Source organism: Lygodium microphyllum, chromosome 20, assembly GCF_053477565.2.
Source record: "Lygodium microphyllum isolate KBCC chromosome 20, Lygodium_microphyllum_v1.1.10, whole genome shotgun sequence".
Lineage (NCBI taxonomy): Eukaryota > Viridiplantae > Streptophyta > Polypodiopsida > Schizaeales > Lygodiaceae > Lygodium > Lygodium microphyllum.
Window position 1 is genome coordinate 98,252,283 of NC_141154.1, and position 144,179 is coordinate 98,396,461.

Below are 144,179 nucleotides of genomic sequence, written 5' to 3' on the forward strand. Positions count from 1 at the left end.
ATCTATGATGGTAAGTCTCTCATCATGCAAAGTCCACACAACATCATAGCCATAATGAGTTGAAATCACATTCTCCCCTCACATTGTGCTATCCCCTTGGTTAAAGACACACAATGCGGGGGGGGGGGGGGACTTCCAATCTTGCAACCCCCCATCCTCATGTTGTGTGGTCATCTCACACCCTGCCGAGAGCCGCACAATGTGAAGGGGAGGCCTCCTATGTTGTGACGCCGCCCTCACATTGTTCGATTCCCCTCAGTTGGTTGGGAGCGGCATAATGTGAGGGTGGGGGCCTCCTAATGTAGTAGCTCCCTGCCCTCACATTGTGCAATTTTCTCCAGCCCCACTTGCACAATGTGAGGGGGCAGGCTCCTAATTTTGGGACCCCCTCTCATTGTATAGTCTCCTAATTTTGGGAACCCCCCTGCCTTGCACAATGTGAGGGGGGAGATCCTAATTTTGGGATCCCCCTCCCTTGCATTGTGCGGGTTTGGACTCTTTTATCCCATTTCTTTATTTTTTCGCCCTTTCCTCATTGGGAGTTCTAATACTATGTTTGTACTCTTTCGTAGACATGGCTAGAAAAAAGTAGACCGTGAGGGTAGTATCATCCAGAGACCCACACATTGCATAGTAGGGAGCATCCTTTGGGAAGAATGTGCAAGATGATGCATCGGCCCCTGGCCCTTGGCCCAAGCTCATAGCAGCAGGGATCTGAATTAGGGAAGAGGGTAACCCCCTTGTAGACCATAGATAATTGTATGTCGTACCAGTAGCACAATTCAATTCTTAAAGAGCTAAGGAGAATCATGAACTACCATGAGACTACAATTGTGAAGTTGTTGTTTACTAGGATTGTTAAAGATATATGTGAAATAAACAATGTGGACTTCCACTAGTATGCCTTACCAATGGATTTCCTGGATATGAAGTTGCCAAGGACTTTATGGTAGAAAATTTTCAAGACTTTTGCATTTTGGTAGCTCATGCCCATAGGGTGATAGTGATGCCTAAGGACTTCATATCCCTTAGGTTACTCATGCTCAGATATGATAAGTTACTAGTCCCACAAGGCATTATGGGAAATGAAGATGAAGGAAAATTTAGAGATCCCTCCCCTAAAAAAGAGCAAGGAGGTGAATGTGATTGATGTCATGCCCTCACATTTCCACAACATGAGGTTGAATGCATAGAAGGTTGCCTAAGAAGAAATGAAGGCTCATGAGATGGAGGCCAAGGAGATAGAGGTTGAGAGAGATTGCAAAGAAAAGAGAGAGGCATGTTAGCATGCACGAGGACAATCGTGAGGTGCTTGAGATGCCGGGTCCATTTTTTGATGTTGTGTTGCTTCTAAGAAGGCCACACTAGCAGCAACTTAGTGCCATTCACTTTAGCAAGGAGGATATTTGAGTCCTCTTAGACCTTCAAAAGGAGGTCAATGATCATGTAATGACCATAGTCTTAAGGTATTGTGAAACTCTAAAAATTTTGCATATTTTCCTAATATGGATATTGAATAAATCTTACTATTTATTTATTTGTGCATATTAATTATTGTAAAGCTTCCCTTTGATGGTCAAGAAAAGGTTTTCGTCATAGATTCTCTCCTATCGATAGATTTGACCCAAGAGAGAACATCATATCTAGACATGTGCCCATGGTACCAAGATTGCAATTTGGATCTCATACAACATTTGGTTATGGCATATCATGAAAAGTAAATCCTTTTTGGTATGTTTCTTTTAAGTTATCCCAAATCCTTTTTTTAATTGCCAAGCTTTATTGTCCTTTTTGCCTTATAGATCTCATTGGAGGCTAATTGTTTATGGTGTTCCCACACAAATATGCTTTCTAGCCAACTCAACTGAAGGATTAAAACAATATGAAGTAGTAAGTTCCATGAGAGCGAGAGGGGGAGAACGAAAATTACTAACCATGTTTTCCTTTGCCAAAATAGTTCTTTGGAAAAGCTAGTAAAGGGTTTCAAGGCAGTGGTTCAAGTCCACAAAATGTTGGACAATAGAAGAATTATTCTTTGCAGAGTGCCAGAGCAGGGTGATGGCCATAACAGTGGATGGAGAGTTTGATATAGTGCAAAAATTCTCTTGGAACATCTACTTGGGCAACAAACGGGCAATGTAAGTTTACTTTTTGTTAATTTAACCCCAAATAGTCTTAACAATTTTATACCTAGTCTCATTTCTATGATTTTATGTAGGGTGAGCACTTAACAACTTATATAGATAATGATCTTCTTTTTTTTAGAGTAAATATTGCTGAAAATATAATCAATTGCACTTCTCATCGAAATCTCTCAAATGCCACCTACGTATGAACCTCCTACTCCCCACACCCAAAACCGTGAGTTGGAATGTCATACCCCATCCTAATGCCATTGACTTAGATGATTTGCAGTCGGCTGATGACATCGACTATTTGGTCACTTTTGGTATAGAGAGGATACAAAGATTGTAAATATGCCAAAATTATAATGTTAAAATAAAAAATTGGCCTCTTTTACATAATCTAGAGCTTTTGTAATTAAATTGCCATAATTGGAAATGGAATTCAAAATAGTTATTGTATCACTCTTCATCCTGCTTACAATTTTGCATATGTATTTCCATTTGTATTATTGGATAGGTTGAGGCAAGAGGAAAACTCGTGTAGTGTGAATGTCCTTACATAAAGTATTTCTCTTTTTTCTTTGGGGCACCTGCACATAAGGTTCACCGTGATTCACATTATTTGCAAATAGGAAAAATGTATCTTAGACAATGTACCACACTTTTGGATTACATATTCTATTTACCTGGTAAACATTGCAATTGAACAAATAAGCAGCAGGTATATTTAGGTCCTCGTTCATTAGGTCCATTCACACTTTGTCAAGAATCGCGTGGTGGGGGGATTTGCTTGAGCTGTTGCGCCAAACACACACTGTATACACAAGAGGAAGCTCACTCAAGAACACAAGAAGAGAGATGGAGGCCAAAACATTTTCTTGTTGGTTTCTTCTTCTTATTCCACACACTATACAATGTACACAAAGTATAGATAAGATACAACATAAAGGAAAGTGGCCTACTAAGTCAAATAGTGCATAACCGACTACACTAATCGACTGGCGCTATGTCTTTGCCAACTGTAGGTAGGTGTAACAAACTAAATATAATAAGTGATAAGTCAGTGGCCATGTGACAATGACCACCAATGTGCTAAGTGTGGACGTGCGGACTCATCTAGCCAGGCGGTCCATCATCAATGTCTGCACGTGTTGAGCTTGCCATCTCAACACTCTCCCTCAAGCTCAACTCTATCTTTGCAACTCCAAGTAAGCTTTGGAACTTTCGAAGCTTCTCTGCACCCAATGCCTTTGTGAAAATGTCAGCTATTTGATCCTATGTGCTGACATATACCAAGTCAATCTCTCCTGCAAGTATCTTCTCTCTCACAAAGTGGTAGTGCACCTCAATGTGTTTTGTCCTAGCATGGAACACTGGATTCCTAGCTAGTTGTATGTTGCTCATGTTGTCACAATGAATGACAACTGGACCATCTCCCTGCACATCCAAATCACCTAATAACTTTTGCAACCATACCACCTCACATGCTGCCATAGCAGCACCTCTGTACTCAGCCTCTGTATTGGATAAAGCAACTGTAGGTTGCTTTTTGCTGCTCCTTGTAACTGCTACACTACCAAGGAAAAACATGAATCCACTTGTAGATCTTCTGTCTGACATGCTACCAACCCAATCTGCATTTGTGTATCCAAAGACTTGAAAAACCTTACCTGCCTCATAAAAAAGTCCATAATGTAAAGTGGACTTCACGTACCTCAATATACGTCTGATTGCATCCAAATGAGGCTTTCTAGGCATCTGCATAAACTGACTAACAAGGCCAATAGCATAGCTCAAGTCCGGCCTTGTGATAGTCATGTAAATCAAACTCCCTACTATCCTCTTGAACATAGTAGGGTCTTCTATCTCATCCCCAATATCAACACTCAGCTTCAAATTTTACTCCAATGGTACTGAAAGAGGCTTACATGTTGTCATACCATACTTGGATAACATATCCAAGCCATACTACCTTTGGGATAGCCATATACCATCATCACATCTGATCACCTCAATACCAAGAAAGTATCTCAGCTCACCCAAATCGTTCATCTCAAACTTCTTCTTCAAGAAGTCCTTAACTTCAGCAATCCCAGTGTCACTGTCACCTGTAATAATCAAGTCATCCACATAGATGACTATGATGACCAAACCTGCATCTCCCTTTCTCACATAAAGTGAGTGATTAGCATTAGAAATACAAAATCCAATATTGACAAGATACTCTCCAATCTTGTCAGACCATGCTCTAGGTGCTTGCTTCAGCACATAGAGCGTCTTTTTTAACCTGCACACATATGTGGGATGCTCTAAATCCTCATAACTTGCTGGCTGCTCCATATACACTTCTTCTTGCAATTCACCATGCAAGAAGGCATTCTTAACATCCATTTGTTACAAACTCCAACCTTTGGCTGCTGCCAAGGCAATCACACACCTAACAATTTCCATCCTAGCAACTGGACTGAATGTTTGTCATAATCTATGCCATATGTTTGAGCATAGCCTTTTGCAACCAGCCTAGCCTTATACCTGCTAATTGAACTGTCTGCATTATGCTTGACTTTGTAAAACCACTTACAGCCAATAGCTTTCTTGCCCTTAGGCAAGGCTACCAAATCCCAAGTCTTATTGGCTTCTAATGCAGCCATCTCCTCATTCATTGCTACACCCCAATGAGCATGACCAACAACATTCTCAAAACAAGTGGGCTAAACATCCTCAACTAGTTTCACCATATAAGCATAATGGTGAGCTGCATAACCTTCAAAACCAAATCTTTTAATAGGGTATATGACCTTGCTAGATTTGCGTACCACCGGATCAGTCAATGGAGCCTTTACATTACTATGAGCTCTGTGTACACCTGGTGTCCTGACTGAAGGAATACCAAGCTCATCATCCAAGCTCTCAGAACCACTAGAATCTCCATTCAATCCCAAATGATTGGTAGATGCATCATTACCATCTAGCACTTTCTTCTTTCCTTTGTCCTTCCCTGCAACACTAATAGATCCACCTGAAGATGTGGGGATACTCCTTAGTCTCCTAGACCAAGGGCTCACTGTAGGTGTAGTACCAGATGATGTTTCTGGTCCACTAAGACTCCACGATTCTTGTTTATCTTTCTGTACATAGCTGTCCTGATCATTATCATCATCCAAAACATCACCAGCAGGTGTATACCAACTTCCCATCTCATCAAAGATAACATCCCTACTCACTCTGAACTCACTTGTGACAGGGTTATAACAACAATACCCTTTCTGCTCTAAAGAGTATCCAGTAAAAACACATATTTCTGCCTTTGGATCAAGCTTCTTCCGTAGCTATCTAGCACATGAACGTATGCAACACAGCCAAATACCTTAAAGTGCGATACATCAGGCTTCTTGCCAGTAAAGCATTCTTCATGAGTCATCCCATGAATTGTGTGGGAGTTCTGTTCATAATGTAAACAACAGTATGGACAGACTCAGACAAAAAATGTTTGGGCATATTCTTTTCAGCCATTAATGCCTGTGCAACTTTTGCAATATGCTTGTTTTTTCTTTCTACAACACCATTTGTGGAGTATACCTGCAAGCAAATTGTTTCTTTATGCCATTAGTCCTCAAGAAACTACTGATCTCATTAGAGAGGTACACTCCCTCTCCATCTGATCTCAAGCACTTTACTTTTAAGCTCGTTTCTGTTTCAACAGCTGCCTTAAAAGATTTGAAGTGCTCAAACACATCACTTTTTTCCTTCATGAAGTATACCCACAACTTCCTTGAATAGTCATCAATAAATGTGACAAAGTATTTGCTGCCACCAAGAGATACATTCTGTGTGGGCCCCCAAACATCTGTATGTACTACATCAAGTATATTTCTGCTCACTTCTCTATCATGCGAGAAGGGTTGTCTTGCTTGCACCAAACTGGCATGCTTCACAGACTTTATTCTGCAACTCTGAAAGAAGGCAACCCTGTAACCAATCCTCTGGACTGCATTAATTTCAGCCTTTGCACATTTGCATGTCCAATACGTTTATGCCATATTTCAATATTTGCAACTACTCATTTTCCTTTAGCATACATAGCAAGATCCATTGTAGGAATTCTAGCATCTAAAGTGAACATTCAGACAACTCTACTTCCTTTTGCCACCAGCCTGCACTTATCATTAAAGTCTTCTATAAAACAACCTTTTGCATTGAATCGGACTTGCAATCCCTACTCTACCATTTGGCCAACAGATACTAGATTCTTTGTAATTGATGGCACATGTAATACATCTATCAGAATCTTTATCTGGCCATCATACAAGGACAAGGGAACCTTTCCAATGTGTGAAATTGAGTGGCATGAATCATCACCTGTCCGCACATAACCTGGGTTTTGTAAGTCCTGCATCTCTCCAAACCATTCAACATGACTAGTCATATGATTAGATGCACCTGAATCAACATACCATAAATCATCATGTGTTCCCTTTCCTGTAACTGCATTCATCATATGCTGCATAACAAACAGACACTCATTTTTGTCTTCATTCTGTCGTGAAGATGATGCATAGTTTCCTTGCTGCAATTTACCACTGCGAATATCATCCTTCTTTGCATAGCAATGGGCTGCAATATGTCTTGTTTTGCCACAATAATGGCAAACAATAGTAGAATTTCCAGAGCCTCTGTTCTGCCATCCACCTCTTCCTCTAGAGCTCCCCCTGCCTCTAAAGTTTCCTTTGCCTCTAGAAACTTACATTTCACCAAATTGTTGATTGAACCTGTTTTGTTGATTATCGCTAGCACGTCCCATACCACGGCCTCTAGAAGAGGATCTTCCATGTCCCCTTCTTGAACTCGAGTAAAATGTTTGGACCTGTTCACCATTTCTTTCAGACGAATCACCCTGCATATTGATCTCTTCAGTAATGATGAGAGAGATCAGCTCATCAAAATCTGGAAATGGTTTCCGTACATATATTGAAGTAACAAATGATTTCCATTCCTTCTCATTGTTAAGGCCACTCAGAGTGGATGAAACCAAATCATCATCATCCGACATTGCATCAATCGCTGCTAAGGCATCTGCAATGCTCCTCACCTTCAACACGTACTCATTGACGGACATTTTCCCTTTCTTCAAGGCATTCAACTCTTGTTTAAGTTCAATCTTTCGTGCCTTTGTATCTACTGAAAAAATGCTCTCAAAAATTGTCCAAGCTGCATGTGAAGTTTTTGCATTCCTGATATGTCCCAGCATAGTATTATCAATGACTGTAGATAGCCAGTACATCACCTTTTTGTCTTTTGCATTCCACTCTTTACATGCTTTTAACTCATCTGCACCTGAGACAAACTCATAAAGGCCCTTTCCAATAAGGAAGTTCGTCACACGGAACTTCCATGAAGGGTTGTTGTTCTTGTCGAGCTTCTCAATAATGGGATTTCCACTGTTCTCTGCCATTATCACAAACAAGGATACAACACAGCAAGCTAGTTTTCTGCAATCTTTCACAACACGTGCACAACAGTACACCAAGTAACCTTTTTCACTGATTGCTCAATAGTACACGTAATCTGCAACCTGTTTGCAGATAAACCTTATGTTTGCTTCCTTCAAACACCTAAAAAATTACAGATTCGCAATTTGTAACCTGTGCACCCACTTTCAGTCAATACAACCGAAATCACAATGTACCTTGAAACTACTGTCCGCAACCTTGTGGCTCTAAAACAGGGCCTAAAACGGTCTCAGACGCCCAAAATAACTATGGGAAAGCCCTGAACCACCAATGTGCTAAGTGTAGACGTGTAGACTCATCTAGCCAGGCGGTCCATCATCAATGTCCGCACGTGTTGAGCTTGCCATCTCAACACACTTGATGTAAAGAGATGTTTGTCCTTATGGTGAGCATGAATAAGAGCTCATCCTCCAACCAAAGCTCCAATATCATCACATGATTATCAACATCATCTTGTAAGTCTTGATCAATTGCCATAATATTTCCATTCACATAATGCCATCTCATGTAATATAAAGTTAGAATAAAATTTTGTGATGCAATCATATATTTGCAAATAATAGATTTTTGTTCCACTTTGGACATAATCCCACATACTTCTTTTATATCCTAGCTCTAACTTAGGAAGCCCATGCATTTCTTCGATTTGTATATGAACATTGACGTTGTTTTCCAAACTCCCTCATCATAAAAAAATCCACAAAAATATGTAATGGCATGAAAATTGTGATCTTCACCTGTCTGTTAGCTATATTAGATTGTAGATATCTTTGAATATATGTATATATATTTAATTTATAAGATTCACATGTTTTCACTTCGATATTGGACACTCTACAATATCCAAAACTGGGAGTAAAAGAGGGCAGAAAGATCCAAATCTTGTTATGCGTAATGGTGCATGATAAAATTTGTCGTAAAAAAAACCCCATCATTGGCCAATGCCGTGTTAGAGGTCACTTTGTATAATTACTCACCAATAGAGCCACAAATGGCATCAATGATTCCAATTATGATTTCAATCGGTTGTTAGTCTTCAAGGTTTGATGGATATATATCTACAACCCTAAACAGACTTTAGTAAATTCCTGAAACATAAAAGCTTGGTTTCAAGCCTATTGAAAATTTTTGAACTTACAGTTTGGTCTATTGTGTGGCATGTCAATAGGCCAGTTCTACAAACACAATTTTGAGTGCATATACACATGTTGTATAAGCACCTTTTTTATTTTTTCCTTGATCCTTTGACCTTGAAATCCTTGACTTTCCCCTTGTAGGTGTCAGTGAATTCATTTTCACATCATCTTCTCTACCTTGTTTACAACATAATCCAAATACCAATAGAGATAGTAGTAGGAATCGACCTATTCTATAGAAAAAAACTTAATGATGCATCTAGTATCATGCTAATGTTTGCATTAGAAGATCCACATCCAAATTTATGTGTATTTACCAAAAAATAAGCATGGCTTGTAACACATATAAATGTGCTATACTTAGAATTTTTATAAAATTTTAAATGTTATTTTAAGTATAGTTTGTCTATAATTTTTATGCATATTTTCTAAAAAGAAAACATATCTAGTGGAGAAAAAACAAACTAGGAATCTACTAGTTGTATAACCTGCAATTAGTAGAAAAAGAAACCAAGGAACTTTTTGATAGTCTCCAATTTCTACACCGAAAAGGCTAAAAGGATGTGGCTCAACATCGAAAAATCTTTTATGCTATCCAAAATTATATACTATACGCATGTTCATTGTATTCTATTGTCACACACATTTATGCATTGTAAATGCTTGGCTTGAAGCTATAAAAGCCATTACATATGTTGTTTTATTTAAAACACCTTAGGGAACTTGTTGAAAATTCATGCAACACATAAGGGTTTCATACCTTAGTTCATGCATGGTGAAATATTTGATTTAATAAAGGTGCAAAAGGGTGCAATTGGGGTTCTTGGAAAAAGTGGTTGAGGAGGTTGGAGCATAGCAGATTGGGGTGTCTCTTTAACTTCTCTCTTCCCTCTTTTCCCAACTCTCTTTGTCCATTCTCTATTCTATCTCATACTTTGTGTAGCAACTATGGGTTCTTGGTGTGTGAGCTTGAAAGATGAGCCACCTGATCTTGTCTCTTGGTCAATGTGGGATTGTCTTGAGTCTTTTGTGTGTGTGCATTTTTAGTGCAAGAGAGGTATGTCTGTAGGTTTCTTGGTGAGAAGCAAAGCTTCAAGCATATACTTTGCTGTCTGGTTACCCTAGTTTTGTGCTTCTTGGTGTGTTGGGTGAGAGCTAGTCAAATTTATAGCTAATTGGCTTTCATTTTTTCACTTTCTTATATACTCATTAGGAAACTTATATAAAAACTAAAGAAACATTTCATTTAAAAAATACATAACAATAGAGTTTGACACAATTAAATGTTGAATGATAGCATGAAATGAGAATGAGAATGGCCAAGTCTAGGTTATATTGGTATACCATATAAAGTTGTATAAGAACACATATACATCAATTTGAAGCAACCTTTCATGACTATTAATTTAGAGTAATCTATGTACTGTACTATGTACATGGACCATCTTTCATGGGGGGATGTGTCCTTCTCATCTCCCCTTTGCTCATCACCCTCTTCACCATCCTCCTCACTATAATTTGCACCACTTTATACTTGGCTAGTGCATAAGGTACATGAGTTATAGCCACTATAGACATCTAGTATAAAAGTAATGGCCATGTAAATATGTAGTAGTTAAATAATATGTAGTCATATAAAATTGTGTCAAGTTTTCTTGACTTCAAAGTGGCTAATATGCAAAGAGTCTATAAAGCATGTCAATTTGGAAAACACATAAGGTGCATACATTTCCTCATGATAAACATATGAGAATGCATTTACTTGATGTTGTACATTTGTATGTGTAGGGTCCTACAAAGATTACATCAATGGCTAAATGTAAGTATTATGTAATCTTTATTAATGATCATATAAGGAAGGTATGGGCATATTTCACGAGGGAGAAAAGTTAGATGTTCCCTTATTTTCAAGATTTTAAAAGACTAGTTAGGAAAAAAATAGTTGTGTAGACTAAGTGCCTCAGGTAATATTTTAGTATCTCTCTAATGAATTCAAAAATTTTCTAAAACAACATAGAATTTAGAGGTAGTTTACATGCAAGTATACTCTACAACAAAATGGTGTTGTTGAAAGAAAGAATAGGCACATTACAAAAATTGCACGAGCCTTAATGGTGACTGAAAAGAACACGCCTCATTATTGTTAGACTAAAATTGTCTCTATATCTATGTATATTATAAGTATGCTCCCATTGTTGTAGTGCATGATATGACCCCATAGGAGAAGTCTATTCATAAGAAACTAGATCTACCATATGTTAAAGTATTTTGGTGCATTACATATGTACATGTGCCTAATGCACTAAGAAAGAAGTTGGAACCTAAAGTTGAAAAGTATGCATTTGTTGGTTATTCCCTTGATCAAAAGGGTTATAATCCAATTACATGTAAGATATGGGTGAGTAGAGATATAGTATTTGATGAGATGATTGATTTACATAATATTGAGAAATAGATTATTGTAGAAAGAAAAGGTGATTGTAGAAAATGTAGGTCCATAATCACAAGCATTGAGTTGGCCAAAAGTTCCCTCTTCTAGTAGGTCAATTTAGAGACCATGGAGATGAAAGTTAGGTATACATAGCACTCCTACAAGTGCAACAAATAATTTTCACAAAAGGGAAAAGAAAACACAATAGAGGGGTGTTGCTATGGTAGTTTGTGAGAGAGCTTGGATGCAAAATCTACTTGATGATTTGGAGATAGATATAGATATGAAAGTTGTCATTTATAGTGACAACATGAGCAACATACAGTTGGAGAGAAACCCAATGTTTCATACACACAAAAAACACATTGAGCTTCATCACTGTTTCATAAGAGAGAAGGTATTCGTGCGTAACATAGGTCTCGCATATCTAAGCATAAATGAGCAAGTTGCAAATATTTTTATCAAGGTCTTAGAAACTTAAAAGCTTCAATGCCTTCAAAGCTTACTTGGAGTAAAAGATCATTGAGTTGAGATTGAGGGGGAGTGTTGAGATATCACACTCAATATAAGCTAGTACTCATGTATGTAGATGATTGTTTTTGCATTCATATCATTGGTATGGCTAGTACTTGCATTGGCATATACTTTCACTAATGCTTTATAGCTAGATATTAGTTACTCCACTGGGATATCTATCTAGTCATCTCTCTAGTTAGCATATTCACACTATGGATAACTAATTAGTGTATCCACAGTATGGATCACTTGTATATTATGTATATTATACTCTCTTTTTATGCTTGATAGACTATCATAGTGGAGAAGGAGAAGAAGAAGAAGAAGAAGAAAGATTAGGATTTTTAGCTTCCTATCTTCTGTGCATTCTTTATATGTCATATGTCTTGCAAGAGCTCAAGCTCTCTCTCTCTCTCTCTCTCTCTCTCTCTCTCTCTCTCTCTCTCTCTCTCTCTCTCTCTCTCTCTCTCTCTCTCTCTCTCTCTCTCTCTCTCTCTCTCTCTCTCTCTCTCTCTCTCTCAAATCATGACCAAGTGGAAAGAGGAATGGGAACACTGCAATCTCCAAGGTGATATGTGGGAGAGGTGAGATTGTTGTAGGTAAGCCATCTGTCATGAATGTTATTCTTTCTAGAAGCTAGTTACTATTCCATAGAATGATGGATGCAAAATCATGTTCATCAGCTCTTTAGAATACCTATGATTAGCTAGCTCAAGTATGTTGCTAAGTAGACTACAAGCTAATTTATTTTCTACTTGTAGCATTATGTTGAATTAGGAGATTTCATTATACACTTCTAAAATTCATTTAATTGATTATTTGTGGAGAACAAATGCCTATCTTTGGATGTTAATGTTCTATTGTGTTGCATTTTTCCATTATTGGATTATATAGCATAATAAAAGCGAATACATTAGCAATGCTTAATGTTGTCAAGTTAACTTTCATGTGCATTGTTGAGAAAATGGTGCATCATCCCAAGACACCAAAGGATTGTCAAGAATCAATCATTAGTCTAATGTTTCATTCATGATTGCTATTTTTATCTTGAATACCAATATCAACACATTGTTGATGCTAAGAAGCTATGGCTATAGTAGATCAACCAAGACATCAAAGGATTTTCAAGAATCAATAATCAATTTGATGTTTCATTCATGATTGCTATTATTGTCTTTGATACCAATATCAACACATTGATGATGCTCAGAAGCTATGGCTATAATAGATCAACGTGGAGAATCCTTTTTGTATAGTCTCTAACAACAGGATGACTATATATTCCAATCTTTTCTCACACGATACAATCTAGATTTTGTAATGATGATGTCAACCTTGTGCTATTGGTATGCAAGGATGAGAATTGCACTTTGAAGAGCAGTCAAAATTTGCATTTGTGCTATACATTTGTCACTCCTTTGTGAGATGATATTCTTGTGCTAAATCATGATTACTTCATAAGTTGTATATATTGTTAGTGTGCTAATGATGCTTGTACATTTTATTCCCCAAGTTTATTCCTATATATAATACCAACTTGTGGAACATGGTTTTAATTATGTTTTTCTTGAAGCTAAAGTTTTTCTTTTCCTAGAAGACCTTATTGAGACCTTGTAATTTGGCATCTATTTTGTGTTCTATTAGCATAAGAATCTATGCTTGTTCATGAAAATAGTATAATTATGGTTTTACATCTCACTCTCTATGTTTGAAAAAACTACATGTTTTTTAAGAATGTGTTGATCGAGTTTAGCTACTCATAAGTTTTTGAAACTAATCTAATTTGGCTAGAATGTTATTGTATAGCCTAAGAAGTTGTGTTGTTAAGGAAGAGTACCTTGCAAAACATAAAACCAAAAAACTTTACTTGGCCAAACTCTAAGATGTGATGGTTTTCACGCTCAATTTTTTTTAAAAACTATCCCTAATATTGTTGAGCGTGACCTAAACTATCCCTAAGAAAATGGACTAAACTATCCTTAGTCCATTTTCTATTTAAATTAATTACTAAGTTTTAAAAATAATTAAATTGATTAATTAACTAATTACTTAAATTATTTTAATTCACAATAATTAAATACCAATGCTAACTAACCATTAGTAATGAATGAATTATCTAAGTTTGAAAACTAACTAATTAACCTAGTAACCTAATTAGTAAAACTAACTAATAATTCAATTGACTGAATCACTAACTAACTATCAAACACCAAAATAACTAATTAGTATGACTAGTTTAATTAACTAACTAATGGTTTAAACATCAAAATAACTAATTGATTTAATTAACTAATAGTTTAAATAGCTAACTAATAATAATTATCAATGCCAAACAGCACCACTAACTAACTCCAAATAACACCACTAACTAATGAAAAATAGTTTAATTAATTAAATAAGAATAACTACTATCCACTAACTAATAACTATAATGCCACACTAACTATTGTCTATGAGCTTATTGGGCACATGGATGCAAGTATCATAGGCAAAGCAAAGGGTTACCTCATCAACCCAACAAATGAGAGTGACCATAGACTTCTCATATCACATTACACCTTCATCATATATAACAATTATAACTAGATGAAGCCTAGTACATAAACTCCATTACTAGTTGCACGGACACTCATCACCACTAAAACACCAAATCAATGCCTCAATGCCACTAGAATGTAAAAGAGTGGTTAGGGGCATATAAAAGGGGCAAATGACATATGTATAGGGGATCATTTTTTACACAATAATACAACTTTATCCTTTCTCTCCCTAGCTCCTCTTGTTCTTTCAGGTTTGCTAACCATCTCTCTCCTTCTTTCCTATCCTTCTCTCTCCATTTCTAATATTTCTCTCTCCTCGTCTAGACTTTCTCTCTCCTTTGCTCTCTCCTTCTCTCTATCTTACAGTCTTCTCTCTCCTCTCAAGTCCCTTCATGACAAGTGTTATTAGAGCATTGGTCTATTCACTCCTAATTTTCATCATAAGAACTTATTTTAGACAAGTACTATAGTCACATGACATGTATTGTGACAAGTAGTGACTTGTAGGACACCTACAATTGGAAGAAGACAAATCTAGAGATCTTTGAAGCTGGAATGGATAGATGTGGTGGTGGATGGACAGATTACCAGGTCATCACTCTTTCAAAGGCATTTTTAAAGAGGCATTTTGGTATTATGGATCTCCAGTGAAGTTGGAGAAGGGAAAAGGTTACATTTACTTTTGAAACATACTCTTCTTTCCTCTTTTCTTTCAAGTTTTGGCAAGATTCCATGGAAGGAAATCTTTCTAGGAAGAAAATCTTCATCTATTTTCTTGATCTTCACTCCTCACTATCAAACTTGCAACATAGACCTTCTCGACCTTAGGAGCAACAAGTGGAGCACCATTATTGATGGCTTTGAAGAGGCTTTAAGGAGCAAACTTTTCTTTCTTCTTCTTCTTCTTCTTCAGGGATTCTTTCCAACATCCATGGTATTATTAGTAGCCCTTCCTCATAAATTTCAACAAGAAATTTTCAATGTTTCTTCTTCCATTGTGTTAAACATCAACTAAGTCATTTGCTACTTCAAAGAGAGCTCATATTTTGTTCTTCTTGAAACCCTAAAGATAGGCAAGAACAACCCTAAAGATAGGCAAAAACAACCTTAATGATATTTTGTTCTTCTTGAAACCCCAAAGATAGGCAAGAACAACCTTAATGAGGTGCATGCCATTTATGCAACCAATCTGAGATTCATCTTCAACTAGCCATTTATGTAACATAGAATACAAACTTGTTTTCCATTACAAGGCATTCCAACAGGCTTGCAAAGGGAAGAGATTCATCTTCAACATGCCATTCATGTAACAAAAAAATGCATCTCATAGGTATTTTTCACTCAAATATGTTATAGATACTCTTGCAAGAAGGCTACATCTATACACTCCAAAAAGAAAGCTTTTGAACTTTTTTCTTAACTTAGTGGGAAATAGCATGCTCACCCTTCTTCATCATCAACAACTATGCAAGCTAGATCCATTAATAACCCTACTACTTGATGGCTCATAGGAAGCACTGTGGATGTATTGCTCTACATCGACATGTTGGAGAATCTTGCTCGAGATATTGATAAGGTCACATGATTGATACAACATAAGGGAATTGAATGATGGCTATGACCTCAAATTTAAATTGAGAAAAAATTATGCAGACTCAATTGTTCTGATGGGGGTCTCCACCAATCTGCATTCTAGATATAAGTTCAAGCTTAGAAGAAGATGTATCAGAGTCATTATTACCCCACTTTTGACTTGTAGAGTTGAATACCAAAGGCCTTTTTGAGACTAATGTGTTTGATGGCATGAAAAATTTTGCAAAGTCCACCTCAGATTGTACAAGAGAATTTGCATGAATCTCATTGGTGTTTCTTGGTCCCCTAGCAAGGTGTTTCTCTAGTCATGCTTTGAATTATTCAAATGCGAACATCTAGTAGAAGGTGTTTCCTATCTTGGTAGTGCTTTGTTTTCAGTAGTAGGTTGATCTTGAATCTCAGAAGTGGACTTGTTTGTTGTTGAGGAGTCCTTCTCTTGCTTGATAAAAGAGCACCTATCTGAAATTTTTACTTCCTCTTTGCTATCTGGATTTGGTACATTCTCATTACCACAACTATCACGTGAACCAAGAAGACCTATTGAACTCCATTGTCTCAAAACAACCTTTCCAGCTCTGCAGAAGAATTGCCATTTTCTGTTAAAATTTTCTAGATTTCTTATTTGGCCAGCTTTTTTTGTGTTGGCCTTAGTTGGATTTTCCTTCTTGCTCTCAAAGAAGCTAATGCTATGTATTTGTCATAGTGAAAATAGCTTGCTCCTCTTGGTGTTTCAGTCTTAGGAGCTATCTTGTCAATGTACAGAGAAACTTGCTGAAAGGAATTCAGATGATTGGTAGATTGAAGTTGCAGTCCCATGCAAGGGCCCACAATCAAGTTCTAGGTACTAGACATTGATTCCAAAGGGGTTGATACGAAAATAAAAAATTCAAATGGAGAATAAGGTGATGCAAGTGTTGAAAAATTTAGTCCTGATGTTCATTTAGCATTTAGTAGTAAGGGAAACAATTTCCATTTGCAAGGAGTGGTGGATGTCACACTATTGCTTGAGACTATTGCTTGAAATGTAGATGATGTTAGAACTAGACATTCGCTTCTAGATGGAGCACCTTAGGTCCTTGGAAACCTCCTCCAAATCAACTGCTGTGGAGCTATTATGTAGACATACATACAAAACATGCTTTAGAGAATCATTAGAAAACTGATTTGTTGAGTTGAGTGCACATTCAATGGAGTAGTATTCACTATGGATCTTTGGGAACCTCTAGAGTTGAAATTCCACAATAGAATTGGGGGTTACCTCAAGTTTGTGACTTCATTTGTCAAAAGAGAATCAAATCTGGTTGATTGAAGGGAGATTTGATGATGAGATGAAATCAATGCTTGAGAGTTTGAATTTCATACCTATTGTATCTCATGTTTGAAATTCTTGATTCTTGTTACATAAGAATCTAGCAAACTTTCAGCTTGAGGTTCACTAGAATAACCAATATCTTCTCAAGTCTTGCCATTGTGTAGTATATCAAGTTTAAGCTACAATTTCATGATGCTTTTACCAAAGTTTTAGAGAAGCAAAAGGAATTGGTTGTTCTCTCTCATGCAACTATAAAATTGAGCTCATACTCACACAATTATCCAAAGCAAATATGCTAATAAATTTTAGAAGGGCATCAAGCTTTATAATGACAAGGGGTTGAGTAGTAGGGCTGATCAATGTCATCACAAGCAATTGCAATAACAACAACAACAACTTGATTAGCATCAGTTGTATTTCTTTTCTTTTGAATTTTCAGACTGAACAGAAATGAACCCTATAGCTCCATCAAGAGCTACTCTCTAACTAGGTCAATGGGTGACATGTCATATAACTTTGAATTGCTTGTCGTTGAATCATTTATCTAGCGTGGTAGATTTAAGTCAACAAAGTGATGTATACTCAATACTTGATGTAGTGCCTATTGCTGTAGGGCTTGCTACTGAGCACTTCTAGTGATATGCCTCTTGAAGAATTGGTGGGAGATCTCAGGACCAAAACATGGGCTTGACACTAGCTCTAAGGCTCTAGCAGAGCCTCCTAAACTCACCAAAGAAACCCCATGGCCTTGCAGCTAGGAGCATATAACTACTATGAGCTGATTTAACCAAATAATGCATTTGTAGATTAAATTTCTAAATCGTAGTCCAACATATAGCCCTTTCTAACTCCAAACAATTAGAGTGCCCAAACAGATCAGTGTCTTACTAGCACTTCGTATTACATACATAGAGAGCACCCCCCAACTGATTGATGTGGCCCCATTATGGTTCTCCTATATCCCAGGGATTAGCCCCATGATGTGCCGCCCAAACATATAGCACATGCAAAACATAGTTCTCTCTTTATATTTTTTCCAGAAGATAATTTAATCCTTACCAAATCATGCCCCACAGGGAAGGAACATACTATCCTATAGTATGGGACTCCTTACACTCTCAACACACGTCAATAATGATTGTAACAATCAAGTGCAATGCATCTAAGATCTCTTTTTCTAATACTATATGTATATGCAATGCAATGCAAAGGTGAATGACCTTGAGTGAACAAATATGTAAACTTATAGATCAAACAACATGAATTATGCATAAACAATTCTTTTCATGACTCCACTCTAGCATAGTGTATCATTCCTAAGGCATCACTCAAAGGGATTCATACTACTTCTCTTCTTCAAAGACTTAAAATGAATGAATCCTATATACCAAGATATGCAATAAGTCAGATTTTAATGGATTCTTAACTCCTTACAACCCTTTTCCCTATCTCTTATGGTTTTGCATTCGTTGGTAGGTGTAAAAAGTATTTTTAATATATTTTTCGTATATAAAAAGTAGTAAATATGCACTTTAAGATAAAAATGGGAATATATGAGGCTAAACCTCATGCTCTAGCACCACTGTACATCCACAAACACATTCATAATTTTTTGTAATTTTCTAGCACATAAAATTTATTTTTCCCATATAAAATCTATTTTTCTTAAATTTTTGATTTACTTTATATTTTTTAATTTCCTTATTTTTTGATATAAAATGATTAAGAATATTGATATTTGTTATTATTCACCATTTTATGCCATAGGAAGATGATATGACACCACAAAACCCATAAAACTCATGATTTATCATAAAACCACATTTTGCGGGCTTTGTGTGTTTGGAAAAAATTATTAAACAATTAATACTTGCTGGATTTTTGATATTTCTTGATATAACAAATCATTTGCAAGAAGTAGTGACCATTTTTAACCATATGAAACCAAAAGGCATCATAAACTACGAAAAATCCCACTTATGTATAAAAAATCCCAATTATGTATAAAATTGCATAAAAATCCATACATAACTCATGGTCGTGAGGCCATTGATGCTCATACATGGTTGTTCATGCCTCTTTGATCATTGATCTACACTTCATAATGCTTCAACATCATCCAATGCTTAAAATCTTTCATCTCAGCCTACCTCTCTCTCACATAGAATTAGCCATGAAAACAAGCACTAAGAGGATAGAGAGGGAGAGGAGAGATAGAGACTAAAATCAAAGATTTTGATTCGGTACACCATTTTTCATGTGGTCTATGGCAAAATGGGGTGAAGAAAATCTTCATCTCAGTCCGTTGATGCTTATACATGGCTATTGCTAACGCCTCTCTACCCATCAATCTACACTTCATAATGCTTCAACATCATCCCATGTTCAAAATCTTTTATCTCAGCCCACCTCTCTCTCACATAGAATCATCCATGAAAATAAGCACTAAGAGGATAGCGAGTGAGAGGAGAGATAAAGACTAAAATAAGAGATTTTGATTCAGTGCACCATTTTGCACATGGTTTGTGGCAAAATGGGGTGAAAAAAATCTTCATCTTAGCCCCCAAACCATTCCTCTCATCTCCAATAGTTGCAAAATCAGGAAATCGATGGATTTGAGGGGGCACAAAACTCCCCCCTGCCCCCATTCATGTGAGAAAAAACGTTTTTTGTTAAACCCCATAGCTTACTAAAAGTGAGCTAGATCAGTTTTTGCATGCTCACACTTCTCAGACATGGTTGCAGCCTAGATGGAGAGCCAAACGAGCTTATAATTGTGAATGGACTGGATGCATGGCATTGTAGTATCAAAATTTATGAACGTGACCTCTATCACACACTTAAAATTTGGTGCTAACCACATTGGGTTAGCAACAAAAATTTTCCATTAAGTAGCTTGATTATCAAATTTTTAAAGACTAGCCAAAAGTATGATATTGTTTGATAGATTGCAAATTCTTCAACAAAAGAAATAGAAGACATATTGATTTAACCATCATAATTGAGGGCATATCCACTAACATTATTACAAAAGACAAATACAATCATGATATCAATCAATGTCCAAAATAACCTTGAGGTTGCAAGCAATATACAATGTAAATATTGCAAGTTGTATTTGTCATAACGCTGTAAGATGTGTGTGTGTGCATGTGTGCACGTGCGCACGCACACACACACGCACACGCACACGCGCACCCGCGCGCGCGTGCGCACGCACGCACGCACACACACACACACACACACACACACACACACACACACACACACACACACACACACACACACACACACACACACACACACACACACACACACATGTTAAAGATATGGGATCTAGGACATGGCAGTGAGTTATGGTGGATGGAAAGAGAAGTGTGGACTCATGATGGAGAAGACAAAGACACTATTTGTTACACAAGTGAATTAGGTTCCAAGATTGAGATTTGGACTCATAAACACAATCTTGTGTATGTGGACAATGACACTGACACTTCACTGAAAAGAAAAGAGTGTTATCATTGCATTAAGAAAAGGAAGCAAGTACAATGCTTTATAGGAAAGTAGGAAACTGCAGTAGGCACCACTGTGCATATGGGATAGGTAAGCCTGCATGTCCTTGGCCCTGAAGCTCCATACAAAGAGGCTGTTTAGTGAGTGTGATTGATGAATCTCAACAACACACACACACACACACACACACACACACACACACACACGCACGCACACGCACACGCACACGCACACGCACACGCACACGCACATGCACATGCACATGCACATGCACACACACACACGCACACGCACACACACACACACCCCCGCCCGCGCACACACACACACACAGACACGCGCGCGCGTGCGCGCACACATGCACACACACGCACACGCACACACACACACGCACGCACGCACGCACGCACGCACACACACACACACACACACACACACACACACACACACATGCACACTCACACGCACGCGTGCACACACACACACACACACACACACACACACACACACACACACACACACACACACACACACACAATATGCATCATCACCATCATATACATTATACATGGGGGAGAGGAAAGGATTGGGCAAATTGCATGAAAGTTAAAGGGGGTGCTCTAGTTTGTTAGACTCCAAATAGAATAGTGAGGGACTATGCACAACTGCTATTGATCCTCATTCAAAAGCTTATCTTGCAAGCTTACTATGAGTCGTGGTATGAATGCAGATATAAATAAGTTCATCCTCCTCGTGCTATTATAGAATATGTTGAAAGCACCATAACTTGCATCATCATATGTATCAAATTAAAACATGTATATTTTATCCTCCTCTTAGATACCTTATCTTTTGTGCAAGGTTATTTCCACTATGTTGGAAATAATTGATTGTATTTCTTTTACTTAGTTTCTTATTCATAAAAATCATATGTAATTTTAGTATGGAGTAAGATGAGGATGAAATTTGTAGTTTTAGATGTGTGGTCATATGGCATCGACCACACTATATTTGAGAATTTTTATCAATGATAGTTTCGAGTTAGAACCATATGACTTGAACATCATGCGAGCTACCTCTTCCCAACCTAAATGTATTTTATTATACACGTGTCGAATCAAGGGCAAAAACTCATCTATAATGTCTCTATGCATGATTACATATTCGTGTTTTGGATTTTGAAATGCTTTTTAAAACAACAAGCAATGAAATGATGCATGTATCCTACATTTTATATTTTAGAATTTAACATACTCCTAAAAAAACTATTTAAAAAATCAATGTTTTAAATAAGGATTTCCTTTAAATTTTTGAAAGATACTTAATAATTTAAATAAAACCTTTGCCAGATAACATGATATGAGCTACCATTTGGCCTTTATAACTCTAGATAATGCATCAATGACAGTGTATGGAAAGTTGAAGTAGTGTGGGAGTATGTCACACTCAAACAAATCTTGAAATATGAAGTTAGTTGCAGTAGGATGGTAATTAAATTAAAAAAATTGTGATTAATTTATTTTTTCAATACTCATGAAATAGAAAGAAAGAGAGAGGGTGCGGAGAGAGAGAGAGAGAGAGAGAGAGAGAGAGAGAGAGAGAGAGAGAGAGAGAGAGAGAGAGAGAGAGAGAGAGAGAGAGAGAGAGAGAGAGAGAGCTAGTATATTGATCTTGTCGTGTACTTGTAACACCTCCCTACTACTAATAATGATTTTCAATCATCTTGAGTGGTGCTATAAAAGTTGCCACTGCTAATGGATATTTTTGAAAGCAAACATAGTACATGAGTTGAATTGTTATGTAAGCTACTATTAATACCACTCTTAATAGTGGTGGCTCCTCTATTACTATTTATGGACATTTTTAGCTCCTAATGTTATTATTTTTGGTTCACATCGTAATATACTTATTTGGCTTGCACATAGCTTCCATACATGAGGTTCTATAGTAGAGGGCAAGTTATGTTTTCCTACATAGTGATGATATGTCATTACAAATTCTCTCACCTTGATTCAATTGTGCTAGACCCCTTCAACTATGGGAGAAAAGTGTGTTAAGGGGTCTTACCGTGGTAAGAATTGGCTTTTAAGGATACATGACTAAACCTCATCATTTATATCTTGCAAAAAGATGGCTTGCTTTTCAACCAAACACCATAGCATCCATGCACACTTAAATTGCTAATCAAGTTGTCATGGTTAATAAAAAGTTCAAGTTGCTACCATGGTAGCTCATGCACATGGGCTTCACAATGACTGAGTTCGTGTGTACCTTGTGCTCCTTGGATCCTATCCACTGAAGCAGAGTGCATGGTGAAGAAAATTATCAAGTCAATTTTCTTATTGATAGATATGTTGTGTTCTATCAAGTTCGCATTTTCTAGAGGTGTCCAACTTGATAGGACTAAATTCCTATGATTGGCACAAGATATGCAAGGTTTGTCCTAGACTTGCTAAATGCTAACTTGGGTAAGTGCTACTTGTATTTTTTAATTTGCATTGATCTATAGTATGCAATGTATTGAATTTTTGGTAGTTTATACTATCGATCATGATCGAGGGTTTTCTCACTCTATAGATATGTTCAACGATTTATAAGTTCACAAACTTAGTACAATGGATCTCATAGAAGGATATAAGGACATCCTCGATCAAATTTGAAAGGCAAGGAGTAGTGGACATAGTCTATCTCTTTGAGAAGTATTTACCCACAAGCATGCTTATGATACTAACTCACCTCTTAGTACATCTTATGGTGGACGAAGTAGAGATTACAGAACCAATCCAAACCTAGTGGATTTTCTTTTTGGAGCACTTCATGAAAATGCTATAAGGATTTGTGCAAAAATGGGATCGTCTAGAGGGAAGCATGGCTAAAGGTTGGCTAGTGTTAGTGGCATTGGTATATATTTTAGAGTGGCTACTAATGGAGGATTTAGATAACATGATACTATGGATGTTGAACAATGATGATAGCCTAATGAGATATAGTAGTTGAAAATGGGATAGAGAAGAGGATGGATGGAGTTGTGGCGAAGAAAGTGAATTATTTTGGTATGCACCATGCATCCATGGAGAAGTGGTTGAGTGGGTATGAGCATGCTAGAAAGGAGTAGGAGGTAGTGCAATTAGAATTTGGTATAGTACACACAAGTAGCCTATTTGATATCCTAGGGCATGGAGGAGCTTTTGCAGTTCATGCTTGTGATGTGGTTGTATGATGGCTTGATAATAGCTTCACACCAAGGGAAATAAGTCTTTGGGAAGAAATGTGTGTTTTCAAGGAGATGCAATCCAAAGGTAAATGCATACATTTGTTATTGTATTTGCCAATTGTATGTGATAACTAACATTGGCCTCTCAATGTATAGTACAAAGTCTACATCACGGCTTCGTCACATGGGTGACATTTTCAAGTGGAGCACATTAAAAATCTTTACTTTTGACAATGGATTGTGGTGTCATGAAAAAGTTTGAGTGAGAGAGTTGACGGCAGGCCATAGATGCGAATACTATAGCGGATGAGATGGAGTATTTTGGCAACCTAAAAAGTATTATATTAGTAGATTATCGTAGCTTCTCCATGATCATATTTAATGTGTAGTGGTTTAAATCGGTATCAGAAGGAGTAGGGGCACCATTTGTCAATGAGGGTTGTTCAAATTCTCAGAGGTAGATTCCGAGAAAACATAGGATGATTTGCATGACACGTTTGACTCACTAGATCATTGTGAGTAGATGCATGGTCTTCTTTGATAATTCTTCCATAGCACAAAAAAGTCACAAATACATTTTTTCTTTGTAGAATGCTCTTAATTGATTCCAAATAGGTGATATTCTACCTAACCCACAACAACCTCCTTGGTGGTATGTTGTGACTAAAATACTTTAAATGGCATGAGTATATGACGAAAGCAATAACCCTATTATGGATGTGGAGAGTATGTAGGTAGAGGAGTTGCTATTGTACGGGGTGGAGGATGAGGAGGGCTTGTGGCATATGGAGAAGAAAAACATGGGTAATCTAGGAAAAGAGATAGGAGTACATGAATTTTTTAAGAGTGAAGTAGGCTCTTCTTTTTGTGGAGACCTATGCATAGTCCTTCTGGTGTATGCCAAGCTATGCTAAGAGCTTGTCATGGAGCCATACGATTGTTCATGTTTATATTCTCTTGTTGTCATGGAGTTGTAGGATTGGTCGTGTTTATATTTGCTTGTTGTTAGATTTATCGACTATTCACTTATGTTTGTACTTTATTATATGGTTTTTAAACTTACATAATTATTCACAGATATATGTTATCATGCTTCACTTTCACCCTCATATTAAATGTGCCAACATTGATTTTTGATTGTGTAGGTCAGTATAGAGGGTCTAGAGAATAGGATGAGTCGATAGTATGTAGATAAGAAGCTACAAGAGATCTTCATGCCACATATGTCTTTGATCAATTGGCTTACTTTAGGGACATATCAAACTAGGAGTTGTCTCAATTGGTGTTTGGGTATTCTATGATTTTCTTCTTAGTACGCTTTGATGGATTGATTTCCAGTAGGTAAAGTTGATGCTCTAGGATTCGTATCACAAAATAACTTGCAACTATTGCTATTTGTATTGCACAATACTTGCAATCATTTCTATTTGTGTCACTATTAGCGTCACTTTATATAGCAACATTGAGCGATGGATTTGTAGAGATGCATATACTAATGTTTTTAGTCACGATGGGGCCAATTTTTTGCCCGAATAATTTTGTTGCTATGAACATTGGTATGGGGTCTATATGTTGTAGTGATATAGGTTTCCAACCCTATTTTAGGGCCAAGATAGATATTACAAACTCAAACCAAAGACCCGTTGGTTCTTGCCCACCATAAAGGTGAGCCTTCTTATATGGAAGACCAAAATGTACCTAGTAATGGTCAACCACGTTAGGCAGTGTACAATACTCTAGGTGAAGAGTAACCGAGACAGCCTTGGGGAGGGTAACACGCCTCATTCCCATCTGAATGCTAAATATATGGACATAAATACTATAATTCTATTACATTTAAATGCAACCACAATCAATAGCTAATTTTTCTACTAATCAAACTTTTTGAAAAAATTTCAAGAAATTAAAAAATAGTTATTTTTCATGATTTTATAGACAGGTCTCATACGTTGTGTGTATTGTATTTTCCATGTGTGTGAATGCACTTTATTTTCTATCTTTTGCTCATAAAAATAAACCAAGTATTTCATTGTATGTGAATGCACTCCAATGAGCATATTTCCATTTTCATGTTTGTGTGAATATATAAGTAAATATTGAGAACTAACTAAAATTTTCTCTATGGAGAAAATAATAATTTTTAATAAATTGAGTTCTTATCCTAATCTAAACAAGCAACTAAATAATATAATAATATCAAAATTTTCTAAGAAACATGCAATTTACAAAGTATACATTTTCAAACTAGAAAAAAAAAATAAAATTAGAAAATAAAAAAGATTTTAGATATTAACTAAGATTTTTCTATGAATCTATAACAATTTTAAAGAAATTTGAAACTATTTTTTAATTAAGACATCATAAAATTAACATTTATAAATAAATTTAATTTTTACTCAGTTTTATTTTATTTATTATGTTTTATCTAAAATTTATTATTATTTCGGCCATACTCTTAATTTTGAAAAGAGAAAAATGCTAAGAAAGATTTTTTAATGATTAATATTAATAAAATTTTAAATTTAAATACAAAATAATAGTATTTCTAAATTTAGTATAATTTTTCCTAAAAATTTAGACATTATTTTGGCTATTTACTAGTAATTTAGAATAAAATATTATACCTCAATGGTATTGAGCTAGAATTTTGGCATTGTTGGTGCTTAAGGTGTCCAACTACATCAATGCATCGAGAAGGGGTTATCATGTGGATAAGAAATGAAAGGTTTTTTGGGTAGGGGAATGGCATATGAAGAGCCTCTAGCTCATTTCTATAGAGTTTCCTCACCTCTAACTAATAAATTATCCCTCCCTCTCACTTATAAGAGTTTTTTTTTTTTGGGTAGGGGAAGAGAAGGAGGTTCATGTTTTAGGCAAGAGGAAACTATTTTTGTTTTATTACAAAAGGGATTTACTTTATTTTCAATAAGAAAAAAAGTTTTAATAGATTTATTATTAAAATTTATTTATTTTTTTATTTTATTTTGTCTTTTCTTATTTTACTTTTTGGGGAGGGGGGATTCTTTTAATTTAAAAAATTTTTAAGGGAGGAGGGGGAATTTTTAAAAGGTGGGCCCATCTTTATGGTTGCAAGTGGGGGGCCCCTTTTCTTTCTTGCCTCCTTATTAAGGCCAATCAGCCTTAGACTATCTCTTTTTTCTTTTTCACTTTTAAAAATTCTTTTCTTTTTTTCTTTGTTGTTGTTATTGTGTGTATCAATTTCAGAGTCATCTTTCAGGATAAAAAAAGTGAAAAATAGTTATTAAAATTTGTGAAAATTTTAGGATAATATTGAGATTTTTTGAGAGAATTATGGTTACAAAAAAAATCAAGAAGTGTCTATAAATTGAATTAACTATTAATAATTAGTTTTAAATTTACTAAAATTTAAAAATATTAAAAAAATATTTGTGATTAGGAAAGGGTTTTTAGTTACTAAAATAGTTTGATATTTTTAAATTTAATGAAAGCTTAAAAATAAGTCTCTAAAAAATCTAAAATAATCGATTTTAATCAAGAAAAGTCTAGCAAAATCTTAATTAATGTGTGAAAATGGATTTTTGTTTGAAAAATATTAATGGATTAGATTTAACCTATTTTTAGCAAAAATAGATGGTGAATAAGGTTGAATTAATTATATTTTTGTTATTGAATTTGCAAAAATGTGGGTATCCTACATTGCATATGCTAGTGTCAGTGAGAATGTTGACTTGTGGAACCACTTGGAGTCGAGTGCTTTGTGTTGATGTTTGCTTCACCATATGGTCAATTGTTGATTGGTGGTGTTGATTATTACATGGATTGCTATGATGAGTCCGTTTAATTTTCTTTCAATACTTGTGATTTTGCATAATGCACCTTTTGCAATGCCTATTGTGAGGTTTATATTGTATTTTATCATTACTCTTGTATCGATTGCTATCTTCTCAATCTCATGAAAATGTTTATTTGTTAGCCAAATTTGTACAGTTGGTTCATTGTTTGCATTGGTTTGAAATTTCACGAGGTAGATATCATCTTGGGTGTAGTATTTGTGATGGAGCGAGTTGCTTATTGTAGTTATACACATCCTCTTTATGTGCACATATAATTGTGGTTTCTGAGTCCACAAATCGCATGATGTTTGTCTCACTGATAATCCACTTTTGCAAACATTCTTGGATCTCTTTGTTTGTTGGATATCGATGTCTCATTGTTTTCAAGAATTGTAGGAAGGGTGGGTTATGTTGACTAATGTGCGCAAGATGTAATGTTTTTCATATTGCTAGTATGGGGATGATGTAATGTATGTGCCTGATTGACGTGTGTGAGATGTAATGTTTTCCATATTGCTAGCATGGGGATGATCTAATGTGACATTGTTGACATTTTCCACTTTGATATTTGCAAATGGTGGAAGTTGTGTGAGGTCATCAAACAATATTATGAGATTGTTCTTGAATGGTTAAAGTAGGGTTCCTTGACATATGATCACTATTTGACAAACTATTATGTTGAATGTTGTTCACATTAGCATTGACATCTCGTCAATGATGATTGCATCTGCCTCTCTTATGGAGATGAACCTTTTGTGCATTTCTTATAATGATAGTGGATATTGTTATGCATGGAATGGTAACTTCAATTGATAGTGGATGATTGTGGAAAGACTACACAATCTAGCTACAATCGCTCCTGTGCTTGCTGTTAGTAAGACACTCTTGTTAGTGAAAATGAGTTTATGGGTGTAGTAGTGTATGAGAAATCCTTTTTCGACGATTTGCATGCTAGATAATGCATTGATTAGGAAATTATGTATTGCTTGTTGCTCTCTTGTTGGAGCATTTTCAGCTATTGCCTTGAACTCTTTTCTAGGATACTACATTTTCACTCATAAAGAGGCCATGGTAAGATTTTGCTATTTTTTTTGTGGATAGGTAGCACATGTTGATGGGTTGTCTTTGATGAATGGGATTTTATGGATGATCATATTCATAAGTTGGTGCATTTTATTTGATGTTAATAAATTTCTTTATATGTACTTTTTTGTGATGTACATCTCAAGGTCTCTCTCAATTGCTATGAGGCCTCAAAGTTGGCATTCAATGTAATATGATTGCATGGTGTATTTTGATCACTTATTAGCTCGTTCTTTGATATGAAGGGGACTTTCTGGAGCATATTTTTGAAGAAGAAACCTTTTGTTTGGTGGCATGCAAAGAAATTAATTAATCCTACTAGTGTTTAATGCCTTTTCAAGTTATTACCATATGCATCTTACACAATGTTAGTGAGGTCTTGGCTAGGTATGGATTTGGTAATGATGTAATTTTTGTAACACTTGTACAATGTGAGATTTTCAAGGTTTGATGGCTTGGCATAGTGTAGATCGATAGGATACATAGTGATGTTATCTGACCTTTATAGCTTTTGTTGAGGTATATCAACAAAGGGATGTATCAATATACTCAACAATTTTTCTTCTTGTCATGATCTGAACTTGCAGGCTGCTCAATGGCACTTCAGTATAGTAGGTGAGACTAGCTTTGAGAGGATTGCTATAGAGATTAGTTTCAATTTGTTTGAGTCCAAAACTACAGCCTTTTTGCATCTTTAGCAGTGATGTTTAGTTTTTCCATTGGCTTTGCTTCCATTGCATACTTAAGTAAGTAAAATGAGATAGATTAGTTTGTGACTTGCTGAATGTTCATGTGGGCACCCTAAAGGGGAAGTAGTATTCAGTGGTATGGGACCACCTTTCTATGCTTGTTTTAAGGGTGACAATATGTACCTTTGTGTTCCAGGATCTATTGTTGCATCCATTGTGGCATGGTGAAAATGGAAAACCATACTTGCATTTTGCCTTAGGGAGTCCACCTTATAGAACATGTAAGATACCAGGTGAGTTCAAAAGAAAGGGTATATTTATTATGTTGACTTACAGTTTTCTAAAAACAGAAGGGGCTTATAAATGTGCTCAATGTAAATTCACATTATTTGTCATTTTATTCCAAATTTCTCAGAGGCACAATGGGGGGGGGGGGGGGGAAATAGGAAGGGGGGGTATGCTTGGGATGTGTCTATTTGAGAGCCCCAAATAAAAGTCCCATCTCCTTTACCACCACTCTCTCTCTTGGTATACAAAGTGTCGGTTTAATTTCAAATCACTAGCCTGTTTGTTTCGGGATCTCCCTACTTCATAAGGAGCCTATGCCTCTTTCAACATCTACTGCTAGCTATTAGTTTGTACCTTTCTCATTCAAACCAAAAACATATGGTCTATAAGAAAAAAACTAATGCTTTGTCTTTATAAAATCCTCAATATCAACCCTCAAATAGTGGGAAAACAGCATTGTACCTTCCTTCCACAAAAAGACAAAATAAAAAGCTATGCCTACAAAATCCTATCATACAATTTTGTTGACATAGGCCTCACTTTTACCAATGACTAGGTGCTTTCTCTTCTAATCACCTTATCATCCTCTATATGCCAAGACCACTTGCTTCAACCTATGAGGATACACCCTCCTCCGTGATCTCTCGACAAGGATCAAATCGAAGATTGAGACCCAATATCCTCCTCATATCTAGACTTAGGAGGGGTACAATTGCATCTCAAACCCCCCTCAAGTCTTTGGGTCCTTGATTTATCTTTTGATCTTATGCATATGTGGAAGATCAAAAGTATGCTTGAGATATGAACTTCATGCTGCTCAACCATAATTTTTAGAAGAATACAATATTTGAAAAGAAAAGCATTCATCAGACACTCTTATGTTAGGCCACCAAATATGGATGCCATGAAAAAATTTAGCTACCTTGGTCATGCGCGTCATGAGTGTCATGAATGGTACACAATATGTAGGGTTCATTGGTTGAATTTTATCTTAAAGCACTCATCCCTTTAATTGTTTTGCAAAGGGAAAAGAAGGAGAGTGTGTGCGTGTGTACTTTTGTGGAAATGTAATATTTCGTGAAAGAGGAGTTAAAGAGAGAGAGAGAGAGAGAGAGAGAGAGAGAGAGAGAGAGAGAGAGAGAGAGAGAGAGAGAGAGAGAGAGAGAGAGAGAGAGAGAGAGAGAGAGAGAGAGAGAGAGAGAGAGAGCATGAATATATGGTGAGCATGGCATAGAGAAAAGGTTAGCACCATTGTAGGGTAACATGAAATGAGGCTTCCAAATCAAGAAGCCAATACTAATAATAAGTAGATAGTGCATCGGTCAACTAAGTAGCATCAAGAGATGAAGTGCAAGAATGTAATTATTCGAACTATACTCCAAGGCATTCATCTCCTCTATCTTTATACTACTCGAATCCTATCCAACAAACCATTCATCATAGGAAGCCATCTTAGCATTAGAAAAGTTGTGATTGCAGTGTAATTAATAATCTAGAAGGAAAATTTTAGATTAAATTAACAACCATTTTTCTCTCCCCCTTTCATATGCACGCACAACCATGGCAGAGCTTTTTAGGAAAGAGAACGCTAACATGGCTAAATTGGTAGGGCAAGCCAAGAGGGCTAAGATATATAACTTGGGGTTTGCCTTGTCGCTTTTTCCGGGTAACCAGGAGGGGCTAGTATTGAGACTTACCAACAACATTTAGAAACCATTTTTGCAAAAATACAAAACCAAATAACAAAATGCTAAACCCTAGTTAGCAATGTTTGAACCTTAAACCTTTTGTGATTAGCACAACATACCCACCATTACAATAAAAATGATTGCATGGTTCCATTTAATTTTCAAATATTATTATTTATTAATCATATACATAAATAATTTATAAATAAACATGCCTAAGCACATAAACCCCCCCACCGAATACATACGTGATTGCCATGGTGGACTAGAAACAAAAGTGGCCACAAGGTATTTATCCAAACGGAAGTTGAGATGTATGTAGAGATGGAATAATACATGCAAAGGGTGGCCAGGGTGTAGGCTCACAGGAGCTCATGGTTGAGGAGAAAAACGTGTAATTCTTCATATAATAGTTGCCACATGCTGTGCCTCATGGTGCATCATCCTCTCCATCAAGTAGGAGGAGGAGGGGCATCAACAACTTAGCAAGCCAAAGAAAGAACGAAAGACATAGAGGGGTGTAGCATCTTTGCAGTGATTTGATGCATGCCACTTCACACACACACACACACACACACACACACACACACACACACACACACACACACACACACACACACACACACACACACACACACACACACACACACACACACACACACACACACACACACACACACACACACACACACACACACACACACACACACACACACACACACACACACACACACACACACACACACACACACACACACACACACACACACACACACACACACACACACACACACACACACACACACACACACACACATCCATGCACACATGCGCACGCATGTGCATGCACGCACACAGGCACACACCCGCACGCCTGCACACGCACACACGCACACGCACACGCACACGCACACGCACACGCACACGCACACGCACACGCACGCGCACGCGCACGCGCACGCGCACGCACACACACACACACACACACACACACACACACACACACACACACACACACACACACACACACACACACACACACACACACACACACACACACACACACACACACACACACACACACACACACACACACACACACACACACACACACACACACACACACACACACACACACACACACACAAGTCATGCAGTGAGAGAGGCTGCAACATATATAGTTTATTATTTTAGAAATGCTTTAGGATGAGTGCCATGTAAGAATGTTTCAAGTTTGGTAATTGGCTTGGTGGAGGCAAAAATAAATAGTATAGAGTATCGATGTATATATGTATGGATATGAATCCACACACAAGCATGTGCTCTTCCTTATACCTCCATCCATGGTAGGGCATGATAGTTTGTGCTCTTCTTTCTCATTTTTTAGAAAGCATAGCATAGATACTATCCCCTTGTAGTTACATAGGTAGAGGAAAGCAAGGCTCCATTTTCATCCTTTCATAAGTCAAGAAAACCTCGAATCCCTCTTAAGCTTGAGCACTAGTGTTGCTCGAGATATCAAATACCTGAATAGCATTAAGGGTGATACCATAGGCTTCATTGTAGGCATGGAGATGCCTAGTAGCAAGGACCACAAACCTAAAGGTGTGGGATGTGCATGTATGTAAGCTAGAGATTCATAGACAAGATATATGACCGATGGCTTGTAGTTTTGCCTTATCATTGGGTTGGATCTAATGAGGGAGGGCGATTTATTAACCCTCATGATATTGATAGATAGTAGGAGCAAGCCCCTGTGGTTAGTGCTTCCTAAGCAAAAAATAGGGTTGCCAATAGCAAACATGCAGGATGTGTCTATTTTCTAGGCTCTTGCACTTCACCTGCAAGTTGCCTACTCTCTTGCCTATTACCTCTTGGCACTTGGTCAATAGTTTGAAACACTTTTTAGTGCCCTTTCTTCAATTGGGGCACTACTAGTTGCAAGGGAGCTCAATCATTGTCTCTCTACTTCAAACAAATTTTTGTACATGGGTCTAGAAAACCATATCTCTCATTATTGGAGCTCATTTATACTCATATGTCCATGCATTCATGTTGGGATCATCGGTAGATGTCAGGACAGTGTATTGAGGTGCTTGTTACGATGCTTTGGGCTACAATGTCTTAGCACTTGCCATGTTTTCTTTTTATTGCTGTAACCACTTGGATAGCAAGCATTTTAATGGGAAAGCTTTATGCATATTATGACTACATATGCTTTGGGTATGCTACTTGGCTATAGTGATGCTTAGCATTGATCTACATGCCCAAATATGCTTATGGCATGATTTAAGGCTTGGATTTTAGCTATATTTGATGCAATTGAACTTAAGTTAGTCACTTTAGTGATCCTACTTACGAGTATTGAAGACTTATTGGATGTACATGCTCCCAAATGTGTTTATGATAGACCTCCTAAATGTTGTGGCACTCATGTCTTGAGCTTTTGCTTGCTCACTTTACATTTTCGATTCACTTCCAACAAGAGACACTTGTATTTATTTGGCAGGCTTGGTTATTTAAGAGAGTGGGACTATTCTAACTTGTGTCTATGCTCTCATGTATGCTAATTAATAAATTTACTTCCACTTATGGGCTAATTTGACTCTGTATGATTTGGACACTAGCACTTATCTCTATCAGCAGTTTGTCAGTGATGTATACATGCATATTGGTTATGTATTGAGTGTCATTTCTCTTTGACCTGTTTATTGTGCATTTGGTGAATCTTTGTGGAGATTTTATATGGATGATGTATATGCTTATGGAATGTATGGTTTAATGACACTTTGAGTTCTTGATAGTCTTTGGTATTAGTGGTCTATGCCTATTCATTGCTAGTTATATTTTTATATCTCGGGGTCTATTCAGATATTCCTTGCAGTGTGAGCTTGCTATTTTGTCTATTTGCCTTGGCATACATTGTTGCATTTACTATACTAATGCTGTTATTACTATTTTTAGAATTCTTTTGGAGAACATGCACTTTGATTTGACACTCTCTTGATTACAGTTTTGGTGAACAACCATATACCCTTTTGTTTTCCACCTCTTGCCCTTTTAGCTCAGTTTTTTGGGGGGCTATTTTGTTGTAATAAAACAACCCATATTCGTGTCATTTATAGTCATTATGGCAGGTACTTCTCATTCATTATCTGTCGATAGAACTATCTGGGCAAAATATGTAGCACAAAGCAAAATAAGAAAGGAAACTAACTATGGCTATGTGTAAAACATAGAGCTTTGTTTAGTAACCATGAGCTCCAAATGGTACAATCTCATGTGGGTATAGAGGGCCTAGCTCTAGCCCGAGCAATAATCCCTTGTATCCACCTATGGAGGTGTCATCGATGTCTGTGTCGAGGCCTAGGATGTCTAGATTAGCTAAGCTGAACGGCTTGATCAATCAGTACTCCTTGTCTATGTGTGGACTGTGGCAGTGAGAGAGGCTCTCGTGTGGACTGTGGTTGTAACTGTATTAAAGTCTTTTGGGTCTCCTTTGCAAACAGGTCTTTGAGCTGCCTTTGTGAAGGGCCTCGATGTCCTAGAGCAGTTGTACTCCTTAGGTGCATGTCACAAAGCTGTCGTATCTTGAGAAGAAAAAGGCCAAGGCATCGCTGATTGGTAAAATCCATGACTCTGGATAGTGATCCAAATCCGTCTCTAAAGAGATAGTGGAAACGACCGTGGACCTCATAATACGCTGGGCAACGACATATATAATGCTCCTCTGTCTCTGGCTCTAATTGGCATATTTGGCATATGCGCTCCTCTGGTGGGATGGATCTATGTCTGCCAATCTCAACTCTAGCTTATGTGAGGAGGTGCACAACTGGCCAATAGTACATCTGATCCCATGGGAAAGGTGGGTGTCCATGTATCTTGGGCGAATAATAAATCCATAATCTGTAGTATGGAGGAAATGCTCGCAGTAGAAATCCATCTTTGTCCCTAGCTCCTGCCCTAGCATCAACCATGTCCACCTAATATCCAATTGGGTAAGATCCATCCTGATGATCTTACGAATCTCTGACTTGATCAAATCAAGAGATGGTGCATCGAGGGAGTACTGGAAGGGGGTAGCTTGTCCATGCTAAATCCATGCAACTCAAACCAGGCCAAGTAAGTCCCATAGGCTATGTATGTATGCGATCGATCGGGTGAGGGCCTCTACCACAATCGGTGTAGTTGCTAGCTCGACTCTGATGATCTCATGTGGCAATGAGGCCTTACACCTGATCATCCTAGATATCATGGACACTAGCCATCAACCTCCATATGTCATAAGTGCACCCTGATCTGCTATGGTGGTCAAGACTAGGCCCCCATATCTGTACTCCATAAAAATTAGTGTGGATGTGACCAGTGTATCAAAGAGCTATAGCTTGGTGCAGGGTTCTTGGAATTGCACTTGTGAACACATCCTCTCCAAACCACCTAGTGCTGTGTATCCACAAGTCAGTCTAGTGTCTACTGCCTCTTGCATAGAAAAGGTGGGCCCTGTGAATAAGACTCCCAAGTATGTATAAGAATCCACATACTCCAACTCCTCAGATCCATATGTGAGTTTAGGTGTTGATCTCATGACCCACTGTGGTGTAGTATTAAATACCATCACCTTGTTGGCAAAAACGATCTGAGGTATCATCATCATCATCATCCACATCAGATCATCATTCTTAGGAACATTTCTACAAGTCTTGGTAGAGAGCTGATCTTGCAATCTATAGCTTCCCTTTACATTCAATCAAATCTCAAGAAGGCAAAGGCAGAGTCATTATGGATGTAGTACTTCAAAGATCCCCGCAGTGGTGGGAGTTGAGACAATTGCAACATCAAGGTAATTTCCTCGATATATCTAATTACAATGTATTTGACCTTTGCATATGATTAAGATGTATTCGACCTCTGCAAAACATGAAATCTTTTGACCTCTCACAAAAACATGGCCTTTTCAACCTTTGCATCTGATTATGACATATTTGACATCTACAAAACATGAAATATTGTGAGCTCTCATAGAAACATGCTTTTTTTTTTGCCCAACTGCAATCCCAAGCCAATGCAAGGTCTCTAGATTTCAAGCACAAAGTGATAGTAAATGCCTTGTGGTTGGATTGTTGGTACAATTCAACATGGGGTTTTGAAGAGCTCAGAAAAATTGTATTAGTGATGCCTCAAGAGGAGAAAGGAGCTACTTTTCCAGATGAGAATTCTCATGTTGTGGGACTTTTGAAGGCATATGCAAAGAAAAATGATCTATTCAAGGGCACAAGTCTACATGAGGACATTCACAAATGAGGGTTTCTTGAAAGAAGCCCCTATGTTGCAAGCACATTGATAACTATGTACACTAAATGTAGGGGTCTTGCAAAAGCACGACAAGTGCTTGACAAAGGTACTAGTCATGATAGATTCTCTTGGACTACACTGATTGCAAGATATACACAAAATGGCCACAGTTATGAAGCTCTAAAATACTTCAATAAGATGAGTCACAAAGGCCAGTTTCATGATTTAGTCACCCTTTACAAGATATACACAAAATGGCCACAGTTAGGAAGCTCTAAAATACTTCGATAAGATGAGTCACAAAGGCTAGTTTCATGATTTAGTCACCCTTTACACATGCATTGAAAGCATGTACTAGCGTACGAGCACTCAATAAGGGAAAAAATTTTCATGATGAGATTGCTAGATTAATATTGTTGGAGAAATATATTGTACTTGGCAATGCCTTGGTGAAAATGTGTGCTGAGTGTGATATTTTGGAAAAAGTAGGAGTGTTGGATGAGCTTCCTATCCAAGTTGTAGTCACTTGGAATGCACTACTTTTAGGGTATGCATCAGCAAGCCAAGGAAGCAATGCAATGTTTTGATAAGTTGTGAGATGAGAGATACTCCCCCACTGTAGCCACCTTTATTTGTGATTTGGAGCACTTGACAAGGGCGAACAAATCTACCATTGGATTGTTAGATTGGTTTGGTTGGAAATTTTGTGCTTGGTAATACTTTGGTGGCTCTAAGTCTCTCTCTCCACAATAAATCACCCACTCTCCCTCTCTCTCTCTAAAGTGACTAAATGGAGATAAATAATCATTTACTCTCCCTCTTCACCTCCCTCATGTGTGCTCTATCTCTCTCTCTCTCTCTCTCCCCCCTCCCCTCCGCTGCATGCCTGTTGTCAGGTAGCAGTAGTTTATTGCGCCGATGGCATGGTAGTAGTATTTCGTTGCGCTAATGGCATGGCAGCAACAATTTGTTGTAATAATGGTATGGTAGCATAAGTTCATTGTGTTAATGGCACGAGGGTTCTAGGGTTGTGGATTGGCTCTCCACCATCGATTTGTAGCAGGTGTTGTTGGTGCTTGTGAGTCCTTGGTTTAGGGAGCCATCGAGTTGGAGGGCATGCCTCTCTTCAGTGCCAATGGTTTGCCATGGTGACTCTCATCCAGCTTGCTAGTGGACGGCACCCCCATGGTGTCTCTTGACAGTGCCCCCACAGTGCCTCTCATCCTGCGCCTACTTGTGGACCCTTGGTGCATTCAAGGAATCATCTAATTGCAATCTACATCTTTTCTCTGCGGATTGTGCCCCCATGGTGCCTCTCATCCAACCTAGCTACTTGCTTGTGAACTATTGGCATAGGGAGCCATCGACTTGCAGCTTACATTGTGTCTCAATGCGGACGACGCCTCTCATCCTGCCCAGCTCCATCAACAACCTGCTCATCACCATGTAAAATGTTTCTGTTTTTCCTTGAATCAAATCATAGAAGGAGAATGTCACCACTCTGCTTTTCAACATGTCCACCCACCCTAGTAGCTTCTCCTCACCTCTAACATTCGAATTGAGTTGGCAAGATTGCACAACCCTTCCTAGTAGCTTACCGTAGTAGCTTCTCCTCACTTTGAGTATGATTCTTTCCTTTGGACTAACCTGGGATTTGTCTGCTACCCCTTGTGAGAGCCGCACATAGACGAATTTAGCTTATAATTATACTTTTGTGACTATTTGATGTCTTTGTCAGGGTTGCAAAGCCTTAGATGGGGAACATACATGATTATGTACACATTTAGGAAGGGCTCGTGTGTTTCTAGCAGGCTATGTGTTTGTAGTAGCATTAAGTGGGCTATGCGTTCACTCCAAAGCAGTGTATAATAAATCTCTTGACATATCATCTAGACACATCACTCCAAGGTGCTTAAGAAGGAGACACATCATCCAGACAATGTATTAGAAGAGGAGCAATTGGATGTAGAACTTGAATTAGTTCATAGTGAGCTAACAAAGTATGTTAATGTTTTGTGTTCAAGGCCAGACATGCACCTTGCAACTTTCACTATACACATATGACTACACATGATTTCATTATGCTTTGCTTAAACACTCTGGTTAGTATACGTGCAATAGGCTGGGAAAGAGGAAAGAGGAAAGGTTGCAAAATCTTATTCATCAGGCTCTGGAAGGTAGCTGGAGCATTTGTAAGTCCAAATGGCATCACTAAGAAATGATATAGCCCACGATCATTCCTGAAAGAAGTCTTGACTTCATCACCCTCTCGCATGTGGATCTGATGATACCCTAATCTCAAATCAATCTTCGTAAATAATTGAGCTCCCTTGAGCTCATCAAGAAAATCATCAATCCTGGGTATCGGATACCTGTTCTTCACTGTGATCTTATTAAGATCCCTGTAGTCAATGCACATTTTGAAAGATCCATCTTTCTTTTTTACTAACAAAAATGGAGATGCATAGGGTGAAGAACTTGGTTCTATGAATCCCATCTCAAGAAGTTCCTTGAGTTCTTGGCTACTTTCTCTCGCTCACATTTGCATAATTTGTAAGGTGGCTTATTGATTTTCTTTGAGTTGGGCTCCAAATCAATAGGGTGATCTACTGCTCTCTTGGGAGGCAATGAAGTAGGCACCTCAAACAAATCCCTATAATCCTCAAGAAGAGCTATCAAAGCTGGATGACTTGCTGAATTATTAGGCTGATCTTCCATCTCTTTATTCAAATGCAGAACAAATATTTGTGAATGCCTCTTGTACTCCCTTTTGAGTTGTTGAAAGGTGATAAACTGAAAATCTGATTTACTAGGAATTCCCTATAAACGGATGAGTTGTCCATTGAAGATGAAATCCATATACAGCTGTGAGAAATCCATAGTGATTTTGCCTAATGTCATCAACCAATCACAACCGAGTACAATGTCTATAGGCCCCATTTCCAAAGTAATCAAGTTTACTTTTTCTTCAAAATTTTCAGCCAGCTGCAAAGAAACCTGTGGGCATATTTGTGTGCTAATTTCTTCTTCACCATTGGCCACTTGAACTCTAATGGGCTGTTGTAAATCAGTCGGAATACGATTCAGCTTGTCCATAATGGATTTATTCACAAAACTATGTGTATTGCCACTATTTATCAAAATGAACATTGCCTTTCCATGAATAACACTCTTCATACGGAGTGTATTAGGGCTCTTAGAACCTGTCCAGGCATCCATGGAAATGGAACAACTAGTGGCAACAAGTGGCTCATGATAAGTCCCTCCTGGGTCAAAAGAAACACTTCCACCTGGATCAAAAGGAAAAGAGTCGGTTGGATCATAAAAAGTATCTTGCCCAACTTCTTCCTCAAGATCATCATTTTCAGCATTAGGTTTGATTGCATTAGCTTCATCAATCTTATCTTCAAGATCCTCAAAGACTAACTACTCTGAAGATTGGGTTCACGGGGGATTCACTAGTAGTAATAAGAAGACGTCACCTGCATGCAAGAAATTTATGAAAATACCCCTTATCTACCCCCTATTTATGGGACCTTACCTTATAAAATGTACCTTCCTTCCCTTAAATAACCCCCCTCCCTTACACTCACGTGGTACCATATGATAAACCATAGTGGACCTCTCGGGCTTGGGTTTGACATTTTTGTATACACACTTTGTGGCATTTTTCTTTCATGGATAAGTTGGTACTCTTAAGCTCCCATTTGGCACATGATTGCTACCATAAATGTTACCAACTTGTCCCTGTTTAAAAATAGTCCTTGGCTATCCAAAACCAAGCTGAAATAAAGATTCTCTTCTATATTTCCTTTCATAGCACTCTGCAAACTCAATAGCCTTAAAAGAGAGAAGTAGGGTTTTGTGCCATGACATTAGGTGATAAAGATGGCTCTAAATCATATGTATACTTGTGGAGCTTAGCCTCATCACTGATGCTCTCTACATACATGGTTAAGTTGAGAAATTGGTTAGTGTACTCTCTTACACTTAGGCCTCTTTGCTCCAAACCATACCATCGGCGTGCCGATTTCGCTTTTTCAAGAGGAGAGACAAAGACTTCGGCCATAAGTGTCTTGAAAGCTTTCGAATTCTCTACAAATATGTTCTCCTTTTTAATATACCTCCACCAAGTATGCACAAATCCCTCCAAATGCAAGAAAGAAAAATGTATCTTCATGTCATCAGTTCTAGGAAATATGTCAAAGTAAGATTCCATTTTGGAGATCCACTCCTCTAAATAAAATGGTAAAGATGATTGACCATTGAACTTGGCCAAAATGATATTGTCTTTTAGTTCCCTTTCATGGAATGGTTGATGTCCCAAAATAGACTGATCATGAGTGCCAGGCATTGAATCCCCAAAATGAGATGGAAATCTCCCAATAAGTGGCTGAGAACCACTACACAATCTTCCCGTTGTGGTAGAGAACCCCTAGGAAGTTGAGTATTCAGCCCAAAAGCTTGAGATTTGGCTCCATTCAAACTGCCCAAATAGTCATCATGCCTTTGTGAAGTCTCACCTACTTCATATTGGCTATTTGGGATGCCTCTTTGTCCAATAATTCCATGACCATGACCATTTTGGTTAGGTGGCTGAAATGGAATTGAAGGCTCACTATTTGAATAAGCTTTCTCCTTCGCTTCTTTAGATCCCATTTGCATTTGCATCCATTGGGAGAATTGAGCAATAATTTGAGCATTGGATTCCACCAACTTGTCAATAGAATCATTTTTTTGAGTCATTGAATCCAGTAACTTCTCAATGGAAGACTTCGTTTGGTCAATAGATAAAACCATATGCTCCATTCTTGATAATAGGACCTCATGACGTTCTCTATGTCTTCATTCATGTGCACACAAGGTATCATTAAGTACATTGATTTTCCCTTTTTGTTGAGGCTCTTCAAGGCTCTCTTGAGGTGTATTCTCCAACATAGAATATCTGATTTGCTGAGCGCAATCATCCTGGACCTTATTTTTGCCTTTATGCCCTGCCATAATAGTGCAGTCTTGCAGTACCCCTTGTCAGAAAAATAGTTATAACTTGAGCTAGGGAACTCTAATTCCAAATTTTTTTAGTTCAAATCAAAGCTAAGAAATCCCTATTTGAGATGAGCTACAACATGCTATAATAGGTTTAGGACATAAAATTTTGCAACTCAATCTTTGAGTTTGAACTATTTAGGCCTGAATCTTGTTTTAACTAGTAAATACCATGTTTACACCCTGTAAGGTAAAATAGTAACTACAAATGGCTAGCAGACCCTATAGAAAGTTGAGTAGGACCTGTGGATACCCTGTAGTACTTGCAACTGTACTTCAGTAATGAAGTTTGTACCTGTATGGACCTATAAATGCCCTGTAGTGTCCTGTAAAATCCCTATTTTACCCTGTTTTGGCCCTGAAAGTACTTGAGCCTTTGGAAACTCTTAAATCTTCAATTATCCACTCTTTGTACTTGTGTGAGGGATAAAACGGTAGGAAAGGCTCCCTACAAGGGCTTTGAATCACCGGGAGGTGGGCAAAGTTCCCCCTGGGTTGGTTGGTTGCACCCCTTCAGGATCTTCGATAGTGAGGGAGAGTCACCTCTCTTTTTTCTCACTATCTCCCCCGGCATCCATCTTTTTCATCGGTGGCTATATCAACATGGCAGTGGCATTCTATTCTAATCAACCAGCATGAAGTGCATTTTTGAAGTATTCATTTAGCCCCTTTCATGAGATGCAATTGAATGAAATCTGGAAAAATTGGATAAGGAAAGAGTCTTACCAATGCAATTCAGTGACTCACTGATTGCTAGTACTACTGAAACATTTGTGCATTTTTCTTGCATTTTACTGATGGCATCTATCTTGATTGGCGAAGGTTTGCGTCCATAGGGGCCACATAGATGACCGACCACTAGAACTTCTTCAACTCCAAAGATCGATTTAGCTCCAGAAAGGGTAAGATGAACTTCTTCTAACTTTGTCAAAATCCTGTTGCAATCATGAATATTGTTAACTACAAATGTCCTGCAGCCATCTTCGTCAAGCTCCTCATTCTTTTCATAGAATTCACATCCCTTGATAGGTACATCATCAAGGAATGGAAGTGTAAGTTGTGGAATAAAGTCCCTTAAGACTTTGTGCCTGGCATTCATCATATGGGCCACGGAATTTGTTGCACCTTGTGGTAGAGTACACATGCGGACCAATCAAGAGGTGTCCTCATTGTGGTAATGTCTCGACTCTCTAATGCAAGATGAAATTGGTCATACCTAGAATATAGGTCGCCCATAGAATAGATTGCTCTCCTTGCAAAAGCTTTAGCAAACTCATCAACAATTGGACCCAAACCAACATTTCGGATTGTGACACGATTAACAGGCTATAGATCTTGAATGAATCGTAAAGATCCATTTTTCTTAGGCACAGTAAACCATTGGTTTGAGTAAGGTGCTGAAGAAGGTTCCAAAATATTCATTCTAATCTTTTCATTTAGAAGTTCCAGTAATTTGGGCAAATGCACCCTTGGAATAGGAATAAGTTTGAGGTTCCAAGACACATGTGGAATTGTAAAAATGACCATAGGAGCCACAATATTTGGATCCACAAAGTCTATTTCACTTGGTTGAAATGCAAAAGCTTTTCCATATTTCATTAGCATTTGCATAAAAGAGTGTTTTTCAACTGACGAAAGGAAAGAATTATCACATATTTTAAGCTCTTTTATACTTTCAGATATAAACTTGTGTCCAATGTTGGAAGGATCTCAAAGACTTGGCTGATTTGTTGCCCTATCAGTCAGGCCTTCACTTTTAGGAGGCAGTGGAACTGCCACCACAAGCTTGAATTTCTTATCCATCGTCGTGTATTTTGTCTCCACTTGCGCTTCAGCCTTGTTGAGTAAACCAATATCTTGATCATGTTCAGAAAATTCTTGAATTGTTTGAAAAAAATTGAATCTACATACTTCTATGGTTTGATTTTCAGTCTGATTTTTTGCATGAGCAGCTACATATATTTCAGCCATTGTGTTAGTAGTAATCAATACAAAAAACATATCAGTAATATCTTCATTTTTAGCCATCATGTCATAAGTTTTCAATACCCTTTTTACATGACATAAGTATTTTCTTTCAGCTTTTGTCATGACTGGAAGAGACTTATAACAACCCATACTATTGGTTGAACATACACGAAAATTTTCTAAATATACAAATTTTTTAGCATAAAGAGGTATAATTTTTGTACATGATGCACTGCCATAGCCTCCTTTTATAGTAGTGCAGCTCGAAAACCCTTGAATTCTCAAGCATTAGGAGGCACAAGATAATCATGCATTCGATCTCTGTTTCGATGATGATTAGCACACACAGTAAGAAATTGAATAGCTCTTTCATTATCCTTGCTTCAGATTCGAGCATAAGAAGAGCCATCATCAAGAGCTTTTGTTTCCAGGAGGGCTTTAAAAATGTAGGGTTGCCCAAGAATTATAGGGCAACTACAAGAATCTTGAACAAAGAAGTGAAAATTATCTTTTATGTCTCCAACAGTCACCTGCACATTAGGGCATGCAGCATATAACTCTCCAGAAGAATTGTTTGCAGCTCTCGTTCACCAGCATGGATCAACATCTATGGCCATTCGCCACTTTCATACAGACTCCTTGCCATGATGTTTATTTCAGAGCCATGGTCTAGGAGTGCAATACATGGTGTTTATTTTTCTCCAATTTTGACAACTATCTCCATTGTTGCGCTTGCCCAATGCGTATGGGAGTAGTGACTTGTTGGAATGAATCAAGCTTCTTCCCCATCATGCATATTCTGTAGTCATCCTTCTTTTTGAGAGGTAGGGTTTCCCATGGTTTGGACCAACCGACCATTACATTTTTAGATTTTACTTCTTTTATTTTTGCATCCATGGCTTCTTTATCTTCAGCTTTAACTAAAGCAAATCTCCAAGCATAGAGATAAGGAATTGATGCATTATGTCCATTTTTCCCAAATCTTGAATCCATCGGAGGCTCCATTTATGCAATCTTGCCAATCTTGCTACACTATCTTCAATTTCTTCAAGAATGCTTGTTGTACATGATTCATGAGCTGAAATGAAGTGTTCTACTTGAGAAATCAATGAAGACTTAAACCAAACACCCATGGCTGCCATAGCTAGGGTTTCAGGAGCTTGAAAGAGAGAAGAAATGCTCAAATGATGATGGATCCTAGTGCTCTATACATGAGAAACACTAGACTATGCACTTCACATATGATTTAGAGTGTGTCTACTAAAGATTGAGTCCTAAATCAACCTAGAAATCACATGGAAATTTTTAAGGCTATTCTTGACTACTTGACATATTAAAACTCCATATAAATGGTTCTTGATTAGTGAAGAAGCTTACTAAACTATTCCTTGATGTCTATAGGCTAGGTTTTTGGAGAAAAAAAATATATGTGTTGGTTTCCTTCATAGAAACTATTGGAAGTTTGAGATAAGAGGAAGGAAAATATTGACTTTTAAAAGTAGTCATAAGTTACAGCTCTATTAACCCCCCTTGTTTCTCCAAAATGCATGTAAAAATGCTTGAAAATTGGTCAATGAGCTATTATTTTTTCCATGATGATGCCAAACTTGTCCTAGAATCTTGTCAAAGCCTTCAAAGATAGTGATTGCTACATGTAGAAGGCCTACAAGTCCCTGCCATGTGTTTGATGTACATGTTACCTTGGATTTTCTAAGATGAAATAGAAAAATGGATATGGAGAAGTTGAGAAAATCAAATGGATCAAATGCCTAAGATTTGATACCATTTAGAGAGAGAGGCATGAGAGGAGAGAGAAAATAGAAGAGAGAAAAAGAGAGTCGAGAGGAGAGAAAAAGACTAGAATAGGTGAGAGAAAGATAGGAAGAAGAGAGAGAAAGATAGAGAAGCCATTAAAGCTATAGACAAGAAGATGAAAGATGAAGATGACTATTATCACTTAATGATTATGGAAAAAGTAATGCTCTTACATCTTATATACTCATGAAAATGTGGCTAGAGTATTTTCCACTAATTCTCTATAACATATTTCTATTGCTTTCACTTCATTACAATAACATGTTGGAACCTCTCAAGCTTAATATCCTAGTCATATATGTACCACAACCATACTGGTTCACATTTAATCATATATACTATAACCATAACCATAACCAATATGTTCCACTAGCCCTTTGTACAAATTAAAGAAATTAGGAAATCTAGATACTTGTGCTTAGATAGCACAACAATTGATGCAAAAGCTTAATAGTTTTGGTGAGACAAATAATTATCAATGCACTCTATTTGAGTATATTTTGAAAAAGGTAATAAGGCGGTCATTGGCATAGGATATATAGAGCTTCGTACCTTGACCAACTAGGAAAGACAATAGTCTAATTCTAAATTCTATGGTCTAATGTAGTTCATCAAACAATAATATAGTTATAACAATCAAATTGGCAAATCTACTTTGCACTTGAAGACAAGTTCATACCTGCCAATCCAATACGTGGCATTGGAACATTCCAATCTTATGGTACATTAACTAACCAGGTCAATATAACATTGATTGGCAATATATTTGCCTTGCCTATAAGTCTACATATATAGGTTGAATACGCCATAAAATGCATACATGCATATTTGTTTCTTCTTGATTACTATGTGCAAGTAGAAGAATGCTTTTTTCCATCAAAGTAGATTAATAAAAACCCATTAGCAAACCTTAGTAGCTTAGTTGAATGCTATCCAAACAATTATAGATCTAGCTAATTAATCAATTGGTGTTAGAATGTCAAATTAGAATCCATATGAGAATTTAGTCTATCAATGCCTCACGTACATTAACCTACTTTGGATGCATGCATCATCATAGTAGTCAACACATGAAATGAAAGTTGTCTCCTCAATGAAAATATGAAACTGATGTAAATATGAAACATGAAATGAAAGTTGTCTCCTCAATGAAACATGGCAATCCCTTCCACTTGACAAGATATTCCATAACAATATGGTTCCGTAGAACCTTCTCTATCTTGCCAATAATCCTTTCGGGCTCATAGATGATTAGGCCATCTTCATCAAGAAGAGGTAGTTCTTCAAGAACTTGTATATCAGGGCCAATGTATTTCTTGAGTTGAGACACATGAAAAACATTGTGAATGCGTGTGGTTGAAGGCAAATCAAGTTGATAAGGAAGATTTTCAACTATAGTGATGAGCAAGCTTATTATGTCCACCCTTGAGAGAAGCTTGAGAGAAGCATAACGAGACTTAGGTACTTTCAAAAATACCCATTCTCCTTCTTCAAAATCCACATCTTTCTTTTATCATCAGCATATAATTTCATTGTCTCTTGTGCCTTCCTAATGTTTTCTTTGCACTGCTTCATTAAGGCTTCCATCTTTTCCAACTCTTCTCGAGCAAGAGGATTCACTTCATCATGAAACAATGCTGAAGGTACTTGGACTTTATATCCACACAATGCCTCAAATGGTGACATGCCAATACTCATGTGATGAGTATTATTGTAATAGAACTCCACAAGATGAATCCAATGATCCCATGCATTTTGTGTATCATGGAAAAAGTGTCTGAGGTAGATTTCTAAAAATTTATTGACCCTTTCAGTTTGGCCATCTATTTGTGGATGGTAGATAGTACTAGGAATTAGTTTGGTACCCATGGAAGTAAAAAGGCTTTTCCAAAAAGTCCCCATGAACTTGGAATCCCTCTTAGAAGCAATCTTCATAGGTAATTCATGAAGTCTAAAAATTTCTTCCATGAACTAATCTGCCACATGTTTGGTCGAATATTGGACTTTTGTAGGTTAGAAGTGGGCTGATTTTGTAAGATGATCAACCACAAAAAAAATATTATTCCAGCCCTTATTAGTGGTATGAAGTTCTGTAATAAAATCCATGCTGATATCAATCCATTCACCATGTGGGATAGGCAAAGGCTGAAGTAGACCACTAGGCAATAAATTTGAATCTTTCTTCTGTTGGCATGGTAAGCACTGCATCACATACTCCTTGACATATTTCCAAAGTATCTTCCAATAGAAACATTTATGGATCTTGTCAAAGGTTTTAAACAATCCAATTTGTCCTGCCAAAGGAGAAGAATGCAACTCGTGTATAATTCGAGACCTAAATAAAGATTGAGGGGTCAAGTATACTCTCCCTTTAAACTAAAGAAGTCCATTTTTCCATTTGAAATTGGAAAATTTAGATCCATCATCTTGCTGTGATTTCTTCATAATATTGGCAATGTGCTCATCTAAAAGATATTATTCTTGAATGTCCTAGATCCAATCCTTATGTATGATAGAGATGGTAGAAACGGAACATGCCCACATCTTGGATAAGGCATCTGCCACTACATTATCCAAGCCTGCCATGTAAGAAATCTCAAAATCATATCCCTGAAGTGTAGCTAACTATCGTCTTTGTTTAGGAGAGAGATTTTGCTGAGAGAGGAAATATTTCACAACACGATGGTTGCTCTTCACCTTAAAATGGCTACCATTAGATGTAGTGGTGCCACTTCTTGATTGCATGAAGAATGGCTAACATTTCCCGCTCATAGAAGTGGATTTTCCTTTCTTTTTCATCCAACTTCTTGCTTTCATAAGCAATAACACCATGTTCTTGGCATAAAATAGCCTCGATACCTCTACCACTAGCATCAACAAATACAATAACTCCTTGGAAAATTCTGGGCACACTAAGATAGGTGCTAAGATGAGAAGACTTTTCAACTCATTGAAACTCATAGTGAATGTAGCATCCCAAAAGAAAGTTTTTTTTTTCAATCTGTTAGTGAGAGGAGCTGCTACATGGGCATAAACCTTGATGAATCTCCTATAGAAAGATGATAATCCAGACGACAATCCAAGAAATACTCGCAATGAAGTAGAATTTTGTGGTATGGGCCAATCCTTGATACATTGGACCTTCTTTGGATCAACCATAATTCCTTTCTCACGAACTATATGACCCAAGTATTCTACCTCATCAGCCATTATGATAAAAGTACACTTTCTTTTCCTTGCAAAAAGCTTGTGTCTTCTCAAGATAAGAATGACTTATTTGACATGCTTCAAATGTTCCTCTCTATTCTTGCTATAGACAAGAATATCATCAAAGAATACCAAGACTGATTTATACAAGAATGGCTACAAAATCTTGTCATAAGAGCTTGGAAAGTTGTAGTGCATTTGAAAGTCCAAATGGCATAACTAGGAAGTGGTAGAGACCTCTTCCATCCTAAAAGTTGTCTTGTACTCATCCCCTACTTTCATCTTGATTTGGTGATACGCTAACCTTAAGTCAATCTTATTGAAAACTCTTGCATCCCCCTTGAGTTCATCCAAAAAATCATCAATGTGGGGGATTGGGTACATGTTCTTTATGGTACTCTTGTTTAATTCTCTATAGTCAATACACATCCTAAATGACCCATCTTTCTCTCGACAAGTAGTACGGGAGAAGTAAAAGGTGATTGACTAGGTTGAATAAACCCCATTCTCAGCAAGTCTTTAACTTGTTTCTCTACTTCTTCTCTCTCATGCTTGGATAACTTGTAAGGAGGTTTATTGATGGGTTTAGTGTCAGGCATTAAATCAATAGGATGATCCACTTCTCGCTAAGGAGGCAATGATGTAGGTGGTTGGAATATGTTCTTAAATCCTTCCAAAAGTTTACATAGACATGGATCTTGCTCCTTAGGTGAAGTAGATTGCTGATTTTCATCTGCCTTTGATAGAAGAAGTGGAAAAATGCAAGACATAACATTAATTTCCTTCTTCATCTTCTACTTGTGCTGATTATTTCCACTTGCTTTCTCTCTATGCCATTAAGTTTTACTTGCTGCCCATTCCAAGTAAACTCCATGAACATATTATTTAGATCCAAAGAAAAATTTCCAAGCTGTTTAAGCCAATCATAGCCAATGATCATGTCAATAGGACCCATATCTAGGACAATCAAGTCCGTCATAATAGTGCAAGACTATGATAATTCAATAGGAGTCTGTCGGCATATCTCTTTGCTCAACTCTTAAGCACCATTAGCCACTTGTACCTTCAGTGGGGCATCTATTTCTTGAGGTAGTAACTTCATCTCATACAATGATTTGGCATTGACAAAACTATGTGTGCTACCCATATCAATGAGAATATGGACAACCTTTGAATTTATAGTACCCTTGAGCAAAAGTGTATTTTCACCTTTTCAACCCATCCATGCATCCTGAGATATGGAACATAACATGGCGTGACAAGAAACCATCGAAGGATCATCAATCTCTGATCCACCAGGATCAAATGGACCACATGGATCATAAGGGAAACTATTAACTAGTTCTAATTCCTCCTATGTGTCTTGATCATCATGTTCATGCATCTCATGACAAGTAGGAACTACCTCTACTTGCAAAAGATTTTGTTCTTGTGTCTCATCTTCATCAGAATCTTCAATATTCAGCATATTAGACTTTGTCATATATCCTTTGCACTTTTGCTTGTACTCAGGAGACCATTTCTCCCCACATGTATAGCATAGATCCTTGGATTTATCATTGGAAAGTGCCTTGTTGCTATTGTTATTGGGATATTGCTTAACTGCACCTTCAACCCTCTTGATTTCTCCTTTTGAATCAACATTATATCTGAAATTATTGCCCTATTTTGAAGCATATACTGTAGGGTAAGTTGAAACCTTGCTAAAATTATTTTGAAACATGTTTTTAGCTCTAAATCCCTCTCTTTGTTGGCTGAACTACTATCCAAATCTCATAGGCTGATTTGATTGATAATTCATTCATGTTTTGGGCTAAAATGAAGTCGAATATCTTCTATAATTATGGTTGTACCGCTCAACATATTGAATGGTTGCATGGACATTTGTAGGCTTGGTTGCCCCAACTTTAGTTGAAAGGTTTGGATCAAGACCCAAAATATATTTGTTCAGTTTGGCTGAATTGGAAATGCCTTCCACATACATGGAAAGGTTTAAGAGCTGGCTGGAATACTCCCTCATGGTAGAACCCCTTTGCCTAAGATCATACCATTTCCTTTCAAGCCTTTCCTTCTCCATCGGTGACATGAACACTTGAGTCATGGTTGATTCGAAGTCCTCCCAAGATTGAAAATTCTCCTCAATCTTGCTTATGTATCTCCACCACGTATGTGTATATCCCTCTAGGTGTAGGGCTACATAACAAATCTTTGCTTGATCATTGCATGGGTAGAGAGTGAAATACATTTCCAAATTGTTGATCCATTTCTCAAGTTCGGTCGATGAAGGATCATCTCCTTTGAAATTGGATATGTTGATCTTGTCTTTGTATTCCTTGTCATAATGATAGTGCTTCCCATTATGATTGGTATATCCAAAAGACTGCTGCCTATTAAAATGATCACTCATTGCTTGTTGTCCATGATTAGGAGTAAATGAATGCTGCCCATTTCGATTATTTCCAAAAGATTGATGACCAAACAATGAGTTCCCATGTGATTGTTGGTTATGAGTGGATATCCCATGTGGCAACCTGTCATCATGATCTTCAACACGATGGAAGCTATCTCCATTCCTTGCTTTATCATGTGCAGATTGCCCTTGATCATCTTTTACATTATGAACTTGAGTATGTTGAGAACCGAACTCTTTATAGAAGGAATGACATCCATGTACAAACTCATTTCTATCATCATGTAGGGAATAATCTTGTTGTCCCTTATCTCTTGAATTAGTGAAGTTTGGCATGTATCTATTCCAAGAGTTGGTATGAGGGTAAACTATTTCATGCACCTTAAAAGGTCCCCCATGTTCAAAAGTGGATGGTATATGCTAGTGGGCTACTGTGAACCTCACATTTCCATGAGTAATAGGTACATCTTTAGCATGGGAAGGTGGATTGCTTTGCAATTTGTTACCCAAGTTGCTGAATATTGTAACCAACTATTCAAATTTGGCATCCAACCTATGGTTTTGCTACTCCATATGTGTAATCATCTTGCCAAACTTGTCATCCATTGAATGGGTAAGTTGAATTTTACCTTCATTCATATTACCAATTTTCTTTGATAGTTGCTGGAACTCATTGGAGTCATGAGAAACATTTACTTTAGTTCTAGGATCATTGTCATGAGGAACCCTTGGCCATTGGATGTCTTCATTAGTTGTACTATTGCCCATAAATTCACATCCCTAATTTATGGCCCTTATGGTAGGATTTTATTCAACATTGTAATATTCTAATCCCTCATTAATGTACTCCAATACCTCTCCTTCTTCTTATTCCTTGCCATCATGGAAATTGTAGTAACTCAGGACTGCCTGTCAAAGAATGGGTGGTCAATAAAACTAGAGCTATACTCCTCCAATCTAAGTCATTGATAGCTCCTAATGAAGCTAATAACACTTAGATGTACCATATTTACTAAGGTTAAAATTTTGGAAGAGTTATATGGTTGCTTCAGATAAAAACAGTATACCTTGTCAACCTGTCCAAGTGTTGTCTATAGTGACCACCTGTCACTTAAAATGACCACAACTTTTAAACCGTGGGTCCAAATGAGGTGCTCTATAGCTAAAATCGAAGATAACTTTTTCCTCTACACATAGAGTATAAGAATCAAATTTTTAGAATAAAACATTTCACTCTTGTAACTAATTCTTTATGACTAACAGCAACTTGTAACCACTATAGACTCACTGTTTGGACCCTGTTCAACCCATTTGGCCATAGATCATTAAGAATCCCCTATGGGCACTAAAGTACAACCTATAGGCTTTGTCACCAACCTGTGATCACTTGTAAAGTACCTGTAGACTTGTATCTCTATTCAAAACTGTCACCTAGTATCCTATTTGGTACCAAAAGTCTTCAAGTCTTTGTCCACTCTTTCCCAAGTGGTCTTCTGTGGTCCACTAATTGTGGTGAGGGATAAAATAGTGGACATGTACCTAAATGGGCTCTGAAACTCCGAAAGGTGTGCAAAGTTCCTTCTGGGATAGATTGTACACCCCTACGGAGTCATAAATAGCAAGGGAGGGTCACCTCACTATCATCTTGCTATCTTGTCCGGCTTCGACCTTTTTCCTCGATTGGAATATACATGGCAGAGCTAGTGTTCTAAAAAATTAGGGCATGATATGCATGGCTGAATCAAGATATTGACATTTCCATGATATCTGGGAATTGGAAAGTAAAATGTATGTAAATGAGGATGAAAAAGGTTTACCTATAGTAATCAATGACTCAGTAATTTACTATACTCACCTTTTACAAATTTCTTGGGTATTCTCAATAGATTGAATTAAAAAAGATCCCAAAGTTAGAGGTTAAGAAATCCATTAGCAAAATTGAAAGGAAGTTGTATGGTTAATGCTATGGACTAATCAATCAAACAATGCAAAGAGTAATGATAGACCTCAATTTCAATGGGCTGATTCATCAATCAATTCATGCTTGGGATTCAAGACTCAATGTCTCAATACTTGAGTATTATGGTTCATTCAATCAATGCTGAGATTGAAGCTCAATGCAACAGTACTCTGTTTGACTTCTCCTTCAGCAAATCTGATTATCAAACCCCTTCTTCTGCAAATCTAATTATCAAACCCGTCACAGTCACTAACCAACTGAGGTGGTTGAGATATAGAAGTGTTAGGAGAGGGTAATGGAATAAGGAAAAGTGGATGAAGTGAGGGATAGGAAAAATCATAAAAGGAAGAAAAGGTTAAAGAAGGAGTGGCAGAAATTTGGAGGGAATCACTAAGGAAGGGTGTTAATTGATAAATAGGAAATGTGGAGGGTACATGAATGGATGGAGAAGGACAGGGTGGAGAAGGGGAAAATACCCTATCCTCAATAAAGGAACAGTATGTAAAAATGGGAATTTGAGGGAAAGATGAAGGTTGGAAAAGAAGGGGTAAAATAGTTGTGGAATTAGATTGACAAAGGGAAAGATATATAGCATATCGGTGAGCCATTTGTTGGTAATAGAGGAGGGTAGGAACAGAAGGTCCTAAGAGAGATCGTCTATGATAGGCATCAAAGAAGGAAGAATCAAACGGATTATGTTTTGAAAGATAGGCTAAGAGATCCATCCTCAATTGATTAGTACTCTGGGCAGAGGTAGGAGCTGTGTTTTGTCTTTGATTTAGAACCACAGAATCAATCATGGGATGCCAGAAATTATCATGACAATCAGCCACTTTGGAGGAATAACTCTGGAACATGTCAGCTATGCGCAACTCCAAATGGTGGACATACAAAACAGCCTGTAATACCACATCCCCCACATACCATGCCATATCCACCTCATCTGGAATTAACAAGTCTCCTCGTAGATACATATATGACATCAACATGGTATCTGGCGTGACAGAATCTTCAAACACCATCCTGACTACCTCTGTCAACAACTCAGCAGACCAAGCCCCACTCCATCCATCATCTGGAAGAGGTAAATCCATCGTGGAAAGCTTCATGTAGAAGACCAACTTCTGTAAGTGGTAGTGGACAAAGAAAGAATGGTCTGGTGAGACATATTCCTGAAACTGCTCAAATGTAGACCATAACAAGTCCATTCTGGACTGCAATCGTTCCACTTTATCTTGGAATAGAGGACACAAAGTAGCCTGTCTCTGAAGAGCAGCCAAGTCCTACTGTGAAAGAGAAGGAATCAAGGGAACATTAGGGCTTGGAGGAACAGAGCGGGATTTTGCTAGTTGATCTTGCAACTGGTGGATTTGGGAGGCTTGGGATGCCACTGTGTCATTAGCAATCTATAAAGCTGAAAGTTTGTCATCTAAGATAGCTTGGAACTCCTGCGCTTCTCTGGACATCCGCTCCTTCTCCTCGAAAAGGCTAATAACCTGGGATTGAGCCTCTAATAACTGAATCTTCAAAGAAGAGATCTCATCGCTTTGGGTGGCAACCAGTTGGGTTTGTTGTTCCATTTGCTTAAATAAATCTGCTAGGGTACCCTTAGCAGAAGCTAACTCAGATGTTGCCTTATGCAACTGGTCCTTAGACTGCTTGAGTTCTTCATAAAAAGACGCGTACAGCTGTTGAATACAGGCTGTCACTGACAATTCAATGGAACTTTGAATATCGTTACAGAGGAAAGGAATTGCATCTCCTGAGACTAGACTGTGCAGGGAGGGAACTGATATGTCCAAGGATCCTTCGCGATGTGCTCTGAACAGGTTATTACAAGTGAGATACCCAGGGAGTTCATTGCCAGAGGTAGCAGGGATGGACACTGAAGGAAGGATGGAAGGAGCTTTATCCGCTACCCGCTTCAAGCGTTTGCGCTGGATGACTAGGGGAGGTGGAGAATCATCATCCTCTATGTCAATAGGTTCTGACTCATCTGAAGGTGGAGGAGGAGGTACTGGATCTGATGGAGGAGGTGGAGGGACAGTCTTCGGTAAACCTGAATAGGTTAAGAAGGCAGACAAATATGATCAATATGTGACATTGGTAACATTACCCTTGGTGACTTTGACGAAATGTTGATCCATTTTAGTGAGGAGGTAAGTGTTCCAATCAATAGCAACTCCTTTCAGCACCATCCTGGAAGTTGTGAAAAGCCCTTTGGACAAGTACTGGGATGGCGCTTTGGCAGGCATAAACTTGTCTTGGAGAAACTGAAAGATCATCTTCCATATGGGATCAGTGATCATAGAAAAGGAAACTCCTGAAGAGTTGATCACCTTCTTAACATCCAGCATTTCCCTTGTTTGCTTCTGCAACAGCTTTAGAATATCTTCATTAGAGAAAAGCTGATGAGTGGTAATAAAAGGTTCACCTTTGGATGAAAGAGACAGAGCCTTCCCTAAGCCACGAGGTGTCAAAGTCATAGAAATTCCCTGGATGAGTCCTGTCTTCTTGCTGTAAGAGGCCAGAAACTCATCACATAACGACGGAGCCTCTGGAAGCAATGGAAAAGAAGTAGCCACAAAAGTAGCGAGTCTCGCCTTCGTGAGAGGCTCAAAAGTAAGTAGGGAAGAGTAATCCCTACTACCTAATGGGACGTACTGGATAGGGGGAGGAGCATGAGAAGGCGCCATTCAGATGGTTACACACACACCACAAACACAGACAATCAAGGAGAATGCCTGCAAAGCAACAGAAAAAAAACCAAGGATAAGAGAACAACCAAAACAATAAAACGTGACTCGACCAACTAACCCCAAGCAAACCACAGCCTAGAAAAAAAATTCGACATGACCTTGAGACAAATGCGACCGAAAGCTTCATGCTATGCATTATACAAACACCTAGAACTCCGTATCAGGCAATAAAAGAAAAAACTGCATGCCGTACCCTTAACCGTATCAAAGACAGTAAACCAAAACAATACCACATCCAACACATATCAAGACTACATCGTTGATAAACCGATGGTTGACCATGGAAATAACTCCAATGACTGCGCATACCCATCCCATGAAACGATTCGTTAAAAAGGGGAATTAAGTGTAGTGAGGGGGAAATTAATTTAATGAAAGATTTATTTTAAGAAATTATTAAGAAATGGGTGAATTTTTATTAAGTGATAAACCTTAGCAAGAAAACGGCGGTTCCTTCTTATAAATTTAATTACCAATTATTAGGTGAAAACGGTGCTTTAATTCGAATCTCGAACTTCGATACCCAGACTGGGTCTCTAAATGCAAGTTCATTGATTACAAATTAAGGTGATGTGGAGCGCTTTTTTGCCAGCGCGTGCTCTTGTGACGGCTGGTTTATTTTAATTAAAAATTAAAGTGCCTCTGTAGCGCACGTAGCGCGTGCGAAGTGAACGGCGGGTTTATTTTAATTAAAAAATATGTGTTAAGCACGAATGCACGTACCATGGTGGCAGTTAGATTTGTTGTTCATGGTTGTGTGGTATTTTTATATTAATCGTGGGTGTTGGGGGAGCTTTTGTTTATTTTTGTTGTGTTTTATCAATTTAAAAAAAACGAATAAAAGGGAAATACCTGGTAGTGGGTGTATGGAAATGCAAAGAATGCGCTCTCCTCAATCCAAAAATATCTGGATTTTTTTCTAGACGTTTAGTTGCGGTGTTGGATGAAAAAGGTGAGTTTGTTTGTTTTTTTTTAAATTTGAATTTTCAAGGAATTTAGGTGTGAAGGAAAGGATTATGACAACTGAGAAAAATATGCCAAAAATAAATAAAAATGTTAAGGGAAGTGTGAGGAAATTTTTAGAAATTAATTTGGAATTGTTTAGCATTTTAAATGAATTTTGATCATATGTTTGGGTATTTTGAAAGATGTTGGAATTTCAAAATGGGCAAAAATATTTTTGTGAAATTTACAGGGGGAGAAAAAATATGGCCATGGGTTGCAAAAATAATCGGAAAGTTTGCTAGATTTTTCGGGATTTTTTCAGAATTGAAATGAGTTTTTAATGATTTGTTTTGTATTGTTCAATGTTTGTGTGGGTTTTTTTTTGTTTTTGTTTTTTTTTTTGAAATTGAAAAAGGGTTTGTTGGTGTGTTAATTAAAAATCTGGGAAAATACCCAGCAATAGGCTGCGTGGTAGCTGCGTGGCAGCAACCAACGATAAAAATCCTGCAGCCACGTACGATCAAGTGCCAACAATCTCCAGCGCCCGCACGTGCGTACACACCGATGTGTGTGTCGATGTCGCGAGGGTGTCAACGGGTGGGACTGAGGTTGATGGAGGGGGTGTGGTGAGCTGCTGCGGGTCTGCAGGGTAGGACAGGGGGCTGGTGTAGGGGAGTGTGTGTTAGGGGGGCACGTGGGTAATGGGGGGAATGAGGGTGGAGAAGGGGGGAAAGTGAGGGGATGGTGGGAATGGGGGTTAGATAGGGTTGGGTGTTAGTGGGGGTGGGAAAGTAGATGATGAGGGGCTTAGTGGGAGGAATGGGGGTTTAGGTGGGGGGAATGGGAGTTAGGGTGGAGGTGAGGAGAAAGTGTGTGTTTGTGGGGGGTGAAGGGGGGCTTGTGTGGGGGTGGGGGGAAAGTGGGTTTGTGTGTGTTTTGGGGGGAAGGGGGGCTTACAGAGGGGGGAAGAGGGTAGGTTGCTAGTGGGCACGTGGCAGCGAAGGGGGGAGGTCAACGGGGGATGGCGGGCTCGCGTTAGGCGGCGGGGTGTGGCAGAGGGGGCATCGTCAGCGGCTGCAGAGGGTGTCAGGGCGGCGGGGTGCGGCAGAGGTGGCGTCGAGCGGACAAGGGCGGCGGGGTGCGGCAGAGGTGGCGTCGAGCGGACAAGGGCGGCGGGGGCCACGTCACGGGGCACAGGGGGCAAGCGTGGGAGGTAGGACGTCCAGGCCATGGGCGTCCGGCGAGGAGGGAGGCGGGCGGGCTTGTGGGGACGAGGCCTGGCGGCGGCGGCGCTGATGTCGGCGATGGCAGACGTCAGGAGGGAGGCGTCAGGAGGGCACCGACAGCGGCACACAGCGAGGAGCGAGGCAGGTGAAAGGTGGGGGCCACGTCATGGGGGCAGGGGGCAGGCGGTCGTGCAGGAAGGAGAGGAGGGAGGAGGAGCGTGTAGGGAGGGAGAAGAGGATGAGGGAGAGGGAGAACGTCAGGGAGAAGGGAGAGGGAGAACGGGAGGCGGTTGGGGTGGGGAGGGTCGGGGTAGGGGGGATAAGGAAGGGTGTGGGGATGGGCAGGGGCCCATGGGGGGAGGCCAAGGGGATGGGGTGCCCGAGGGATGGGATAAGGGTAGGGGCAATGGGAATGGGCGGGGTAGGGGGTCATGGGGTGGGTAGGGGTAGGGGAGGGGCAATGGGCGGGATAGGGGCCCAAGAAGGAGGCATATCCCCATCCCGCGCATGTGTGTGGGGCAGGGTAAAAAAAATTTGCCGTGACGGGAGTGAATGGACGCCCGGATACGAGGACGTAGCATGCGGATGCGATCGGGGCGCGTTAAGAGGCGTAAAATTGAAAACGGGCGAGTTCACGCGCGGAACGGGCGCGTAAAAACACATAAAAAATAAATAAAAATTAATATCTCCCAATCCGGACGTCAAAACAAAATGTTGTAAAAACAAAAAGTGGGCAGGATGACAGGGGGAAGACAAACAAAATATGTGACGGAGGTTCCGGGAGGGGTAAAGGGCGGTCACGTGCAAAAACACAAAAACGAATAAAAAACGCAATTAAAAATTAATATCGGAAGATCCGTGCATGAGAACGAGGTGGAGAAAAAAGGAAAAATGTGCAAAAAGACGTGCCCGACAATCCTATCACATCAAAACATAATTCCGACTGAGATAAGACGCGTTCACGTGGAAAAAACCCAAAAAACAAACCCGAAAATGGGATCGGAAATTAATATCGGCCGAACCGTTCACCGGAATGACATGCAGTAAAAAGGAAAAATGTATGTAGGAAGGGGTTGCACAGGATTGGCATGTTAAACCGCAGTTCCGATGGAAGTAAGAGGGGTTCACATACGAAAAACTCCAAAAAGACGCCCATAAACTCATTTAAAATTTAATAAGTAAAAATTAAAAGGGTGGAGAAAAAAGGAAAAAGGTAGGAAAAGGCACGGGGGACACGGCTGTCAAATCAAATTGGAATTCCGATGCAAACAGGGCAGGTTCGCATGGAAAAATGTCAAAAAGACGTATGAAAAAGTCGTAAAAAACCGGAAAATTAATAATGGACAAACCATGTATCGGAATGACTCGGAGTAAAAAGGGAAAAGGTCATGGGAAAAGTGGTGGGCAGGGCGATGATGTCAGATCATGGTTCCGAAGCAAGAGAAGTACGTTCACATGGAAAACCGGCTAATTTGTGCAAAATGCTTCAAAAATTAATAACTCAAAAACCGTTCACCGGAATAGGGGTGGGTAAAAAGGAAAAATGGTCAGTTCAAAGGAGGAAACAGGGCTATAAGGTTGGATTTGGACTTCGGTGAACGTAGGATGCATTCACATGGCAAGACCTCAAAAGTAGGGAATAACGAAAAACTGCAAGGGAACAGCCCCAAGGGTGGGTGGAACATGAACGGATGGGTGGGAAGGGACCCCATCAGGGTAACAGCAAGTCATGGCATAGATGCATGAGCAGGTTAAGGCCTATGCAGAAGGATATACAATGTAGACGCGCAGGGACGCGTCCCCACACTTAAGACCTTAACGGATAGGGTTAACCAAGCAATAGGGACCTAGGACCATGCCACAGACCATGCACTAACGTCCCCACACTTAAAACATGACTGTCACGAAGAAAATATAAAAGTGGGAGGGTTAGAAAAACTTGGCCCATTTCGTCAAGAAGCAAGGTTGAGTGTCGATGGCACGTCCAGTGTTATGGTCGGCTTCTGGAGGTACCAAGGTATCTTCGCTGTACACGTCCGTCATGGCAGGGACCACGCGGCAGCACCCAGGGAGGTAGCTGATGGAAGGAATCGCAGAAAATTTATCGATGATGAGGGATATTACACTCCACTTACAATCACTCAAATGGAATGAAAGAACAGTCACTCACCCCATGACTAATATCACTCGAAGAAGAATGATTGAAACCCATATCTCATACCCGGTTGAGGAATCGACAAGGGGGAAATGGTGCAGAAGGAGTATGCCAAGGTGCATAGTTGATGGTGCATTAGTGCGTCCAACCCGTCTGGCATAAGTGCAAGGAGGAAGGCAAGGGAGCCTTACAGTGTAGTGTACAGAATAGGGGGATGTGTCTTGTGATGACGGTAAAGACCCGTCCTGTGGGTGCATAAGGAAACGGAAACATACCTGACTCCAATTGTCGTAACGTCCCTCAATCTCACCTCTTGGTAATTGATTGAAGAAACTCCAGTCACACTCAGCCCACCCGCTGTCTCACGCTCGGTTGATAGATACAGAATGGCAGCCTTTTCCTGAAACCCATTGATGTAATCCTCACGGTCACTTGTGCAAAGGTTGTATGCCTTGTGTGCATTGGATGGTGCAACTGTGCATCCCGCCCTGTGCCGGCATACGGTGCAAGAAGGAAGGCCAGGGAGCCTTATAGTGCAGTGCACAGAAAAAATTGTGCTTTGTGCATTGAGAGGTCCATCCCATGCGTGCAACACTTCATTCACACTACTCACCTCTCATTTGATTTGAAGGGAAAAGACTGGTCTCTCACCCCACCCTCTGTCTCACGCTCTATCGATAATTATAGAGGGCAACCATACTCACTTCCCCATCCGGTTAGGATGAAAGCTCACGTCACTTGATTGTTTGGTGATGAAGATCGCGTCGTCAGTTGTTGAAGAGGCATACCCAGGGAGGTAGCCATCAAATCGAACATTGTGTTAGATAGGACATGTCGTCGGCTAGAGGACAGTTAGACACTCTGCAGAGAGACCCAGGACACAGCGTACCAAGGGAGGTAGCTTCGGAATTGGATCCTGGGGATATCAATTAATGAATCCACTTTCTGGACTGCTGGGTGTTGCCACCTTTTCCACAGCCAGCTTCCCGCCCAAGGGTGTTTACCACCTTTTCTTGGAACGAGGCCTGCTATGACAAGGAATTTCTTCCTTTTCTCTCATATCAGATTTGTTTTTCTTATTATTTTTTGTCTTTTTTTAAAATATTTTTTTTTTCTGTTTTCCCCTATTCCCGAGGGTGTTTCCACCTTTTCTCGAAGAATAGGTCGGCATGACAGGGACCTAAGTCCTTTTCTCCCATGACCGATATGTATATTTTTTTTTCTTTTTTTTTCAAATTGAGCAAGGGAATGGTAGAAAGACCATTTGTCAGAACCCACCTCGCCACTGTCGCTGGTGGAAAATAGAGGATAAGAGATCAAGGCTGGAAGGGGGGGTTTGAGGGGACAGAGGGTTGTGTCCACTTTATCAGGAGTGGCTGAAGAACAGCTATCAAAAGTAGCATCATAAGAAGTACAGTGCCACGCCAATGAGGGAAAAGATTAAGTGACCGTAATTGTTAAGATCCCCATGGAGGGAAGTACTTCTTCAGACAATATCCATTGATCAGAAAGGGATCATCAGAGCCAGAGGCATCAACGGTCTGCACTTGGACAGAGCCATTAGGGTTGACGGCAAGTACCTTATAGGGGCCCATCCACCGCTGTTGGAGCTTGCCAGGAAACTTGCCAAATTGTGAATCATAGGCTAGGACCAAATCACCTTCTTTGAACTTCTTGTGCTTGATGAAGCTATCATGGTAAGCCTTGCGTCGAGCTTGTGTGGCTTCCATGCACTGTAGAGCCATCCTACGAATTTCGTCCAAACATTCCAGGTGCAGGAGATGACGTTGCAGTGAATCATCATTCCCCAAACGCTCTTTGATAGCCACTCTCAAAGAGGGTAATTCTAGTTCAACAGGGAAAACAGCTTCTGTACCATACACCAGTTGGAATGGTGTCTGTCCTGTTGCTGCTTTATGGGAGGTTCTGTATGCCCAGAGGGCCTCTATAAGTCCATCATCCCAATCATGACGATGTGCAGCAATCGTTCTTGTCAGAATCGAGCAGAGGATACGATTGGTGACTTCGACTTGGCCATTGGCTCTAGGGTAATAAGGAGTGGACTTGCGATGGCGGATCTTATACAACTCTGTCAACTCTTCCATGACTTTGTTGAGGAAATGAGTGCCTCTGTCACTTACCAGCTCTAAGGGACTCCCAAAACGGGTGATGATATTCTCATACATGAACAGGGCCACGCTGTTACCATCATCCCGCTTGAGGGCTTTAGCTTCACACCACTTTGTAACATAATCCGTACATATGAGGATGTATCAGTTCTGTTTCCTTCTGGTAGGAGGATCGATTGGGCCTACGAAGTCGATGCCCCACTTCTCAAATGGCTTCAAAGGAAGGATAGGTTGCAGTGGCATGGCACTTGTCTTCGTGGGTTTCCCTATTCTTTGACAAGCATCACATATTTTATAGTAATCATAGGAATCCTTGTGAATGGTAGGCCACCAGTAACCTGCTAGCAGAGCCTTCCTGGCTGTAGCTTCTCCTGCAAAGTGGCCTCTACATGGCTCGTCATGGCAAGCCTTCAGAACAATCCCAATCTCATCTCCTGCAACACATCTTCTGAGCACTTCATTTTTGCCTTTCTTGTACAGTGCACCGCCTAGCAGGGTGTAGGGGGCTGATTCTAACATGAGCTTCTTCCTTTCCCGACTAGAGATACCAGGAGGATATTGTTGGGTTGCCAGTAGATTGGCAATGTCTGCATACCAGGGAGTTACAGTTTCTACCAGGAATAGGAAGCATCAGGGAGGTCTGGGTCATCCTGCTCCTCGTCTGCAGTTTGTGGGATACGCGACAGATGATCAGCCAGGACATGGGAATGACCAGGCTTAGTAATCACCTCAAAGTCGAACTCCTAAAATAGAAGGAGCCATCTCATCATTCATCCTTTCACATCTGCTTTGTTCATCAAGAAGGATAGGGCCTCATGATCCACATAAAATTTAAAGTGGGTAGATAGGAGGTAGTGGCGAAACTTCTCTAGGGCAAACACCATTGCCAAGCACTCCAGCTCTGTCATTATATAGTTCCATTCCCTATCAGTGACTTTTCGACTTGTGTAATAGATCGGTTGATCTAGCTTCTAGGAGCCCTTCTGGAAAACGACATCACCTAAGCCTTCAATTGATGCATCAGTGTGTACATGGAACTCTTTCGTCCAATCAGGAGGTTGCAGAATGGGTGCCTCAATCAGACACTGCTTCAGAGTGTGGAAGGCTTTGTCACATTCTTCCGTCCAAGTAAACTCTGCATCTTTCCTCAGAAGCTTGTGCAAGGAGGTTGCCTTTGTTGCAAAATGGGCTATGAACCTTTTGTAGTAACCCACATGGCCTAAGAATCCCCTCAACTGTTTGAGGTTGGTGGGTGTTGTCAGAGCTGCGATCTTTTCAATCTTTGCAGGGTCTGTTGATATCCCTTGTGCAGAGACAATGTGGCCCAATAGGACTCCAGAAGAGACCCCAAAGATGCATTTGTCGGGGTTGAGGGAAATCCCATACTCCCGGCATCGGTCGAAGCATTGTTCCAGGTGTTCCCAGTGTTCACGGATCAAACTATAGACACAGAAGTCATCCAAATATACTTCAATAAAGTTGTGCAGATGATTTTGGAATGCGGCCATCATGACTCGCTGGAAAGTAGCAGGGGCATTGCAGAGCCCAAATGGCATCACTCGGTAAGCGTAGGTCCCCCATTCTGTGGTGAAGGTTGTTTTGGACTAGTCCTCTTCTGCAATTTGGACTTGGTTGTATCCGTTGAATCCATCCAGAAGGGAATAAAGCTCATGTCCTGCCACTGTGTCCAACAGTTGGTCTGTGAAAGGGATAGGAAAGTGATCATTCTTTGTCTTGGAATTAAGCTTTCGAAAATCCACACATATTCGCAATTTGCCATTCCTCTTGGGTACCACCACGATGGGTGAAACCCATTCACTATTTGCCACTGGATAGATGAACTCGGCTCCCAGAAGCTTCAGCAGCTCTGCTTTCACCAATGTGGAATAATTCGGGTTCATTCGTCTCTGTCGTTGCCATACTGGCTTGGCATCAGGCTCCAAGTCAATATGATGTTGACATATTGTGGGATCAATCCCCTTTAGGTCTTTGTAAGACCATGCAAACACGTCCAAATTTTCTTTCAACAAGTTGTACAAGGTTGACAACTCCTCTTCTGGGAGATTGCTACCCACCTTCAAGTAGCGTTCAGTGCCTTCTGCATCCACAAAAGTTAACTGCCTTTCACCTTCTACTTCACGGATGAAGGTCCCACGGACTACTTCTGGATACAGATTCGACTCCTTCAAGGGAGTGGTGTCCTCTTCTGATGTCCCACTAGAACCAACTTCTTCTTTTGGTGGAGACTTAGGTTGCTCCTTAAGATGTTGAAATGGGATTAGAGCCGTTTCGGGTTTGGTTTCAAAATTAATTACCTCTTGGCTTGAAGACTCCTCTTCTGAAGATGACACATCCAGGAACGTCACATAACAGGGACCCTTTGATGCCTGTTGGGTTGGTGGGACTGGTGCTTGTTGGCACGGTGCATCATCATCATCTTTCTTTGGCAAGGATGGGTGAGAACGGCATGAGCCACTGCTGAAAGATGGCTTGTTATTCTTAACCCACGTCTTATAGAAATTTTGCATATAAGAAGATCCATTTACCAGACCAAATGGTACCATCGCCATTCTGTCCCATAGCATGAGCTCGTCTGCTTCGGATGCTTCTGGAACTTCTTTTCCAAATGTATCCTCTTTGGGTGGGATAGATTCTTCTGGCTCACTTTCATAACCTTCTTCGTCAATATCATATTCATCCTCTTTTGTCTCTGTCTCTGCTTCTGTCTCTACTTTTGTCTCTGCTTCTGCTTCTGCTTTTGCTTCTATCTCTGTAGGCTCTCTGTAACAGAAGAACAGATTCTCTATTTCCTCTCCTGCCTCTGTCTCTACTTCTGCTATGGCCATGTAACAGGGAGAGCAGTACATCCATGCTTCTATCTCACTGTCAGAAGTGATTTCAGAAGTCATTCCTGGTTCAGGCAGGAAGTATTCACCCATTGATAATGGCTTTGCATCTTTTGGAAGTCGGCTTACAGTATCCACTATTAAGGAATGTGCCACTGTTTTCTTGGGAAGGATCTGTTTGACAGCATCTTCGTCTACTGATGTTCCATCTGTAGTCTCATTAGGGGAGTCAGAAAATAATTCCAAGGAGGTGGATCCATGTCCTTTTTGAGAACCATACAGTTTCAGCACCACTTTGTTGGGTCCTCTACCCAAAGTCAAGGTTCCTTTGAACCAATCCGTCCTTGCTCGAGCTTCAAAAAGCCATGGTCTACCCAATAATAGAGGGTAGGATGTACCATAAGAGTTTGGATTCACCACCAGATAGGTCAGCCAATAATCTTTTCCAGCCACTGTAGTCTTCATATATAGGAGAATGCCCAAAGGCTTGATTCTACTCTGATCCGCCAATCTGATGAGCCATTGGGTTGGTTGCACACCTTGTAGGCCTAGATCCTTCATTGTCACATCCGTCATAATGTTTACTGATGAACCACCATCAATCAGTGCATTTGAAATGAAGCAGCCTTCTATCCACACACTAGTCTCTGGAGTACCCGGATGTAGGAAGGCGTTAGCTACATCCACTTCTTTTACAGGCTCTGGAGCCTTGTTGGACTTTGTTGCTGTTGAGGGAGCAATCCTTAAGCCACGTCTTCTTGTCAATATACTTTTGAACCTTTTTTGGCAACTAGGAGACAACATCAATAATTGTCGGAATGTGAGGTTCGGTTTAAAGGTATCTAGATCTCTAACCAGATCATATTCCTTAATAGGATCCACTGGCTTCTCTAACCGGTTAGGGAATGGGGCAACACCCATTTTCATTTTCCCTCTTTCTTCCAATAGAGGCATCATGGGAACTTCTTCTGTCACTTATGGCACTTCCTCTTGTTCTATCTCTTGGACCTCTGGTCCTGTCTCTGTAACTGTCTCTGTAACTCTCTGTGGCACTGTAGGGCTATGTACGGCACTGTCAGGCTCTGTTCTGTTCTGTTGTGTTCTTCTGGTGGAAGATTGAACTTCACTGTTCTGGCTAGAGGGTTATTTTCTTTTTGGATAGGTAGTTCCTTCTGCTTTGCATGCGTGATGGCAGCAACTTCCAATTCCACTAAATTGGAGGTAGGCTCTTGAGCCTTGGCCGGACTATCAGTAGCACTGTTTTTCACTGGGGCTGGGCTTGGACAATCTTTTGCAGTGTGGTCTTCTCCTTTGCATCGACTGCATAAGGGCTTGTAATCCACTGACCTTCTAGGATTTGGACAATTTGGTGAGATGTGTCCCTTTTCTCCACATCTATAACACTCCACTTCTGATCTCTGGCTGTCTTCCTCTGTAACTTTGAGAGGGAAATCTTCTGGGTCCGAAATTAGGACCAAACTCTCTAGGCTTGGTCCAATATCTTGTGTTGTCATTTTGGATTCCAGCAAGTTGAATCTTGCGTCTTCTTACTTCCTTCTCCGATCATGCATCTCCTTCAGAGAGCAAATGTCCTCTGTATGGTTCTTCCGCAAACAGTAGGAACAGAAAGCTCCAGGAATGGTTGGTTTTCGTGTACATTCAATGGCTAAATGGCCTGCTTGATGACACTTACCACATCAAGTATTTGACCGCATCACATCTCTTCCTGCTCCTGCAACATTGGATATGCTAGCGATATTCACTTTCAGCGTCTGTAGCTGCTCTGTAATCACATCCATCAACTCCTTTTTTATGTTTGCAACTGAGTTGGATAAGTAATCCTTCAAGCTTTCTCCTCCAGAGGTACTGGCAGGAGGGTTTTGAGGAGTCTTTGTAATCACTGCATAAACCGGTTGGGTTGGTACAGAGGGGTCTCTATTCTGGTTCTGATTCAGAGCTCCTGTTTGAACTGTTGGCTGTTGGCTCCAGTTGGTAGGGTTCCACTGTTGCTGCTGATTTGGCATGGAGGAAATTGGTTGGGACCATTGCTGTTGTGGTTGCACCATCATTTGAGGCATGGATGGTGGCCACTGTGGATTTGGTGCACTGTACTATGATACTGGGGGCATCTGTTGGTAAGGATAAGGAACAGTCCCTGGGACTGCATTTAGTGGGTACATCATTCCTGGCATCAGAGGAGGTAGAACTCCTCTTCCTGTATTCATCGCCAATCTAGCTTCCACTTCATCGTATAGTCTTGCACCTTCTGTTGCAGCTTGCAGGGTGGCTGGTCTTTGCAGCTCCACAAACTTACGGACTTCTGGTTGTAATCCTCTGAGAAACACCCCCTTCTGAATGCCATCATCTAGATTATGGTTAGTCCATCTCTTTAGGATGGATTCCATTCGTGAGACATAAGCTTCCACTCTTTCTCCAGAAGACTGACTTAGGTTCATGAATTCCTCTCTCATCTGCTCTTCAAAACCTTCACGCCTGAATTTAGTGAGGAATGCCAACTTCAGGTCGTCCCATGTGCCAAAAGTTACTGCTGCTTGTCTCTCATACCACTGAAATGCCGCGCCCTTGAAAGTGGCGGGGAATATTGCTAACCAATGCTCAGGGGTTCTTGCATTGTTAGCCACACACGCTACCATAAACTCTGCTACATGAAGATCGGGGTCTTCATTGTACTCTCCCTTAAAAACTGGCAATGGAACTACATTCGCTGGCCTGTCATCAATATTTCCAGGACGGATTTGGCTTGGAAGTGGACCTCCAGCAGGAGGAGGAAGGGCTTGATGTGCCATTGGGACTTCTGTAAAGAGTTCCACAAGGGCGTCAAAGGCGGCTTCTGCTGCGAGCTCATTCTCAGCCTTGATTTTGCCTTTCTCTCTTCTTACGTACCTCTGGACCCGTTCTAACGCTTGCCTCTTTATTGCGTCATTCATCAGGGGGTTGGCTCCACTATGTTGTTAGTGCTCCACAGAGGGTTAACAGAAGGCTTTAGTCTCTAGAGGACTCTCTTGCCAACATTTCTTCTACTTCTTTCTTTTCAACGTCCCTGAATTCTACTTTCATGCCACTGCACAGAGAAAGGTATTCGGTTCTGAAGGTGTCAAAATGCATATGTCTGAGCATTGTGGTGGTGCCATCATCATAGTAATGCCAGCTTCTGATGGTTTCAACAGTGTATGTTGTGAAAAACACTATGTCTACCAACTTCCAGTGGGTTGCTAATTGAACAAGCAGAAGATTATCAGTACACCAAGCATCCCATGTATCTTGCTGTTGAGCATCCACGAACAAATTCCAACTCTTTTCCTTCTTGTCTTTGTGAATCTCTACAGACCAAGACTCCTGAAGCTTCTTCACAATCTCCCACTTGATGTTGTCTGGAAACTTCTCAATGAATGCCAAATCTTCCATGGATGGTCATTCTCTCTGTTTCTACTCTTCAGTTTGTTCCCAAAAGTTGGCCACCAAGATGCAAGTTTCTGCTGCTTCAATAGGAAGAGGAAACTGTCCACCACATAGAGCATGCATCATGATGGTGATGTGTTTCCACCATTGTGGGATAAACTTCTTGTGGAAAGTGGCTTTGATTATGAGAAATTCCAACTCTTCAGTGGAAGAAGGAACTTTACAAACATCCATTGAATTCTTCTCTTGTTGGCAATGCCATCTCCTTCATTTTCAGCCTCTTCTGGTGCTTGTTGATGGCAAGTTTCCCCGGCTGCGCACCAAAAACATGGAGCCCCAAGAGGAACACCAAGGAAAAAGGGAATTCTCTTGCAAGAAAATCTATCTTGTAACATCAACAAGCTTGTTTATCATGTTTTATATGATCACAATGAAGAAAAGAACACCAGACACAACAAATCTTCATATAGCATCATGTAGATCTCCCACAGATTTGATAGAATCAACCATATTCTTCAATATCTTCATAAAATCTATCAATAGAACAAAGAAAGAAAAGGAATACACCATCCTTGAATGGAAATACATCACATAGTATTCATCTTCAGTATCTTCATAGTCTTCTCTCAATCTCTCATATACAATCACTCTATTTCAGTAGAATTGGCTATCTCTGACTCTCTCTCTCTCTCTCCATCAATAATACATCATATAATCCTTCTTAGGTTGTGGATACCCCTCCCAAGAGGTATGTATGATATGAAGAGTCACTAGAGCCACTACAGTGTCTTTTCATAGCTCACAACTGTCACTTCACTCTAGTCTTCACTTGAGTCTTCAACAGCTACTTCTTTCACTTCTTTCAGCTCTTTTGCACTTGTATTCACCTCTTTCCAAGGCTAGAAAACTTTTCCAAGCTACACTCTCATCCATCAGAACACATACAGAAGCATACAGAACAGTCACAGAACAGTACCAGAACAGCTACAATACAGAACAGAACAGAATAGAAACAGAGGCTCTACGGAAGACCTACAGAAGGTTACAGAAGGTCATCAAAACCACATAACTCATTCTCAAACCATTCCAAACTCTCATAAACCATTCAATAAGCTTTCTCAATATCTCAATCTTCATCAATCAATACTCCATCCCTCCTTACAAAAGATAATCAGAACAAAACAGACCAAAACAGAACAAAACAGAAGGTATATAGAACCTATCAGAACATCACAGAACCACTAATAAACATCATGAACTTCCAAAACACAATCAATATCATCCAAAACACTCTCAAACCACTTCTAAACCAATCAATCATCTCATAAAATCAAACATTCAGCTCTCAAAAACAACAAAAATCAGCCAAAAAACAAGTCATTTCAACACTCAACATTACCATTTTGTGCATCTACATCATCAATCACATTTACTGGTTTATACCAGCTACTCATCTCATAAAAAACAATATCTCTGCTCACTGTAAACTTACGAGTAGAAGGGTTATAGCATCTATACCCTTTTTGCTGCAGAGAGTAACCAATAAAGATGCACTTCTCAGCTTTTGGATCCAACTTGGATCTCAACTCATCTGGCACATGTACATAGGCAATGCAACCAAAAATTTTCAAATGAGAATATCTGGTTTCCTACCAGTATACCTCTCCTCTGGAGTCATCCCATGTATTGCTGCAGTGGGAGTCATGTTCATTATGTAGACTACTGTAGCAACTGCTTCAGCCCAATAAAAATCTGGCAAGTCTTTTTCATTGAGCATGGCACGAGATACCTCTCCAATATGCATGTTTTTCCTTTCTGCAATTCCATTTTGTTGTGGGGTATGACTGCATGAATATTGCTGCTTTATGCCATGCTCCTGCAGGAACCTTGCAAACTCATTTGAGAGGTACTCTCCCCCTCCATCTGACCTTAGGTATTTTATTTGCAGACCTGTTTCTTTTTCAACCATAGCTTTAAGAGTTTTGAAATGCCCAAAAACTTCACTTTTTTTTTCATAAAATACACCCAAACTTTTCTACTATAGTCATCAATAAAAGTGACAAAATAATGACAGCCTCCAAGAGATGCAGCTTTAGTAGTCCACACATCAGAGTGGATTAATTCCAATGGCTTCTCACTCTCTTGAACATGTCTAGGAAATGGTTTCCTTGTCTGTTTTCCAAATTGACAGGCTTCACATACCTTATGCATTTCTGCAACCTTGAATTTGGGCAATCCTGCAACAATATTTTGGGCCTGCATTGATTTAAGTTGCTGTACATTAACATGACCAATGCGTTTATGCCAGATATCAATATCTGCAACTACATCAGTCCCATGTGCAAACATTGCTGCACTCAATTCATGCATGTCTGCATCCAATGTAAACATTCTGCCATTCTTCTTTCCTTTTGCTATCAAGCGGCCTTTATTTTTCATATCCTCAACAAAGCATCCATGAGGATTAAATCTGACCTGCAAGCCTTGCTCAACCATTTGACCAACAGAAACCAGATTCTTGGTGATATTGGGGACATGAAATACATCGGACATGTATTTCTTTTTCCCATCCTGCATAGACAAATGAATTTTTCCAATTTGCACAATAGGATGTGCAGTATCATCACCAGTCTCCACAAATCCTGGTTTTTCCATTTTCCTTGCATCCTCCATCCATTCTGCATGACCTGTCATGTGGTTTGATGCACCTGAGTCAACATACCACACATCGTTGCTTTCTTCTGCACTTGTCACAGAATTGTTCATGTGCTGCACCATAAACAAATTCTCATTTCTATCATCACCCTATCTACTAGAAGATGCATAATTCCCTTGTTGCAGTTTTCCATTCATGATGTCATTCTGCTTTTTATAACAGTCTTTAGCCATATGACCCATTTTACCACAGTAGTAGCATTCAACATTACTGTTTGCATTTTGGCATCTTTGCCATCCACCACGACCTCTTTGCCATCCACCACGACCTCTTTGGCTCCCCCTGCCTCTAGAGTTACCACGTCCTCCTCCATAGGACTGGTTTTCTTGAGTTTGCTGCATATTCTGATTTCTACCACGGCCTCCAAATCGGTCTCCTCTACCTCTGCCTCTACCTCTTCCAGCATTTGAGTAGAAGATAGCTTCTTTTGAAGTTCCTCCTGAAGAAGATGCACCACCATTTCTCTACTCCTCAAAAATTAGAAGAGCAATCAACTCCTCAAAATCAGGAAATCTTTCACGAACTGAAATGGATGTCCAAAACTGTGCATAATCCTTTCCTAGACTATTCAAGGTCACGGAAACTAAATCACCATCTTCCACTGGCGACCCAATGGAAGCAAGTGCATCTGCAATCTTCTTCACCTTCATGTGGTAGTCATTGATGCTCATATTTTCTCTTTGCACATTGTGCAACTCTTGCTTGAGCTGCATTTTCCTGGCTTGCGTATTTGTGCTATACATTTTTGACAAAGTATCCCATGCCTCCTTTGGCGTACTTGCATCCTGAATATGCACAATCATAGAGTCTGAAATACTGATAGACAGCCAGTACATAACTTTCCTGGCTCTCTCATGCCATGCTTTGAATGCCCGCATTTGCTATTGATTGGGAACATCAGGAAGAACTGGTTCTTCTTCATTTCCTGCAACAAATTCCCAATATTCTTTTCCCATAAGGAAATTCGTCATTCTAAACTTCCATGCTTGGAAGTTGTTCTTGTCAAGCTTTTTAGTGACAATCTATGAAAGAGAATCAGATGCCATTACAGAACACTGCAAAAAATTCTGTCACTGCAAAGAACACGGCAAATCTGCAAAACTGGTGAAAGTGGTATTTGACCACACAGTCACTTCCTAGTGATGATTTTGCATATACAGGAACCAAGGATGATTATGTAACTCCCAATGTCTCTGCACACGAGCATACGATGCAATATCTGTGGTAACTTTTCACTGACCTGTAGAACAGTGGTCGCACAGCATAAAACGGGGCTTTTTCCTGAGTGCGTGCAGAAAACTTCCGCCTCCAAAACAGGCCCCGAAATGGCCTCAAATAAAAAAAACAGGGTCGCCAAGGGCTAAAGGCCTCTCCCGCAGCATATACTGCCCTCTTGCTTCACCGTGAAGGGCGTCTCAACCTGAGACAATGCACTCTTGCAATTTCCGACTGTGCTACCTGCAGAGATCTGCTTCCAAAACAGAAAATGAAAGCAACACTACTCCTCTTACCAGAACACCGCGAGCTTGGCTTGCTTTCTTGAGCTCCTTACCACGAACAAGGCTCTGATACCATGTCAAGATTGTGGGAGAGAAGGAAGGAGTCTCACTTGTAGCTTTCTTGCTTGCACAATGGGGGAATACACACAAAGGTGGAGGCTGAAAACTGTTTTCCTCTTCTTAGTTGTGTAAGCCAAAAAGAACTCTAGTACAAGGAAATAGAAGAACCCTATATATGGGTCTCAAACCAAACTCAACTAACTAAGGTGGCATACTAACTGAGCCACGAACTAGAGTAGATAAGGACAGCTATCATGTAGCTATTATTCATGGGCGGTGTACCAACCGCATCTGCAAAACTGATAAGTCTGTGACATAAATGCACAACGGTCACCCTGGCATATCACAAGTGGAGCTCGATATCTCAACACCTCCTACATCGATGGGATTGGCCCCTCGATGCGTCGCTAACACATATAACACATACGAAATAGAATTTGCTCTTGGTACCAATATTATATCATTCCACGAATGTACCAGTCCTCACTTACTTGTCCCCTTGGATCCACCGTCTAGACGTACAGCTTGGGTGCCTTACTCTCTCTAGCGTGGGTCATTTTTAATACAACCAATTTCTATGCATGCTAGTAATAGATACCACATGTATATGATTCATGCAATGGTGGATGCCTTATTTTGAGCATAAACAATTATGGTTTAAAATCAGCCTATGTGTCATGCAAAAACAGCCCTTTTAATGAATTTTCGCTAATACGCAATGCTTCATTGTAGAAACCTAGCACCAAGGCCACCCTCGTGCTACTAGATCCATTATTTTCAAAATAAACTGCATCCTAAATGTTATGCATAAAGAGAACAATCAGAATTCTTACTATTTCAGCATTTAAACTATTGTATACCATCATCCTCCCCCTCACCATTTAAAATTTGTTGCGGTGCATAGGTGTAGAGGGTTTTTTATGACATTTTTTGTATGTAAAAGAAATAAATATGCACTTTAACACAAAGCACAAGCCCAAACCGAGGCTTAACCTCATGCTTCAGCCCCATCAGACATTCATGTACATAGATCTTATTTTTCTATTTTTTTCGAACGCATGAACTCCATTTTTTTCTATTTTTTCTATTTTTTTAAATAGAAAATAGGTATTTTCTGGTTTTTTTTCTAATGACTGATCATTTGAACTAAAACTTAGCATTTTCCCTTATTTTATCCCATGTCCACTCTTTTTTTTAAACTCAAAATCAAAGAAACTATCAATTTCCATCAAAATTAGTGTTTTTTCAAGTTTTGAAAATGTATAATTGCTATAAATCAGTACGGGTTCTGCATAATAGTGATTGCATCCCTCAAAAATAATGCAAGGAACATTCAAATAAAATTTTAGTCCATGCGTACACCATTTAGACCACGAACGATAAAAAACAAGTAAAATTCTTTCATAAAATAGAGCATACTGCCTTTTTGCGTGTTTCGGGTTTCTTGAATGATTAATTGGGATTGTGTATCGACAAACCAACCATGGATTTTAGCATAGATCTTCAACCTTCAACCTCCTCAGCCTCTTGGAACAATCTGGTGCCTCCCGGACAAGCATCCATCACCCGATTCTCTTCTTGATTCTTGCCACATGAAGTGCCTCTATGCAAGAGAGAGAGGGAGGAGAGAGAAAGGCTAAAAATTAGAATTTCATTCCCTTCATCATAATGCATGTGGTTACCATCAAAATCTTGTCCTCTCTGCATAGATCAGGGATCTCCCCTTCTCTCTCTACATGATTAAGCATCCAAGAGGCACATACATCTCCAAAAAATGGGGCGTCAGTCAAAAAACGCCCCTTCCTGAATCATGACATATTTTTGCATATTTTCTTCATTTAGAATTTCATTTCATTTCATTTATAAAATGTCAATTTAAAAAAAACCACTTTCACACTACTATGGAAGGGTTTTCAGCATGTTTGGGGGTGCAAACGGACTTTGATTCGCGATCCGACTAGACAGCTGGCTTCGTGACATTGAAATCTATAAAGTTGGGCCCTATCACACACTTTTTGGCTCCCAGATCCAGTAGTTGCTTCACAATGCCAACCCTTGCGGGGATTAAATAGGGGGTCAAACGACCTCCAATTACCGAACCAAGACTTGCGTTGGATTCCTGACATGGAAATGCATCTAGGAAAACTCTAGCACGGCCATCCAACAACATTTGATTTTTCATGAAAATTGGCTCTTTACCGCCTCTCGGGCAGTTTTCAGCTCCAAAAACGGGCTCCATCGCTTCAAGAACGAGTCCAAATCATGTCCTAAACCCAACTCTCATTGGTGACCACGGGATAGGGCGACTCAGCTCGTTGAATCCCATGAAGTAATCTGCACATAAACACAACCATAAAGAGCATCAAGCTGATACAGAAAATACACAACAAAACACATCACAGCTCTTACCCTACCCCTTGCCAAAACCAAGGCATAAAATACATGAGGAGTAGGCCTAGCATAATCTAACAGAAAGTCTAAAGCGAGTCACTGACCAACTGCTCCAACACAACCAATGCTAAAAAGAACTATCAAAGAGGTCATCCTAAGTGGTGGTCTGAACTACCTACCTAACTAAGGACAACTCAAGTAGGAGCTTCTACTAGGCAAGGACTCCTATAGCATAATCAACAAATATAATCTTTTAGCCTCTTATTTTCCATACTCGAGCATGTAAAAAGGAGGGAGTTGAGCATAGTGACCCAAGAGAACAGGGCATCGGCCTTAGGTCTTGTCTCGGTACCCAAGAACCTGCCAAGCGCTTGCAAGGTGACACTGAATTCTTTCCTAACGCTCACTTTTATTTCGCTCCAACCTTCATGTATTATTTTCTTATTTTCCAACTAGAAGCCACCCCTAGAAGACAAGGCATCGGCCCCGGGTCTTGTCTCGTCCTCCCCATGAACCTACCAGGTCTTCGCAAGGCGATAAATAACAACTCAATGATTTTTCTTTGTTTCCTTTTCTATTTTATAGGGGTTAGAACCCCTTTTTACACACCTCTGTATATTCATACATTGTCTTTCAGATATTTAGGGTTTTTCCTCTTTTCATCATTATTTTAGTAGGCTTTTCTAACTACCTCACAACTAACAGGAACTCCTAGAACGGCCGCCTAACAAGTCAGCAGAACACGGTTACTAGAACTCTCATCTAAAACAGGTTTTTCAGTACTTTACAATGCATTTGCAGGAGGCAATGACTACTCAAACCTCCCCCAGACATACATAGCCTAAACCTGGGACTTCATGCCTTGAGTGCCAATCCCCAACAAACAAAAGAAACTAACCCTTACACGCACATATATCATTAATTGCTTAAGGGAAAAGACTCGAAAAGGAGACGAAACCACCTAGAATGGCCACAAGAAGCTCCTCTGCAACAAAGGCTCCCTCCAGTGACTTTGTCAACCTATACGATGTAATCACTACAACAAAAACCCATTAACTGTACCCGCACCAAACATACATGGGCCCTCTTGGCCTAACATAGTCTAATCATAATACGCAAAGCAACTAGCCTTCCTAGCCTAAAATAGATAGGTCATTCTAATCCATACAATACATGGTCTCCTTGGCATATACATCACATCCTATCAAACTAACCAAGATACCAAGGATAGCATACAATAAGATGGCTAGCCCCATGCAACTCATGCCACATAGCTCAAGGCTTGATCTTAGGCTTTTGCAAATCCACTAACCCAAGCCTTTCTACTGATAGAACCCGATATGGCCTATCCTTCCTTGGATACCATTGGCTAGGTGAATGACATCATTGGGCTCGCATGTCATACATTTATTGTTATCCAAATGAACCGGTCGTTCAAGTGGCTCGGCAAAAAGAATCACAGCTTGGTGCTCATTCAAACCTTCCCTATCGGGGTTTTGACATAAGTCAGTGTTGCAACCCAAACTAGGTAGGGCTTCAATTCGAGACCCATCATCCTAGGGTGATGCATATTGTTAGATATATCATTATGGCCTTTTATCACACCTACATGGGAATTGATCACAATATATCCGCATGGTGTTATTGACCTTGTATCTAATGCACCAACCACATTTTGAGAGATCTTGGGTTTTCAAACCTATCTCACATCCCTTCTTGCATTCTTAGGCTGCCTTGACTGCTCGCATTGGTCCAATGGAATCACTATAGATTTATTGCTATAGCTAGATGGCCTCACATCCTTATGACTTCTATTTAGTACATGTGGACCTTTGGCATCATGCACCTTCTTCATAAGAGAGGTCTTTACTTGCTTTTGTCCGCTCTGCAACTGCTTAGCCATAGGAACCATGCTTTTACTAAAAGAAATAGCATCTACTCAAAAGCATGATTCATCACTAAGCTAAAAAGGCTTCTCAAGAGCCTTACTAGCAACACAACTAGGACCACTCATAGCACACTTATTCATATTCATAGGCTCGATGGTCCTATCAACGCCTCCATCGCAACTACCTCTCATGGGAGCATTGCAAGCCTTGATGGGACTTACTGGGCTTGGAATCTTTTCATCCCCAAGGGGTATATTATCCCTACTATTGCCATTTTCTGCTTGGAGATTTTGGCTACCAAGGTTCCCCTCATAGGCTACCTTGGTATCAACAAGTGAGCTATCTCCTTGTAGAAATGGTTGGAAGCTAGGATGCACTTGTACTGAGCGGGGAAAACTCCAAAAGTTTTCCCAACATCACTGAATATGTCCCTCATAATCAATGGCATGCATATTTGCTTCCCTTAACAACTTAGGATTCCGCATTCCCACTTGGATTTGCATGTTAATCTCTAAGCCACTAAAAAAGAGCTCACATAGCACATCACTTGGCAATGCAGTAGCTCTTCTTGGCCAAAGCCTCAAAAGATCATCAAAGGCTCTAACGTATTCTTTAATAGAAGGATAGGACTCTTGCTTAATCTACATTAGCTACCCTAAAACTTGGGTCATAGGCACCCTCTTCTACTATTCATCTAAAAATTTATCACATAGCTCATCAAAGGATTTAATCGACCCTCTTGAGAGGCTCCAATACCATTTCCTAGCTTCTCCCTTCAAGGTACTTGAGAATACGAGCATACGATGAATATCATCTTATCCACTCGCAAGGCAAGTTAGGTCGTATCCTCGTAAATGCACCATTGGATCCTCATTAACCAACCCATGAAACTTTGGGAGATCCCTATAAGGAGGAGGGCATTTAGTCCTTTCCTTTGGGATTAGCACTAGGCCATTAAAATCCTCCTATTCCTCTTGAACTAGTACTAGTGTATTAGGGTCTTTAATTTTGTCCACTTTCACCTTTACTAGTGTTGAAAGGTCATTGCCTCCATGAACTTCCCTTTCCACCAACTCATAAAGTGGTTTAGGGAGGCATATAGCTCCTAGCATGTCATTCTAATCCTTTCTTAGAGGATCTTCCATATCTTGCCCCTTCCTAGGCAATTCCATGATGACTATATCTAGGAGCTTCTGCCCCTTGTCAAAAGCAAACTTATCATTAGCATTTACCTAGGGACCATCCCTTTTAAGCAATGGTTTTCCCTTTACAGCTAGGGCTTCTAACATCCTTGTGATACCTAAAATTTTGGCACGATGCCCCACCACATGGAATGTTTCAGTCATAATTGCGCTCCACTATGTGTCAAATTTTTCCCATGGCACTATGGTTTTAGCATAATCACTTGTTGATGCCATGACCGCCATAGCTTCCAACATATCGGTCCCATGCCCTCTATGTTGATGGATGGTTATACATGATTTCTCTTAGGTAGAGACCACACCAAGGCGAACCTCAGCCCATGCCATCGCATTAGAGGATGGGGTAACGACTAACTGGTTACTCTTCTCATCACCTAAATTATCTCCTGTAGAGGACTCATGCTCTACATAACTAACTAAGTCCATCAATAAGTTTTGTATAGGGGAATCCAAGGTTTTCCATCCTTGAAAAAACCCCATTTTCTGGTTAGCTTAGCACACTCCTAATGGAAATTATAAATATAGCTCACTTCACGACCTAGATTCGAAGATCGCCACTTATAGGCAGCTCTCAGCAAATGCACCACTGATGGGACCTAAAACGGACCGGCATTGGCTATAGCACTAGCCGAACCTCTGACATGTACAAGACAACCCCATGGCCTCGCGGTCCGGAGCATCTACATGACACATTGCCCTGCCATTGTACATACATTTTGTGTTTGTATCGTGTTTTGTAGTCCAACCCTTAACCTTCTCTGACTCCTCAAAGGGAGACCCTACACATTTTGGTGTAATTCACCACCACGTAGAACAACATAGGAGGCACCCCTCGGCTGATTGCCGTGGCCCCACTGCGACCCTCCTACACTGATGGGATTGGCCCCTCGATGTGTCGCTAACACATATAACACATACGAAACAGACTCCACCCTTGGTACCAATATTATATCGTTCCACAAATGTACCAGTCCTCACTTATTTGTCCCCTTGGACCCACCGTCTAGATCTACAGCTTGGGTGCCTTACTCTCTCCAGTGTGGGTCATTTATAATACAACCAATTGCTATGCATGCCAAGAATAGATACCATGTGTATATGATTCATGAAATGGTGGATGCCTTATTTTTAGCATTAAAAATTATGGTTTAAAATAACCTATATGGTATCGTGCAAAAACAACTCTTTTAATGAATTTCTGCTAATACGCAATGCTTCGTTGTAGGAACCTAGCACCAAGGCAACACTAGTGCTGCTAAATCCATTATTTTCAAAATAAATCGTATCCTAAGTGTTATACATAAAGAGAACAATCAGACTTTGTACTATTTCAGCGTTTAAATTGTTGTATAACATCATCCTCGCCCTCACCATTTAAATTTTGCTGTGGTACATAGGTGTAGAGGGTTTTTTATGTCACTTTTTGTACGTAAAAGAAATAAATACTCATTTTAACACAAACGATAGGGCCAAACTGAGGCTTAACCTCATGCTTCAGCCTCGTTAGGCATTCACATACATAGATCTTATTTTTTCATATTTTTTTAACACAAAAAATCATTTTTTCATTTTTTTTTCTATTTTTTATATTTATTTTTAATAGAAAATAAGTACTTTCTAGTTTTTTTCTGATGACTAATCATTTGAACTGAAACTCAACATTTTTCCTTATTTTATCCCATGTCCACTCATTTTTTCCCACTCAAATCAAAGAAACTATCAATTTCCATCAAAATTAGTGTTTTTTTGGGTTTTGAAAATTTATAATTACTGTAAATCAATACGGGTTCTACATAACAATGATTACAGCCCTCAAACATAATACAAGGAACATTCAAATAAAATTTTAGCCCATGCGCACACCATTTAGACCATGAACAATAAAAAACAAGCAAAATTCTTTCATAAAATAGAGCATAGTGCCTTTTTGCGTGTTTCGGGTTTCTGGAATAAATAATTGGACTATTTATCAGCCAACCAGCCATGGATTTCAGCATAGATCTTCAACCTTCAGCCTCCTCAACCTCTTGGAACAATCTAGTGCCTCCCGAACAAGCATCCATCATCCGATTCTCTTATTGATTCTTGCCACATGAAGTGCCTCTATGTAGGAGAGACAAGCAGGGGAGAGAAAAACTAAAAATCAGAAATTCATTCCCTTCATCATATTGCATGTGGTTACCATCAAAATCTTGCCCTCTCTGCATAGATCATGGATCTCCCCTTCTCTCTCTACATGATTGAGCATCCAAGAGGCACATACATCCCCAAAAAATGGGGTGTCAATCAAAAAACGCCCCTCCCTATATCACAACATGTTTTTGTATGTTTTCTTCATTTAGAGTTTCATTTCATTTCATTTATAAAATATCTACTTCAAAAAAAACCACTTTCACACTACTATGAAAGGGTTTTCAGCCTGTTCGATGGTGCAAAACGGACTCCGATTTGCGATCCGACTAGACGACTGGCTTTGTGGCATTGAAATCTATAAAGTTGGGCCCTATCACGCATTTTTTGGCTCCCAAATCCCTTAGCTGCTTTACAATGCCAACCCTTGCGGGGATTAAATGGGGGGTCAAACAACCTCCGATCGCCGAACCGAGACTTGCGTTGGATTCCTAACGTCGAAATGCATCTAGGAAAACTCTAGCTTGGCCATCTGCCATAGTTTGATTTTTCATGAAAATTGGCTATTTACCGCCTCTCGGACACTTTTCGACTCCAAAAATGGGCTCCATCGCTTCAAGAATGGGTCCAAATCAGGTCCTAAACCCAACTCTCACTTTTATACTCCATTTTAAAATGGGATAATTACCTAACTAAGGTAGCATTAAAAATTTCTTTATTACAACGTAATTATTAACTCTTTAGCCAAATATTGAGTTATGTCACACTCTTCCTTTTGGACTTTATATATAGTCAATAATAGTCCTTTGGACTTAGAGAAAATGCATATCTAGCCATTGTGCTACATGATTAATGAGTACAATGGAATGTCAACCACCCTTTCTTAATGCAAATATAGGAAAGGATGCATTTTTTTCAAGTTCCATTTTTCACATACATTTTTACATGCATGTGAAAATGGACATTTTCACATGAAAATGGAATTAATGCAACTATTAAAAAATGCTTGTGAGGTATACTCAAACTACTATCTCAAGTTGATTGCCTGAAGGCAAGCTATCATATAGTTGTAGCAAGTGGGATACACGGGAACTAGGGGTTAAATACCCACTCACACTAACCAAGGTATATAAAGTGTAAGAGACCTAGTTTAGGGCATCCAGACATAATCAAGAACTAACTCTTCACCTTCTCCTTGAGTTTCCATGGCTTCCTCCTTCTTCCATTTTTCTTATCTTTGTCTCTCCTTTTCTAGTCTTCCTCTTCCTTCTTCTTTCACTCTTCCTCTCTCTTCTACTTATTCTCTCTCTCCTCTCAGTCTTATTCATTACACGTGGTATTAGAGCATCAAGCTTTGGTCCTTTTTCCCTTTCCTGTTTCTCTATCTAGTTTCCTTTTCAAATCTGAAAACCCTAGTTACTCAAGCCATAGGTATAGGTACAACAGGCAAGACTACAGTTAGTGAGAATTTTCTTGAGCAAGCAAGAGCTATGGCTAGAGCTACTAACATATTTGGAGGTAACATGAGTAATTTAGCATGTTGTCACTCTTTTTCATGTAGCTTTTAGGGGTCATTGGAGGCTCAGGAGTTAGAGGAGGATAAAAGTTATAGTCACTTTTTGTTCTAGGCTTCTCTCTCTTCTTTCCACAAGCTTTCCCCTCAAGCTTCCATGGTGGACTTCCCCTAAATTTTCCCTTCCAATACTACAAGCACCCCTTAATCTCAATTCTCAGCTATCCCACATGTTTCCTTAAGTGATCCTCAACCTATCAAGCACCATTGTGCCCTCCCTCAAAGCCACATGGATAGTAGGAAGCGGCCCACAAAATGTGCTACATTTTGCATTGATCTCCCTACATCCTTCTCCTCAGTCCAACCTCCTCTCCAATTGACTAAGCTTCAAGTGGGACCTCTTGGGTATAGGGAACCCTTCTCCCTTGGCAAGGTTTGAACTCTTCCTACCCCCTCTTACTGGCTTTCCCTCTTGAAAGAGACACCTTATTGTATACTGCTTGGGACAGCCATTAAAGCTTAGCCCAAGCTCTCAAATCAGCCTATAATTCCTAGAAGTTCATCCCTAATACGGAGTTCCTTCAACCATTATTGACCGCACTTACCCTAATTGAAGAAATGGAGCTCAGCATGTAGGGATTTCTTGTGGGTAGCCATGAAATATCCATTTGAAGCTATCTCTTCTTGAAGAGTAAGCTCAAGGACAAGTACATGAGCCCCCATCATCAAAGAAAGCATAAAATCCTTGAAGATTTTACCCATTGGAGTATTCTACTCACTCCGCTAGCTTAATGGAGAACTTGGCATCATTACAAGATCATGCTTCATCCATTTACTTCAACACTAAAGAGGTATGTCAATTCAATCTTAATCTCTCATTCTAATCCACTTGTTGATTTTAGTTCCTTTGTTGGAGATATTAAGAATGCACATTGCGTTTTAGTAGATTATTTCATTGTATGCATGCTATCCACATGAAATCAATAACCTACTTGCCCCCATTTTCTTTCCAGTGCATCATATTAACTCTTCCTCATTGGTTATTGTTGACTCTAACACTTATCTGACCATGTGTATCTTGAATTGATCCCAAGTGGATAACAAGCCATCATAAAAGGGTAAGTGGTAGCCAGTGAGTCACTAGACTACCAAGGTAAGCCCCACCCAAGCTCTTGTTCAATCCATGCATCTCATGAAAAGACACAATTCTTATTTTCCAATGCATCTCATACTAGTTGCTTAGTTAAAAATGTCTACCATGTATACTCTGGCTAAGGAAAAATGTCTATGCCAAGTGAGGTGGTAAGCCAAAAGAAAGGTGACCCTCCCTTACCACTTAAGACCTTGAAGGGATGCACAAACTAGCTCGAGGAAAACTTTTCCCACCTTCTGGTAATCTGGAGCCCAATATTTATATGCACGTGTATGTACACTCCATAGTCACCCATTTTCGATGAGATATACACTCTTGGTGATCAAGGCATGCGTGTATGGCACTTGACATGTATGCAGTCAATGTAACATGTATGAGACTAAGGCCATCTTATGAAGTGATAGCACAAAAGATGGATACATAAATGTACTTGGGATAATTCTTAGAATGCTTAGGATATTGCTTATTATGATTCTCATAATCCTTAGCCCATGAGCCACTCATACAGTGCATGTGGGAATTAGGACAATGTTTTAGCCACACACACTCAAAAATAGTCACAAAAATTTTACTGCAGTAAAGTATGTTTTATATCTAGGAGTGAAATGTTTTATATCTGGGAGTAAACCCCATAGCTCCTCTCGAAGAGGTCTTTGTCCCATTTTATTTGAATTCAAAATCTCCCCAATCAAAGCTACGATCTAAAAGATATGGCCATTTTTGTGCACTGAGGTTATTGTGGAGGGGGTAAAAACCACTCTATGACAACAAAAAAAGGGAGTTAAGAAATATTCACAGTCTTTGTCTTGCACTTGAATAAGGAAAATCAAGATCAACCCTCCAAAGTATCTCAGGATTCCAATTTGAAGGCTTTAATTGAGGAGTATAATGATTTTTTTCAAATGCCTATAGCTCTCTTTCTTAAGAGGCAAGTGGACCACCCACTTGATTTAGAGCCCCATTCCAAGCCACTGAAAAAGCCACCTTATAGATACTCCAAGTGTGAATGTGAAGAAGTTGCAAATCAATTCAAAGAGTTACTTGAGATGGGGTTTATTGAATTGAGTTCTTTTCTTATGCATCTCTAGTCCTACCAGTCAAGAAGAAATATGGCTCTTTCAGCATGTGCAATGACTATAGGGACTTGAACAAGATCACAATTAAGAACCACTATCCTATCCCACGAATTAATGACTTATTGGATGAGTTGAAAGGGGCATGATTCTTCACTAATATTGATCTGCGCTCTAGCTACCATCAGATATGTATGAGAAAGGGTGATGAGATCAAAATAGTTTTCAAGACTGATCATGGGTTTTATCATTTTCTAGTGATTCTTTTTGGTTTGACTAATGCCCCTATCACATTTTAGAGCCTCATGAATAAAATCATCCACCCCTTCTTGTTCAAGTTTGTACTTATTTTCTTTGATGATATCCTCAGTTATAGCAAATCACAAGAGGATCACTTGGCACATGTCGGAAGGATGTTTGATATCTTGAGAGAGCATAGGCTATTTGGTATGAAAAGTAAGTGCATCTTCATGTAGACATCAGTGGAGTACTTGGGGCACATTGTTAGAAAGGATGGCATATAGGCTGATCCTAAAAAGGTGCAATGTAGAAAGGACTAGCCTACACCATCCACCACTACTTCATTACCTGGTTTTCTTAGTCTCTCTTCATTTTATAGATGCTTCATCAAGAATTATGCTACCATTGAAACATCCTTGATTGAGCGGTTAAAGAAGAAATCATTCTTTTGGGACTCTATTGTTGATTGTAACTTTACATAGTTGAAGGAAATGCTTACTTCAGCCCCCATCCTCATATGCTCTAACTTTGCCAAGGAGTTTACCATTCAATGTGATGCCAATGGTCAAGGCATTGGTGTTGTATTGGTTCAAGAGCATGGTGTGATTGCTTTTGAGAGCCGTAAGCTTGATTATAATATGTGACCAAGAGATTTTGGCTATCCTCCATGCTATTGAGAAATGACAACACTACCTATATGGTAGCTGCTTTAGAGTGAACAGCAACCATTGAGTCCTCCAATACTTTCTAACTCACTCTACTTTGACTCTTAAGCAAAGGAGATATGTGAAAATCTTGCAAAATTATGATTTTGACATCTCTCACAGTAGGGTCAAAGATAACATGGTGGTTGATTCAATCTCACTAATGTGGGTGTATAGAGTGTCTTCCATTTCACAATTGTATAGTAATTGGATTGAGGAACTTCAAGAAGCTTATTTGTTAGATGAGGACTTCAGCCACATATTTTAGAAATTATAGCATAGGATAATTATCTAAAATTCCAAATATCATCTCAAACATGACCTATTTGGTCCCATGGCAAGATTGTCATCCCTCATGATTCTCCCTTCACATGGAAGATCATGGAAGAGACGCATTCTCGCCCTACTACTAGTCATTTGGGTGTTTTCAAAACATATGATAGGATTTCCAAGAGCTTTCACTAGAAAGGCTTATGGAGGGATGTCAATGATTTTATGATAAAATGTATTTTATACCAATAAAACAAGGACAACATGCTTAGACCTATTGGCCTCTTGGATCCCCTACCTATTCATGAAGGAAAATACATACATATCACTATGGAGTTCGTTATTGGCCTCCACGTTACCAAGAAAGGATGGAACAATATATATGTGGTAGTCGACTCTCTCACCAAGGGCTACCCACTTGAATAGTTTGAAATTTTACCCATTCCTTTTATATAAAGAATAATATATTGGTGGATGTTATTAGGCCAAGAGGCTTTCAGATGCCACTTCATCTGAATCATCTGGGTTGCCATCCTTTATAACAATTGTACATGTTACTATTGGAGACAATGTAATCATCATCTTTGTTATGATATATATCTTTCTAAGAAGTTGAAGTATTGGAAAATCCACATTCAAGGATACCTCAAACCTACATAATTACGACTTCAATTTGGAGGAAGTACCTTGTAGGAAGATTTAGTTTAGCCAACTGTGGTGCCAGGGGAGAGAAAGGATTACAAGCAGGGTGCTCTCTCTTTTCCCCGACAAGGGAAGTCCCACAATTGTAGACCTGCAACTGCAAGGCATATAAAGATAGATGTATTGCTGAACCATGCCATCGTGGAATTTATGATCTTAGCCACAATACGCATATGTTTCTCCTTTTCTCACAAATACATCATGTTGTCATGAATGAGTTGGACAACAACTTCAAGGTTTCTTAATTCTATCTCCATTCCTTCAATTATGTCATGCTTTGCAATATTGACTTGATCTTTGGCGCCAACGCCAATCCTCCAATATAGATCTATGATGATCTTGCTGTAAAATAGAATACCTCTCTCTCTTTAGCCAAACTAGATTCATTGGCTTTTCTCACCTTGAAAATCTAAAAGAAGAGATTCAATAGCCTCAGCACAACAGATTGCAATACTTCTCCAAGAGAATAGAGAATTAGGAGAAACTCTTACTAGTGGACAACAAAAGCCACTTGAAACTTCCGTCAAAGCATCAACTAAACAAGCTCATGAAATCTCATTGAGGGAGGACTCATTTTCAATTTCAAAAAGGAGAAGGAATCATAACCACTAGTTGTAGCAAACTAGGGCCATCATTGTCTACTTCTTTCCTTATAGAACTTGTCAATTCACCTTCTTCACTTAAGTCATCTCTCAAAGTTAATTTGAATAGATTGGTAGTTGTATCTGGTGTTTTAATGTTACTCCAGAATGATCATTAGAGCTTGCATATTTTAAAGTTGATCCTTCAACAATTGGGGAATAATTGCTATCAGCCTTTTGCTTTTGGAAGGGCCGAACATCTCCTTGGATAGCATAGTTGTTTTTTTTTTTGGTTCTGAAAAGACAATAAGATGTAGTGGATTATGATGCAGGAGATGCCTCGGCAAGAGTATTACTCACATGGTTTTGATCCTTATCATGTGTAGCACAAGGAAATATTGACTCCGAGGTTTCTTATAGGAGGCAAGTGGCATCTAGTAGCAATATTATGAGCATCATAAGAGCATGGGAATTTAGCAAGTCAGATGCTCACATGCTTGACATGATTGATGTGTTGACATATGCACTTATGGAGTTTGATGCAACCATGATGGCAATTGAAGTGATAGATACCATCCAGATAGAATGACACTTGTCAAACATTTGACATATCATGTGGATCGGCTTGATACAACCATGCACCTTGGAAGCTCTCATCAATCTTTATGGTAATGATGCTTTGCAAGAGGGTTTAGCACATGTATATGACAAGCATATGTTGGTTGTATCAATTGTCATGGCTGATGCAGTAGTTCAACAAGACTTATTGCAATCATTGCTAAATAAGTACAGCAATGAGTATAGCCAATCACTATCTCATGGACATTGATACCTATATGGATAGCAATATGACCATGGACAACATTCATGTACTTGTCAACCATATGCTTCTCAGCATTTATGTACTTCTTAGCCATATTCTTCTTATTAGTACCACAGATAGCAGTACTATTATTCTATTATTGATCTATATGGTGATGATGTGGGAAACATTGGTTCTACAACCCGTAAAGCTAGACAATTAACCAATGATCATATCAAAGAATTACATGCTCAATGGTTATGTTATCGATGCCCTAAACCAATGTATTTTAATCACAAAGATACGTGCTGAGCAAAGAATGCAAGGATATTTGTGGTACTTGAATATTCACATGAAAAGGATAAAGACAGTCATCTAAAGACAAATTTTGATGATGATCAAGAGGAAGATAAAGGGTTTATAATTGCAGCCTATGAAGTTTTTTATGAGGAAGACCATGACCATGGGCTTTTATTTGATTCAAATCCTGAAGACCATGACCATGGGCTTCTATTTGATTCAATTTCTTATGCTTTTGTGGATTCATTTGTACATGCATATTATTTCATAAGTGATGACATCTCTGATTTGGTGGTCATGATGCATGGATAGGATATTACCTTTCCTTTTGACCTGGGAGGTTAAGGGTTGGACTTAATTCTCTGTCTGGACCATCATTACCTTGGGAATGATGGCCTTACCTTCAAGAAATTTGAGACAACTATTATGCTAACTAGTGGGCTTGGTTTCACTGTAGAACATATCTCTGTTTTGGACAAGATTAATGATGAATTAATATTAGAGATGGTGAGTCATATGGGCTAAAAGTACTTAAAGAGAGATTCATTTAGAGCTATAGCATTTCTCATTTGTATTAGCCAATCCAAAGTTACTACAAATTTTGTATGGCAAGGTTTGTAGTGGACAACATAGAGTCTCCATTTGGGAGGAGCTCTTAATGGCAATATTTTGGTGCAAGATTTCATTTTCATATTTTCAAATGGTTGTCTATGCCTTTACTTGATTCTCAGCCCTCTAATTATACTTTCATGCACCCTTGAAGATTAGGCCAATTTATTTTCAGTCCATGCAGGGTACTCTGCCCTTTCCACCACTTGGTAATTTGTAATAAGCCCTATTTTTGTTTTTGAGGAGAAAGACATCCGAGTGGGGATGGAATGTAAAGAGTTGAATTAGGGGTATATAAAAGGGAAAAGGCCACATGTATAGGAATTAGTTTTTACACAATAATATAAAATTATCATTCTTCTCTCTCTAGCTTCTCCTGTCCTTTCATGGCTTCCAACCATCTCTCTTCTTCTTTCCAATATTTCTCTCTCCATTTCTAGTATTTCTCTCTCCTCATCACTCTCTTTCTCTCTCTTCTACACTTCTTCTTGTCTCTCTCCTATAGTCTTGTCTCTCCAATTCACTTCTTGACACATTGGGGTTTCTCCTTTTGAGGCATTATATGGGTATAAGGTTCCCCTCCCTATGGTCTTATTCAATGATAAGATCAATCCCCATAGTAAAGTGGAGTTGGAGCATATGTAGATTGCCCTACTTTAGCAATGCAAAGTGAATATTTAGAAGGCACAAGACCACATGAAGCTTTATACTGATGAGAAAATAAGGCATTTGGAATTCCAAGAGAAAGAGTTGGTGCCTTGAAACTAGCTAAGTCCCGTCACTCCACTCTCAAGAAGGGTAGCAATAACAAGTTGGCCCACCGTTTCTATGGCCTCTACTGAATCCACAAGAGAATTAGTGACATGGCTTCCCAATTAAATCTTCCTCCACCACCAAGGTTCACAATGTGTTTCATGTCAACCCAATTGAAGCCTTTCGTTGGCACATCAGTGAACTATGTGGAAGTGCTACACCCATAGACAAAGAAGGCATCATTTAGTATATCCTTAAGACAATCATTGGGCAACAAGATCAACACTTAAGATCTTGATCCATCAAAGAATACCTCATCAAATGGCAAGGACTACCTCTACAAGAAGCCTCATGGCACCTAGCCACAATTGTGGATGAATTTTCTTACCTCTAAGCAGCCCAACAGGCTCAAGACTAGCTGGTTATGTCCCCTACCTATAGACTACACACTGTTTTAGAACAATTTTGTACATGCCTTAATTATAACCATATGCTTCCTACATGGGCTAAAAGCATGCATCATAAGCTCCATATCAACATGTGGCACATCCCATTTGGAGTATTCTATCAAATGTTATGGCATATTTACCTCATTAAGCTTGTAATGAACAACATGCTATCCATAGTCTTCACTTAGTCTTCTCATTGTAATGTGGATCAGAGTAGTACTTTGCACCTCCACTCTATCAAAGTCCCTCTAGTTGTCTTTTTTTAAAGGGAAAAAAATATTAGGGTTGGGATGGAATGTAACGTGCAGGATACATATGAAAATTTTATTTTCACATTATTAAGTCATATATAAATAAGAACTAAGTATACAAATACTCCAAATAAGACTTTGTATTGAACTTTGTATATGCCACCAGTATCAAATCATATGATCTAAATTTATTAATATCAAAGTAATCTCAAGAATTTCTCAAAAATAGAAATAAGCATGTCTTCCAAGAGTAATAGTAGGGGTTCTTAATCAGCTACTGTAAGCAACCACCCTTGGTATTGCAAGGTTAAAAACTATACATGTATCCATATAAAAGAATAAGGTTATTACATCGCCTTCTAATACGTTTCATAAGTGTTATTATTTTTAACCACTTGTTATCGATGTCAATGATAACAATGGTTAACTACCTCTAACTTACTAAGGACATATGCCCTTTTATTTGAAATAATAGATTTTATACCATAGGTTTTAAAGCTAATAAATTTAATACTTTTAGTTGTTGGTTTTCCTTTATGAGCCACCAACAATATCAAGCCAACCATATAACCATATTAAAAGCTCACAGTTTAATGCTCATATGGTAGGTTTACTATATTTAGTAGCCCATTGGGGTCACCAACCTAGCCAATTTAGCTATGTGTGATTCACACAAGGACCTTTGGGGATTCCATGTTTCTTTCTACTATTAACCATCATAGTCCAATATTCTAATAAACTAGAAATCCATTCATCATTTTTCTACTTTTCAACAAATCTAGCATTAGTGTAAGGCCTATTTGAACCTGCCAATATTACCATATTTAAAGTCTAGAAAAGCATATATAAAATCATAATGACCATCCATGATCCTACCAAATAATCCTTTTCCAAGAAATTACACTACTACCACATACCTATATTGATATGCTTTACTCTTTCCAACAGATAAACACATTTTTTTCAGTCATGTCCAAAATACAAATCAGTGAGTTCCCTTAATTTCTTTCACTCTTTAGTAGAGCATATCAATAGCAGTCATAATTACATCAATATTAAACATTTACCCTATTAAAAAAAGATCAAATGATCCCACTACAATGCTTATCCCTAAGCATAAGGATAACATCGATAATTATTACTACTATTATTCTAGTTGGATAAGATATTAGCAGACTACTTTCACTTCTTCAATAGAAATATATTATTGAACCATAAATTTGAAATGTTGGAACAACCATTCAATGACTTTTCGTTATTCCTTTCACATTATGGCTACATTCAGACTCATACCAGGCCATTATAGATAGTCATTATGCCACATTTGCAAAAACATATCAGATTACAATCATTTACCTATTTATTCCTATGAGTGTAAGGTACCGAACTGAGATACCCTCATAGTGGCACAATTTAGTGGTCCATCGAGATGTTCTCCTAAGAAACATTGATCAATACTCTTTCAAATAACATGAGTTTTGTTGCCTAGGCTCTCTCGAGTCCACTTCAAAATAGAAGGTATCGGTCATTCCCACAAGAATCAACCTAAATTTTGAGATCCTAAGAAAAATAAGGTCACTAATCAATTTAATTAGCATCAATCTTCAAGCATCTGCTTTTGCTAGATCACTTGGAACCAAAGTTGATTCGTGTCGCGATTGGTTTAAGGAGAGTGAGAAATGAGGGGAGCTATAGGTATGTCAACCCCTCTGCCCATAGGGCAAAGTCTCACTCCGTTCCCTTGAAAAGATATAGAGTTATGGTGCTAGTTGATTCTACTTGGTCAATGTTGCTTATACTATAATGCATCAAACTATGGAGAAGCTCTCGGCTTACCAAACCACCTTGCCTTAGGGCGGATTCGACAAAAATCTCACCCTCCCACTTCCCTTAGTTGGATAGCTTTAGTTAACTAATTACCTAACACATTTATGTTGCACAAATAAATCAACTTCTTTAATTACCTAACACATTTATGTTGCACAAATAAAGCAACTTCTTTAATTAGCCTTTTAAGTCACAATGTTTGTTCAAATAACTTAAGTCATAACAACATGCTATCAGAGGGGTTTTAGTCGAAAGGTCATATCCACCAAGGATCAGAGAGAGAAGGAAGTAGAAAATAGGAGATAAAAGAGAATAAAAATAATAGACAAGAGGTACACAATATAAAGATAAATCTCAATGAATCAGAGCATTATGTATTGATAGAACCTAAGAAGATATACAAAATCCTTGTCTAGGACTACTCTAAAGCAATCTCCAAGCATTAGATCTCCTAGAGCTCCTTGGTAGACCAAAAACACACACCAAACACTAGCTTCTTCTCTACTACTCAGATGGCGATTTTGATGGTTATGTTGGCTCTAAAAGGGGGGTAAAACACCCGAGAGCACCTTATCAGAATTCTCCGAGATTATTCCTTCTTCTTCTCCCTATTTGGAGTGTTGTTTGCTACCTATAAACTGTGATCGTGTGCCACACGAATTCGGAAGTCCTTTTTTTCATGAGATCTCCCAAAATTGGCTTAAAAGCCACTTGTTTTTTACATGCGACTCTATTCTAGAAATTTTCTACACCTTTTTAGGATATTTACAAGAAATAATATCCAAAATATCAAAAGTAAACTAAACTTGTCCAAAAATCCCATATTTTGAAACTAACCATACTATGGACACTAGGACTAATGACTAAGATGACTTTAGCTCTCTAGATTCATAAGAAAGTCGGATGATGATACACTCTAGGTCTTTTCACACTTTGTTCACGTACTGACACGATAATGCAAACAAGAAAAACAACCCTTTTGAAAACAATTTATTTATTTATTAAAGAGTCTTATATAAGTATCCACCTTCCACCCATACAGAAGAAAGACCCGAAGGTCTTATTTTACTAAGATTCCACCCCTAACTAGTAATGAGGCCCTCAAGTAGTCCATCCGGAGTCATGCAGGGGTTTAGATGGTTCCTATGAGCCTAAGGGATTTACTAGCCAAAGCCCCTCTGGTACCCTTACCTCCTCCTGCCCAAGGGTTCCCTACAGAGTGACCACTTGCCATTGGGTCCAGTCCAAGTTCACCAAGGCAGAAAAAAAAACCAATACCCTTGGTGAAGGGTTTCCTTGCTAGCCTTGTGGAAGATCTAGCACAATTCATTTTACCCTCTTATGAATTAGATACAATTAGGGTTCTAACTTGTACAATCAAATCTCCCAATGCATCAGGAAAACTATACATGTGCTATTGCAATCACAAACAATCCTTATCAAGCAATATTGTTATCACAAACAGGAAGGCAATTAGGGGTAGGATTTAACCTAGTAGAAACTCTTTCCAACTTGGTATGTCTTCTTCGTGGAATTTATTAGCTCCCCCTCATGTCCAAATAGTATTTTCCATTGGGTCCCTCCTTGATGATTATCAATTTACCTAGTTATTGTAGATATTTGCTCACAATTTTTTGTCTAAATCCTTGTTATAGCTTGGAAGATTATCCTTATTGTGAGCTTAGAGGTTGTTTTACTAGACTTTTATGTGTCAAGGCATGGCTATAACTTATCTTAGCTTGCAAAAGATAAGTTGACAATCTTGGATTTCTCTCAAGTGAATTTGGTTTGGAAACACTACAAGATATAGGCCTTATACCGACGTTAAAAGCGACGAAAATGTAAATAAAGAAATTTGACCCCGTCATTACAAAAAGTGTCGTTATTGGCAACGCCATAGAACAGTTGGTATCAGCGTCGTTATTAGTATCGCTATTTGCATTGGTATCAACTTTGCGACGCTCATAACGATGCGTGCAGGTGAATTTGCGATGTTAATAGCAACGGTAATAGGAAAAAAAATTTATGGCAAGGCAGTAGACAAAGTGTACTTAAATCATAACAGTGATACATGAAATAAATACATGATCGCATAATGAAATCGACTGGTACAATCATGGCAAGAGATCACTACTACATAGAAAATGTCTACATAGATCAGGTGACCAAAAAAGAAGGGTGTGTGAGCTCCACGAATCTAAGGGCAAGCTATACATCCTCGCCATCCAAAAGCTTGTCCTGCCACAAAGGAGCATCGAATGGACTCTGCAAAAAAAGAAACAACTACACATCGGTCCACCATACAATAATGCATTATAATTAAACATGGTAACTACAGACAAGAAAAACACCATATTGGGGAATATGGAAATTTCTCATAAGTTTGGGACACGTGGTCAAATCTTTGGATTTGTCATAACTTGAACATTATAACTCCAAATTGAGCGCTCTATATCTCAATAGATTCCATTTTTCAAGTGCTTTCCAATGACAGGTCACATCATATGGCTTTGAGAAACTTATGGGCATGTTATCCGGGTGCCACCTTTTTTGTATTCAAAAAATGGGAATCAAGAGATTTCCAAACTCACTAATATTGTGTTGAAAGATGAGTGACTTACAGGGCTATCGTGTCTATACAATCGATCGATCAATGCAGTGAGACCGTGCCTCTCTACATATCGAGTCTCAAGGCTGGTCAGATCATGATTTGTAATGGAGTGCTGCAAAGGAAATAAATTACTATCTGTTAGAAACACGATTGTTAGTACAAAGGATATTGCAAAAAAATAAGCAAGCAAAACAAAAAAAAAACTTACAAAGTCCTCCAGATATGTCCTGTGGCCGCCACTCCCAAGATGATGGACCACTCCGGCCTCTAGTCGCGCCCTCGCCGCCTCGCACTGTTGACTCCAACATCCTGGAGAATCTGTAGCCTCCTCCCTCAGTCGGCACAAGTCGTCCACGTCTAGCCACTTGTGCTTTGCAGCCCCACTCTTGAGTGCCTTGCGTGCGTCCAATCATCTATGTGACATATATGCACGCATGCACTCCATCATCCAGCCCGTAGAAAACCTATTAGCTGTGGTTGGAACCAGAAACTCCTCATACAAGGATGCTACTATGTAGTCCTTGCTCCCCTCCAATATGTTTTTCCAATGATCCAAGACGTTGTGCCAAAAAACTTGTTGGCACAACTCTCTCATGCGAGCCATCACCCTCCTCCCCTCATCGTTCATGATTATGGCTCCTAACCTATCATCTACAAGATAAGCATACCCCTCTGGGGTATGCCTAAGATTGGTTCTCTCTCACCTATGACCACGCTCCTAGGCATATCTAGGAGACCCCTGTACATCTGGTGTATCGACCAGGGTAGTATCTATCAGTGTGTCATCACCTTTGGACTACATCCCCTCAAGAATTCCCACTCCTCGGTTGAGACCTCTGCCCCTTCGCGAGACGCTGCGGTCAAAGCTCCATGCAACCATCGCGTTGACATAAACCGCGGCATCTCCTCCATGCCCTCGGGATATCAAATCGGTCAATGGCGCATACTACGTCGAAATTTAGATCGCGCTTCCTCTCGATCTTGCCTAGCTTGCTGGTAGCTAGCGAGCCACGTCTCCATAGAGGCATGGTGCAACATACAAAATCGATTCACTTTCTCCTCCATTGCAGCATCCATTCTTTTTTCTACCCCATTTCCAACCACCACATCTTTGGTCAGTCTATCATCGTCCTTTAGCGACCATAGCATATTGTTGTCTGGATCCATCGTTGGTAGCCATTGTGAAATATGCACTAGTGCCTCAGACACCAACCAACCTTCAGCTATGCTACCTTCTAGCCGAGCTAGTTATTGCACAAAGCCTTTCAAGGTTTTCATGAAGCACTCCAAAAGAACATCCATCGTGTATGGACAGGTCCAGCAATCTCCACTTCATCTACAAGACGCACAAGAAGGTGGATTTGTATTATGAGCATGCTGGCAGGCAGGTATTTCTCAAAGAGACAGACCATCTCCACTACTCCCCACCTCACAGATTCAATAGAGGGCATCTTAATCTCCTTCTGTGCGATCCATTGCACTAAAGTCGACAACCTATAAATGGCCCCGCATATTTCTGGAGTAAGGCATCCTGCGATCGCGATCGGTAGTACAAACTGCCACAAATGATAAAGCATTATAAACAATGACTACACTCCAAATAGCAAAATGCGTAGGCCACTTACAATCCATTTGTAGTACAAACCTGACATATCTTATGCCAATCATGGGATTTCAACCCTAATAATTGGTCGTCTTTAGAAAATGCAGACCTAAGAGAATGCATCATATCTGTCGGAGTGTGGATAGACTTGACTATTTACTTCACAATGCGCTCTTCTTTAGTGGACAAAACCCAAGGAGCACGAGGTAGCTGCACGCGACCATCAATACTCGACTGCGGTCAAAGTGCCTCCATCTTTCCTACCTCCTTCAAATCCATTTGTGCCCCTATAGTGTCTCTCTTTCCTGTGATGTGGTCCCATAGCAAGCTGCCCACATTCTTGAAAATATGCATGGGATGGTTGATCTGTAAGTGGGTTCAATATGGTAACTCGTAGAAAACTGAGAATCGTCGCATTCCATTTGGATGTGACTCCACGTGGACCATTTTCAGCTCGTACCAGCTTTGGGCATTCATACGTGTTGGAGGTCATCCAAGAAAACCTTCCCTGAGTTCATGACCCTTTGGTAAGAAAGTGGCATGTCCTTGATATACCATCTTCTTCATGGTTTGTGACCTTCGGGAGTCTAACTATGGCCCGCACAATGGACATGCATGATAACCTGAGGTAACCAGACTTGTCCCAACACCTCTATCCTGTGAATACAAACTTGAACGAGCTATGATAGATATTACCAACAAGAACGGAAGCCTATTTACTTGAGCACTCTCCGAATCCCAGAAAGTCATGCAACGTCCACATGAGAATGGCTCGAATATTGGCGGACCATCTACCATCGCGCTTACTTATATCTTGCATGGTGACCCCCTCCTCCCACAAAATCTTAAGCTCATCGACTAATGGACAAAGGTACACGTCCATATTTTTTACTTTGTAACGGCTGGGGACGAGTAAGCCAAAGATGAGATGTCCTTTCTTCGTAGAAAGCCATGGAGGGATATTGTAGTTGACAAGGACTATAGGCCACACATTGTAAGAAGTTGAGCGCAGACCGAATGGATTCACGCCATCCATTGCAAGACCGAGCTGTGGCTCTCAAGCAAATCCTGGGAAGGTAGAGTCAATGTGGCTCCATGCACGTGAATCCACTTATATTCGTTGAACTCCATCTGTGGACCTATTCTGCGCATGCCACGTTGTCAAGCTCACCATGCCGGATGTACGAAACATGTGGTTTATGCAGGGGATAAGCGAAAAGTGTCTAAGAACTTTTTGAGAGATGGTTTGCCCTTGTAAGTCCTGTCGATACCTATGAGAACCACACTTTGGACATGTTTCCATAGTCTCGTATTCTCCTTGAAACAGTATGCAATCGTTGATACATGCATGGATTCTATTGTAGTCCATGCCAAGCTTTCGTAAAACATGTCGTGCATCATCATGAGACTCAGGCATGGTGTTTGCAAGTGGTAATGTATGATACTTCAGTAACTTGAAGAAAATCATAAAACACCTTGAAAAAGCACAAATGTTTTTAATGATAGTGCCGAAAAGAAATCAACAAAGCGTATGTACAAGGTATCTGAATAACTCGGTCATACTCGCATCGCTCCACCCGTATTTTGCTTGCACACTTAGGAGTGTAAGCACTGTATTCAGGCAAGATACTCGCCACCCATCATATAATGATATGGATGCTTCCTCTCTAAGCGGATCAGAAGTCTCAACATCCATGGGAATCAAAGCATCGATCATTGCCTCCATCTCAAGCTCCAAGATTGTAGGTAAGTTTGAAAGGCTGTCTATCTCCTCTGGTATTAATGATATAGATTGGGTAGTACCTTCCAAGTGGTGGATTGGTTCAGGCACTCCATCCATCGCATGCCCATGAACTCTTCTAATTGGCTGCAAAGAGTACACTCCTCCTTGGGACGAGACGTCACTTCCCTGGATAGAAAATTTGCCAGCCACACCCAATATTTTTGTATATGGTATTCAATTAACTCGCGAGTACAATGCATGATTGATATTAACTTTTCTTACCGTTTGTTGAAAATCCAAGATCGTCTGATCAATGATCTCAAATTGAAACTCGTCAAAGCGTCGTACGTGTTCTATAGACAATCGACATTTTCGTCTAATTGCCAGCTTGCATTGAGAGCAAGGACATGGGACACGCTGATTAAGGTACGCCTCACGATCTTGAACATCAAGACCTTTATCATTTTCCATTTTGTCTACGTTACGAGAAACAATTTATTTTTGTTATTATTCTTTTTTTCTTTCTTAAATTGTTTGAGAAGGGATTTCTTCTCTTGTAACTCAGCAAAAATTAATGTATGTAAAGTCTCCACCCACCCACCCACACACAAATTAACGTATGAAGGAGTGTTTTCAATCTTGTGGTTTTACACCGGACCTCACCACCACTCTCTCTTTTATCCATTCATTATCTCCTCTCCTTCCATCTCTCTCTCTTTTTCTCTTTCTCTTTATTATGCTATATGTTTATTCCCTCTCTCTTGTTCCTTCTTCTTTTTTATCTTCCTCCCCATCTCTCATTTTCTTTAATAAAACATATCTCTCTTTCTCTACTACTACTACAACAACAACTACTACTGCTACTGCTACTGCTACTGCTACTGCTATTGCTATTGCTACTGCTACTGCTACTGCTACTGCTACTGCTCCTGCTCCTGCTACTGCTACTGCTACTGCTACTGCTACTGCTACTGCTACTGCTACTGCTCCTGCTCCTGCTCCTGCTCCTGCTCCTGCTCCTGCTCCTGCTCCTGCTGCTACTACTACTATAACAACAACAACAAACAAGAAAAGAAAAAAAAACTACTATTACTACCACTACTACAACAACAACAACAAATAAGAAAACTAGAAAACAATAAACAAGAAAACAAAAAAATCCATTACTACTACTACTACAACAACAATAACAAATAAAAAAACCACTACTACTACTACAACCACGACTTCAACGACTATGACTATGACCATGACCACGACCACGATCACGACTATGACTACGACTACAACTATGACTATGATTACCATGACGACGACGACCATGACAACCACTATCACTACCACTACCACTACCACTATAATAAACAAGAAAAGAAGAAAAAAACAACAACTACTACTACTATTACTACTACCATGACCACGACCACTACCACTACCACTACCACTATAATAAACAAGAAAAGAAGAAAACAACAACAACTACTACTACTAATACTACTACTACAACTTACTACAATAAACAAGAAAAACAGAAAAAACTACTACTACTAACACCACAACAACAACAACAAAAAACAAGAAAAGAAAAAAAAAACTACTACTACTACACCAACAAACAAGAAAACAACAACCTCTCCCTCCTCTCTCTCCATTCCTCTCCCTCTCCCTCTCTTTCTCTCTTTCCCTATTATATTTAATGTTTTCTACCTCTCTCTCTCGTTCTTTCTTTCCTTTTCTCTCTTCCTCTCCCTCTCTTATTTCCTCTCCCTCCCTCACCCTCTCCCTCTCTTTCTCTCTTTCCCTATTATGTTTAATGTTTTTTCTCTTATCTCCTCTCCCTCTCTCATTTCCTTTTCTCTCTTCCTCCCCATCTCTCATTTTCTTTAACAAAACATATCTCTCTTTCTCTACTACTACTACAACAACAACCACTACTACTACTGCTGCTGCTGCTGCTGCTACTATAACAACAACAACAAACAAGAAAAGAAAAAAAAACTACTATTACTACCACTACTACAACAACAACAACAAATAAGAAAACTAGACAACAATAAACAAGAAAACAAAAAAATCCATTACTACTACTACTACAACAACAACAACAAACAAAAAAACCACTACTACTACTACAACCACGACTACGACAACTATGACTATGACCATGACCACGACCACGATCACGACTACGACTACAACTATGACTATGATTACCATGACGACGACGACCATGACAACCACTATCACTACCACTACCACTACCACTACCACTATAATAAACAAGAAAAGAAGAAAAACAACAACTACTACTACTATTACTACTACCATGACCACGACCACTACCACTACCACTATAATAAACAAGAAAAGAAGAAAACAACAACAACTACTACTACTAATACTAGTACTACTACTTACTACAATAAACAAGAAAAAAAGAAAAAACTACTACTACTAACACCACAACAACAACAAAAAACAAGAAAACTAAACAACAATAAATAAGAAAAAAAAAACTACTACTATTACACCAACAAACAAGAAAACAACAACCTCTCCCTCCTCTCTCTCCATCCCTCTCCCTCTCCCTCTCTTTCTCTCTTTCCCTATTATGTTTAATGTTTTCTACCTCTCTCTCTCGTTCTTTCTTTCCTTTTCTCTCTTCCTCTCCCTCTCTTATTTCCTCTCCCTCCCTCACCCTCTCCCTCTCTTTCTCTCTTTTCCTATTATGTTTAATGTTTTTTCTCTTATCTCCTCTCCCTCTCTCATTTCCTTTTCTCTCTTCCTTTCCCTCCCTCACCCTCTCCCTCTCTTTCTCTCTTTCCCTATTATGTTTAATGTTTAATGTTTTTTTTATCTTCCTTACCCTCTCTCATTTCCTCTCCCTCCCTCACCCTCACCCTCACCCTCTCTTTCTCTCTTTCCCTATTATGTTTAATATTTTTTCTCTCTCCTCTCCCTCTCTCATTTCCTCTCCCTCTCTCATTTCTTCTCCCTCCCTCACCCTCACTCTCTCTTTCTCTCTTTCCCTATTATGTTTAATGTTTTTTCTCTTATCTCCTCTCCCTCTCTCATTTCCTTTTCTCTATTCCTCTCCCTTCCTCTCCCTCTCCCTCTCTTTCTCTCTTTCCCTATTATATTTAAAGTTTTTTCTCTCTCCTCTCCCTCTCTCGTTTCATTTTCTCTCTTCCTCTCCCTCTCTCATTTCCTCTCCCTCCCTCACCCTCACCCTCACCCTCACCCTCTCCCTCTCTTTCTCTCTTTCCCTGTTATGTTTAATGTTTCCCTCTCTTACTCTCCCTCCCTCTCCCTCTCCCTCTCCCTCTCCCTCTCCCTCTCTTTCTCTCTCATTTCCTCTCCCTCTCTCAATACATATGAATTTTAACAAAAACAAGTAAAAGATAAAGAAAAACACAAAAGCAAAGCAAGAAGGAGCAATGCACTCACTGTAAAGGCCCGAAGAAAGGTTTGGTGGCTCCTCTTCGCCCTCCGTACACCTCCTCCTTTTCTTCGCGAACGACAGTGGCGGTGGTGAGAAGCTTCATTTCTCCCTCTTTCTCTCTTTCTCTCCCTCTCCCTCTCAAATGCAAGATGTTTGCTCTTCCTTTCGCTCTCTCTTTTGTGTATGCGCGCAAAATAACGCGCTCGGATTTCGGCCCGCGTTTTTTTCATTTGAGTACTGTCACTATTTGTATCGCTATTAGCGTCGCATTTGCGACGCAAATAGCGACGCTACTATTTTGCGTCCCAAACCACCGTCACTATACCTCTATATTCTTGTAGTGAAATTACGTAAGATCACAAGGCAAGTATTTCCCCTAGAAAATTTTAAGCTTCTAAATTTTTTTCTTCAAAAGAAAATCACTTAGACCCTTACGTTTTTCTTCTTTAGCTAAGTTTCATATTACAGTCTTTTATGAGTTTTATTCTAATTATCCTAGTTTTTTAACAACTAAGTATGCAATTTAATAATTTTAACTTAACCAATAATGAGCCTAATTTACTTTACCAAAATGGGTACCTTCTCCTCAATTAAGTTAAATTAATAACCAATTTAATGAACTACTTCTAACTACTTAATTCACTTTTTCCTATGTCTACATGATTCGTGGATCCAAAAATATTTTTTTGATGCAATTACCTAGTCCCTATTCATTGTTGCACAATTTGTCATAGATTTCCTAGTTAACCTTTCCAAATTTAATATTGATGCACTTTGCTTACATGCAACTACCCTTGAGTACATGCATGCCCTACTATTATCACTTTTATGGATTAGATCAACTTTGTATCCTACTATCATAGAGGGTCACACATTTAGGTTATTTTTCCCAATGTTTCTCTTCTTTGGACCCCTATCCCAATGCACTTTTATTTACATTTTAAATTACCTTACATGCAAGTGTTTCTTTCATACAAAAAAGCTAGGTTGATTTCCCCAAAAATGTCTATTTATGATTCAATATGTTTTTCAAACATTAATCATGCTTAAACCAATCAATTGCATCAAACCCTTACCTATGGGTAAGTCAAATAACAATACAACCCCATATTTACTAATCACCAATTAATCAAATCAAGGCATGCAAGTGTATTGATAAGTCTCCTACATTGCCCTATTGAGATAGCTTGCATGCAAGTTATGTCATTAGGAATTACACTAATTCTACCCCAAAAAATGATGAATAATTACCAATAATACAAGATTAAAATTTATGGCTCCATAAATATGATAAACCCCCAAAATGACAAAATTACTAGTTAATCAAATATTCATGACTACTAATTACTCATCTGAATTTTTGACAATGGATTACATATAATGAATTTATAATCAATCTACCTATTGTAGTTAAATGTCACATGTATTTCTAATCAATGTGTTTTGACTTCAAGGGTGTTTTTGCACTGCCAAAATTAATTTCTCACATACGCCCCCTAGAGAATGTGTATGTATGCTCTATGTGTGCATGTGCGTGTGCATGCGTGTGCATGTCCCACCCCCATCCTTGAGACTAGGGCCACAAGGTGGGGATCAAGGTCCACTAAGTCACCCTACTCCTCACCAAGTAAATGTATCATATTATTGATGTTATACCCCATTCTAGCAAAGTTCCCATGCTTTAGGAACTTTGATAATATGCCCAGTAATCTTTTTTCAATAAAAGTCATTTATGATAAATATATGTATTAGATGCAACAAATCTTGATAGGTCATGGATCATGAATATGCATTATTTATAATAAGAAAAACTTGAGATACACATACCTTATGGGCCATTTTTTGGCCTATTATTGCGAGCATGTATGGAACTCACACTTGGGTAGGGTAACTTTTGATTTTCCCAAAGCAATACTAGATGTATAGTCTCTAGTAAATTGTCTTATGATATTAATTTCTATGTTTAAATATGTAGTACCAAATTTGTTATGTGTTTTTCATGGATATGATATTTAAAGGGTAAATACCCATAACATAATCTTTAAACAATTGTCAACTTGGTTTCAAACACTCAAGTGCAAAGGGGTTATTGATAAAGCTTAAATGATCCATATACCTAAAACATAATTTAAAAGTTGCAACCATGTCAAGCTGTCTAAATTTGGATAGTTTTTGGATGAATTGAATTTCAAAGAAGCATAAATACGAATTGCACCAAAGTAGAGAACATAAGTATCCCATAGGGATTCCTTTGAAGTGTTGCCTGATAACTTTAGCAATCGTGCCAAAGCAATTACCAAGTGCTTCCCTATTAAGTTCTATGAAGTTCTCCAAACCTAATTGTACATCATTGGATTTTTTTATTAATATGATCTCATTTCTAGTTTTGTTGAAACCCATGTACTCGATTTTCTTGAAGATCTTACTAGTCCATAAATTGATTCCACAAGACTATCCTTTCCTTCATGTGGGATGGATTCATAACATGAGGTAATATCAAATGTATGTATTGATTGAATGGATTCAGGCACATTAATTAGGAAATCATACTAATTTTGAATAATCCAATATGCATTGGTTTGACAATTAGAAACTGTAAGTTTTTTTTTTTTTGGCAACTCCTCAGTGAATTCTTGAATGCTATATCTAATGCTTGGAGAGTTTTTGCTAGAAAAGATGTGATTGATGAGAACATACAATTATGTGCATTTGTGATACACCTAAATGATTTCTTGTGAAACTTGTATAACCCCATGATAAAGAGTATAGATGTATTTGAGGTCATTGGTGGTCCTAGTCCCTTGACCAATGGTAACCAACAAGTGAAAATATCTATCTCATTGAGCTTTGTAACCCCAAATTCTAATCCATCTATTCTTTTAAGGGCTGCTAACCTTATAAGGTTTTTGCACATGAAGATAGGTATTTGGTTGCCTTATCTAGTTTGAATATATAAATATGTTTAGCTATGAATTGTAGTTCATCAATTAGTTTGTTGTTAAGAAACCAACATCTCTAATTTTGTTTGTCCCTTGGAAATGTTTCATTAAAGGTTTTAAAGGTTATACTTTTATGGCACCTTTTTTTGTTCCTAGCAAATTTCAATATTCACCATATGGCACATTTTTGTGCAAGCCATCCAAAGTTCCTCAATTAAATGGAAGGAATTAAGGGGGACTTATGGTATATGTTTGAGCCCTTTTCTAAGGTTTTCCCTCCAAAAGTGGTGGTGAAATATATTTACATCTTCGATAATCACATGAGTACCAATGTCCTCAATTTCCCTATACAAAGGTTAAAATCTTTTGGAATTATTGCATTAAAAGGATCCTCAAAGACCTCCCTAGGTTTGTAGACAAATTTGCTAACATTACTAGTATATTTCCACCCTGCTGCAATCTGTTCATCAATTATACTACATTTTAGACCAAAATTAGCTACCATTTCACAAAATGTGTCCTTTGGTTTGATATAACCAAATCCTTTGTCATCAAATATAACATGAATGAATCTTCTATTTTTTTTCTTCAATCTATGAAACTTGAAAAGTTTATTGGCTCTTTTGTTTAGAAATATTACATGTTCAAACTGAAAGGTGAGAAGGATCGAAGCTTGCACGCGAGCTATGGCAGGAGAGCAAGAGCAAGAAAAGAGAGAGACAAGAAATGGGAACTCCAATAGTCACAATTGTGACCGGGCCTTCCTTTATTCAAATTGTCACTAAAAGAATAAAGAATAAAGTGACGTGATGGGCGCCCGCCACCTGCAATGTGCAGTGGCGGGTACTATCAGTGTAGTAATACACGGGGTGGCACGGCGGAGGCGCCTTTACCCCCAACAACCTCCCACTTAAAGGCGAATCTGCCCTAGTGAGAGAGAAAATAAAAGACAGTACAAATGTACATAGGTACAAGGGATGAGGAAAGGCGACATCTCATCCAATGCCCATCAACCTCCTGAGGAAGGCAAAGCGCTCAGTAGTGAGGCTCTTCATGAGTAGATCTACAGGATTCTCGTCAGTGGAGATCTTGACAAGGTCAACAGACGTGTCCTCCACGACACCACGTATGAAGTGATACCTCACCTCAATGTGTTTCGTCTTCGCATGGAAGACCGGATTCTTAGCCAACTGAATGGCACTCATAGAATCCGAATGCAGTGTAGGTGTAGCATCAATCCCAAGGTCAGCAACTAGACGGCCTAACCATATGGCCTCCTTGCAAGCCTCAGTGGCTGCAACATACTCGGCCTCAGTGGTAGACAAAGCCGTACACTTCTAAACCCTGGACATCCAAGAGACAGCCCCTCCAGCATAGGTGAATACATAGCCAGAAGTGGACTTCCTACTATCTGCATGTCCTGCATAATCGGAGTCAGTGTACCCCACGACCCCTGTATCCTAGCTGCCATAGCAAATACACATATCTGTTGTGCCCTTCAGGTACCTCATGATACCCTTCACGGCATCCCAATGTCTGCTGCCAGGTGTAGCCATATAGCGTGCCACAACACCAACTGCATGCGCAATATCTGGACGAGTGGCTATCATGGCATACATCAAACTGCCCACGGCTGAAGCATAAGGGATCTTGGCCATCTCGGCCCTCTGCTCATCTGTCTGCGAACAATCGCCCTGTGATACCTTCACATAAGAAGGTAATGGACAGCCAATAGGCTTTATGTCCTGCATGCGAAAGCGCTCAAGGACTTTATGAATGTACTCCCGCTGTGAGAGATACAAAAGCCCCTGATGCCTATCGCACTTAATGCGCATCCCAAGTATATGTGAGGCCTGTCCCAAATCCTTCATCTCAAAGCTCTTCTTGAGCTAAGATTTAAGAGCATCTAGCTCATCATGAGCTTTCCCTGCTATCAGCATATCATCAACATAGAGTACCAAGATAAGCAAACTGCCATCACAGGCTTTCTTCGTGTAAAGACACGGATCCATAGCACTCCTGCTGTAGCCCTGTGACTACATAAAGGCATCAAACTTATGATACCATTCCCTAGGTGCCTGCTTCAAGCCATACAAGCTCTTCTTTAACTTGCACACTAGGTGCTCCCTGCCAGGTTCTGCAAAGCCCTTAGGCTGATCCATATAGATCTCATCATGCAAGTCCCCATGTAGAAAAGCCGTCTTGACATCCATCTGATATAGATCTAAGTCAAGCTGTGCAACCAAAGCCAAGACTAAGCGCAGAGTGGTCATATTAACCACAGCAGAGAAGACCTCATTAAAGTCCACACCATGTTCCTGCTTAAAACCCTTTGCTACCAATCTAGCCTTGTATGCCGGCTTGGGGTGTCCAGGGGTACTTTTCAGCTTGTACACCCACTTGCATGGCAAAGCCTTCTTGCCCTTAGGCAAGGCAACCAAATCCCAAGTCTCATTCTTATGCAGGGAGTCTATCTCAGACTGCATAGCCCTCTCCCAGGAGTGACTGTCACCCCTGCGCATAGCCTCATCATAAGTGAAAGGCTCTCCTGCATCTGTAACCAAAACATAATGCATAGAGGGCTAAAATCTGTCAGGTGGGCGTCTGTCTCTAGCAGACCGTCTCACCGTAGGCTCTACTGCCTGTCTAACTGCCTGTCCAACACCCTGGCCCTGTGGAGGAACTGCTGCAGGCTGTACTACTGGCTATGCTGGAGCCCTAGGCTCCTCCTGAAAGATCACTTTGCGGATCTCAACCACCTTCTCAGGCTGCCTATGCATCTTGTCTTCATGGAAGACGACATCATGGCTGCGTACTATTTTCCGCGCCTACGGATCCCATAGGCGATAGCCCATCTCTCCTGACTCACCATAGCCAAGGAATATGCATTTAATGCTCTTTGGATCCAATTTTCTCCTCTTGTCCTTGGGCACATGGCAGAATGCCTCACATCCAAAGACACGGAGATGCGCATAAGAGGGTGGCTTACCAGCCCAAACTTCCTCTGCAACCTGGAAATCCAATCCACTGGAAGGCGATCGGTTTATGACATGCACTGCCGTACTAACTGCCTCAGCCCAAAAACTCTGGGATAGGCCTGCATGGCTAAGCATAGAGTGCACACGCTCCTGAATAGTCCTGTTCATGCACTCAGCCAAACCATTCTGGGGTGGGGTGTAAGGGGCGGTCAACTGACGCTTAATACCCCTGTCATCACAAAATTGCTCAAAAGCACGTGAGACATATTCTCCCCCATTGTCAGTCCTAAGGCATTTCAGCCTATACCCAGTTTGGTTCTCAACAAGAGCAAGCCATCTTTGAAAAACTGCCAAGACATCGGACTTCTGCTTTATGGGATAAGCCCACACTTTCCTAGAAAAATCATCAATGAAGGTAACGAAGTACTTCGTGCCACCCATAGACATGCAAGGCATAGGCCCACAAACATCGGAATGCACCAATGCCAAGAGCTCACTCATGCGTGGCCTACCCGATTTCTTATGCGTAGACCTATTCGGCTTACCATAAAGACAATGATCACACGAGTCAAAACATGCATAATCCAAAGGCGGAAGATACTGCAAACTAGATAACATTTTCATTCCCTTCAAAGACATGTGCCCTAAACGAGCATGCCAAAGTGATACATGTGGGATAGAACCCATTGCCAAAACATGGTCAACTGAGGACCCAGATACAACAAGAGGATAGATGCTGCTAGACTTGGCGCCTCTAGCAAGCACAAGTCTGCCACGAGTAATCTTCCAGGTAGAATCTCCAAAACATACATGAAATCCTGCATCATCCAGCTGTCCTGCAGACATAAGACTGTGTGTAAGCGCAGGTACATGACGTACATCCCTTAGCAAAAAGGAACTGCCATTGGAAAACTGCAACTGAATATCACCCATGCCCACAATGTCAAGAGACATGTCGTCTCCAAGTCTGACTGAACCAGATATAGTGCGGTAAGAGTGGAACCACTCACGGTAAGGCGTCACATGGAAGGATGCTCTGGAATCCAATAACCAGCACTGTGCATACATACTAGATGTCTCAGTCAAGTGTGAAGCATCAGAAGAACTAGCTGCAAGTATAAACTCATCACCACCATCGGACTCCTCAGTCTGCGTGACATTAATTTCCTCAATCTTGACGCTGGACTTCGCAGGTACTATGCTGCGATCAAAGGACTTCTCCTGCACTTTATCTTTCCCCTTATCCTTGCGCTTCTCATTGCGCAACTCATGACACTGTGGTCTAATATGGCCCTTTTTCCCACAATGATGACAAGTGACATTTGCATTGCGCCCACGCGACTTACTACGCGACTTGCCACGAGATTTAGACCCGACCCTTCTGCGAGTCATGACCACGGTTATTACCACGATCATTCCTGTCATTCCTGCCTCTAACTATCAAAGCATGACTACCACGAGAGGCATCCAAGTTTTTGCGATTCACCTCTTCCTGAAGAAGAGCACTCTCAACATCTGCCAATTTTAGAGTAGCACTAAAGACACATAGGGCAGTGCGGAATACATCCCATGACTCATTCAAAGTCCCAAGCAAGAAAAGAGGAGTTACTTCCTCTCCAAAGGTGATATCCTGTGAAGTCAGGTTCTTCAGTATAGCATGGAACTGGCTCAAGTGAGCAGACATAGTCGCATTATCCTTCATGCGCAGATCCATAAGCTGCTTCAACCAGTACATCTGACTCGCCGGACTTTTCTTATCATAAAGATTCTTGATCTTATTCCATAGATCCCATGCACTCTGTGCTTCCTCAAATACATTATAATGTACATGTTCAGTGAGAGACAATACAATCGTGGACTTGCATAGCTCATCAAGTTCAAGCCAGTCGTCATTGTCCATAGTTTCAGGCTGCTCCCCACTCAACCGAAGTGGCTTAATATGAGATTTCTGCACCAAGACCTGCCAAATTTGACTCTTCCAGTAAGAGTAGTTGGTACCATCCAACTTTGTAATGTTAAAGATGGCACTATCATGCGAAGATGACGCCATTATGCAGGCTAGAAATGCCCAAACAATCCAAAACTGCTTGCTGTTTTACTGCAGAAATTGCCCAAAAATGACCAAAACGAGGTCCAAAGGGCGAGCAAAGTGTGCCAAAAGTTGCTGCCCACTTAGTTCTAGGTGCAGTACACCAAATCAGGATATTTCAGCATGAAAAGTACACCTCAGTCCACCAATAACTGCTTGCTGTAATAAATTGCAGGTATGCAGTCTAGAGAGCAAACTGTCCCAAAATAGGATCCAATGTCAAGCAAACAATGCTAGGTCCAAAGCCGGCATGAAACGGACATAAGCAAGGCCAATGACAGTGAAAAGAACATGAGCTCAACACCGAAGCATGTTAAAATAACATTTGCCAGTGAAAGGTACACCCCCAGACACTCTAGGCAAAGTGTTCCTGTAACTGCCAAAACCTGACACAAATAGGTGTCTGCTTAAAGAGAAAGATCCAAATATGAGACTCAGCTCATAAGCATCATGTGAACCAAGAGTACATCAATGCATATCCATAAAGATCGGAGTATGATCCCAAAGTCTCAATGCGTATGTAGCTGCTCAAGACATAAACTGCTCTAAATACATGTAAGTGCTCCAATAGCATGCAACTGTCAAAGGTCAAGCAAGCATGTAAAATGCTCCCACTAAAACAAAAGGCATACAAAGCGAGCTCAGAAGCTCAAACAACCCAAGAGAAAGCACCAGTGATAAGTGACCCTGTCAATGCATCAAGCGCATCCAAGAGAGCATGACATACATGAAGCACCGGTCATATTAACCATGAAGCAATACATAAGCCCAAATAAGCTCTCGGTCAACTCAATGACATCCAAATAGCAACCAAGATCAGTGTTCAAGTAAGCCAGGAATGCTCAAATACATCCAAATCCAAGCTCCAAATGTCGGTATGGCATACACGAACCAAATAGCACATGTCACGAACCAAAGCATGTAATGCAAAAGCCTAACTGTCAAGCAGAGACATGAGACATAGGTGGTCCATGAGCATGCCAAGTCGGTCCAAATGCCAGTGAAGACGGAGCTAATGCGAAGCTCAAAAGCATCCCATAATCTCATACATATGCTCCAAGCCGTCTCCAAATGTCAGAGACATCATGCCAAAGCTCAAAGCATACATCCAGTATCGGTAGGTAAGTGCCAAAGCCTGTAAAGTACCTTCAGTCCACTATTATTCCAGCATGTATTTACTGTTCTAAACTGTAGATTTCAGCCCCGAATTCAAGCCAAAATCATGGTCAAACCAAATGCATACATCCCCAATACATCCGGGTAGGAAGTAGACCACATACGGGCATCAAATAAGGTAACCGGAGTAGAGTATAAGCATCAAATGCCAATGCCAAGTGTGGCTGCCTTGTTTCCAGCACTGTATAACAGTAAATAACAGTCCCAAATCAGCCAATATTTTAGGCCAGAATCATGGCATAATCATGTGCATACATTCCCAAGGCACTAGGCATCATGTAGACCGCATACGGGCATCAAATAGCACAACCGGAATGGAGTATAAGCAACAAATGCTAATGCCAATGGTGCTGCCCTATTTTCAGCCTGTTATGACAGTTTATGATAGTCCCAAATCTGAAGAAATCAGCCCCAAATGATCAAGACCAATGTCCAAAGCTTGAATGACATCAAACATGAAGTCTATAGCCCTCTTGATCAAGGTAGAGAGCAAGAAGAAATGGCCAAGTGTGGAGCTGAAGTAGATGAGTGCTCACAGCCTGGAAAAAAATGATGCAATCTGCCCTGTTGGTGCTGAACTTGATGCTACTCCACATGGGCTGAAAAGGGGGTAATGGGGGGCTCAAGAAGGGCCTATCAAAGGCCTATGACAAGCCTCTTTGAGCCTTGATAGGTGTAAGGCACAATATGAGGGGAATAAGCTTCAAGGGTTTGAAGCCATGGCTGCCCTTGCTATTTGCAACCTGTAGACTGAAATAAAACCCTGAAAGAATGATCAAATACCTCAGTATCAATGCCTTGAAGGTGCCTCAATAGGCTGGGAAGGTGCTCAGGAAGCCGGGGAGTGACGGGAGCTCGGGGAGATCGGATATGGCTGCCGGGATGGAGATCCAATGCGTGAAGCGAGTCGATGCGAAGGTCGGGAAGCACCGAGTCGAGCTCGAGCAAGAGAATGCCAAGCTCTGATACCAGTTAAAAGGTGAGAAGGATCGAAGCTTGCACGCGAGCTATGGTGGGAGAGCAAGAGCAAGAAAAGAGAGAGACAAGAAATGGGAACTCCAACAGTCACAATGTGTGACCGGGCCTTCCTTTATTCAAACTGTCACTAAAAGAATAAAGAATAAAGTGACGTGACGGGCGCCCGCCACCTGCAGTGTGCAGTGGCGGGTACTGTCAGTGTAGTAATACACGGGGCGGCACGGCGAAGGCGCCTTTACCCCCAACACAAACTTATCCAAGTATTCCAATCCCTTGGAAACATCCTCCATGTCAATAGTCCCCTTCTATTGTCTTTGTTTCTTACTAGATAATGAGCCTCTACTTGATGATGTTGAGGAAAATACTCTCTTTTTGCCAATATCTTCTTTTTGTGGCCTTAATATCAACCTGATACTGTTGGTTGTTGGTATATTGATTAATTTAGGAATATAAGGTCTGTGGTTGATGTTGCATAATACAAGTTCTTGATTGGTTCTAGCATAAAGAAATGGAACAAATAGTATATGATCAATGCTGAGTGAACTTTCATTGGGATAGTACACCTATCTGATGAAGATAAACACTTTGATAGGTCTTGACAAGAAGGGGAAGAATCTAGGAAGATTTTGGAATACATATCATGATATATGGTCCACCCATATAATGAATGATGAACCACGGGTGTTTGATGATTCACACTGGCATTTGAAAAAAGTTCCAAGTGTATTCCAATGGTTCTTTAAGAATTTTTTTTCTTTGGCAGTCTTGTCAAAGTTAAATGCACTTTAGTATGTGCAATAAGATGCTAGCATGTGCACTTGTTGTTGTCAAGTTCACATAACTAGACTAGCTAAAGATCAAATGGGAAATTTGATGATAGTAATAGTCTTGCTTGTATGGCATAGGATCTACATTGGTCAATATCTTCTTGTGACAAGCTATAGATTAAGGCTGGTGGCTAGACTGAAAAGGGGCTACAATGGTTGATAACTTCAAATCCCCATAACTTGTGTTCAAGTTTGATGATAGAGTCCAATTCCAATTGCCTAGGGTGGATAAGGTGTACTACCCTAGCAAAGGTAGAAAGAACAATCCTATTGGTATCATTTTTGGTTGCCTTTCCAATGAGAGATGAGATGTTTTTCTCTTCTTTTGGGTCAAGAAGATTAAGGTCTATAAGAGAGAAATCTTGACACACAATGACATTAGAAGTAAGTGGGATTAATGAGATTCCATTAACCCATTATGGCATATTGACTATAGTTGGGAGTCAGGAAACATGAAATTCTAGGTCACAAGCATCTTCACAATTTATGTTGGGGAGCAAAACTAATAATCTAGTAAGATGTGCGACGATTGGATTAGGTTCCTTGTGGGCTTTAACCAATAGAGAAATCCAATCATTTATAGATGGTACTTTAAGGGTGGATAAGGATTGTTCAGCCAAGGCTCTTGTTTGAAAATCCAAAATCTTCTTATGGAAGTTTGGTCCTTTGAAACATGTGAGCACTAGCTATATTGCAATGGGGGGAGGTCAAGATTAGTGAGAGTAGTGCTATAGCCCAACTTGACCAAGGACTGAATCCAATTCTTCCTAAAAAATCACACCAACTAACATGAATTAATTCAATACCATAACCATGTGTAGGTATCTAAATGAATATGTGTATGGTGTGGTGTATACTAGATTCTTAAATATATGGTGGTAGCCAGACCAACTAACCAATGGATAACAAGGGGGTCTGTTTGATGAGAATTTCCCTTTTGCATTATTGAACCTTATATAAATAAGCTCTGTGTGTGTGTGTGTGTGTGTGTGTGTGTGTGTGTGTGTGTGTGTGTGTGTGTGTGTGTGTGTGTGTGTGTGTGTGTGTGTGTGTGTGTGTGTGTGTGTGTGTGTGTGTGTGTGTGTGTGTGTGTGTGTGTGTGTGTGTGTGTGTGTGTGTGTGTGTGTGTGTGTGTGTGTGTGTGTGTGTGTGTGTGTGTGTGTGTGTGTGTGTGTGTGTGTGTGTGTGTGTGTGTGTGTGTGTGTGTGTGTGTGTGTGTGTTGGCCTTTGTGTATGCCACCAAGTATCCAATCATAAGATCTGAATTTATTGATATCAAAGTAATCTCAATAAGCTCTCAATAAAGAAACTAAGCATGTCTTCCAAAGAGAAATAGTAGGGGACCTTACAAGTAGCCACCCTTGGTTTACAAGGTTAAAAACTATACCTATGTTCATATAAAAGAAGAAGGTTAGAACCTTGCCTTCTAATAAGTTTTGTAGGTGTTATTATTTTTAACCACTTGTTATTGATCTCCATGATAAAAATGGTTAACTACTTCTAACTAAGGCCCTATACCCTTTTATTTAAAATAATAGATTTTAAACCATGGGTCTTAAACCTATTAAGTTTAATACTATGAGTTGATGGTTTGTCTTTTACAGTGGCATGGCATTTTTGACATGGAATGTGAAAGAGAGATATGGTTTGTCTTGTGGAAGAGTTCATGCTTTGTCTGTAGAATGGTAAGTGACAAACTTCTAAGTCAGTGGACTTCTCTAACTTTCTCATTGTCTTGATAATAGGAGTTAGTCAAGTGGAGTCTTGGGAGTTAATGACCATGTTGCTTTGATGAGTAGTGATTAGTAGTCACTTAGGTGACTTGTTTTGTGGGCTATGTGCTGGAGAATGAAGTGTGAGATCAAGAAGACCATTTAGCACAGATCTAGGGGCACCAATAGGACCAATTGGGTGGCTCTTGTCCAGTGTGGCCAAAAAGGTGAAGGCAATGGCATATTAACTAGGAGAGGACACAAGGAAAAGATGGAGCAAAGAGCCAAAGAAAGTAAGTGGGCTAGAGGCTCATGCATGGGAGAGGAGAGAGGAGATTCTTGGGACTATTTTTGGGAACAAGGGAATACATGGGAAGAGATGACAATAAGTTTTCCTTGAAGATCTTCATCCCTTACAAGGTCTTTGAGGCAATATCTCACTTGATTCTTGGTTCCAAACATCAAGGGAACCTTCCTTGAACATTGGAGAGGAGTTTTGATGGGTTTATGCTCTTTGTGTGGAGTGTTTTGGAATGTGAATAAAAATCACAAATAGGGAAGCAAGCCAAAAGATCAAAATCTTGAAAGGATGAATAGAAAGTGGAAGCACGAGCGGAAGAAAGAAAAGTGCAAGAGTTATGGAGATTCAAGCAAGAATAAAAATAGAGACCAATGTGCGGAAACTCCAATAATCACAATATGTGACCTACCTTTCATGATTCTATTTTCCACTAAAAGAATAGAAAATAAAGTGATAGTGATGGGTGCCCACCACCTACATTGTGTGGGTGTATATATAATAAATGTAGAAAAGTAGGCACAAGTGGCCTTTAATCACCAACAACATCCCACTTAAAGGCAAATCTCTCTCAATGAGGAGGAAAAGGAAAAGAGAAAAGTACAATATGATGAGAAAATATATCACCTCATCCTACACCCATCAACCTTCTAAGGTAGGCATATAGTTCCACTAGGAAACTTTTATGAGCAAATCTACATGATTTGTATCCATAGGAATCTTGACAAGCTTAACGGACTTGTCCTCTACTACCTCCCTAATAAAGTGATAGCGCACCTCAATATGCTTTTCCTTCACATGAAAGATTTGATTATGGGCTAACTAAATGGTACTCATCAAATCTGAATGTAGTGTAGACGTCATGGTTATACCAAGTAAGATCTGCAAGCAAACATATTAACCATAGGGCCTCTTTGCAAGCCTCAATTTCTCCAATGTACTCAACCTCGATATAGACAAGGCCATGCACTTCTACACCCTGGATATCCAAGAGATAGCACATCTGACATAGTTAAAGGCATACCTAGAGGTGGACTTCCTACTATCTCATGTCCTGCATGGTTTAAGTAAGGGTAACCCTTGATTCTTGAATCCCAACTACAATAATACATATAGATATTTGTTATGATGACATACATCCAACTACCCACCACTATATATGCATAAAGAACCTTGGCCATCTCAGCCCTCTCATCATCTAGTTGCAAACAATCTACTTGACTAATCTTCACATGAGAAGGTAAAGGATAGCCAGTGGGCTTACCATCCTATATATGGAATCACCCAAGTACTCTATGATTATACCAGTTATAAGCATATCATCAACATAAAGCATCAAAATAATAAGGCTACCATCATGGGTGTTTTTTATATATAAACATGAATCCATATAACTACATGAATACCCTTGCAAATGCATGAAAGTATCAAACTTATGGTACCACTCCGTAGGTACTTGTATAAGCCCATAAAGACTCTTTTTCCACTTGCACACTAGGTATTCCCTACCTTTCTTTACAAAGCCTTAGGTTGATGCATATAAATCTGATCATACAAGTCTCCATGTAAGAAATTCATCGTAACATCCATCTAATAAAGATCCAAGTCCAGCTTAGCAACCAAGGCCAAGACCAAGCATAGGGTAGTCATCTTGACTACAAGGGAAAAAAGACTTCATTAAAGTCAACACCATGCTCTTTCTTAAAACCCTTTGCAATCACTTTATTTGTGGCACTCATCATAGTGCTTGGCAAATTGGGTAGCGTCCTTAAATAGCATGGGCCACCATAACTCAAGGTGACCAAGGGTAGTCTTTAACTTGTACATCCACTTGAATGGCAATGCACATTTCCCATCAGGTAAATAAACTAAGTCTCATATGCATTTCTTTTGTAGTGATTTAAACTTAAATTGCATAGTCCTCTCCCAAGAATGACAATCACCTATACACATAGCCTCCTCATATATAAGTGGCTCAAGTGAGTCTATCACCATGACATAATCCATAGAGGGCTAGTGGCAAAAATGAGGACATGAAGCTCTACCAAAGCATCTCAAAGCTAGTTGTGGAGCATGTATGGCATGTTCTCTCTGTCTAATAGCATGATCCTATACAATGGGTGGATTGTGGGCTACTACATCATTAGCAACTATAGCAAGTTGTTTCACTAGGACTGGTGATATTGTAACAAGAGGCTCCTCTTGAAAGGTCATGTGTAAATCACCCGCTCTAGTCTCATGTGAATCTTATCCTCATGCAAGATAATATCATGGATATTACAATGGCTTTCTTACATGGGGACTTGTATGATGAGATTTATATGCATCAACCTAAGGCTTTGTAAAGAAAGGTAGGGAACACCTAGTGTGCAGGTGGAAAAAGAGACTTTATGGGCTTACGCAAGTACCTAGGCAGTGGTACCATAAGTTTGATACTTTCATGTATTCACAGGGGTATTCATGTAGTGATATGGATTCATGTCTATATATAAAAAAGACCCATGAAGGTAGCCTTATTGTTTTGGTGCTTCATGTTGATGATATGCTTATAACTGGGAGTGCTCATGCTAAGCTAGATGCTTTAATACTTAGCTCAAGAAGAGCTTTGAGACGAAGTAAATGGGACAAGATTCACACGCACTTGTTGTATGCTTTACATACAATCTCTCTAAGGGCCTTATTTAATTATCTGACAAGGAGTATATCCACAGAGTACTTAAGTATTTCCATATACATGATGGTAAGCCCACTAGCTATCCTTTAGCTTTTCATGTGAATGTTAGTAAGGCATATTATTCACAGTTTGATGATAAGAGGGCTAAGATGACCAAAAAAATTTATGCATCCGTAGTGGGCAGTTTGATGTATGTCATCATAGCCACTCATCCTGACATAGGATTTGTAGTGGGAGTCATGGCATATTATATCACTACATCTGACATTGGGACTTCGCGAAGGGTATCATGAGATACTTAGAAGACATAGCAAATATCTACATTTATTATGGTAGTAGGGATTAAGAGTCATGGATTAGCAGGGCATGAGATAGTAGGGAGTACCTTTCAATTGGCTATCTAGTTTTAGAACTTGATATAACTATGACTACAATGCATTCAAATTCAATGAGTACCTTTCAATTGGCTTGTATCTAGTCTTCCAAGTGAAGAAAAAGCACATTGAGGTACGCTATCACTTCATTAGGGAGGTGTAGAGGAAAAGTCCATTAATCTTGTCAAGATCCTATGGATATGAATCATACAAATCTGGTCACTAAAAGTCTCCTGGTGGAACTATATGCTTTTCTTAGGAGGTTGATGGATGTGGGATGAGATGATATTTTTTCTCATCCTATTGTACTTTATATAAATATTGTAATTTTCTCTTTTCCTTTTACTCATCATTGAGACACATTCACCTTTAAGTGGAAGGTTGTCAGTGGTTAAAGGCCTAGCCACCTACATATATTATCCTACACACATGTACACTATAGGTAGTGGGCACCCATCACTATCACTTTAATATTTATTCTTTTAGTGGCAAATAGATTAAGGAAGGTAGGTCACACATTGTCACTATTGGAGTTCAAGTATGTTGGTCTCTTTTTCTTCTTGCTTGAACCTCCATAGCTCTTGCACTTTAAGTTCTTCCATTCATGCTTCCACCTTTCGTTTATCCTTTCAAACTTTTGAATTTTTGGATTTATTCCATGTTTTGGAGAAAGAAAACATCATAGATGTTACGTGTTGACTATGGAGGTGTTTCTGGAAGAGGGATATAAAGGAGGGGAATGGTTGTGAATAGGCCAATATCTCAGTACTCTTTCCAAGAGGGAACAATGGTCAGGAAAGGAGTCCAAGAGGATCAAGAGGAAGGGATATGGTTTCTTCTTGAAGGATGGATATCTATGGAAGCATGCTAAGAAGAGGAGAGCTCCACTACAAGTTCTTGGAGATCAAGCCACACAGGTACAAGTTATGCATGAGTTCCACAAAAGCTTGTGGGCTAGTCATAGAGGTGTATATGGCACTTTGAGAGAATTAAAGAAAGATATTGGTGGCAAGGGGTGTATGTAGGCATTTCTCACTTTGTGGAATCTTGTGCTACCTATCAAATGTAGTCGTCAATGAGGCATCATAATGGATTGTAGTCCTCTTCTCTCTCTTGGGAATAAAACTAGCTCTCACTTCATCCTATAATCCAAAAGAAAATGGAAAATTTGAACATGGATATCCACCTATCATTAAGGACTTGGCCAAGTCATGTGGAGGGAAGATAAAAGAGTGGCCACAACTATTCCCATATGCTTTGTGGGCTGATAGAACAATGCATAGTGCTCTCATAAGATATATGCCAAAAACTGAATTATTGTATGGTCAAAAGCCTATCATACCAAGAGAAGACTGGTTGTTGCATGGAGTGTGATACCTTGGGAAGATAGGTTGAATAGAGAGGAGTTGCTAATTTTACGCATAAGTAGTTGGAAAGAAGGCCAAAATACATTAGGATAGCAATGGAGAAGTTAAAGGCAAAGAAACTTCATAATAAGAAATGGTTTGATAAGAGACATAGACTCCATCCAAGATCCATACAAGATGGTGATTGGGTACTGATTTATGACAATAGCTTGGAAAATTAGCATGATGTCAATCGAAAAAAAATTACGCAATGGTTTGGTCCATATGTGGTAATTTAGGTATTTGATAATGCTACCTATTCACTTGTTGAATTTGATTGGACAACATTGCACATTCCTATAGCTAATAAATGGATCAAGCTCCTTAAGAAAAGGAAGTCTATATCACATGAATTGAATGAGTTGGATACATGTATTGACCTTGATCGTGTGGAATAAGAAGAAGAGAGTGACATGGATATGGATGAGGAAGACTTTGAATCTGCTAAACACTAATACTTTGGTATGTGCCAAAGGATATCCAAGTTCATAGACCCAAGTGAACAAAATGGTTGTAAGAGATTGCAGTCAACAAGCAGGGTGGATTTGAAGATGTTGAAATTTGTTTTAATTGGAATAAAATCAATGGTGACCAACATATCCAAAATGGGCTTAAATACCTAGGAGAGGCTCCTGCAAATTTTTGTTAACATCCGAGTTTGTATGCAAAAGTTATAGGGTTGAAAAGGGCAATGGCTAACTAGGACTGCATACTGTAAAGAACAATTGCAGACTGCACAAAAAGTTTTAGGAAATGATACCTTGAGAATTTCGTCCTTGTGTCTTCAGCAAAGTTTTAGATCATGAGCAAGGCTACATTTTTTGTTTTTAAAGCTTGGAAATCCAAGTTACAATTTGGAAGATACTAGTTTAGAGTACTTCTATAGGACAGTTTTTCAATTAGGAAGAGACTAAGTCTAATGGATGTAATCTACTATATGAGACATATGCTTCAAAAAATTTACATAAGGCTAACATGTGGGTATCCAGAAAAGGGAAGAGGATCAAGATATGCAAAATGAGAAGTGCACAAGAGGCCTATCCACTAGTGAGCTTGGTAAAAGATGAGCAGATTGACAGAGATGAGGAAGAGGAAGTGGCAAACATTGAAGATGCCGTTGAAGATGAGTTTATGTATGAAATTGGGATACATCGTGGATTTATATAGATTGGAATGTTATAGAAGCTATCATTTCCAAGGATGGATGCTAAGGGATATATGTAGGATGGAATGTCTACACTCTTGATGCCTTATGATTTGGATGGGAGTAGTTGGACTCGCAACATGAAGATGATAGGTATTTGAGTTTTGGATCCTAGTGAGCTACCAATATGGCACCTTCAGAGGACATGTAGGTTCAAAGAGGATGGATGTCATGGGATTTTTTACATGTATTGACCTTGATCGTGTGGAATAAGAAGAAGAGAGTGTGAAAGCAAGATATGCATTGTCTTGTGAAAGAGTTCATGCTTTGTCTATAAAATGCTAAGTGGCAAACTTGTTAGTCAGTGGGCTTCTCTAACTTGCTCATTGTCCTGATAATAGGAGTTAGTCAAGTGGAGTCTTGGGAGTTAATGACCATGTAGCTTTGAGTAATGATTATTAGTCACTTAAGTGACTTGTTTTTTGGGCTATGTGGTGGAGAACGAAGCATGAGATCAAGAAGACCATTTAGCACAAATTTAGGGGCACCAATAAGACTAATTTGGTGGTTGTTGTCCAATGTGACCACAAAGGTGAAGGAAATGGTATGCTAACTAGGAGAGGACACAAGGGAAAGGTGTGGGGAAGAGCCAAAAAAAGTAAGTGGGCTAGAGGCTCATGCATGGGAGAGGAAAGAGGAGAGTATGGGACTATTTTTGGGAACATGGGAAAACATGGGAAGAGAAGGCAACAAGCTGTCTTTAAATATCTTCATCTCTTACAAGGTCTTTGAGGCAATCTCTCACTTGATTCTTGGTCTTGAATTGAACATCACAAAGGATTCTTGATAGATTTATGCTCTTCATGTGGACTATTTTGGGTTGTGAACAATAGTCAAGAACACAACAGCAAGCTAGAAATGGAGATTTGATGCTCAAATAGGGCTTCTCTTAAGTTTTGCTACTTAATTCTTAATCTCTACCTTTGGTAGACATAGTATAGCCTTGGATTTGGAACTACATCCATACCATGTTTCCCTACTATAATAAAATTGTAAATACAAGGCTGAAGTACTTCTAAAGGGCCATAAAGGGTATAATGATTTATGCATTCCTATTCATATGTCTTGTCTATAGTGGTGCCACCTATCATCTTCTATGAGCACGTTGATATATATGCATGAGATTTTGAGGTGTTATCTATAGCTTTTGGAGTATGTTCAACAAATATTATTCACATAATAGTGTGTATACTGAGCCATAGTCTCAGTTTGCGTTGAGCTATCATCCCAAGTGTGTGCATATGCCTTTGAGTTGGGCATTCAATGCATTGTAGTTTGATTGCTCTGCTGAGCTATATGAAATGAAGTCACTAGATTTCACCTCTATTTGTCTCCATTAAATCTTTCCAATTCTAAATTTTCTTTCTTTTTTCTTGTTCCATCTCTCAATCTCCCTATACCCTTTTATCTCTTACCCCTGTGGACGATGGACCTTCAACCTTACATGCTCTAACAATGAGCTACCAGCAATGTTAATTTAATCATACAATCATATCAAAAGCTTATAGTTTAACGCTCATAGGGTATGCTTACTATATCTAGCTAGCCCATTGGGCTCACCAATCAAGTCAATTTAGCTATGTGTGATTCACACATGGACCTTTGGGAAATTCCCTATTACTAACCATCATAGTCCAATATTCTAATAAACTAAAAACCCATTCATCATTTTTCTACTTTTCAACAGATCTAGTGTTAGTCTATTTTATCTTGCCAATATTACCATATTTAAAGTCTAGAAAAGCATATATTAAATGACCATCCATGATCCTACCAATACCTACTAGATATTTAATCTTCCTTTTCCAAGAACTTACGCTACTACTAAATACTTGTATTAACTTACTTTAATCTGTCCACGAGTCTGTCCACAACAAATAGACATAATTTATTTAGCCAAGTCCAAAATACAAATCAATGAGTTCCCCTATTTCTTTCACCCTTTAATAGAGTATGTTAGCAGCAACCATAATTACATCAATATCAAGCATTTACCCTAGTAAAAAAGATTAGATTATCCGACTGCAATGATTATCCTTAAGCATAAGGATAACCCAAACAATTATTACTATTATTATTCTAGCCAAATAAAATATCAATAAACTACTTTTACTTCTTCAATAGAAACATATTCTTAAACCATACATTTGAAATGTTTGAACAACCACTCAATGAGTTTTCATTATTCCATCCACATTATGGTTACATTCAAACTCATACCATGCCATTACAAACAACCATTATACCACATTGCAAAAACATATCAAATTACAACCATTTACTTATTTATCCCCATGAGGAAGGATATACCATGTATCAATCATATTCTATGAGTCCATTATTTTATTATCTTTTTCTACAACTTGTTGAATTGGAACTATCATCTAGGAATCTGGCTGGCTAGGCAAGCTCTATTTAGTCCAACATTCAAATTAATTATTACTTTCTCTATACTAGCATGAGAAGACATCAGATGACTACTTTTACTTCTAAATATTATTGAACCATAAATTTGAAATGCTGGAACAACCATTCATTGTGATATCATTATTCTTTCACATTATGACTACATTCAAACTCATACCAATCCATTACAAATAGTCAACATGCAACAATTACATAAACATCTTAGATTACACTCATTCACATGTTTATCCCCATGAGGGAAGGATAAACCCCAACTACACTAGGTGCTCCATGTCAGCTATTATAGGGGGACCTACAAAATGCGAACCAAGGATTAGGCCTCGAGGTGGGATAAAACTATTTGCATGGAAGGGATTATACAGTGGGTTATCAAGCGCATATGATGAGGAGGGGAGAGGTGAGGCATGCAGTGTTTATTGTAGAGGGATGGCCCCCATGATGATGTTCGTTTTTCCTCCAGTCATTAGCAGATATTGGCTTATGCTAAGTTGTGTGGGCTGGTTGTCATGGAGTGGGGTAGGGCTCATCCTCAGAAGGATAGATCGGAAAGGAGGAGAGGTGTATAGAAAGGGACGGTACCCCGTCCACACCATTAGAGTTGTTGGTCAAGGCTTCCTATGGCGGTAATGAGGGTTGCATGCCCTTCATTTGGAGGTGGAAATGGTCACACGACTTTTAAATGTGTGATGAGAGGAGGACCTGAGGAGCTTAGCTTGTCAAACCCAACTCTTCTCCCTACTCTTGACTATCATTGCTTGTGTGTGTTGATATTGTCTATACAGGATCACACAAAAATCATTGTTTATTTATATACATATTTATGAATCCATGTCACTTCACGAGGATAAAAGCCAATTGTAGAACTCCGGATTGTACTGAAGTGTGGCACACGCATCTAGTACTCATGGCAGCTTACTCAATATCGATAGATATTTTGCAACATCGAGTAGCATTGAACCTTGTCCGAGTCTACTGGCAACATGTAGCTCCTCCTCAGTGAGAACCTTATCAGCCAAAGAGTTCTCTTGCCTAGTTCCAACTAAGTTCGTACCCCGAATGGTAGTTAGCACTCGAAAGAAAGTTGGCACCACATAGGTTGGGTCTCTTTGAGACCACCATTTGGCCAATCGCTCTTCTCAGACTGTCATGATTTGGGCTCCTAGTTCGGCCATTGCAACACGGTTTTCAAACCAACATTTCTCAAATTGACTTTGACCCTTCAATTATCGCTTTAGTTGCTCTATCTCTAAGAGATTTGGTTGGTAGAGCACATCATTGAATGTTACAGTCAAGCGTAGTTCGTTGGCTTCCTCGTCAGAGATGAGTTGCATACGCTCATGCAGGAGCCTATCATAGTGTTCGTTAAGATGTTCTTGCTCTTCCCAGGATAGGGAAAATGGCAAGTATTCTCCAAGCTGCTCCTTAGGGAATGCGCCCATATCCGCAAGGATGTAGACACGTGAGAACACCTTGAGCTTAGCATCCAACTTAGTTAAGCATTATGCGACACTTCTATGTTCAATGAGGGCTTGCTCAATTGCTATCTCATGCAAGGTTCTAGGAGTTTGCCTAGGCTTCAGCATAACTGGGGGCTCATGCCTAGATGAGCAAGATTGGTCAACGCTAGGATTGCTTATGCTCTCGGGGATTGTGCATTTTTCCTGAGGTTTTATTGCTATTTTTTCATGGTTCTCCTCGGATGTGACTGGTATAGATTTGTCACCCTGTTGTATCCACTCTTGATTAGTCGATGCGAGTTCTATTGTCGATGGATTGAGTGTTGAAAGCAAATGTTGATGGCAACGGCTGCGTTGATTTTTCAGAGCACATGAATGTGTCTGAGGTTTCACCGCTATTAGGAGAGACATCAATGGGTTCATTGGTGGATGGACTTGATGCTTTATTCCCCAGCTCTCCAGAGCTCTTGGTCTCAATGCTCTTGGGGTCCACGACCACCTGTAGCTGCTGTTGTTTTCGTTGTCTTCTCCTCTTTTTCTTGGTCAATGAAGGTGCATAACTTAATGACTCAAGACCTAAACTAGGTCAGCCCTTGATGTGCTTGGTTGGGCCTTAATTTTCCCCTGCTCTGGTGTGTCCTCATGGGACATAGCCGTGGCCTGTTGAATAGCCTTGCTAGGTTGTGAGGGTACAAATACCTCCCTTTTTGGAGAGTCTAGCTCTTCCCTTCTATTTAACTCCTCCAGTCTAGGCTTTAGGTGCTTTGGAAGTGCTGGAGTTGTTAATGAAGTTGGTTGCGACACCTACTCCACAGGTAAACTACTAAGGACACGTTCCTCAAGGGACATTGTCACGGCCAAGGGCTGTGACTGCTGTGATCCCTGATTTGAAGTAGTAGCAGTTAGTTCAGTGGACTTGCTACTATTGGTGGATTGCAGTGTCAAGTCCTTAGGGAAATTGGAAGTGTTCGTGTCTTTTGTTTCCCTTAAAGCATTCACTTGCGTAGATCGAGTATCAGTTGAGCTAGCCACGGTGGATTGCACAGGCATATCCTTAGGTTGAGAGCTAAGGGTGGTGTCGTGTCCTGCCTATTGGACAATTGGAAGCTCTGATGTAGGTAGAGATTGGGATTGAGTAGCCACACTTGACGAGTGTTGTGCTTCCTGTGTCTGTTTAGGGGAAGAGGGTGTAGGAGACTTGGGACTCTTAAGTGGCTTTGACACTGGCTAGGAGATTTTCTCATGGATGTTAGATGATTTTTCTATTTGCTTTGTTGAGCATTTAACCTTGCCATGAGCAATATTATGCCTATGATGCATGCTATCCTCTTGGGGAATCAAAGGCTCCTTGGGTACTAGTGGCTTTTGCGTATCCTCAACGATTACAACTGATGTCTGCTTGTCAAGCACGCTAGGCTAAGGATCTACCCTCCAATTGGTCCTGTTGGGTTTCTTGATTTCGACCATGAGGGGCTTGGTCACTCCACTGTTTTTTACTTGAGACTTGGTTTTTCGTTTAGATCTCCTCCTACGCTTCTTTGCTCTTGATACGATCTGGCCTTCAGTCAACAAAGGAGGTTTAACAGGGTGTTTTGGTACCCAAATCCATCAGTTACCTGCATAATACCCTTGAGCACGTAGCAATGCTTTGGATATCCATCGCGGCGTTGTATTGACTCTCCATCGATGCCTTCGTCTATAAGGCTTGGGCTTATTTTGGGGTCTTCTACGATATTTGTAAGTCCAAATGCCGTCCTTGGCATTGTCTCCTAATCTTCTTGTTTCAGGCATGGCCTCACTCACTGGTTCTCGTTGTTCGACCTATGCTTGTCTTAACTCTTCCAACAAGTCCTTGCTCTCGTCAGCAGGCTTGACTATTATATCAGCACCTTGCTTGCCTTTCCCTCAAGGTTCGATGAGGTCACCCTTGCTAAAGGTCGTGACTATCCTTACACCCGGTAGTGTCAGGTGTATCCTCTGTGCTACATAGTCGGCCTCACACTTGGTCGCCCTTTTGAAGGGTCTTCCAAGGAGGGTTCCCTTCTCACAATTAGCATTATTTGGAGGAACATGAAATATGATAGGCAAGCTTTCAGTTTCAATTGTCACAAGGATTTTTCACTTCCTAATGAGTGATTGTGGGTGTCCCCCGTAAGGGCTAAGAGTTGCATTAGTCAGTGTGAGCTCTAGTTGGCCTATTAGGGTCCATGATTCATAGGTCAAGATATTAAAATCTGCTCCTTCATCAATCAAAGCATCGATAGTATGCTCTCTTTTCGCGGTGAGTTTGACCCTAAGATAAGCAAGTGGTACTATGTCTTCATCTTCCAGGTCTTTGCTTGTAAATTTAAGCCTTCTAACAAATGCCCTTGAGTCCCCAACTGCACGAACAAATGTGGATTCTCCACTGGTGCCTTGGATCGTTAGTGTAGTGCTATTCAAGGAGCATCTATCGTCAGGACTATCATATCTAGTCATTCTTGCTATTGTAGCTTGATGTTGTTGCTTTCCGCTTTGACTAGATGCAGTCCGAATGCAACACGTATGTGTTTTTGCAGTGTGGCCTTTTTGCCCTTGTTGGCTAGATAGGCCCATTGAGGTTCTAGGGTCTCTATTTGTCTCTATTCGGGTATGGGCTTTTGGTTGCTCTTTTGCAAGTGAGAATCCATGCTCGTGTAGAGCCATTGCTACACTAGGGTCTGTTTTGGAGGACCTATCATAGTGCGCATTTTCTCCCCAACCTACTCAGGGGAGGTATGGAGGGGGCCTACGGGGGCCCGGGGGGGTAGTCCCCCCCGGCCCACAGGGCCGTTATGGTAAATGCCATACGTGATTTGAAAGACCATTTATCGCCAAATTTTAAACTACTTGCTCTAAGTTTCAGCCCAGTGATCGATCTACGATATGGTTTCGGCTCTATATGGTCTCTCGGTCAGTTTCACTGCCTTCAAGCTAAAATTTGAAAAAAATCTAAGTTCGGCCCGACAGGTCTCAATTGCAAGGGCCGAGTGCCTAATTCGGCCCTGAGTAGGAAGGGCCGAATGTGACTCGTCCGAATGTCAAATTCGGCCAGTTTGAGTCTGGTTGTCTGAGGGCCGAGTTGAGTGGGCCGAGTCGAGTGGGCCGAGGGCCGAGTGGGCTGAGGGTCAAGTCCCGTGGGCCGAGCCAAGTGGGCTGACTCGACAGGGTAGAGTCGGTAGTGCCAAGGGCCAAATTTCCAAGTTGGTCCGAATGATTAATTCGGACAAGCCAAGCGGTGGGTATCCGACTCGAGTAGGCCGAGTCAAGTGGTGCGAGTGGTAGTGGGTGGAAGGCCGAATGGCTGAGCAGTCCGAGGGCCGAGTCAGGTGGGCCGAGTCAAGTGGTCCGAGTGGTAGTGGGCCAAGGGCCAATTCTAGGACTCGGCCCAGAATCGACATCACTCCGACACACCGAGCGCGGCGCGTTTTTTGCTTGCGCAATGATAAATCACCCGAATCACATGATTCAGGTCACGACCTATCATACACACCTCCAGATCAAAGCTATGGATGGATGAGAAGAGTTGTATATACCTGGAATAGCCAATAAAATCCAAAATGCAAATCGGCAAACAAATCAAACCCTCATACCCTGTTATGACAACAGAAACCCTGATGCTTGTTTTTCTTCTTTTTCTTTGCTTTTTTCCTACCCTAATGCACCCAAATCACAATGCAAATAACTACCCTACTCCAACATGCTTTTCCAAATCCAAAAAACCAAACACCTACTTGCTAAGGAGATCGAATACCTCTTCAAACTCCCTCGCTTCCTACCTATCTACCTCAAGCTAGTTCGGGGGGAAAACCCTTACTTCGATGCTCGATTCAAAGCGCGCAAGCGCTCAAGGCTTGAATCCGTTGGTCCCGGCAACGGAACCAAAATGTGGGAGCTTTCGCTCAACCGCCAAGACCCACAGACCGCTTATTGTTTCAAGCGTTCCAAGCCGAGCACTAATGGCTACCTCTCATATAGCCGACACGCCATCCATATCTACGGGTGTAGTGAGCTTACCTCCATGCCGATCAAGTTACCTCCTCTCCCGCGCACTCCGATAGCTCCACGATCCAAGTGCAAGCTTCAAGCAAGCTCCATCCTCAAGCTCCACGGTCCAAGCTCCATAGCCACGAGCAAGAGAAGAGAATAGAAGAGAATAGAAGAAGAGAGGAGAAGATGGAGAGCTTCTCCACCCCACGGTCCCTCACCCTCACACTCTCACACTCCCTCTCTCAAGCACAAGCTCAAGCAAGCAAGAAGAAGAAGAGAAGAAGAGGAGAGCCACTTTTGGCCACACACAAGAATGAGCTTTCCATTCACTTTTCAACTTTATATACAAAACCCTGAATCCCTTTTGGGCGGTCATCCCCTTATCTCCTTTTTTACATGGCCGACCGTGGCCTAGGCCCTTTTTCCCATTGCCCTTCTATCTTCCTAGCTTCCTTTCTACCACCCATCTACCTTTACAAATTGCACAGGTAAGAGCCCGACGCGCTTTAAATTAAACCATGATGCACTTGTGCTCTTTTACAAAAGTATTGATCACGCTTTTTCTTGTACACCCTTTTCCTTTATTTAGAACTTTTTTGCATTTCTTATGCTTCCATATTTTTCTTGGCGCGCCTTCGTCTTCCGTTTCACTTTTGCCTTGGCCTTTGTCTTCTGCTTTAGCTTTTTCAGATTTTTCACCTTGTTTGTCTAATGGTTAACAAGAGCAATTTATTCTATGGGCGACCTATATTCAGGATATGACTAATTTTAGCTTTCATTAGAAAGTCGAGACATTAACACAATGAAGACACCTCTTGGATTGGTCCGCATGTGCACTCTACCACAAGGTGCAACAAACTCCGTAGACCATATGATGAATGCCATGCACAAAGTCTTAAGGGACTTTATTCCACAACTTACTCTTCCATTTCTTGATGATGTACCTATCAAGGGATGTGAAGTCAATAAAAAGAATGAGGAGCTTGACAAAGATGGCTATAGGACATTTGTAGTTAACCATATTCATGATACATCTTAACCTTTTTGGAGCTAAGTCAAATTTTGGAGTAGAAGAAGTCCTAGTGGTTGGTCATCTATGTGGCCCCTATGGACGCAAACCTTCACCAATCAAGATAGATGCCATCAGCAAAATGCAAGAAAAACGCACAAATATTTCAAAAGTAAGAAGATTTCTTGGCGCATGCATATTCTATCTCATATGGATACCACATTTTACTCATGTAGCTGAAAATATTTATCAATTATTAAGAAAAGATCAAAGATTCTCTTGGGGTAATGAGCATACTCTCACTATGCGTAAATTAAAAAAACTGTTAATTTTAGCCCCCACTCTCAAAAGGGTTGATTATTCAAATGGTCAACCCATCATCCTTACTGTGGATACAAGTCCCATTGGGATAGGATGGGTTGTTGGCCAAGAGGATCTTGAAGGTAACATGTATGCAATTCGTTTTGGAGCAAAAGTTCTCAATGAACGTCAAAGAAGGTATGCACAAGTAAAAACGGAATTGTGGGGTGTTGTAACAGCATTAAAGTGTGATCATGAATACTTTATAGGTGCTTCCGTAGTGATAGAAACTGATTGTCTTCCACTCTTGGGCATGATTTCCAACTGCTCTTCACCCGACATTGCTATGCTAAGATGGATTGCATATATTAAATCTCTCAACCCCGAATTAAAATATATTGCAGGAAAGGCGAATCAAGTTGTTGACATGCTATCACGTATAAGATATGACAATGAAGAAGAGCTGATGGAAGAAGATGAAGCCAAAGAATCTATACTTGCTGAATTTCATTCCATGGTTGCTAAAAATACCTTTTCAGTTACTGCATATACTGGTCCAAAGCTGAAAATAACAAGATGGTCAACTAGAAGCCAGCATGCTCATTGCATTGCTCAAGTTCTAGTTCATTTCCTTGAAGAAGATTATGAAGAAGATTGGCCAATATTTGAGCACAATGAAGAAGAAGGAGACTTGGACTGATGAAGAGTTCAAGCATATCAAGAGGAAAGATTATGGATTTTTTCTTAAAGAATGACATCTATGGAAGCACTCAAAGAAGAAGAAAGGAGCACATGTCTGATTTTTAGATAACAAAATATTGCAACAACAGGTAATGAAGGAATTTCATGAAATCTTGTGGGCTGGCCATAGAGGCATATGGGGAACCTTTAGTAAAGTCAAAGAAAAATATTGGTGGCAAAACATGTATCGGGACATAGCACATTTTGTTGAAACCTGTTATGTGTGTCAAATGTATTCTATGGTCAAGCATCGAGATGGGTTGCAACCGACTTATCCCTTGTCTATACATTATAGATGGGTTATTGATCTTGTAACCATGCCTACAAGAATATGGAATATGTGATATTTAGTGTTTGCAAGAGAGGATCTAACTAATCAAGTTGAAGGCAAAGCCTTAGCAACCAAGACCACTCAAGCTATTTGTCGTTTTTTTCTTGAAGATGTGTTTTGAGGATATGGTTGTGTGGGTAAAGTAACTGCAGATAGAGGAGAATTGGATGTTGACGAGGCATGCAACTTATTTTCTCAATTGGGTATCAAGTTGGCTTTGACATTAGCCTACAATCCTGAAGGCAATGGAAAGAGTGGGAGAGGTCATCAACCTATTCTCAAAGCTCTAGCAAAGTCTTGAAGAGGAAAGATCAAAGAATAGCCTAAAATGCTATCTTTTGCATTATGGATTGACCGCACTACTCACAATACAGTAATCGACTATATGCCAGCTGAACATATGCATGGACAACAACCAATTATGCCAATTGAAGAATCTATTCTCACATGGAGTCTTCTACCTTGGGAGGAAGGCATCAGGAGAGAAGAGTTGTTGACTTTGCGCATATGGCAGCTAGAAAAAATGCCTAAAGATGTTCAAGCAGCTATTGAGAAGCTAAAGACATCAAGACTAAAGAATAAAAGAAGATTTGATAAGCGACATCAACTTTGGCCAAGAGCAATTCAAGAAAATGACTGGGTGCTTGTCTATGAGAGCAGCCTAGACAATCAATACAGTGCTTCTAAAAATATGGTAAAGCGTTGGTTTGGCCCATATGTGGTAAAGGTCATTCATAACAATGCCACATATTCATTGGCTGAATTGGATGGGACCAGCATAAAGATACCCATAGCTGGAAAAAGAATCAAGCTCTTCAGACGAAGAGAAAGTTCAACATATGAGTTGGAAGACTTGAATATAATTCAAGAGCATATAAAGACATAGAGGAAGAAGAAGAGGCAAAAGATGAAGACATTGACATGGCAGAAGATACTTCTTCTGACACTGCAAATCCGTACGACTTTGGCACATGCCAGAGGATGTGCAGGTTAGGAGGGGTGGATGTCATGCCGCTACGTGCACACCGTGTAAAAAAATCTAGAGTGTGGCTTCCTTTTAGATTTAGAGAGCCAATGCCACTTTAGGTATTAGTGTTAGTGTTCATGGTTCAAAATATTAGATTTTTTTGGACAAATTTTTAGCCAATTTTTGATATTCTAGATATTATCTCGTGTAAAAATCCATAAAACTATAGACAACTTCTAGATTAGGATGACATGTAAAAGAAAGCATGTAGCTTTCAACCAATTTGAGAGGATTTTATGTAAAAAGAGAGATTGATGAAATCGTCAACGTGTGATCGTTGTTTTCAGGCAATGACAACACTCCGAAGGGGGAGATGAAGAAGGAGTGATCTAGCACAATTTTGGGCAGGTGAGCTGGTAGTTTACCCCCCTTTCGGAGCCAATAGAAGCATCAGATTGGCGATTTGAGCAGCACAGAGGAAGGTATTATTTTAGACACGTTTTTGTCTATTAGAGTTATATCTTCTCATAATGCTAAAAGAAACTGACAAGCTTCATCTCTGTTAGTATTCTTCTTCATTTTCTATTTCTTTTTTGGAGTATTATTCTACGTCTTCAATTTCTTCGAACCCCTTCTCTTCCATCTACTTGTCTCCCTGAATCTACCTTCACCATGTTGTCTCTTATCTTCAAGAACTTGGCTTGAAACCTTCAACCCTTCTCTTATCTCTACCATCTCTAAAGTCTAAGCTCTTGAACCCCCGTACATTCTTTTCCTGTCAAACCCATGTGATGACCTTCAACCCTACACGCTACGACAGCGTGTGTGCATACGCACACACACACACATGCATGCATGTACGCATGTCTCATTTGTGGCACCATAAGTGCATGGTGAAAATAGTAGGCAAAGTAGATGTGCATGCACACACATGCGTGCGTGCGTGCATGTGTGTGTGTGTGTGTGTGTGTGTGTGTGTGTGTGTGTGTGTGTGTGTGTGTGTGTGTGTGTGTGTGTGTGTGTGTGTGAGTGAGGATGAGAGGATTTGAGTATTTATATGTATTAAGAAGAAAACTGGAGATTAGAAAGGCTACAACTAAGTGTCCCCATTTTTCCAAAAAATTTCAAACTCTCTTAGGTGACTATTGAATCCTATTAGTCACCTAAGAGTCATGTTAATGCAATCAACATTTTTCCCTAAGCAACTATTGCTTTAGCATAGTTGGCCATGATATAAAATTGCTTTCCAACTATGTCTCCTAAGCCATTGTGTCAAAGAACAACATATTCACTTAGACAACTATTTAAATGGTGTCTCTTAGCAACATCCACATGAGCTGTAATGGTTGCTATTTTTGTCTCTCTCATGGGTGCAAAAGTAAATCCTTAACAAAATTAAATCCTTAACATCTGCTTCACGTTATTGCTATGGCATTTCTAGTTGATAAACCAAATAGTCCATAAGCCTAGGTGGGGACTCTTTAAGGCTACATAATTGAGTTTGATGTGCCAATAATGATGATTTTCAACTGTAATGTTTCCAATTGAATTATTGAAAAGTTGGCATGATGGTTGCATTCCAAGATATCACATCAAAGCTAAAACACAAGCAACCATACACATCTCATATGTAGAAATATACATTTATACTACACTTTGGATCTCATGTGAAGAAAACAAATTTGGCAATCTACATCATTTAATATGGTCCACAAATTAAAAAGAGTTTGCAAAATGACCTCTAAGGATAGTTTATTAGATTACTAATGATACATGTTTACTTATTAAATCATGCAATGTATAGGCCTTTTTTAGATAATGTTGAAATGTCTTGGACACACATCATCATATATGGAGAAGTGACCTACTATCCTCAACTCGTCACCAATAATAATTCCAAGTCATAAAAATGAAAAATTTCCTACAAAGCTAACATCTTTTCATAAATACAGTCGATGATATTGGTTTTGGTTTTCCAAATATTACAATCTTTATTATATTCCTACAAATGAAAACATTCCTATAAGGCTAACATTATTTTGTATATAATGCATGATATTGGTTTTTATTTTCCAAGTGTACGACAGAAATTATATTCCTACATGTTGGAGTATAAAGTTTGATAGCATAACTAGTCATTTAGATTAACTTTTCATGATTGTTGCATGTTAAAAAATCCCTAGAAACATGCTTGTTGCATGCTAAATATGATATGTGGAAGGGTTGGATGATTAAACCTCATGTGACATTTAAACATTATTTGTGAAGTAACCAAAATCAAAGGGCTTATACATACAATTAATGATCTAATTCATCCAACGTAATCCTACCCAATAGAATATAGCATACAAAGTTTATGACAAGACTTTCCAAAAAGGTGCTTGGAATATTAATGATAGGTCATCATTTATAAACAAATCACAATATGTATGCCTTTTTAAAGAAATGGGATGATACGGATGCTCTATGCAAAAAGCTTGATTTTGGTTCTGATTTGCAAGAAGCTTATTGCAAATCTAACCGATTTGTTTAGATTTTGATGTACACAACAAAAATTATGTCGCTACATGTTGTAATGTCTATTGTCCTTTGAAAGGGTAAGTGATTATTGATGGTCATGACAAGGTTAGATATGTTATTAAATGTAATTAGTATAGGTTTAAGCATGCAATGTTAAGGGAATGTTTTGAAATCTAGGGCCCTAGTTCAAAGCATAGCCACACACAAGCACAATTTCCACTACCTTTCCCTTGCAACCAATCTCCAAAGGATGACTAGATTTATAGTTAGCATTTAAAAGTAGGGTAAAGTGCCAATAAGGTGATAATCCAAAAACAAAATACAATCCACCCCAATATAGTGAAAATTTTGCACAAAAGATACATAGTCATTTAATGGTATAACAATTCTTGTATAATACATATAAGGTTAATGTGAGTCAAAAATGGAGCCATATAAATCTTTTTGTAGTTTGGATTTTGTAAATCCTTCAAACAATACACTGTCAAGTGTCACTCTATTGGCCCCCCATCACTCTTTTATGAACCCTTAGTTTACAACTAGGTCTAGTTCAACTATTTTAAAAAGTTGTATATTTCACTTGGGGAGAAAAGGTCTTATGGGAACATTCAAATGATGTATATAGCTCCACTATTTTAAACTTTTATGTAACTCGCTTCGAGGAAAAATGATCTACTGGGGAATGGTTAGATATCATTGTATCTACCCCTTTACCTTAGAGACCATGATTGTTGAGACTAAGAATGATAACTTTAGCCTAATAAGACTATGAGTTCATATAAGAAGTGCATGGGAAAATTTCACCATACATATGTTACATTAGATATGTCCCTTGGAAGTATTCATGTAGGGCAAGAGAGGAGGCAAATTATAGCATGTTGAAGATAGTGTGAGGTCTAAAACTCCCATGACATCTTCTCATAGGAAATGGATTAGACTTGTATGAAACACATGTGAAGTGAAAAATTTTGAATATGTAGGAAATATTGAAAGCCATGACAACAACAATCATCCATGAGATCAGTCTTATAAGGAAGAAGGCTATACAAGCCTCTAGTAAGAGGGAGTTTAGGGCCTCTATGGCTTTGTCAAGTTGTTAAATCCGAGGAGAGATACAAGTGTGTAGGATTGATGAGTGGAGCCTCCTAAGGTATTTGATATATAGCATAATAAGAGGTTTGAGATTGCATGTGAAGTCAAGTTTTCTCCTTTCTTGGATGCTTATTATGGATATTGTGAGTGGTGGCATTTTGCTAGTGCATATGCATGATAGTTCTCAAATGAAGAAGAGAATAAATGAGAGAAAGACAAGGAGAAGATGAATATGCATATCAATCCATAATCATTTAACACACATCAACAAAAAAAAAAAAGGAAGTTCTACAAGTAGCACAATCCTTCAATAGAGGTAAGGACAAGATGGATGAGCAAAAACACAAACAATGTGAGCCTAATGTGCAAAACAAGGAGCTACTTAAGAAGCTAGACAAGAAGAAAAAGGTCTAGGGAGAGATCAAAATAAGGAAAATGTCCCCTTTGAAAGTTGTCAAAGCAAGGACTTAAAAAGATGGTCACTTAAAAAGATGGTGAAGAATGTGTAGGGTATTATCAACCTCTTTGCACTTACTCTATGGTATATCAAAGCGAGGAGAATAGGGGTTTCTCACTCGAACATTGAGGGATGGTTTTCAAAAATAAATCAATGTGTACGAAGATTATTTAAGTTGAGAAAAACAAATGTGTTAGCACTACAAAAGGCAAAGTAAGAGATAAAGATGTTATTATGTTTACTTTTGTGAGTATAATGTGTTTGCAAAAGTTAAGAAACCTCAACAAATGCTGAGCATTGTTGGTATTGATTGTGTCACGATTGTCCAAATTAGGATGGATGGGGAGGAAGTTTCCTTGTTTGCCTATATGCACCTAATATCTCCTTTGAATGAAAGAGAAGGGAATAGCTAAAAGGAGTGGTTAGGCTACATGATTTCTCATAAAAGAGTAGTGTGGAATGACCTCGCTACTAGTCGTTAGCTCGCTAATGTGGCTTTATTAAGCATGACAAAGAATGATGTTTCTTACCTACTAGCATAGAAAGCATGTGGATTGTATTGGATGATTTTCTATGCAAATGAAGGAGGATTAATGATGTGAGAAAAACATATGGACTAATCACAAAAAATCATGTGAAATTTACAACTAATCTAGGTAGCATGATAGTTTTGGTGGGTATTTTAGAAACTTTATTCTAATTGCTTTTTCTCAATACTGAGGATGTCGATCTACTTTTCTCTCGCCAATAGTTTAAAGTTGCCTTTTAGTCTTTTAACTCCACATTATCTCAATTTCGAAAGCAAAGTAAAGAAAGGATACTCTAGTATACATGAAGAAAGCATTACAAGTTTCTAATTGTTTTTCCTTAATACTAAGGATGTTTATCTACTTTGTCTCTCACAAAAAGTTGAAAGTCACCTTTCAGTCTTTTAACTCCACATTTTCTCGATGTCCAAAGAAAGATAAAGAAAGGATATTATATTATGCATGAGGAAAGCATTATAAGTTTCTAAGAGGCACATTTATGGCAATAGTGGGATTAGAGCATGTATAAGTTGAAAATCGCCATAAAACACTAGATATCATTTTTTGAATGTATAGAGAAGATGAGTTTTGCAATGCATATATCATTATTGGATATTTTGTTTAGCAAGGAAGGGCTTAAGTTCACAGGTAATAAGTTGACGAGAGGGAAAGAATCGCGACATCATGGATTCCTTGTAGAGTCTTTTGGTGCAATTTCATAGGAATGCAAAGCTATAAGCCCTAGCATTATTATTGCTTTAGTTAATAGTGCGTACAATTAAGCTCATTCTCAAATGGGTGGAGAGATCCAATGAAATAAATGGTATTCATTGACAATGCTTAACCTATTTTGATATCAATGTTATGCATCAATAATGCTTAACCTTCCATAGAATCATGTTGATGACTTTGGCATTGAAAATCACATTTATTATCTATAAGGATAATGCATAAACAAATGGTTTTTTGTGCAACAAAGATTCATGATGCAATTACAAATTTGGGTCTCTATATTGATCATGCTTTGACAATCAAAAGTAAGTTTGTGTTTATAATCAATATGCACCTATGCAATGCTTATGACCAAATTAGTTAGGAACTTGTAATAAATGTGTTTGAGCATTGTGCCAATATGTATTTGGGCATGGTTGAGACATTATTCTCTCATGCTTTAGCTCTAACATCTATTAATAATTACCACACTAGAAAGTTTAAGTGAAGTTATTCCATTCAATAAGGATTCCTTCTAGCTCCATTATTATTTTCTCTTACCACTCAATCATTTCCTTGCAAAATTGGTTTAAAGTATAATAACTATGTATTTGATGATTAGATATGTCTATTGGAAGAATTCTACACTCAATTATGTGCAGATGATAACTCAAATATGGTTGTAGTTAAGTAGAAATCAATGGATGATCTCTTATATGTCTATTAGCATATTGTAAATGTCTCCAAATCTTAGTTACCAAAGAGAAAGTTGAATTGTAATAGATAGGCACCTCCAAATGGTTCTTTCATTTTGGTTATAAGGAGATTAAGAAAAGGGGAGGAGTTTATGTATTCGAGTTGCCCAATGGGGCTAGGCATCCATGATAAGGGACAATGGGAATGCCAAAAAAATAATATAGAAATACATGCAAATTTGTTTTGAAATGTTTGAAATATGCAATGGTATGATTGCAAGGATTACCAACATAAATATCATTGCTAATACCAATGCCATATACCGTTGTGTACATCAATGCATATACTAGCACATATATAGATGCAAATATCAACTTGTGTATATAATATTTTTCATGAATATACCAAGTGTATAGAATTATTCCAATGGATATACTGGCAACTGCAAAGAAAAAATGCTAAAAGGGATCCATCCCCTTAAAGGTTCCAAATTCCCAATTTCAAATTTTGCTCTCTTATTAGGCATAGAGTACTTACTTTCCTATTGAAGATTTAAACAACTACCTAAAGCACTTGATCTTAGGGAGGGGCATAGATGAGGGGACAATCTTGGCTGATGAGCTGAGGGACTAGCTATCAATGTGCTACTATCCCTCATATAGCCCATCAAGAGAACTAGTGCCAAGTCAAGCAAGGATGCTACATACGTAACCATGCCATGAAAAGAAGTCAAGTCTAGTGGATGAGCCAGGTTCAAGTGAAGATGAAAGGCAAGGCTAGTGTAAGTGAATAGAGGACCAAGTCTAGTTCTAGATGAAAATGTACTAGGTGTTGCAATGTGAGAAGAAAAAGTAAGTTTATTGGAAAAAAACCCAAGATGCTAGTTATCTTGTAGAAAACCAATGGAAAGCAATCATAAAGACATATAATTACCAAATCACACTTATAGCACATATCATTATCAAAACACACTAACACCACCTCTTTACCCAACACCCTAGAGTATTTAAGATTTATCCTCTCTCTTTTTTAACTCGACCTTAAAATATTTATTTTCTTGGCAAACTCTTTTGTCAACATGCCATATTCTACTAGCAAAATGATATAAGTAGTATCAAAACATGAATGCTAAGCAAACAATCAAAAGTGATATCTCAAGTTTTCATGTAGAAGAGAGGCCTACAACTACAGATCTACTACAATTACTTATTGAAAATCAAGTTTATAGTTTATGATAGTGAAGGATCTACTGCTCTAACAAATTTGTGGGATTGTCTACTACTAGAAATTACTTATCTAGATGTAGACCTCACATTGGCCTATTGAAACTAGATATAAATAATAGAATATTAGTAGTATTACTCATGTGAATGCTTTATATTTTTATATATGTAATTCATATCTAGAATATACCTTTGGTTGCTAAGGAGTACAAAAGTAAAAATATCCTAAACAATCCAAAAAATACATGTGGCATGGAAATGAGAAAATGATCCTTAAAATATACAATGAACACTCGAGGTGGAAAAGAATGTTTACTTGATTGGTGACTAGCAAGGTGGATGATGGACTATGCAAGGAGGATTAGACTATTGATTATAGAAAGATGTGAGCAAAAGGATGGGTTGCTTCTAGGGGAGACCCTCCTTGATGTAAAGACTTCATTTTCCTATAATAGAGGAACATAAAGAAGGTAAGAAGCAAGTTGAGATTTAGATCATCAAGAGAGTACATGTTGAAAGAGATTTAGTTAACAACAATAAAGGAAAATTCATCTTGGAAGGAGAACAAGAAGCATTAGCAATAGCCAATCCCACTATATTTTAGCAAGAATAGAAACATAAGGAAGGTGCCAACTGAAAGAGTGTTATCTTTGGTTTGGGAGGCTACATTGATCTAAGGAGACAAAACATATATGAAATCAAGGTGGTTGGGGACACCTTCATATCTCTGCAATATGGTTGAGGGTTTGGGTGATGATGAAAAAGAGGCCTTTTGGGCTGCTAATGTAGATTTGGTATCACTTTTCTTAATGAACATTCTTCATCTTGGTCATTGTTAACCCCAACACGAAGAAGCAAAAGGAAATAAAAAAGATGCAGGGTAAAGGCAGAAAAAAGGTAGCCCGACTGAAGAAAGAATAGGAGAAATGGCCAAAAGCGCAAGGCAACCTTAAAAGTCCAAGGCAAATGCAAAAGTGGAAAGGTGCACCCTGAAATCTTATAAAAGAGCATCGGGCTCTCACCCGTGCAATTTGTAAATGTAGATGGGCGGTGGAAAGGAAGCTAGGAAGATAGAAGGACAATGGGAAAAAGGGCCTAGACGGCCATGTAAAAAAGGGGAAAAGGGGATGACCGCCCAAAAAGAGATTTAGGGTTTTGTATATAAAGTAGAAAAGTGAATGAGAAGCTCATTCTTGTGTGTGGCCAAAATTAGCTCTCCTCTTCTTCTTCTTCTTCTTCTTCTTGCTTGCTTCAGCTTGTGCTTGAGAGAGGGAGTGTGAGAGTGTGAGGGAGTGAGTGTGTGAGGGTGAGGGACCGAGGAGAAGAAGCTCTCCATCTTCTCCTCTCTTCTTCTCTTCTCTTCTCTTCTCTTATCTTGCTCGTGGCAATGGAGCTTGGAGTGTGGAGCTTGAGGATGGAGCTTTCTTGAAGCTTGCACTTGGATCATGGAGCTACCGGAGTGTGCGAGAGAGGAGGTAACTCGAACGGCATGGAGGTAAGCTCACTACACCTGTAGATATGGATGGCGCGTCGGCTATGTGAGAGGTAGCCATAAGTGCTCGGCTTGGAACGCTTGAAGCAATAAGCGGTTCGTGGGTCTTGGCGGTTGAGTGAAAGCTCCCACATTTTGGTTCCATTGCCGGGACAAACAGATTCAAGCCTTGAGCGCTTGCGCACTTCGAATCGAGCATCAAAGTAAGGGTTTTCCCCCGAACCGGTGCTTGAGATAGGTAGGAAGTGAGGGGGGTTGAAGATGGTATTCGATCTCCTTGGCAAGTAGGTTTTTTGCTTTTTTGAGATTTATGTTGTGAGATGGAGTAGTGTAGGTATTTACTTTGTGATTTGGATGCATTAGGGTAGGAAAAAAAAATAGAAAAATAAGAAAAACAAGCATCAGGGTTTCTGCTATCATAACAAGGCATGGGGATTTGATTAGTTTGCCAATTTGCATTTTGGAGTTTATTGACGATTCCCAGGCATATAGATCTCTTCCCCATCACTCCAGCATCATTCCTGTTGAATCTCGTAGCTTGTAATAATCAATACCTTAAGATTTTTGACGATTTCATGCTCAAAAGTGCATTCAGGTCGGCGGAATCGGACATCCGATCCAGTGTCCGATTCTCAGAATCGGACGTTCGAACAACCGTCCGATCGGACCATCTTGTCTGATCGAACCACTCGGACCATCCTGTCCGTTTGAACTAGCTCGTCCGAGTCTCGGAATCGGACCACCCAGAATCAGACCAGTCCATAATCGGACCACCCAGAATCGGACCACCCAGAATCGGACCAGTCCATAATCGGACCACCTAGAATCGGACCACCCAGAATCGAACCAGTCCAGAATCGGATCAGTCCATAATTGGACCACTCTGAAAATGGGACCACTTTTTCGATCCGATTCCCAGAATCAGATGTGACCAAAATCGGACCACTGGGCCGATTGGACCAATCCAAAATCGGACGTCCGTATCTAATAATCGGACTCTTGAAAATCGGACAGAAAACTGTCAAAATTGGATAGGTATCTAAAACACAAATTTTGACACATCTAAACCCCGAGATTGACCCCAAAGGCTACGTAGAGCTAAAGGCACATCACAGATCCATCACTGGGCTAAAATTTAGAGCACGTGGTTCAAAATTTGGCTATAAACGGTCCTCCAAATTGTGCATGGGCTTTTATCGTAATTGCCCTGCGAGCCGGGGGGGGCTACCCCCCGGACCCCCGCAGAGGGGCTCTGCCCCCTCCGCACCTCCCCCAAGTAGGTTGGAGAGAAAACGCGCACGGTGACAGGTCCTCCAAATTGGACCCTAGTGTAGTAATGGCTCTACACGAGCATGGATTCTTACTTGCAAAAGAGCAACCAAAAGCCCATACCCGAACAGAGAGAAACAGAGACCCTAGAACATCAATGGGTCGATCTAGCCATCAAGGGCAAAAAGGCCACACCACGAGAACACAAAGACATTGTGTTCATACCATGTCTAGTCAGAGCGAAATGCAACATCAGCAAGCTACAAATGCCAAGATGACTAGACATGACACTCTTGATGAGAGATGTACCTTGAGCAACACTGCACGGACAACCCAAGACATTGGTGGAGAATCCACGTCTGGTCATGCAAGTGGGGACTCAAGGGCATCTTTCAGAAGGCTTAAATTTACAAGCCATGACCCGGAAGATGAAGACATAGTACCACCTGCTTATCTTAGGGTCAAACTCACCGCAAAAAGAGAGCATACTATCGATGCTCTGATTGATGAAGGAGTAGATTTTAACATCTTGACCTATGAATCATGGACCCTACTAGGCCAACCAGAGCTCACACTGACTAGTGCAACTCTTAGCCCTTATGGGGGACACCCACAAGCACTCATGGGGAAGTGCAAAATCCTTGCAACAATTGAAATGGAAAGCTTGCATATCCTATTTCATGTTCCTCCAAATAGTGCTAGTTGTGGGAAAGAAACCCTCCTGGGAAGACCCTTCAAAAAGGTGATCAAGTGTGAGGCCGACTATGTAGCACAGAGGATACACCTGACACTATCGGGTGTGAGGATAGTCACAACCTTTAGCAAGGGTGATCTCATCAAACATCGAGGGAAAGGCAAGGAAGGTGCTGACGTAATAGTCAAGCCTACTAACGAGAGTAAGGACTTGTTGGAAAAACTGATACAAGCACAGGTCGAACAACGAGAACCAGTGAGTGAGGCCATGCCTGAAACAAGAAGGTCAAGAGACAATGCCAAGGACGGGCTTTGGACTTACAAATATCGTAGAAGACCCCAAAAGAAGCCTAATCCTTATAGATGAAGGCATCGATGGAGAGCTAGCAAAACGCCGCGATGGATATCCAAACTGTTGCTACATGCTCAAGAATACTACGCAGGTAACCGATGGATTTGGGTACCAAAATCCCCTACTACACCACCTCTATCAGCTGAAGGCCAGAATGCATCAAAAGCAATGAAGCACAGGAGGAAATCTAAGAGAAACTCTAGGTCTCGAGGCAAGAAACCAGACATGAGTGTTCGAAAGAAAGAGCCTCAACCTAGCATGCTTAATAAGCAGATGTCATATGTAGCCATTGAGCGTGCACAAAAGCCATTAGTGCCCAAAGAGCCTTTGATTCCCCAAGAGGATAAGGAGCACCAGAGGCACCACGCTACTTGTGAGATGGCTAATTGCTCAACAAAACAAATGGCACAATCAATAGCCTTGAGCAAATCATTCGGCCAGTGCCAAGTCACCCTAAGAGTCCTAGATCTCCTACATCTTTTTTTTCCAAACAGACATGGGAAGCACAACAGCGATCGTCGATGGTGGCTGCTCACTCCCAACCTATGTCTCCATTAAAGCTTCCAAATGTCCAAGAGGTGAGACATGACGCCATCTGTAGTTCTCAACCCAAGGATGTGCCTAAGCAACCTAATGTGACTAGATCAACTCATGCTCAATCTACACAGATGAGTGCTCAAAGGGCAACAAAAGACACGACCACTTCCGATTGCCCTAGGGACTTGACACCTCAATCCACCAAGGGTAGCCAGTCCACTAAACTAGCTGCTACTACTTTCAATCAGGGATCACAGCAGTCACAGCCCTTGGCCATGACAATGCCCCTTGTGGAACGTGTCCTTAGTAGTTTACCTGAGGAGGAAGTGTCGCAACCAACTTCCTCGACAACTCCAGAACTTTCAAAGTGCCTAAAGCCTAGCTGGAGGAGTTAAACTCAAGGGAGTTGGCTGAAGAGCTAGACTCTCCAAAAAGGGAGGTAGTTGTGCTCTCACAACCTGGCAAGGCTATTCAACAAGCCATGACCATGTCCCATAAGGATACACTAGAGAAAGAGAATGTTGAGGCCCAACCAAGCACATCAACGGTTGACCTACTCCAGGGTCCTGAGTCGTTGAGAGAAGCACCTTCACTGACCAGGAAAAAGAGGAGAAAACAACGAAGACAACAGCAATCACAGGTGGTTGTGGACCCCAAGAGCATTGAGACCAAGAGCAATGGAGAGCTGGGGAATAAAGCATCAAGTCCATCCACCAATGAACCCACTGATGTCTCTCCTAATAGTAGTGAAACCTCAGTCACATCGGTGTGCTCTGAAAAATCAAAGCAGTCGTTGCCATCAACAATTGCTTTCAACACTCAATCCACCAACAATAGAACTCACATCAACAAATCAAGAGTGGATACAACATCGTCACGACAGGGTGACAAATCTATACCAGTCACATCTGAGAAGAACCATGACAAAATTGCAGCAGAACCTCAGGAAAAATGCACAATCCCTGAGAGCATAAGCAATCCTAGAGTTGACCAATCTTGCTCATCTAGGCTTGAGCCCCCAGCTATGCTAAAGCCTAAGGAAACTCTTAGAACTTTGCATGAGATAGCAACCGAGCAAGCCCTCGCTGAACATAGAAGTGTCACAGAATGCTTAACTGAGTTGGATGCTAAGCTCAAAGTGTTCGCACATGTCTACGTCCTTGCGGACATGGGCGCATTCCCTAAGGAGCAGCTCGAAGAATACTTGCCATTCCCCTTATCTTGGGGAGAGCAAGAACATCTTAACGAGCACTATAACAAGCTCTTACATGAACACATACGACTCATCTCTGACGAGGAGGCTGACAAAATGCGCTTAACCGTCACGTTCAATGAAGTACTCTGCCGATCGAATCTCGTAGACGTAGAGTAACTAAAGCGATTGTTAGCAGGCCAGAGTCAATTTGAGTAGCGTTGGTGCACACGCCGCATTGTAATGGCCGAACTAGGGGCTCAGATCATGACAGTCTCTGAGGAGCGATTGGCCAAATGGAGATCCCAAAGGGACCCAACCTATGTAGCACCAACTTCCCTTCGAGTGCTGACTGCCATTCGGGGTACGGACTTGGCTGAACCTAGCCAAGAAAACTC